This window comes from Acartia tonsa, chromosome 14, assembly GCF_053477335.1.
Source record: "Acartia tonsa isolate MP-2025a chromosome 14, ASM5347733v1, whole genome shotgun sequence".
In the NCBI taxonomy this organism is placed as follows: Eukaryota; Metazoa; Arthropoda; class Copepoda; order Calanoida; family Acartiidae; genus Acartia; species Acartia tonsa.
In genome coordinates, this window is record NC_137273.1 from 22,047,342 (window position 1) to 22,191,520 (window position 144,179).

The window sequence follows — 144,179 nt, forward strand, 5'->3', positions numbered from 1 at the left end:
GCTGGTCATCTATTTTTCATTTTCAATGAAAAAAAGATTCCTATCATTTCTATGAATTTGAAATTGTCATTTAATTTTTTTGGAGAGATGACGCATGTTTGACTGGGCTAAAATAGTTTAAAACCTTCCCAGGGTCTTTATGAAGGAGAACCATATCGGTTCAGCGTTTAGAGAGATTCTTCGATACAGACAAAAGGCTTAATACTTTATATAATACGATATTAATTTTTTTTGTCTGAGGCTATAGATATCAATAACTGATTGAGTAATCTTTTATGGGGAAGCTTCACTTAAGCTTTGGATTGTTTTGTGACTGTTTTATTTTTAGATTTATTTCTTGGGGTGGTTTTAGGCTATTATTCTAACCATTCTATACCTCTTTGAATACAGATATGTAGGTGCGCAGCCGCTAGTTGAAGTATAAAGAGTCGTATGACCTCTATATTTTCAATTATTACGCTGCGTAACATATTCCCTTTTGTAGAATTTCTTTTTATTTTGTAATACATTTTGTACAATTGGGGTGTGTTGGTTATAAAGAGACATCATATGTGTCTTTTAATAAAATTACCATAACGTTGAGAGCACTGCATATGGATTTCTTAAACAATTAGGTATAATCTTAAAAGCGTAGCAGAAAGATTTTGTTTCGATATATGGGTCCGTTTCAAACAAGTATTTTTTTATACAAAGTTATAAACAAACAAACAAACGACAACTTTAAGGCAAACTGCCTTTTTTATAATTCTATTTTGATCTTATTGTCTTTTTTAAGTTTTTCCATCTTTTATTTCCTGTTTATTATTCTCTCCCTTTTCTTGCCCTAAATATTTTCTTTTTTAGGTACTCTTTCTTACTCTTTTTAGTTTCTCTTTATCTTCCTTCTCTCTCTCTCTCTCTCTAAATATTTGTATCTCTCTCTCTTTCTCCACTCTATCTTTCTCTGAGTTATATTGTGAAATATTGAGGGAGCACCCATGCTTTCATAATAGAGATAATCTAGAGACACACTCTCTAAATCATCCAATAGGAAAACAGTGGAAGAACAACCAGAGGTGGATACTTAAAGTACGGAAGAAAGTCGCTCAAAAAAATCAGCATGTGGCGTCATAAAAATGAGTGATTATCCATCTCTTTTTTAGGGGTTTTCTTTCTAATGTCTCATCTCATCTCCCTCATTTTATGCTGATTTTTTGAGCGTCTTTACGTACATACTTAAAAAACTTTAAAACTCTTTAAACTCTTTAAAAGCACTTCAGGTGCCTCCGAAGTTCCTAAAAAGAGGTTTAGTGATTTTTAAAATCACTAAACCTATTTGCATATTAATAACCCCTCTCTCTTTCCGTTTACCCTGCTCTTATAACAAGAGTTAACAACTTTCTTTCCTAGATTTTTTTTACTTTTTTTCAAAAAGAATAAACTTATAATTTTTACTATTCATGAAAATGGCATGATATAGCATAAAGTAGCACTAGCCATGACCTTAACGTCAAAAGTTATGAAATGGAATTAGCTAAGACTCTAATCAAACACCTATTAAATAAAAAATTGGTAAAGATACTTGTATGCCACTCAGTACTCACCTAGGCTTCAAGACAATTGTTTAAGAATGGCTTCATACCCGTAATGTATATAATCACAAAACCTTATCGAGACTTTTAGATGTCAACAATGTTTTAAGCATTCACCTCAGGTCAAACGATTAACTAGAAACTGTACAGGTTTTAGTGAGAAAGGGCAGTTATTTTTTTATTTCATTTGCATTATGATTCTGCTATTGATAATCGCATCACTATCAGGATAAAACCTTGCAGCTTATACCAACAACCAAAAATATATGTAATTTTCAGCTGTCGTTGGGGTTCTAACATTTATTAGAATTTATGACCTTTTTTCTGCCCTCCCATTTAAGGTTGACGAATTTTGGGTTTAGATGCACCATCTAGATATATTATGTCTATTGTATTTATAAACAGCTGATGTCTACCCCTCCTCTTCTAGCAATATTCTCCGACGGAGGGGACAGGTTTTAAAAAGTATATGTCTTTTTTTCTCCCAAATTTTCTGTGTTTATTTTTAGGCCTTTTTAGTTTAATTAGGCTGCTAGGTATGTTAGAATTGCTTTATTGATTTTAAACTTAGCATAATGATTTCTATTACAGTTAACAGGTATAATTTAGAGACCAAAGAAAATCTAACTATATTACTAGAAAGTCTTTAGATCCATTTAATTTTTATATGTACTAATGATCCTATTCAACTGATTTTGTTTTGACTTTTAGATATTGTTGAATATTTTGTGCGTTGTTACATTCTAAATAATCGTTTGTCTACCTGATTTTTTTGCTTGGCTTTTTTAGATGTTGTCATGCTTTTTTGAGTAAATTATAAGTTTAAGAAACAAAAAGAACAGCCTAAAACCAAACCAAATCAATATGAAGCTCTCTGGCCAAAATGTTTCAAATTTTATGATTAGAACAACCACTACCAACACTTCGAGAAAAAAACAGTTTGTATTTTTTGGTTACAATTAAATGAGGTTTCCATTCAGTTAGACAATTATCTTATGTTTCATCGAACCTAATTATAGAAAAGATTCACTCTTTTAATATTGGCGTGCACAGCAATTTGCCCAAGGAGATGAATAATATGGGAATTTCACTTTCTAATTCCCTTTTTTTGGTTGGGGGGGGGGGGGTGACAACAGGGATCTTAAAGGATAAGACAATGGCCGATAAATTGATGTATATCCCCAATGATGATACATAGAATTGTCCCTTCTGTAGATTACAATTAGTAGTTTAAACGTTTAGACACTCTAGTAAATTAACAAATGAATCCAAATTCAATAAAAATACCCAAAGTTGTTAAGCCAACGAATTAAAAAAACGTTATTATAACTAGTGTAACAAACAGCCCGATGTCCTCTCCATCCCTGTGTTGATAACCCCAAACGCACGTTCGTTTTTAACAAACTACAAAACCTATGACAAAGTACAAAATAATATATTTATAAAAACTGAGGAGCAAGCCTGGGTTATAACTTGAGAAGTGTAATATGAAAGTTCTTTTCCCTTTTCATTTCAGTTTAGTCTAGTTAAAAAATTTGGACCACCAACAACTATTAAATATTTTGTTAAAGTCAAGTTTACATAAATTCATACCTTTATTAAAGTGTTATTACTTAGTTATTAGAAAAGAAAAGTTTTTGTAAGAAGAAACGTGTTTTATAAATATGATTATATAACCTCTAATATGATGAAATTTTATATATATATAACTATATGGTTGCTTAATGGTTCAGTACAAATTTATAAACTCAAATGTTATATCAAGTTATAAAGTTATTCAGAGGATAATGTAATCCATTAAAGCGAAAAATTTATGTTATACTACTTTCTAAAGTAGTAGTATGTTTGATTGTTTGTCCTATGTAGCTCATGCCGTAGGTTAGAGTCAAACCACACTGCGTAACGCTAGAGACGTTAAAATTGTACATATTACTGCGTGTCACTTAGAGTATAGGGAATGTCATGGCCCATAAACAGGCGCAACTCACAAACATGAACATATAGGACTTCCAGACAAAGGTATTGCAATCACTCACCCTAACAAGGATATATATATATTTAAATAAAAATAAAAAAATTTAATATAGAATTAGGATTCTTTATTTAATGACTAGCGGCTTCGCCCCTAGCCTTTGACCCAAGAAGTAATTTAAAAAATAAAAAAAAAATTAGGGGAATTTTTTTTGGGGGGGGGTAGGGGGTATAATAAAATAGCATAAGACCACCACAGGACCAGTAGGTATATTCCCTGAAGATTAGAATCCGATCGGTTCAATGGTTACCGAGATCTTAAGGGACAGACGAACGGACGGATAGACGGATGGACAGACATCATTCTACTTTGTATTATAGATAACAAAAATTATTTTCACTTGACAAATTTACTAATAATAAGGATGACAACATCCATAAAGGCAAAGCTCGCCAAATCTTACAATCAAATAAATACACGCATCCTTATATAAAAGCAACAGGATATCTATGTGTATTTCTGTATCCAAGGAACTCTAATCTCTAAACCGATGTGGTTCTCCTTTACAGTGAAGCTTCTAATAGGTCCTGGAAAGGTTTATACCTCCTCCCTCCCAAAAAAATCAACCAAATGAAAAAATACCACTATCCCAATAATTAAAAAAAAATTTCACAAATAAATAAATAGAGAGGTACAGACGTAAAGACAAACGAACCAACCTTATATGCAGAAAAAAACTTTTATTTTATTTTTTTGTGTCGCCACCTTTAATTTAAATTGACGCATTATGGGGAATTTAAAATAGCTTTGATTGCGCGTTTGACACATTCCTTTACCTTTCATAGCGTAAATGGGGGGGGGGGGGGTAGTATTAAATGTTATGTTAGGGGGGTTATTCCCCCCCCCTTCATTTCACCTCAAGTTTTTGTTTCAATCTGTTTTTCAGGGCCATTTCACTAAGTAGACATAAAAAACTTTCTTGAGAATTATTAAACTCAAATTAAAACTGTTTCTGAGATTTTATAGATAAAATAAAATTTTAGCAACAATTTATACCTTTAGAATAGTATTTTTAAACTTTTTTCTTTCAACTTTTGTCTAAATGACAATTTTCAATTCAGATTTGATATATATTTTACTTTCCCCCTTATTATATTTACTGAATATGCCAAAATACATTTATATAAACTTGACCTTTGTGGTATGTTGTACTGCTTATAGAGCTATATCAGGGATCCTAAGGGATAAGCCAATAAAAGTATAAAATCATAAAAGTATGGAAACAACAAATAGAAAATAAGTTTTTGAGCCAATGAATAATTTAAAACTTTGGCTGCCTGTGTTATTTACGGTCCAATGTCCCCTCCCTCCCTGTAAAATGTAGAATGTCTTATTTTGGGGATTTAGGTATTAATAGGGAATTCAGAGATATGTCAATTGTAGATTTAATAGTCTTCTTACTATCTTAATTTTAACTATTAAAAAGCAATACTAAACTTTTATTTATCATACGTGTAGAAATAGAATTTAGAAATATTGTTTTTTTGGGTATAGTCCTTTCCACGACATCCCTCCATAAGGAGCGATTCTTCGTATTTTTCACAGTAGCTTTTCTCCTATTTCTAGCCCCTGCGGGGGGCTCTAACCCTGCGGGGCCAATTACCTAACCCTGTGGGGCAATCACCTAACACAATATAACCTAACCTAACCTAAAATAACCTATAAAAAGCCATTTTAAAAATACGAAGAATCGCTCCTTATGGAGGGATGTCGTGGAAAGGACTATACCCGTTTTTGGTTTTTTTTGCATGCAATCTGTAACGAATTGCTCTTAATTGTTAGAATTGTCATATAGATTTCAAACTTTGAATGATGATTCCTGTAACAAATAGAAACAATTAAGAAAACTATTAATTTGCTTTAAAAAAACATTTTTAATTTTTATATGATAAAATTATCCAATTCAAGTTATTCTTTTTCCTTATTGATTCAAAGGACAATTAGGCACAATGTGATGATTGAAACAGCTCTATAATCAAGTCTTCAAATGAAAGTATTTTTGTTAAGTATTTTGTTAAGTAGTTTCTAGGATTCGTCTGTAGGTATAACCCTTTGTCTGATGTGTTATGCGTGATGTCATCCTTGTTATAAAGTATTTTCTTATTGATAATAGTTATTTATAGCATCGTATTATAGACAGCTTTACGCGGATATTATAATAAAATATTATAAAATTAAAATCTGAATTTTTAGACCCGAGGGGCAGAAGGCTCGAGCTTACCAAACTGGTAATTATATTTATAATTTTTATTTTGATATTCTTGGAAAATTGTCTGTAATACGATGCTGTACATGACTTTTCAGTATGACTGATAACTGGTTCTAATCCAGCGGATATTGATCGGTTTGAAAGCCATACTGGAAATTTTGTTATAATTAACTGACTTGTTATTAAAGCATAATTTAGAAATCTTATCAAAATGTGTCAACGCAAATAAAAATAATCTGTTTATTAGAACAAGAATAAATAATGTTCAAAGCACAAAAAACTATTAAAAATACTAGAAAAAACATGCGATATAGATTATTTTTGTGAAAAAGGTAAATTTTTTTTGTTACAGTATATTGTATTTTACTTTTTCTAAAAAAATTTTTGAAAATAGAAGTGGGGGAAGGGTTGATATCCTCCCCCCACATCAAGTAGCCTAGCCGCTAATAATTACATAGTATAACAATGAATTTTAGAGCAGCCTTGCTTCTTGAAACCTTACATAAATCTACTATAGAAATTATGTTAATACAAGATAAGTGTTAGTATAGGAGTATTTTTTTTCAGGGAGGGAGGAAACATTGGATTGTAAATTATACTGGTACCCAAACTTTTATATTCACGTTATCTTATTTGTTGACTCTATAACTTTGGGTACTTTTATCAAATTTGAATGATTGGTTTTAAGTGTCCAATAATTGTATTCTACAGAGGAGGCAATTTTGTTTATCATCATTGGGGAATTATATTAATTATTGTTCATTGTCTTATCCCTAAAGATCCCTGATTTTTTTGTGCTTAAAGTTGCATTATTGTGAAGTAATGGGATGTATGTAAAGGATCTCAATTACCGCTTAACGAACCTAGTAAAAGTGCCTGACTCTGATTATGACGTCAAAAAAATTAACCAATGAGAGGCCACTATAAATGTTACCATTGGTCAATTACAGTATATACTGGCCTCTCATTGGCCAATTTTTTACGTCATAATCAGAGCCAGACACTTTTACTAGGTTCCCGCTTAACTGATATGGCCTGCTTTTTAGTGAAGCTTCTCAAATTTCTAGTGAAGGGTGACTATTTGGGATGAGGGTAGCACCACCCTCCCAAGGAAATCCCCATAGAAAATAAGAACCTCCGCTAATTTTTTTACTTTATAATTACGTGATTAAAGTTGCAATGTATATGAATCCTTATTGTAAAGAAACAGATGTAAGCAACTTTAACTTTTGTAATTTCAATTGTCTTTTAGAGAGGAATCGTATCTGAAACGATTATTTTAAGAATAAATATTTTATGTTTTAAATTTGAATGCCCTGTTTTTTTATTAAAGATCACAAAAGTATTTTAACTTTGAAATATTAGAGTACTAACGTCATTAAACCTGTATGTCAAAATTCAAATAGACAAATTTTTGCATAATTCTTCCTTTTCAAGGGGGAAGGCAGAAATGTTTACCCCCCCCTCATACTTTGAAACTCCTCAATTTACTTTCCTCAAAATTTAAAAAATAATACATTAGATTACAAATCTTACAACCTAAACCACTATACCCCTCATCTTACCCTTCTAAATAAAAGTTTGGAGGTTACCGCTTGGGGAATCTTTTTGCAAAATAAAGGATGTTGCAAAAGTATAGCAAAAATAGTTTTGCTTGATTGATGCCTATGTATGTGTGTTTGACAAATATGTAAAATGAACAAATGATTTAGAATTTAAATAAATCAGCTGTAAAATTTTTACACATTTTCATATACAGCTAATACAAAACACCCCTAATAGGACAGGAAAACAAAAAAAAATAGTTATTGTGTCTTGGGGGCCAGGATGGTTATATAATGAATGGTTATATGTATATATTCCAAAATTGTTCTTAAAGTATTGTTCTAGCAACACAAATATATTTTATAAAACTTTAGATATATCTCTGGTTGATGTTAGGATATTTTATATTAGATTGAAGGTAATGGAGAGTTTTAGGCTATTATCTTCCCTTTCCTACCATTTTGAATGTAAGCCCTTAGATTCTATGGGCGCAGAAAAGTTGGCACACTCATAGTTTTAAACAAGCTAATTAAAATTCAAAAAAATTATTCAATGTTTTAGAGTCAACGAATAAAATAACACGACTATAACTCCTCATGTACCAGTGAAATTTACAGTCCATTGTGCCCTCCCTTCCTGATTTAAACACAAAAAAAGCAAATTACACTGATTAATTTAAATTTCAGACTCACATGACTGTATAAAAATGCAGAAGTTGTCACTAAAAGTGCTTTTGAGATTTCTAAGCGTCTACTCACACTGGAATTTAGGTGATAATAATTACATTTCGAATCGTATTATGGACAGTTTTCAACGGATAGTAAAATTACAGTTTTGTTGGTCCCAAGAGGACGTAGCCTCGGTCCAACAAAACAGGAATACTTATTTTTATTTTTTTTATTACTCGTGGAAAATTCTCTCTAAACGCGAGGAATGCCCAAAAAACTTGTAAAATACAATAATACAAAAAATACAACATTTGAGATCGATAAAAACAATGATGACAACATCCATAAGTAAAGAAACCTAAACTAAATAATGGACTGACAAAAATAATAAAGTTGTTATAGAGCAGAGCTGGATCTTTAAATCATTTTAGTGGTGAGCCAGTTTGGGGTGAGCCAACTTACCACCAATGAGAGCACAGCATTTTTGAAATGCCGCGCTTTGATTGGCTGAAATTCGGCTCACCCCGATCTGGCTCACCACTGAAATGATTTAAAGATCCAGCTCAGATGTTAAGTGATCTTTGCAAAGAAAATAAGAAAGAATGATGGCAATAGAAAATAAGGATTCCTTCATGTATATATACAATGCATGGCAGACAAACATACAGACCAAGTTAGTTATATGCTGGTTACTCATTAGAATTGAAAATATTAACAACAAATAAGAAATTCATATTTCCCCCAAAATGTATAAAACACAGACATACATACGAACATTTCGAAATATAATTAAAGAGTTGCTTCCAAACTTAAAAATAACAACACGTAGTAAATAATAAATTTTGTTTCAATAAAGATCATTATTAATTATTCAGTGCGAAGATCAGAAGGATATCATCTTTATTTCATCACAAAGGTAAAACAAATATACGTAGCTTTTCTGTGCATTTAGAGTCGTTCTATCAATTTTTAACGTTGCATGGTAATTCCTGTAATAATTACTCTCTTTCTCTCTTTCTCATTTTCTTCTCTCTTTCTCATTTTTTTTTCTTTCTCATTTTCTTTCTTTCTCCCTCTCTTATTTTTGTCTTCTTTATCTAGGTTAAACCAATTAAACAATTGTTATACAACTTTTCCTTGTAGTCTATTACAATTAAATCAAAAAGAAATACATAATTGATATATTAAGTCTTATTTGTTTTTACGATACTAAGTTATAACATTTTTTGTATTCTGATTTTTAGATATCTATCTATCATTATATCAAGATTTATTTATTACTATAATATATATTCATGGACTTGATTGTCCTTTTTAATTGAATTCTTAAATTTTAAAATGATTTTTAGGAATCGATATATAGTCATTTGGATGGTGCACCATATTTACTCTAATAAAATGGTTCTTTCATAAGGCTAAAATAACGATAATTCTCCAACCACACCTTTTTATCCCATATTCTTCCCTCCTACTTGAGGAAACTATTGACCAATATCTAAGGAGTATATTAGCAATCTCAATTAACGGCAAAAATTCCCCTGTCATAATATCCCTCTATTCTAATATCCATTGTTGTTTAGGATTCTGAATGTTCAGCTGTTCTGCCTTTTCCAGAGAGGAGGGGAGGACGACATCTAGCAAATCACAGATCCAGGGACTAAACCTTCCTTTATCTATCTACTATCCTTTATTGGCTACGCCCATAGAGGCCTTTTATGGGCGGTAACATTTTCAAACCAAATGTTACCTTTTTTGTCTTTAATTCATTTTAATTAATGCCCTACACTTGCGGGAAGCCATATCCCTACAGGACTACCCTGTACCCAATATAACCTAACCTAATCGGACCTGACCTAAAACAAAACTCACGAAATTTATTAAAAAAGGGGTTATGTGTTTAACAAGGCACTTTGTGGAAAATTCGGCTTATTGAAATATGTTCTTATAAAAATAAAGGATTTGGTTTTAGAAGAAGAAAACGGAAACCAAACGTTCCTCTTGTCAGAAGAACTAAAATGAGGAGGTAAAGGAAAATTCTGCCTTTAGTAGCTGGTAAAAATAGGAGGAGGGAAGGATTATAAATCGAAAAAAGTCATGTGTGACGTCATAAAAATAAGTCTATTATCCATCTATTTTTAGGGGCTTCTCCTCTCATCCTTCCTTCTTATATATGTACGTATTTTTATAACGCATGGAATGATATTTTCCTCTGTCCCAAATCAAATTATGACTTTCTTCCTTCTTTGTTTACAACTTGAACTGAACTTCATAGACGTGGGATAAAGGAGTTTTTACACCCCTAAAACTTTGAAACCCTTCCTTTTTTCACCCCCAAAATAAAAAGCTTGGACGTCCATGCTGAAAATGTATTTCTATATCAGCGTCCAAATTTGTTAATATTGTAACCAACCATTGCAACCAAATGTACATTGGGGGGGGGGGGGGGAGATTTTTTCTTTCTTGTCATTAGTATAGTCCTAAGGACCTCCAAAAAGTAAATTTTTTAGGTTATTACACTTTTCAAGATTTTACATATCTTAGCTATTTTTCATCTAATTTTCTTTCTTTTGTACCTTATTTTCATTTCAATAAGCATACATTTTCATTTTATCTGTTCCAGTTTTATTTTCAATACATGAAATTTGCTATCAATATTTTATTAAAATTAATGGTAATATTATTCCTTGATTATGTTCTCTGATAAAGTGAAACTCGCAGTTGGCTAAAATAACAACACCCCAATCCATCCCCTTTACCCCAACCCCTCCCACCCTACTGAATGAACGAACTGACCAATAAATGAGTCAATAATCTAAATTGAAGACAATGTTTCCCCTATCATAATATCCAGGTAAATTCTATACCATTATAAAACCTGTTTAATTTTAGTAAAACACCACCAGAAGCAGATGGTCAATGCAATGTCGGCAGTGCTACAAATGGTCACAATAGGTTTATATATACAAAATGGATAAAATTCCTATTTTTTCATCTCACATTGATAGCACAGTTTTTATTTTATTTCTCCACATCGCTATTCAGCTCGAGTTAAGCTATAGTGCTGCTATGCTTCCTAAATTGTACCTAAATGTTTTAAGAATCATCATGGAAAGTTTGAAATCGTTAGGACAATACTAGCAATTCAAAATTAAAATGAATTATTGAGTCGATTCGCTAAATTAGTATTCCAAAAATCAGATGAATGGAATAAATATATCACCTTAAAAAAATTTGATAAAAATGTTAAAAGCATCATGTTTTAAATGGTCATATAGGAATTATGGTAACAAATATAGAGTTTCTATGCCTCCTAAATTGTACCTAACTGTTATAAAAATCATCATGCAAAGTTTGAAATCGATAGGACAATTCTAGCAATTCAAAATTTAAAAGTAGAGCTGAACTTCAAGGACAGACAGACCTTAATTATAGAAAAGCTTCTCTTTTAACATAGAAATTTTGTATAAATGAAACATATTTATGAATAGTGGCAAGGATGTATTTATTTTCTCCCCCATCTTTGAGACTGTGGAAGAGGCGGTGCAAGTTGGAGTAGGCAAGGAGATACAAAGTTGATTGATTGATTGATTTAATAATTAAGAGATTGTGGTATTCTAGGAAAAATGTATTTCAAACAGGAATTTAGGGATGTGACAATAGATCAAAATTCATTTTTCTTTCTGATTTAAAACACATTGGGGACACATTGCTAAAAAATTTGTCAAACAGCAGACAAATCTTACTGAATATAAACAAGACAAATACAAGCAGACAATTCAGACAATTTGAGTAAAATTAAAAAAAAGTTTGAAAAAAGTAGCATTTAGCATTACTTCTAAACATTGTAAATTTTTTCAACTTTTAAATTTTGAATAGGACCTGTTGAAAATTCACTCCTAGATCATCAGAAAAGAACAACAAGGTAACAAACAAATTCTTTGTGAAGTTAACAAAGGGATGAGACAATAGCTGATAAATTAATGTCCATCACCCATGATGATACGGAAAATTACTCCTTCTGTAGATTAAGATCGTTTGGACACTTAAAGAAACAACCAATCAAAATTTATAAAATTCCCCTAAAATGTTAAGAAAGCGAATAAGAAAACGTTATTAAAACTTTTGGGACTAGTGTAATAAACATCTGATTGTCCCCCACCTTCTTGGCAGTTATTCAACAATATCTAACAATTTAAAATTTGATTTAATTCAATTTTCTATTTTTAGTTTTAGATCCTCATTTGACTCTCTAGCATGGGATGACTTTCTTCCTCTGAAGGTAAGCAAATATTTTTCCAGTATGGCTTCTAAACCGATAAATATCCGCTGGATAAGAACCGGTTCCAAGCAACACTGAAAAATTATGTATAGCATTGTATTATTTACAGTTTTCTACTAATATCAAAATGTACAATAACAAGATTAATACCAGGCTTTTTTGTCCGTGCCTTTGGCATCTCGGGGCTAAAAAACTGTTTTTAATCTTATTATTGTACATATTTATATCCACAGAATCTGTCTATAAAGGATGCAATAAATGGCTATCTTTTTATTATTCTGATTTAAGACATTTGTTTTTCTTAGGGGGATAACTCAGGGAGTGATGATGATGATTCCTACAGCACACTTGAAAACAGCACAATTTTTGGTGAGTAGCAGGTTGTGGGTTCGAATCCGACTCAATAAATTAATCAATTCTTTCAAATACTACACTTTGCCAGTAGATGCTTTACTATAAGAAGTAAATAAATTTTATTAGTGGATTGGTTAGTTTGGAATTATTTATTTGTTATTGATAAGCTAAGAAATGGACATTTTAGTGATGTTATTTAATTTAAAAATACCTAATTCATACTGTACAAACTTCTTAAATAAAAATTATTTGTATGTTACTGTGAAAATAATTCATAGTGTAGGTGAATAACCAGAAAACTACCTGAATCCCCCTGTTAGAGACCTTTTTCGTCTGCTAGCAAATTTTTTCTGCTACATGGCCGTGTTAATATTTCCGACACTATTGGTCAATTTTCAATTTGAGAGTCGTTATAAGGTCCTTGGGATGGAGACTTACGGTTATTTAAACCCTTCCCCTTTCAGTGTTTTAGTCTAATACTGTGAATTTGTTCATTTTTGAAAATGATTTTATAATTTATGAAAATTCACCTTTTTGTTTAGATTCAAAAGAGTCAACTCCCTTTTTGGCAGGTAAGTGAATACTTTCATTTCATATTCATGTTTTAAGTCTTGGGATGGTTTTAGGCTATTTTTTAACCCTTAAATTACAGTTCCCCTAGATGCTTTTTCTAGTAATACCTAAATCTAGGCAAAAGTGGTTGTATATTTTATTTAAGCATGTTTTATGCTATCTTACACATATATTTTTCCTGTTATAGAAGAAATGCAATCTGACTTTGGATTAAAAGAAATGAAGAAAAGTTCCAAGGATCCTTACAACAAAATAGTCAGGTATAGACAAGGAAAAAGTTTATAATTCTGAGAAATTAATCTCTGAGCACCCCTCCTCAAAAGCCCTGTAAAATTCTGAAATAAATTTACGATGAGAAAATTAGGGCTTAGCAAAAGTAAAAGTTTTTACTTTAATTTTAACAAATATAAAAGTAACACGATGTCTGTCTGTCTCTTAATACCGAAGGATTTCGCTAACCACGAAGCTCCTTATAGGTCCTGGGAAGATTAAAAGCTATTTTGGGAAGGGTATGACAATCCTTCCAAGAGAAATAACCCCCCTAGAAAATATGACTCCCTAAATTTAAAAAAGAATTCATATTAAAACTAAAATTGAAACCCCCTTTCACTTCTCCAAGAGGGGGGGGGGGGGCACCAATTAGACATAAAATCTTAAATGATATACAAATAATGGATATTTTAATTGTAATAACTTTCTGAAATATCTTTTTTAATTTAGACATGAAGCTGACAAATTATTGAAAGACATGTTACAGCTCAGGTAAGATATGTTACAGCTCAGGTAAGATATGTTACAGCTCAGGTAAGATATGTTACAGCTCAGGAAAGATATGTTACAGCTCAGGTAAGATATGTTACAGCTCAGATAAGATATGTTACAGCTCAGGTAAGATATGTTACAGCTCAGGTAAGATATGTTACAGCTCAGGTAAGCTAAGTTACAGCTCAGGTGAGATATGTTACAGCTCAGGTAAGATATGTTACAGCTCAGGTAAGATATGTTACAGCTCAGGTAAGATATGTTACAGCTCAGGTAAGATATGTTACAGCTCAGGTAAGTTACAATCCAGGGATCTAAAGGGATTATGGGACAATGGCCGATAAATTGATGTGAATATCCAAAGATGATACACAATATTATCCCTTCTCTAGGTTACAATAAGTGGTTAAAAAGTTTGTACACTCAACTTAAAGAACCACAAATAAAAATTCATTAAAAGTCCCCAAAGTTATAAAGTAATCAAATAAAAAAATATTATTATAAAACTTTGGGGTCTAGTGTAATAAACAGTCCAATGTCCCCTCCCTCCCTGATTTTGTTGACCTTTTTATAATTTTACCTTTATTTTAGAAAAGAAATTGAAGAGATGAACTATTCAGTTAATACTCAACCTGAAAGGTATTAAATAATAAAGGGAATAGTAGCTTTCGCAAAATTCCGTAAAATTTTGATCAAGCTTATGATCAAATGCGCTTATTAAGTCTAACTGTTCTCAATGTTGACCAAACGCATTGTATTAAACACATATTTAAAAACAGTTTCACCTAATAAGCGTATTTGACTTGAATCTTACTCACAACATGGAAAGGAAAATGTAAAAAGAAAACAACTATTGAAGTTAATGTTCAACCTGAAATGTATTAAATAATAGATTTGATACTATAGATAACCAATCAGACACAATTAATTACTAAAATTTAATTACTAGAAGAAGTTTAGGGAACAATGAAATTTATCAAGCAAAGTTTTATCCAATTAAATTTTATCATTTAAAGAACTCTCAGCATACGGATAAATTGAAAAAAACTACCTTTTTGTATCAAAACATCAATTTTGCAGGGAATAATGTTGTTGTTTTGTTCCTACTCAGTTTTACTATTGGTTTATTTCTATGATTGTTCATCTAGATGTTATATTTATTTAATAATATATTAAGGATTTGCAGCTACTACAGATTTATAATATATATCCTAGTTCGTTAAATATAAAGTTTAATATTTCATATTTTTTAACTCAATTTTTTTAATAAGCGATAGCTGCACTTACACTCAGACAGACAGACTCATAGATATTCTAATACTTTTATATAAGGATTAATATAACAAGTAGCACAAAACATATTTTTAAGTGTTGAAGCAAGACAGCCTAGTGAATCAGCGCCCCAAGATGAGTCTTGCCTAATGGATCGGCTAGGTTAGTAATTACATGTTATAAGTGTTGAAGCAAGACAGCCTAGTGAATCAGTACCCCAAGATGAGTCTTGCCTAATGGATCGGCTAGGTTAGTAATTATATGTTATAAGTGTTGAAGCAAGACAGCCTAGTGAATCAGCGCCCCAAGATGAGTCTTGCCTAATGGATCGGCTAGGTTAGTAATTATATGTTATAAGTGTTGAAGCAAGACATGCCTAGTGAATCAGTACCCCAAGATTAGTCTTGCCTAATGGATCGGCTAGGTTAGTAATTATTTGTAATTGGTGTTGAAGAAAGACAACCTAATGAATCAGCGCCCCAAGATGAGTCTTGCCTAATGGATCGGCTAGGTTAGTAACTATACATATGTTATAAGTATTAAAACAAGAGAACCTAGTGAACTAGCGCTTCAAGATGAGTCTTGCCTAATGGATCGGCTAGGTTTGTATAATTATAGCAGACAAACACCTTTTTTTTTTGTTAAACATGATTCTTTCTCATAATCCTAAGAAATTCAACTATTCATAGATCACGTTATTATATATGTTTAAAATAAAAAATGTCCTCGCAATCTGACCAAAGTCTGTACACTTTATAAGCAATAACATGGCCAGGTTGTTCCTCTACAGTTTTCTTAATGGCTAATTTGAAGAGTATATCTCTAGATTATCTCTATTAGGCAATAGAAATCCCAAATCTATAGGTATTAAACATATAAAAGTAAATTTTTACAATTTTTTTATTCCATCTAAAAATTAAGTTTTGACAAACAATATTCAAAACCGATTATTATCTGGTGGATTACAACCATACTGAAAAGTTATGTTTATCATCGCATTATATCCTTTTTCTCTAAGATAAAAAACCCTTTTTTTTAGTCCGTGCCTTCAGTAACGCGGGGCTTAAAAACTGGTTCCAATCTTATAACTGTACATTTTTATAACCATAGAAAGTTGTTTAAAATACGATGCGATAAATAACCATTCCATTGCAAAAAACGCGATATTGGGTTTGTTTAAATGTCCATTTATTTAGCATTTTTCAAGAATGTTAAGCGTGGTAAAATTTTTAGAATGTGGGAACCATTTAATTTTCATTTAAATGGTACATATGTTTTTCATTTAATTTAATTTTTAGGACCCGTGAGAAAATTTTTTTAACGTGAGAACCATTTAATTTTCATTGAATTTCATTTTTTGGAAGTGTGGGAAAAAACGTGAGAAAAAATATGTTTTAGTATAAAGAAATGTTCTATCAGTTTCAAACCTTTTTCATTCGATAGATCATACTGACTTTGGAAAAACTGTCAGACCGATTTTTGAAATTCAATCTGTGAAAAAAGATATTCAAGTTTTAATTTTTTGTTTTGAAAATATTATTTTCATGTATTGACGCCATCTTGGATTATGATATTTTTTTTTTGTTAGAAGATTTTTTTCTAAAATATTTTTAAAAAATTAACTTTTTACAATAAAAAAATCTTTGAACTTAAATTGACCAATAATTCAAAGATTTTTTCTCTTTGATTTGGAAGATTTTTTATGATTTTTATTTTTAATGTCAAATAAAAACAAAACAGTGAAAAAAAATGAAAATTAAATGAAAAAACGTTTTATGATTTTATTCAAGAAATTATTTGCTAACATCACCTTTTTGTTGCAATAGAATGTTATTTAAGCAAACAAAATTTAGCATAAATGGATATTTAAATCCCTCGGTATTAAATGATGAGCTAACGCTCGATCATTTAATACCTTGGGATTTAAATATCCATTTATGCTAAATTTTGTTTGCTTAAATAACTCATTTAAACAAACCAAAGATCGCGTTTTTTGCAATGGAATGGATATTTAAATCCCTCGGTATTAAATGATGAGCTAACGCTCAATCATTTAATACCTTGGGATTTAAATATCCATTTATGCTAAATTTTGTTTGTTTAAATAACTCATTTTATTCTTTTTTTAGAATCAATGACAGCAGAAGTGAGAAAAGAAATGATTGAGGAGGAATTAAAAAGTTAGCATATTCTCTTTAAAACAAGGATGACAACATCCATAAGTAGAGAAACAAAACAAATATCATGGATTGGAATATGGATATAGAGCTTTATAGTGACACTTTAAATGTTAGGTTTTAAAAAAAATGATACATATTTTTTCTATTGCGTTCAAGTCTCTACGATAAATATCTATGTTGCGTTCAAATCTCTATGTATTTTTTTTTGTAATTTCTCTTGGGAGGGTGGTGGTACCCTCTCTCAAAATAGTTATAAACCTTCCAGGGACCTATGAGAAGCTACCCTGTTTAGGAGAACCCGATCGGTTCAGCGGTTAGCTAGATCCTTTGGTACATACAAACAGACAGACAGACAAGCATACATTCTGTTACTTTATTATAAGGATTTGTTGATTATTTAAAATCAAGAATTGAAATAAGTTGGAGAAAATAATCACAAAACCTCTGTCATGTATTTCTATGTTTCTTAATATTATATCATGATAGAAAGATAGATAGATTTATAAAGATATTTCTACTTCGGTTTAGAGTGTCATAATCAGGGATGGAGGGTACATTGGACTTTAAATTACACGGGTGCCCAACGTTTAATATTCTTAATATTCTTTTTGTTGGCTCAAAACTTTGATGATCTTTATTGAATTTGTATATATATTGGTTCTGCACTATTAGTGTCTAAACTTTTCATACATAAGGGGTCATTTTGTATATTATAATTGGGGATGTAAATATGTATATCGTTTAAAAGAACATTGTAATTTGTCATATCCCATAAGATTCCTGATAATTATATTTAAATTTTAGAGAAACAGCTGTTAACTTGTAAAAGAATGAATATGGACGACGACACAAAAATCAGGTACAGTTATTAATCGCATCGTATTATAGACAGCTTTCTGCGGATATAAGAATGTACAATTATAAGATTAAAACAAGTTTTTACCACCGAGATGCCGTAGGCAAGGGATAAAAAAACTGGTTTAAATTTTTTGATTGTACATTTTTATATTCAAAGACTGGATATAATACGATGCTATACATAATTTTGTGGCTTACACCAGATTATCATGTACTCTAAAATAACGATACCCTTCATTCCCTCCCCTCCTACTGGATGAACGAACTGACCAATAAATGATAGATATAAAGCAACCTTAATTAACGTTAATTTTTCCCCTGTGATAATACCCAAGTATATTTTACATCCTTTTTAGGAACTTTTTCAACAGCATAGTTCAGAAGAAAGATTCCGCCTCTACAACGAAAACAAACACTCCAGGAAAATCCAAAGAATCATTATTCAGCAAAAAGTTAAAGCCAACCGCTAAACCGATATGGTTCCCCTTTACAGGGTAGCTTCTCATAGGCTCTGAGAAGGTTATAATTATTTTGGGGGAGGGTACCACCACAATCCCAAGAGAAATTGCCCCTACCGAATCTATAATAAAAGAAATACGTTATCGAATTCGAAAAAAAACAAACATTTTACGCTATTGAATGTAAAGCATTATGTCTGTCAATAAAGATATCACTAACTGCTAAAAAATATATATATGTATATAAATATGGCCAAGTTTTTAACATATTTCATTTCTTTAATATCGAAAATTTTGATTAATCTAAGGATTGATGATAGAAGAATTGATATCTCCCACCTCTACTATAATACCATCAACTGCAACAACCCCAGATTCAACAAATCCACCATTACAACCAACAACTGCAGAATTCAGCATTACAACAACAAATGATGTTGGCTCAAAGGTGTTTATACATTCTAATACAGTTATTGTTTTAGAAAAGATAAAAATACTTTTTTAGAAAGTTTTCTTTTGTATTTATTACACTATCTCTCCATCTCTCCTTTCTCTCTCTCTTTCTCTCTCTCCTTCTCTCTCTCTATATATATCTCTATCTCTCTCTCTCCTTCTCTTTCTTTCTCTCTCTCTCTCTCTCCTTCTCTTTCTTTCTCTCTCTCTCTCTCTCCTTCTCTTTCTTTCTCTCTCTCTCTCTCTTTTTTTTTCTCTCTCTCTCTCTCTCTCTCTCTCTCTCTCTCTCTCTCTCTCCCTCTCTCTCTCTCCCGCTCTCTCTCTCTCTCTCTCTCTCTCTCTCTTTCTCTCTCTGTCTCTATCTCTCTCTCGATATTTTACTAAAAGCTTTGCTGCTATAACACAATTTAAAACATAGGAGAACTCTGTGAGCCGTGAAATGTCAGAAAATCTGCCAAAATCTCCGCGAAATGGTTCTCCAAAACTGCAAGGTGTTGGAAGAGGTTTAGCCCAACCAGTCCTTCAGCAGTTAAATTTTGATCTCAAGGTATATATATTTAATTTGTTACGGCGGTCACGCCCCTAGAGGCCTTTAGGGGCATTTGAGGTTAAACAGTTAAAAAATTATTGGAGTTGGGACTATTTTTTACTCTGGGCGATTTTTCTTTGTAATGCCAGGTTATCCTCCCCCAAAATAGTTTTAAATCTTCCCTAGACCAGCAGCGAAAATTTTTATTACACAAATACAGACTTAAAACTAGACTGACATCCTAATTTTTATATACAATGTCCTATAGTAGCTCATAAAAAAAAACAAGCTAATTTTTAGGAAAGAAAAACAATTTTTGAAAGATATTTTTTATTATTTCATTTTTCAAAGTTATAAAGCGAATATTGGTTAGTAGTAAATATAGTCTAATATTTAAGTTTTGGTGTGTAATATCAATAAATATTAATCAAATTTCAGGAAGAAGTTAAAATTAAACCGGACGATTCCATTGTGATCTCAGCGATGGCCTCGCCAGCCAAAAAGAGGGCGGCTGACAGAAAGAAAAAGAGTGAAAAAGCTGTTCGTCCAACATTTAGTACGGACTCGCTAAAGAGGAAATCTAAAAAGAAGGTTTGTATTTATCTATCCCCTGGATTAGAACCTGTTACCAGCCATGAGTTTTCATTTTAATATCCGTGGAAAGCTGTCTAATATACGATGCGATAAATAACTAATATAAGAAATGTCTTGTTTTTTTAAGTTTAAGTAAAGTTTAAGTTTTACTTTTGTTAACACACTCAAATATACACAACCTATACAGACCTTTACAGACACACACACACACACACACACACACACACACGATTGCAGCAGTTATGCTATAAAATGTATTTTCATGTAAATGGTTTCGTTATATTTTTGAGATTTCAAACTTTTTTTTTTAGAAAGTCATTTTTCAATAAATTTTTTCCCTTATTTTAATAGCGAAACAACTCTATAATATACTTTGTCTGTCTGTCTGTCCATCCGTCAGTCCGTAACTCCATGGAGAGGAAATGTTATTTTCCCGTCTGCCAATAAAGATAGACGGCTGAACTGTTTTGTAACGATTCTCTATACCATTGAAGATCCAGAAAAAATATTATTTCCTTGATTCGTCGGTCTGTCAGTCATGCTATAAATATAAAAATATTAAAATACATATTTTTTTTTTGAATTAAAAAAAAACATATTTTCACATATATGTTGCACAAGGGGCTTAACTCTTAGCATCTAGGAACTCTCTGTAATCGAAGGGAGAGGGATCAAACAGAAGAAAAATAGCTGGAGGAAAGCCAAAAACCATCCCGGGTCATATATTAAGCTTTTTAAATGGGTAACTTCGGATCAGTAGTTTTCGAAATTTTAAGCTACAGACAAAAAAAAGACGAGATTCCTGTGACGTCATTTTCTCCCATCTCTTTTGAAGAGATTTTCTTCCCCCCTTCCCTTTTTCTTTCCCGAAACGTATATGACGTAACTGGAATCGTCTTGCTCAAAACTGGGACAGTTTAGGGTTTGTCAAAAAAACCTGACTTTTTTTATATAATAACAAGCAGCATCCCCCTTGCCTCTAGGGGCTTCGCCCTACGAGGTAATATAGAATTGTTCTTAAACCTATAGAGATATTTCAAAAGAAAAAATTCTTAGTAAAATGGCAAAAAAAGACTAATACCATCCAAAGGTTTAAATATAAGAAATAAAATAGCCTAAAACCACCCTTTAACATATTTTAAGCTTTTCTAAAATTGAGAACACATTTGGTTTAGTAGTTACTAAAATCCTAATCTACAGACAAAAATTCTTACTACTTTATATAATAGGATTATAGATGATTTAAAAAGTAGCTGTGTTAAGTGCCCTAGGAAAATGGGGATAGACGTCACCGCTTTTGGTCTACCTATTGACGCCATTGTAGAGGGAAAGAGAAAGAGAAGGAGGGAAGAAACCAACTAGAAAAGAGATATGGGATAATGGGTATTTCCTGACGTCAATAGAATAGATAGGCCAAAAGCAGTGACATCTATCCCCATTTTGTTAGGGCACTATTAGACAAATACATTAATATATTTAGAAAGAGGATGGCAATATAGAACTGCCATTCTGTGGGTATAACTCCTATACATCCTCGCAAAAAACTGCTCAACACTTTTTCAACTCTCTGGACAGACGCAAGTCAAAGAAGGTAAAACTATTTCGATATAAAATGTACATGGATATTAAGACAGGGGGAAATTTGTTGTCAATTTTGGTTGCTAACATGGACATCTTTTATTGGTCAGTTTGTTTATCCTAGGTAGGAAGGGGGACGTGAATGGTGGGGAGATTTTTATTTTAGCCAGCTACAAGTTTCATTTTATTAGAGTACATGATAATCTGGTGTAAGATCCAAGTAATAATAAATCCATTATGATTTCAGTAGTGCAGCTATTCTACAAATAGGGTATTTTGTATGTTTGCACTTTAATACATAGGCTTACAACAAGGTGTGTTTAGTTTCAGAAAATAAATTTATAATTTTGAATGTATACTTCAAACAAAGCCCGCGACCGTAGCTCTACACGTAGTGCATCCGCTCGTCATCGGGCAGGGATAAGTTCGAATCTTGGTCCGACACTGCGTCATAACCAAAGACATTAAAAAATATTCCTACTGCTGCCATGTTAGAGCGTTACATAAATAGTTAGAGTATGTTAAATGCCTTGGCCCAAAACAGGCGCAACTCGTTACCATGCACAGTTAGGACTTCACAGACAAAGATCCCGCAATCAAAGGGTTGGTTGTCTGATGGGTGTTGGTTACCCTAGGTGATTGAGCGCGTTAAACTGCATTTCGCGATGCAGAGTATGTTCAAAGGTGACGTGGAGAGGGCTTGCACCCGAAGCGTCACCACGCCTCCTGTCATCATCATACCTCAGACAAAACTACCTGTCTCCCTTGCCATTGACCCTATACATCGTAGAAATTTAATTTTTTATTATTTAGAAAAAAGAGTTACAAACGGTGCTAACTGCCGAAGAAAAATTAAAAGCCAAGGTATTATGATTATTTTTTAAAATTTAAATGGATAATATAAAACTATAATAGTTATTTCTCACATCGTTTATAAACAGCTTTCCCCGGATATAAAATGTACAATTCTAAGATTTGAACTAATTAATCGGTTTCGAAGCAATACGGTAAAATAGATTCTAGTTTTGAAGGCCCGGTCCTTCAGCTCATCGGGGCCAACAAAACTGGATTTAATCTTACAATTTTTAAGCTGTCAATATTAAAATGCTATAAATAACTTATATTTAGAAGATGTTAGCCTCACTGCTAGCTATCAGAGAGAAGAAATAACTATTATATTTAGGAGATGCTAGCCTCACTACTAGCTATCAGAGAGAAGAAATAACTATTATATTTAGGAGATGTTAGCCTCACTACTAGCTATCAGAGAGAAGAAATAATTATTATATTTAGGAGATGTTAGCCACACTACTAGCTATCAGAGAGAAGAAATAACTATTATATTTATGAGATGTTAGCCTCACTACTAGCTATCAGAGAGAAGAAATAATTATTATATTTAGGAGATGTTAGCCTCACTACTAGCTATCAGAGAGAAGAAATAATTATTATATTTAGGAGATGTTAGCCTCACTACTTGCTATCAGAGAGAAGAAAGGAGCAAAAGATAATAAAGTTTTGGAATCTTTAATAAGGTAAACTATCTGTTTCTTGCGATTTCTCTCAAAGTGCATATTCGAGCAAAGAAAATCTCCATTCAAAGTAGGGGGGGGGGGGGGGGGAGGGTAATAGTTTTTCCTGTTATTTATTGAGTACCGCATGCCTAGCCCCACTTTCCACCAGAATTTTTTATTTTTATCACATATGTGACAAAGGTTTCGTGATCTTTTCAAAGAATCTATTCTTGGTCTAAACATCTTGGCTTTTATGGATTTTAAAAAAATTGTGTTGAATATTACAATTGACTAAATTCTACCTATTCTACCTAGAGAGCTAGCCCATAAAACCTTCATATTCAGTGATTTATTGACAATACTATCAACCATAAATTTAATTTTAGTGTAATAGCCTTGTCTTCGACAAACTTAAGTCTTCCAACTGCCCCAACATCGAATGCTGTACAATTCAAGGTATTTGAAGGGGGGGGGGGTGATCAGTAATAAATGCCGGTTCTAGAAGTCGTACGAGGTCATTCGCATTGGCGAAGGGTGACGCAAATTTAAGATCTCAGTTTTCGCGATTATTTTATTTTCATGTAAAGATAAATTTTTCTGAAATCGCAAAAATTGATATCTGAAATTTGCGTCACCCCTCCAACAATCGTATGATCGCGTACGACTTTGAGAAACGGCATTTTATTAATAATCATCGTAAGGTGGTATATAATTCGTTGAACAACTTTGGAATTTCATAGTTTTGATTAGTTGGTTCATAAAGTTGAGTAACCAAACGGACAAAGCCCAAATTGTGTTAAAAATGTATCAAAAACCCCTAAAAAAGTTATGGATAATCCCTCATAATTATGTCACATGGATCATTTTTGACACAATTTTAACACAATTTGGGCTTTGTCGCCAAACGTTTCAATCACTAATTGTAATCTATCAAGGGGTAATTTTGTTTAACATCATTAGGGATATACATAATTTTATTGTCTTATCACTTTAGATCCCTGATTTAATGCAGTTTGTATTTAATCAAAGAAATGCATAATAATTATAAATAGAATTAATCCAAACTTTTATTTTAACTTTTAGACTAATTGCATTTTAATTTAGGATTTGTTCGACTTTGAAGCCAACTTTAGTGAATCAAGGTATAATCTATTTATGTTTTTTAGTTTTCAATGTTTCTAATCAAGTGCCTGTAATTTCAGAAAGAATAATAGTTATTTTCAGTGCGGCTTCAAAACCGATTAATAATGGCTGGTAGCTGAGTTTAGTGCTCTAGGAAAATGGGGATAGATGTAATCGATTTTGGCCTACCTATTCTATTGACGTCATAGTAGAGGGAAAGAGAAAGGTAAAGGGGAAAGAAACCCCCTAGAAACTATCCCCATTTTGCTAGAGTACTATAGAGAGCTACTAACCGCTGGATTAGAACCTGTTTTCAGACACCTGTTTTTTTAGCACTGAGGTGCCGAAGGCACCGGTTAAAAAAACTGGTTTTAATCTCATAATTGTACATTCTATATCCGCGGACAGGATATAATTCGATGCTAGACATCGTTTTTTCTTATGGATGAGAACCGGTTCCTATCCACCGGAATCAAATGAATACGAGAAAATTAATACCAGTAATACCTTTGGCTCCTCGGGGCTTATAAAACAAGTTTGAATCTTAAAACTAATTTTTCATTTCAATATCCGCGGAAGCTGTCTGTGTCTATAATACGATGCTATGAATAACTATTATTGCAGCGGATTTTAATTGATTTCGAAGTCATACTGGAAAGTAGATATTACACATCTTTTGTTATATTTTCATAGCTTTCAATGGAATTATTATTATGTATTTTCATATTTTATTAGTTTTAACATAGGAAAGAAGCAACTTTATATATATTGTTTTTGTTATTTATTCAGCTTCTTATGGATGTTTTTATCCTTTTTTTTTTTATAAATTTTCTTTATACATACGTACATGGCAAATCTCAGACTTTTTTTGAAGATACCCCTTTTCCTAAAAGAATCTAGAATACAATTTTGTCCGTCAGCCATGCCACAAAAGCATTTGTTCTATAAATCAGTTTGTCCATTTTTTGTGCTTAGCTGCTTAATCTTATAGATGTTTTCATCCTTGTTTTTTTGTTTGTTAGAAATGTATTTGAGAAGCTGGCAATGGGTGGTTCTAGCGAGCAACACACACTGCAGGTAAAAATACCCGCGTCATTAGCGTAAATGACTGCGTGCCTGCTGAGGTGTCCGGTTTGAGTCTGGACCAGACTGCGTCATACTAGAGACGTTAAAAGACAACGAGACACGAATAATCAGAGTAATCTTATTAAATGTCTATAAGTCTGTAAAATACCGAAAAAAACCTGGCTAACCGCTGAACCGATATAGTTCTCCTTTACAATGTAGTATTTCATAGGTAGGTGTTAAATAAAAGGTTTATACCTAATTAGGGGAAGAGTGCAAAGTCTCCAAAAGGAAAATCCCCCCCCCCCCCAAAAAAAAAGTACCTATTGTTGAGATAGCTATACCTCTTTTATAATTACATTTTCTAGGATTTGTTTCCGTGGAGCGACAAGGAAGGAGGAAATCTGAATAAGCTCAAGTACTGAATTAAATTACTGACTACTGAGCAGAGGCGTGCAGAGGGGGGGGGGCAACCCCCTAGTTGTCCTTCCCCTTTGACAATGGTCTACACCCCTCCCTCTTAATTCAGGCAAGATTCCCCCTTAAACTCAAAAGGGGTGTTAAAAAATAAAATTATCTATTCAGGGACGCTTGTTTGACTTTTGAGGGAGTCAATGGACACCTAGAGGGGTGTATTATCCCCCCTGACTCTAAAAATACAACCCATTTGTTGTCTGCAATACACCCCCCTAAATCTCGATTCGGTTTAATTGGAGTATCAAAACTCGTTAGATGGTGTCAAAATTTTCGGGTACGCTTCGCGCAACCCCCTGACAAAACCCTGTGCACGCCACTGCTGCTGAGTAATTCATCCCGGTTGAAAAATTATATTTGTCATCATATGACACTACATTTCCAGTATGGCTTCGAACCCGATCACTATCCGCTGGATTAGAACCGATTCGCAGCCATGCTGAAAAATCATGTATATAATCGCATTACAGACAATTTTACACGAATATTAAAATAAAAATTATAAAATTTATACAAGTTTTGTTACTTTGGACCGTGTGGGCCACTCGGGCTAACAAAAATGTTTTTCGTCTTAATATCTGCGAAAAGTTGTCTATAATATGGTGCGATAAATGACTCTTATACTATAATAAGTTGTTTGGAATCAGGGATTTTAGGGATAAGACAATGGACGATAAATTATTATATCTTTAATGATGATAAGAAATTACCCTTTATGGTATTAATATATTGGTTAAAAGTTTGGAACCAACTAGTTTTAAAAAGTACCCAAAGTTTTAGAGCAGACAAATAAGATAATGTGTTTGGGTACCAGTGTGTAATTTACAGTCCAATGTCTCCTCCCTAGCTCCCTTGATTAGAATACTCTTTAAACTGTTTAAAAGCAAAAATGAATATTTTAAGCTACATACTTTAGCCGATTTATAAATTTAAGCATGGATAGACAGATAGAACAATAAATGAATCTCCCCCATAGATTTATTGTTGTTTTTTTCTGTTGACCTCTCCCTAGTAGATTAACATTTCAAAATAATTTTCTGCTTTGTTCAATGAAAATGTTTAGAATTGATTCTAATATTCCCAAATAAACTATGAAAGCTATGCGTGACGGACGGACGTACTGAAAGACCTAATTTATTGAAAAGCTTCGCTTAAAAAAATTTGAGCCTTTAGGTAAAAAAATAATGCCATTTCGAAAATGAAAACATATCTAAAATTGTCATAAAAATATATATGATGAATTATTTATGAAGCTTTTATATGTGAATTAGAATTTATTGATATATTATAGCTTTTTATTGTAAACTTTATAAAATTTTAAGAATTTTTTAATATTTAATTTTTTAAAAATCGCAATAATTATTTTGTCTGCAAAGTTTTTAAAGATTTGAATCAGGGAGAGAGAGGACATTGGCTGTTTATTACACTAGTCCCCAATAACATTTTCTCATTTGTTTACATAACAACTTTGGGGACTTTTATGAATTTTAATTGGTTGGTTCATTAAGTTTCAACCACTAATTGTAATCTAAAGAAGGGGTAATTTTGTGTATCATTATTGAATCATGTACATCAATTTATCGGCCATTGTCTTATCCCTTCAGATCCCTGATGTTGAATAAAAGTGGGGTAATTTGTAGCAGTCTCGTAAACATGAAACTATGAATATGAGATATATACGACTTATATCCCCTTAATATAATTTGTTAAAAGCTTTGTACTTTAGTAATGAAAATATTATAATCAAAAATGATAAAATATATATGATATAATCCTAAAAAGTGTTTATTAATGTGTTTTTAAAATCTTTTAAATGGACGGCTGAAATTTATTGTGTAGATTCTTGATGAGATGATGCACACCCACTATTATAATAAACAAAATTAAGGAGCTCTCATGATTTAGCGAGTCAAGTCGTAATGTTCTTGAACGTGGATCTTGATAGCCCTAGTGGCTATTTAAAGTGTCTCAGCCTACTCCATGACTACTTATGCCCAAACCCTAAGAAACTATGGCTAATCAATGAATCAATGAACAAAATTACCTTTTTACCTTTTTCATTAATTTTTTATGGCCACTTAACATTTGCTTAGGACCAAATAAATAATACTTTCTCTCATGAATGCGCTTCATTCCCATGTGAGTGCCATTCAATAGGTTGGCTTAAAATGGAACACCTGCCATACTCAATAATGTCAGGGTGATGTAATAATTGAGTAGCTTCCAATAGAATTGTGCGGGTCAGCTTGAAATGTCAGTCTGCAAAAATTCAGCAGTTAGCGAAGTTTATTAATCTATAATTGGCCAAAGGGTTCTCACCTCCAATCTCCGTGTGCATCTGAATCCTAACTTCAGAGAATCAGGGCTACATACGTAGACAAAAATCCGTCAAAATAAAAAAGGAATTTCTAGAAGAAGAAGGTTTCTTTTTATATCTACCCACATATGATTCATTGATTTAGGATCTAGACATTTACATATTTATTATTTAACTTTATTTATATATAAAACATACAAATAAAATACAATACAATTTGACTAGCATAAAGTAATGGTATACACTAAACTCATCACATAAATTATTAGTCGTTGATAGGTTTCACCTTTACGATAGATGGCAATCCTATACAAAAAAATAGCTTAAAAACCTTTTTTTGTAAGATGGGTACATATACCGTAGTTTTAGTCGATTAAAATTAGTTTTCATGACAGTTCTTTTAGAATAATTGTAATTAAAAAAAATTATTTAAAGGTCCCAATAAGAAAATAAAAAATAATTAGAAACCCTTTAAGATTATCTAAAATTAACAACAAATTAAATTCTTCAAAAATTCTAAACAACTTAGAATCTGAAAAATCTTTTTCTCTCGTAAAGATTTCTGTTGATGGTCCGAGGCTTTCTTGTTGTTCTGAAATAAACAAGAACGATTATTTCCAAACTATACAAATTCGTTTAATTTTAAAGCTACTCTACAATTAACTTACCGCAGTCTTTCTATCGGCTAAAACACTAAATTTAATAATAAAACAACTTTTCAAATGTCTTATAATATACTAGGGTATGAAAAAAATATTGGAGGTGGGGGGCGTTTCAACCCCGAGAAAATAGCTTAGATCTTCCACAGGACCAATTGTAGAACCATTTTGATTCAGCGGTTACAGAAAACTTAATCTTCACTCCGACAGTCTTATTTTGTATTATAGATAACCACTTAAAAAGCGAAACTAAGCCTATTTGATTCATATAAAGTGAGGAAAGCTTAGCTTTGTAGAAAACACTTGCGGTTAAAAAGCTTACTTTCCAGAGACAACTTAAGTACAAGTAGATTTCTAGATTGATAGTTAGAAAAGTAGATAGGTGTATGAATATATAGATAAGTAAGCTAAGATTTATAGAAAACGCGTTGCATGTGATAAAAGCTTACTTTTCAAGGTACAATTTAGATTCAACTTGTTCATCAGAACTATCAAGTAGGCCTCCGCTCTCTGTAGAATCTTCATTATTGTCATCCTTCTTTAGTATGCTGTCTAGGTCTAGCTCACAGTCACATCCCTAGATAGATTGATAGATAGATAAATAGATAGATAGATAGATAGATAGATAGATAGATTGATAGATAGATAGATTGATAGATAGACAGATAGATAGATATATAGATATGTTCTCCTTCTTTAGGATGCTGTCTAGGTCTAGCTCACAGTCACATCCCTAGATAAATAGATAGATAGATAGATAGATAGATAGATAGATAGATAGATAGATAGATAGATAGATAGATAGATAGATAGATAGATAGATTGATAGATAGATAGATTGATAGATAGACAGATAGATAGATACATAGATATGTTCTCCTTCTTCAGGATGCTATCTAGGTCTAGCTCACATTCAAATCCCTAGATAGATCAATAGATAGATAGATAGGTAGATAGAAAAGTAGATTGCTAGATAGACAGGTAGATGAATAGATAGATAAATACATGTCGACGCTGAGATAAATAAATAATAACTAAATAGATAGATACAAAGAAAATGAAACAATTTTTTGTAGTTTAAAAATACAAAAAAGTAAAAAATTTAAATAAATTCACATAAAAGACAATAATTCTTTATATTTTCTAAGTTTAAACTGATTGTTATGAAATTACAAATTGCTACTTTTCAAAACTGTTACAAAAATTATTGAAATCAAGAACGAATATTTACAAGACAGAGTTCACTATGATTCAAGATTGTTTAATTGTAGATTAATTTTTGTATGTATCATTGAATTTAAACTCCGTTACATTTAAGACGTTAAAAACAGCGCATACTGCTGCTACGTTAGACAAATGACATCGCCAGATTGGCAAAAGCAAATAATGACCAAGGCCTCCAAGTAAAAGCTCTATTTGTTTATATCATTATAAGAAAGGGGCGTCGTAGCTCAGTAGTAACGCACTGAGCTACGGTGGTGAGAGTTCGAGTTCAAGTCCCCATGTGGCAACTCGAATTTCTCAGTCACAATTCATTCACGCAACTTCAACTTGGTTGTGTAAGAAGTGTGATAATTGGGTAGATTGGATACTCAATAGTCAAGTACATAATATCAGTACAACCCTTACCAAAGCTCCTCTGTGGAGAGCGTCATTCATTACGGTGACTTAATTTGGGACACCTACCATACTCGGCGAGGGTGAGGTAATAAAGAGTAGGTCCCTTGAGCTGGCCCTGGTGCCAGCATACAAAAGTGCCTCGTCCTACTCCATGACTACTTAGGTCTAAACACTAAGAAACTACGGCTTCACACACACACACATATCATTATAAGTAGTCATAATGTCATTAATATAATATGATCAATATATCGATGATATGTCAGCTATGACCACTTAAATTTAATACCATATATATACTATATAGTCGACAAAAAAATTAGTGAAATTGAACATATTAATATAAGTTTTGAGAGGGGTGGGTCTAAAAGGTTGCTCAACGCTAGAACAATAGACTACATTTCTACATGCATTGCATGTATGGAGAAGCTACGCTCAAAAAAATATATAATTGCGTAGAATAGCAATGGATATAGAATACGTGGATATTGTAAGAGATTCTCGCATACCCTAATAAAATGTTTCTCCAAGCTGGCTAATATAACGATACCCCTCATCTCCCACACTTATGTTGTACCCCATCCCCTGACAATGAAGGAACATATTCGCCAATATTTGAGGACTATATTAGCAACCTAAATTGACACAATATCCATGTATTATATATCCATTGAAATAGTTTATTGTTTGTATCAAATATTTCCACTGATTTCTCAAATCTTGACAAGAAATTGCATTTTTAAAAATACGTGGCATCTCTATAAATCCAACTAGCGCCTACGCCCCTAGAGACAGAGGCCTCTAGGATAACTTGAAGGAATTGGGGTGTGGGGGAAGTTGAGCGTTCAATTTTAGTTTTATAAGAAGCTTCGATGTAAAGGAGAACCATATTGGTTTAGCAGTTTGCGAGATCCTATAAAGCGTACTACTCTATTAAATTATATTGTAAATATTTACTCCAATTTTCCCACAATTTTTAGGAAAGTTGATTATGGCATTAGTATTGATTATGAGCATGTTTTAGACTATTTAGTGTAAAATTACATTTTTCCCCTCCTAAGAGTTATAAAACCGAAACTTAATTTTAGCTTATACCAATTATCCCTTCTTCCTACTTCCTAATTATTAAACAAACAATCCTTTGATTGCACGAGCTTTGTAATTTTTAACTTATTCTAATAGAATATTATCATTTCCGGATCTTGAACAAAGTACCCTCGGACAAAGTAGCCTCAGACAAAGTAGTCTACGGACAAAGTAGCCTCTAGGACATAGTAGCCCCAGGACATTCACTTAAGAAAAGTAGCCTTTGAAGGAAAATAGCCTTCTAAGAAAAGTTGCCTCCACTGTTAATAAAGGACATGGCCGCAGCGGTCGGCTCCATAGCCTATAACCTTGGGTCACCTCCGGGTTCCAGGGACAAATGTAATCCTTTATCACTACTTCACAGGACTACAATCTCTCACCAATGTCTCCTTTCCAGATCAGTGACGCATTAATCTCTGTTCGGCGAGTATATCTAACCTTAGAATGGTGGTATTATATTACACCGATCCTAAATCCAAATACGCTTAAGAGATAGTCTTTTGCTTATAAGCCCTATTCCGAAAATGGCATTAAGACATTACTGATAACTTTATACTGCTATTTAGTCTAAGAATTTTTTATTCCTAGGTAACTAACTTTGCCAACACTTTTGGACTGGAAGTATCTACTGTGGTTACTAGAGTCATGCGAACATGACTACAATATTCCGTTCTACTGCCTGTATCCCCGTGAGGCGTGAAGTTCTTTGTTAGGTACCTTTGTCAGGTAAGAAAATCACTAGGCTAGCTCCGAACCAATCTTCCAGAGTATTAGCAAAGTAAAACTACCTTTAAGACATGAACTTATTCAGAGTTCTAATCCGAAAATGTTAAATTGTCCGAATAGATAACGATCTCCAACTTTTCTGGACTTCAGAAGCTTGGGGAGGATCCGGTTGTTAGTATCGGCCGTCAGATAGCGAGCTATCATCAACCGTTAGTGGCTCCGCCACCACCGTATTTTCCCTTTGTTATTCCTATTTAGCCCCGTAGTGACTTGCAATTTAATGGTACCGTTTACCACGCTATAGGAGTTCTCTTTAGAACAAAAACTTGGAGATAACTATCCGTTCGGATGCTTAAGCTTTTAGGCCCTAAGAAGGCCTTATCCTTAAATTTATCTCAATTGACCAACATCAAATGATATTCTACAATTTATTTAACAAAGTATTATGAATTTTATCTAACAAAACTTTTTATTTTTTAGGTGTGTTTTAAATGAAAAAATCCTAAGTTTGAGCCGCCAAGACCCTCAAGAAAATTCCAAAGCAAGAGAAGGGAGTCTTCCCTTAAATTTTAGAAATTTTTAAAAAGAGTCAGTGTACTATAGCAATTTCGTATAACGACTGACTGTTTCTCTCTTCCAGGTTTACTTTTATAGGCCTGAAGCCTTAGGAAAAAAGAGAGACAAAAAGGATGACTTTTATTTTTGTGTTGATTTTTATGTTTTATAGAAATTGGCGACCTGATTATTAAGATTTTGCATTTAAAAGTGTGTGCATATCTCAACTAAATCACAATATTCATTTCATAAATTAGTAAGATCACATTTTATTTTATTTTACATCAAGAATACATTAAACTATTGGTTTCAAATTAGTTTTTCTAGTAATGTTTTTTTTTCAATGTCCTCTTTAATTTTACAAATTTTCATTCTTTTAATTTAGTTTGTTTATCACGAAACCTCTAATTTTATGATTCTTGTGTTGTTTTACTAATGTTAATTTATATTGACAATATTTGCTAATAATTTTTTAGCTGTACTATGACCATTCTATTAAAAGGGTTATTGTCTCTAACATTACCTTTTAGGGTCTTCGTTTTATAGATCTTATTTCCCCATTTTAATAAATAGGTCTTTATACATGCTTTTTTACTTAAAAATTATATTAAATTGTTTTAAATTTGTCTAATTTTGATAATATTTTTATAGTCTTTTATTTTCATTAGAATAAATACATAATTTAAAGTATGGGTTGGATTTTTCCCCAGTAAAGCTACTCTACAAGTTATTCATAGAATCGGTTTAGGGGAAAAGGACGAACCATGTACCCCCCTCAAAAAGAAAAGCTCGATTATAACACGTTTCAGGAGGCTAAAAATGACCCGTGTTTCATACAGCCTTGTTTTTTGAGGTGTTTTAAATCATAGGATATCTTTTGTTTATTATTTTAATGATTTTTTTGTGTTTTTTGTGCAAAGAAAAATTTCTAAATACTATATTTACTACATTATTAAAGTTTTTATTTCATAAACATAAGGAGACCAAAAATACTTATACCGATGGCCAAATGTCGTCTTATCTCACATATTTCGCGAATGCCGCGTACACTCCAGAGTACGCCATATTGAATAACCATGCCGGTTTTAGTTTACTTTAAGGTGGCGTCACGCTGAAATTTCTTATTTTTTAGAAAGGGAAAAATACAGTGAAAATTCATCTTTTATAGGTTAAAAATATAAGAAATGCATGTGTAAATGCATAAATTAAGGCTAGGTGATAATTTCAATATATTTTCCCTTCGAATTAGCCTTCGGTGATAAGTTTTTTTCTTGTCGAATAAGGAATCAATTCTTCATGTTGATATTATTAAAAGTGCTTCCTATTTTTCAGATTTTTCGATTATTTTGCGCGATCTTATTTCCTGTCGACTATTTTGTGCGATCTTATTTCCTGTCAGGCATTATGTTAAATGAAGTTGCCATGGGGAGGTTATATTCGGTCCTGGCCGAGTATAATCTCACCATGCAACAATTTAATGCCCTAAACATTTATACCGGCGGTAAGCTGGTAGAAATGTTAGGGCAGCCAGGCAGGGATAAGGAGGAGGACCGGCTGTATTTGCAGGTAAATATTCTTTTTTATTGTTCCGGTACTGATCCTTAACCCTGTTTTTTCTACGGAGACTTTTTTACTATAATAGATAATATTTTATCAAATAAATATTTCAATCACAATAATGTATTCCCTTAATATTATTAGTTTTATGTTTATTAGAATCAGCTTCTGTTTTTGGTTTAGTTTTCTTCTTTTATTTGCTGATTTTAATAAACATAAGATGTTATTACATTAATTACAATATTTTCGGTCATTATCGCTTAGTTTCAATGTAAATCATTTTTTATCAGTTTTCTTAAAAATTCTCTATTTCATAATTTAGAATTGTATAATATTTAGTCTCCCTATTGCGGTAGATAAATATCTTTTTCGGACTAAATTTTATACGTATTTTTTAAAGAAACTTTTTTCATTTCCATAGTCATATAAAATTTAAACATCCCTGCATTATGCTCATCGCATAACAATTGTTTTGTGTTTGAATTTTATATTTTATTTATTTTATTCTGTTTTAATTATTCTTTTTTTTGATAAATAAATGATTTTCCTTTTTTCAGGACGTGTTGTATAGGTTGGAGAAGGCTGGATTGGACATGATCAGCCCCGCGGATCCCGTGTCCGGCGATGTGTTGATTGCCACCCTGACGCTGATCTCTCTGCTGATTGTCCTCCTCTCTGTTAAATTCCGTAAGTGCATAGTTCGTTTTATTCGATTTTGACCGATTTTTTAATATATTTTAACTCTACTACTTTATTTGCTGAAAGTAAAATACTCAAACAATTTAGCCTCTTTTATTTGTGTATTTTTCAATCAGTTTACCATATTTTAAATTATTGGTCAAAGGAATCGTCTGATCAATGTCACCCTGTTCCACTTATATTATTTACATAAGAGCAGCTAGCAGTGACAGAAAGGTATCATTGATCAGATATTTCCCCAGATACATTATATATACTATCGTGTTTTATTATTTTAGTCAACTTAATTATAGAGTAGTTTTCTTTCTTTTTTTTGCTTTAGGTTTTTTGTGGTCTTTAGCCAGCATTAGCTTTTTTGGGTTATCTTACTTTAAAAATTTTATAAATTTTCTCTTTCAAAAGTAGGAAATTTTGCTTTGGATTTCGATTACAATTAGGTTTTGCTTTAGGTTTTTTGTTATGAATAAATTTTGTTTTGGGTTTTGATTAGAAAATAAATTTTGTTTAGGGTTTTTGGGTAAAAAAATTCGTTTTGGGTTTTGAGTAAAAATATAATCCTTTTTTTGCGTTTTTGTTTCCAGTGGTTGATTTTCATTACATTTGATTTTGTAGTCGTTTGACGGTCCTTTTTGTTGGAATCTTCCTGGTCTCATGTATTTTTGTCTTGTGATAGTCGGGATTGTTGTGGAACATATTGAGTTTTTTGTCTATCATTTGTTGTTGAGCCAAGTCCAGTTGGTGTCTGTTGAGGTGTTTGATAATTCTTATCGTTCTGCATACAGTTTTCCTGTTTCCTGGTAGAAAAGACATAGGCCCAATTTCTATGTCGTACACAGGGGTTTTTAGAAACCAATTTATGATGAAACGCCCGTCCCGTCTGGCTTCATTTTCCAAGAAGGTCCATTTATGGTCCCCAACTACATTATATTGTCGTCTTAGTACTAGGGCAACTTCTGACATTTTTCTGCAATCTTTGTAGCTTCCTAAAAAGTTATGTGTACACAAAATCTTGTCTTTGTTAAAGTCTAGATAGGGGATCCCGGTTGTTCTAAGATATTTTAGTTGTTCTTGGTATTTTTCATCCCATAGTAGGAAAGGATCTTCAACCTCCGCGGCTGTTACAGGTAGTTGGCTAACGCTGTCCATAGGGGTTGGTTGGTCCATTGTACACGCCATGCTTGGTTGGTTTATCTGTTGAGTTGGTTGAGGGCCATTAGCTATGTCTTTGTCTATTTCAGCAAAGATGTCGTCTAACATGTCGCTATAGTCAGGGAGATCCTGAAAGGTAAGGTTTAATTCCGTTTCTATGGTTTCTTCCAGGCTTGGTGATGATGGTTGTAGCGTATTCGCAGAATTTGCCGGGGCATCGTTGCAGTCAATGCCAAGAACGCTTTTGACTATGGTTTTTCGATAGTAGTTTAGGTCTTGACCGCCAAAGTTGAGTGGTTCTCCCCTGATCAAAGCAACCGCCGTTTTACAAACGTAAAGGCCACATTCAGTTAGATTTGTTTGTTGTGGCGCATCATTGACGATACTAACGGTTACAGGCGTGTTTAGAATTCTTTCTTCTACAAAAATGTGGTGTAATTTTTGCAGACTTTCAACAATACTTTTTCTATGATCTGCTAAGTCCCATTGAAGAAGCGAATCATAGTATGCTATTAAATTGCTTGATTTATAAACTACGACGAAAGCCCAGTGGTTTCCCCTTAGGTGAAGGGGAATTAGGACTACTTCTCGATTTAACATGGTATTTAGTTGTCCGTCATATATTTGGTTTAGTTCCTCTCGGCTGTTGCTTTTTAGAAATTCGCCAAAGTAGGTATGTAGAATAGAGACATTTTCAAGATGACCAAGTTCTTCCACTAGAAAGGCAAATATTACTTCCCCTCCCATCCATTGATTAGGACACAAAGTTAACATTTCAGCTGGGGTAATTGGACGTTTGTATTTTGGGGTATAAACGGTCAAATTCCTCTCAACCAATTGCATTAGTTCTCTGGATGGGAAATCTACATGTTCAGCTGATAACATCAGCTTCCTTAAGGCTTCGGTTAGGACAGATTGGTATTGTCCCTCGGGATAGGTTTCAGATTGCCCAATATGATTATTTACCCCCTCAATTGGAGCTGTCGTTCCTGAAAAATTATCAGCCATTGTCAATCCTCTCAATTGTCCACCTGAGCGTGGCTGGGATAGGCGGGAATGCCCTGACAAATACAGGTGGTAGAACCACCCTGAGCGGTGACGCTGTACTTGCGGGACTTTACAGCCGCAGCTAATAACTTCTCGTCTTTAGGAAATGCACACTCTGATTGTTTATTCTAAAAATGTTTAAAAATCATTAAAGATTCTGTATCCTTTCCTTTATCCCGGATTAATTTAGCCTTTTTTAATTAAGAATAGGAAAATTATTAGTTAATGATTGGGATGTATTAAAATTGTTTAAAAATTTAGTTAAAAATGGAGAAATAAGCATTGGTTTTTGAGGTATCAGGTGGTAATTTATCATGTATGACTTATTAAAATTATTTCGTAATGGAAAAACTGTGGTTTACCTTAAAAATTGTTCTTCTACAAAACTATTTCTATTCGAGTTATAATCAATAAAAGTTAAGCATGATTCCAGATAGATGTGTCCAGCCTCAAGTCTTAATTGTAACTGATTTAAATTTGATTTTGAATTATTCTTTTATATTTTTTAGAACAATATGGAGGTTTTTTATATGTTTTTATAATTAAGCAAAATTAGATTTTGTGACATAATAATGTTAAAATTTGTGTGCCGTAGTTTTTGTAAAGCAGTCATTTGCGTTTTAAATGTCTAGTTATTGTCTTTTGGTCTTTTTTGGAATTTTAATGGTTTTTTCGGTTACCCTGGTAATTCCTGGTACTGCGTGGTTGTTGTACTATTTTCCTAGTTTGTCGGTCTAAAAATATATATATATAGGTACCTAAAAATAAAATTAGCAGTAAGGTAATTGGATGTATGTTTTTTCCTAAATAAATCTGGATCTTTTAATGATATTAATTCAGTTTTTTGAGGATTTTATTTATTTTGTTAGGAAATTTTATGCACACTGGTGGCCGACCTTTCAAACGGCTGGCCCTTGGAGGTTAACGAGCTCATATTCAGTATGCCTAATTTCTTGTTCTTTGCAACAACAACATTTTGCCAAATTTTTTGCGTCATTTTTTGTGCAAGGGAACCATCTGAATTCCCCTTCGTTACTAATGAAATAATTACTAAAGCATGTAACAATGACTATGAGCACGTTAAAACCTCCAAAGGAAATCCAAACGAAAATTGCCCACCAGTGTTGCATTATAAAATCGTAAATTACTCCTAAAATATCATTGAAAGATCCGGTTTTTCCAAAATGTTTGTTAATAATGTCCGGCGTCATAAGAAAGCTGGCGATAGGATTTCCTTCGTGTTGGTAAATTTCACAAGTAGTGTTACAGGCATAAGTTAGGTCCTCTATTAATTCTGTGTGTGCGTCTGCTGAGAATGTAAAGGTATAATCACAACTTTTCACTGTGTCCTTTATGCATTTGTTGTCCTCTACTCTTATATGTCTCCCTAGGCAATATACAGAGTGATGATGGATTAGTGTTTTGTCACAAAGGAGCTCTGGGGGAAAGGTAGATGAAAAAATCGACCTTTCTCGCAAAGCCCATTGTGGCACACCACCAAACCACATCGCTTTGTATTTGTATCCATAATGTTTATCAGTATTAAAGGCCCATAGATAATCATCATGGTACAGCATGCTTACTATAGGTTTATCAGCAGCTACTAAATCCACGCATTCTCGTAGTAAGGTGGGATCAATCACTTTAGGTTGATCCCCCAATGGGATAATATTAATTAGATAATTTGATATTAGGTCTATTTCTTCCATGATACGGCGGTATATTCTTTGTCTCAAAGGTGTTTTGGTCCCTTTTAAGATGTCATAGATTTTTTGTATTCTGAGGCCTAAGTCAAATTCCTGTAGCTTTAAGGTTTTTCTAAAATTGATTTTGGAATAGAGTGGTGTAAATCCACTATTTGGTATAGATTCTAGTGTATTCTGAATTTTTTCGCTATCTCGTGTTAAGCTTGCTAAAATTTCAGTTAAAGTGTCATATTTTGTTTCCAATCTTATTAATCTTTGTCTAGTTTCAGGAGTTTGTACTAAGCTTTTGATCTTTTTAATTTCGCCATAAGCTAGATTAATTTGAGACAGAACTTCTTCGGATGTTCTGAAGTCTGGATAATCAGATTCGTCATCACCCTCGTCATCGTCTCCATTTTCAGATTGTTCTGACCTATCGTTATTATTTTGATCTCCATTATTATTATTTTGTCCTCCATTGTTTTGTCCTCCATTGTTATTATTTTGTTCCCCATTGTTATTTTCTTGGGATGATCTAGCATTGGCTGGAGGTGTTTCACTGTTTGTTGGAGGTGCTTCACTATTACCAGGAGGTACGGCGTTCGCCTCTGATTGTCCTCCATTGTTAGCTGGAGGTGTTTCGGAGCTTGATCCTGCCGGTGGTGCAGGATTTTCAGAGGATGAAGGAGCTTCATTCTCCACTTTTGGTCCGCTGAGTGGTAAATTATTGCCTTCAAGTATTTGTCGTTTTAGAATACGATTTTGCTTCTTTAAATCCCTATTTTTCCCCATAGTTCTCTTGAATAGGCCTCTAAGATAGCGGTTTTTTAATGTTTTTGATTTTAACATTGAGTTAATGGAGATTATACTATTTTGTAATGCGATTTTTTCAGCAACAAGTTTTAGTTCTTTATTTTTTGCTACTGCTTTGTCATTTTGCAGAGTTTTTTCCATTTCAATCCCTTCATTGATGTATGAAGTAGCAGATTGAAGTTGTTCTTTTAATTCTGAAATTTCTTGTGACAATTTCTCTCTTATTTGTAAGATGTTTCTCCCATAGTCTTTTTGAGCTTTTTCTTTTTCTAGTGTTAGATCTTTGATAGTTTTTTGGCAGTCTTCCAAATTATTTTCTAATAAACCCCTTTTTATTTCTATTTCTTTTATTTCTTTATTTAGCCAGTTTACCTTATCATCTTTAAACCTATCTTTTTGGAATATTAAGGTATCTAATTGATTTTGAACTGTGGTTTTTTCGTTAATGGCTTTATTTCTTTCTAATTCTAGTCTATTTATTTCTTTTTGCAAAGCAAGTATATTTTGATTTAATTCTTGGAGATTTTTTTCTAGAGTATTTGTCCTTTTTTCGCAATTCTCTAACCTTATTGTTAGTAGTTCTTTATCGTTGTTAACTTGTTTGTTGTCTATTGTTAGTGACGTTACAGTACTTTTAAGTTCATTGAGACTTAAATCAGTACTTAATTTTTCAGCCGTTATTTGTTCGTATAATTCATTTAATTCTGCCCATTTTCCTTCCGCTGTATCAGCTCTTGTTTTTTCAGCCGTTACTCTACTTTCTAGTGTTAATTTACTTCCAAATAAGGCATGATTTTCCGTTTCTAGGTTATCATACCTTCGACCTAATTCCTGATATGTTGAAGATAGATGTGCTAAGTTTGCTGAACAATCTCGTTGTAGATTTTCTAGCTTGGTTCTTTCCTGTGTCTCTAGTTTAATGATGTTTTCTAAATCTTCTATATGATCTTTTAACCTTGCTATTTCGCTATCTTTATCAGCTGCTTGATTAACAAGTTGTCCTAGATGTTGTCTTAGTTCAAAAATAGTTTGTAGTATATTTACGTGGTCGGGTTCATCACACTCTGTTAGATCCACCTCCATTATTTCCTCTGTCAACCTATTTAGTGGTATACATCTTAATCCCTTTCTATTATTTTCCTCTTTAGGTAAAGGTTTTATTGAAGCATTACTTTCCTCGCTGACTTCCATTTGTGATTCGGGATTATTTTCGGGTTTTATTGGGTTAGGGTCATCATTGTCAACCTCCATTTCCGTGTTAAGATTGTTTTCAGGTTTTATAGGATTGGCATTTGAGATGGAATCTTCCATATCTCTGGATAGATAAGATTCTACGTCGGGTTTAACTAGGATTTCTTCAGGTTTCATGGGTGGAGTGTGTTCAGGTAAAGGAGGTTCTTCTTTTACAGGTGAAGAGTTTTCAGGTAAATGAGATTCTTCTGTCACAGGAGAAGAGTTTTCAGGTAAATGAGATTCTTCTTTCACAGGTGGAGAATGTCCAGGTAAAGGAGGTTCTCCATTGGAGGCTGCATGGCTATGACCTTCCTGTGGTTCTTCAGGTTTGGGAGAAATCATAGGAGTTTCTGTTTTTGTTGTAGGATTAGTATTCGCTACTGTTGCTGAGCTCGATTCTTCCGTAGGGTTAGAGCTAGTTTCAGTAGTTGGAGGGGTTTCTGTTTTTGTTGTAGGATCTGTACTTGCTACTGTTGCTGTGCTCGATTTTTCCGTAGGGTTAGAGCTAGTTTCAGTAGTTGGAGGGGTTTCTGTTGATGGGGTAGATTCAGATTGTGTTGAAGGTAGTGTTGGTGGAGGTGATGGAGGTAGAGTTTCAGATGTTGGTTCCACTGTTGAGGATGATGAAGGGGGTTGTTCATCCCCTAGTTCATCTAGTTCACTTTCGTGAATTTCATCGCTATCGCTTTCAGAGTCGGAGCTCGAATTCATTTGAGCGTCAGAGTCTGTGTCAGGATTATAATTTGGGTCGTCATAATCATTATAATTATAATTGAGTCCTCCTACATCCATGTTTTGACCCCCGTTGTCTTGACTGTCACTATTTGTATTTATATTGTTTGAAGTAGAAGGGCCAGCTGAATTAGCACTAAATAATGGAAGATTATTTGAATCCAAAAAGTTGATTAAACCAGAAGATGAATCGCTGACATATTGGCGAAACACTTCGTCTGGCATACCTTCCATTCCTAGCAATTTAGCTACGCCTTTTCTTACTTTCTTTTTTAGTACTTGGGTTTTGTATCTTTTTAAATCAAAATTCCCTAGTTTTCCTATTCTAAATAATTGTTCTCTTCTTAAATTTTCGATTCCATAATTTACTGATATACTTATTTTTAGTTGTTCAGATCTGGGTCTATCATTATATTGAGTAGGTGGATTGTCAAAACCGTTATCAAAGACTATTGCCAATATTTGTCTCATAGTGAAAGCTGGAAATGCCGGATTTTCTATTGCTGGGGGTTTGTTAGAAATTGCGGGGTCAAGACGTGGTTTTTTAGGTTCACTTCGCTTTTTTCTAGTAGGACTTTCAGTGGTTGTAGGGTTACTAGCAATAATCATGTCATACAATTCTATAATCAGATCCTCTACGTTAGCTAATTTACATGTAATAGTGCCATTTTTGATTCTATCCAAACTATTTTTTAAGTCTAGTAATCCTATACCAATATGGTTCAGTTGTTCGTTTAAGAAATATCTCCTAGCAATAAATTTAAAAGCTTGCCAAAAGCCATGTTGAATTTGATCTCTAAAGATGTTTTTAAACTCTTTTTCCCCTAGAATTTGTATTTTGAATTGTATGGCATCTTGGTAATAAGAAGGGAATCTTTCTACTGGTAGGTAGTGAGATTCCTTGAGAAAACTGACCTGTTCCCCTTGTAACACACCACTACTAGCCCCAAATAGTAAGGATAGGATTAACAAAATCATTTCCTAAAAGTAGAAAAAGGTTTTTTAGTTTATCGTCTAGTTTTTTGTGTAACCACTGAAAGTCGTACATTTTTAATCGTCCTAATTCTTTAATTTATCATAATAAGTACGCAATTTTCTGTTTACAATTGCATTAATCGGATAGTCAGGTGATATCAGACAGTGCAGGTAGTCGATCCATAATTTGTTGTAGTCTGATTTGATGTGTAGTCCATTGTCTTTTTCCAAGTCTAACACATATTTCAGTATTATTTTTTGAGCGGTCTTATTCCCTCCTAGATTTCGGAAAGAGAACAAGAAGTTCCTTTTGCACAGTTTTTTCAAAAATTCCATATCTGCACAAAATATTTTGTCTATGTCTAGGTTGATTAGTATGAAGTTGATCCAGTGGCGCAATGGCACCACTCGGACTATTGGTACATTTGCTATGGTAAAATGATGTTTTAAATTTAATTGCATTGATGACACTGTATCATGGATTGTTTTTAAATCTTGTGTGTGGTGATCAGGATCTTGGCAGCACGTATAGATAAATCTTGGGGAGGTTGGCAGAATCACGATTCTTTCTTTCATTTCTGACCATTCCATCCCTTTCCTCTTGAGATTTTTAATCAGAAACCTTAGTAGTTTCCTCATACATTGTATGTAGGACGTTGTTTTGTCGTTGTCGAAACCGGTTGTATTTTCTGGGTTGTGGTGGTCCTTTTTACATTGGTTGACAAATAGAGAGTTTCCTGTTAAATTTAGCAGTATTAGTGTGTTTTTATTTAATTCTTTTCTTACTGTTTTAAAGAAATTTCTTTTTATTTCTCTTTTTCTGGGGGGTAAGTTTGATGAATATAACATTTGTACATTTGTTAGAAAAAGAAAAATAAAACCTGCCTTTTCAAGTTCGGACCTTACTCGTTGAAAGTAACTTCCCCCTATGCATATAACTTTTTGCTTTTTATATGCACGCGCCATCTTTTAATCTCTGATTTATGTGCTGTGCTGAAACATAAAAATAATATAATTGCTTTTTGAAATGATATCAATTAATAGATTTATTGAGTATTGGTCCGATCTTTAAAAGGTTTATTTTAATTTATTTGTAATTTATTAATTTTGATTTTATTTTCAGTGTTGCCTAAGGACAAGTTGAAGGCCTTCTCCCGACGTTTTTCCCTGGTTTTTGGCCAGGTGTTTCATCTGCGGTCACGTCCGGGAGGGGCCACTGAAAATTTCCAGCTTCAGGATATCGAAGCCCCTATGACCAGCGCCGCTGTTGAACGTGACGCTGTTGCTGCAGAGGATGCTCCCCCCGCTTATTGTTCTATTATGTGGTAAGTAACTTTTTTAAGTATCGAACTTATTTTAATAAAGTGTTCTCAATAACCCGCTAATTTTATCTCGATTTTAGCGTTTTATTATCTAAAGACATTTAACAAAAGTTTTTTAATATGTTTTTTGGTATTTCTTTACTAATTTATTTATGTTATTTTCAGATTTTTCTGTCTGTTTTTCCCAGATCTACCTGGGGTATTCTTTGGCCATTTGGCTGTATGCTAATTTACCATCTATTTATCTGCTGTTTAGCAGATTGCGAGGTAATAATTAGAATTTTGATATATATATTGCTTTTTTATTTAGTCAGTGAAATTATACACTGAAATCTTACAGTTTTTGATTAGTTATTGTTATGGATCCCAACTACGTTTACGACGAAGATAGTAGTGAGGAGATTGGTGTTGATCTCCATGATCGTTCGTTGGATTATCATAAAGACTTTTTACGTTGTCTTGAGCCTTCTGTAGTTAATGTTATTTGTAGGTAATGATTATTTTTTGTACTTTTTTAGAAGTATTTATTAGAGGAAGAATAGTATTATTTATTAATTCTATCTTTTTCTTTTTTAGTCGCTACCAACATCCAGCGCCGCCTCCTATCTTGTTTAACTGTTCCGAACCTGTGTCGGCTTTGAAGGAGGTGCCCGTGAGCGGCCTTCGGTCCGCTTGCCCAGCACTCTTGCTGGTTGGGGCTGGCGTTGTGTGTTTTCTTTTGGTTATTGTGGTGAGTACCTTTTATCTTTTTTAAGTTTCAATGTATTTGGTTTTTTATAACCTATGGTATTTTCCTCCCTGTTTTTATCTTAGGGTTTTTGGAAAGTTATTTTTGGTCTATGTTTGACCTATTGCCCCATTCTTATCTGTTTATAAGTTTGGAGGCTAGTTGCCCTTTTTGATTTGAGCTAAAAGACCTCTTTTTTCTTTTATTGAGGAATAAGGCCGTATGCATACTTTTACCCTTATTTTATTTGAATGATACTTTAAAGATTTTTTATTAACCAAAAGATTTAATGTTATTTGCAATGGCAAATACTCTCCCCCTGTGGCAAAAAAAATTACCTTTTAGGGGTATTTTGACGACATATATGTAGCTTTTATTTCTCCTTTAATTATTTAAATTCCAGGGATGTAGGGAGGGAGGGTGTATTTGCTAAAAATTATTTTCTATCTATCTTATAAGTGATTATTTGTTCAAGACTAGTAGCGCTTTTTTACTGAATTTTAGAATTTTGACTGACTGAGTATTAGTGATATAGATTTAGTCGAGAGAAAGATAGATAGGGATTGCTATTTCATTTTATTTGCTGCTTTATGTGGACATTAGTTTGTTGCTATTTTATGTTCCTCTTTGTCTGGGGTTCGGTTATGGCTGGTTGTCCAATAGGAATTCGTTTTAAAAGACAGGTTTAAGAGGTGTATTCGTGAGTTAAATGCACGTGATTTGTTTTTATGCGCTTGGGTTTTTGGTATAAAAATAGTTTGCTGTTGTTTTGGTTTTATTAATTGTGGTTTTTTGATTGAAAATGCCTTTAACAGAGGAGGAGAAAGTTGAAGCTTTCGAGCTGAATAATAGCCATTTTGAGAGTTTGAAGTTGAATTTTATTTTCCTTTTGGATAGATTTCAGGATGAGGCTCGTTATGCTAGTTTTACTAGATTTAATGATCCAACGTTGCCTATAAGAATTAGGGAAGAATTCTGGGTTTCTGGATTCTTTGGTCGTTTGGATAGCTTGTATGAGAGATTTCTTACCCTACAACCAGTATTTGGTGTTGATCGTGGATCTTTTATTGCTAATATTAGACCTATTATGGATGGATATAATCAGCTGCGCGAAGAGTTTTATGCTAATATGATTCTTAATTAGTTTGTTCTTTCTTATTAATAAATATGATGTGTTGTATAATTTGTATTTTATTTTTATGGTTGAGTGTTGTGAGGTTTTAATATTCGAAATTAATTTTATTTGGTTATTATGGTTTAATTTGTTAGTGTTGAGAAGTTTTATAGCAAGGGTTACATTTTAAATGCAAGCTTAAATGTTATTTATAATTTTGTTAATTTTTTTCTATTGCTGTTGTGTGTTAACGCTATAAGAATTATAGTTTGCATTTAGAAGTTTCATAAATTTAACGCTTTTTGGAACAAAATTTTAATTTTACCTATTTATTCTAAGGGTTAGATTTTTTGCTTGTTATTTTGAATTTTTTGATATCGGTGTGTGTGTTTGTAATCTGTATGTGTGTTATTGACAATTTTAAGTATAAATATAAGTTGTGCTTTATGAATTTATCATTCTCTATTGAACTTTGGAATAAAAATGTCTGAGAAAGATTCCACGGATGCGGATGTTTGTTATGAATATGCGTATGAGAGTGCCTGTGAAGATTGGGATTTTATTCGAGAATACGAGTTTGGTTGTGTTCGACAGCAGTTCGAATCATATTTGGAATATCCTGGTGATGGTATCTGTATCTTGGCTAAGGAATGTTTGCGTGAATTGGATGTACTGTTCAACTATTTCAGTTTGAGCCGCCCCATATTTGGAGAAACCAAGGGGGCTTTTGTTCGAAAGGTGGAGCCTATCTTTAAAAAGGTTGAACAACTGGATCGATTTTTCCGGGATGCTATGGGCTTTGTTGGCCAGAGTATTTATGATATTTGGCAAGAATATTAAAATTTAAATTTGTAGTTTAGTTTCAGTTTGTAGTGTTTTCTAAAATTTATTGTCATAATTTTATGAATAAATTTTGTAATATTTATTTATTTGTTGTTTTGTATGCCCGAAAATATTTCTGATCTATTTTATTTTGTTCTATGGACGGTTTATTTAGTTTTGCGCGCGCGTATCTGGTGTGCTCAGAGTTCTAATGTTTTTTGGTTTTGGTTTTACTTTTAGTTTGTTAGCGAATATTTAAAAAGAATGGCTGCAAGCGAAACTGTTAGATTAATTTGGGAGGATTTGACTAGCGTCATGAGGAATGCACATAGATATCTACAAATGAGGATTGAGACTTCTGATCCTACCGTTGATAGACAGGAGGTGGTTAGACTATTGGGTGTTCAAGAAACTTTAGTCGCAAGGGTCTTGCTCTGTCGGCCTTTGCCAGGAGAAACTGAGGATGTTCAACTTGCTAAGTTGAAATCTGTAGAAGATGATGTAGAGTTTCACCAGCTCCAAGTTTTTTCATGTTTAAACGAATTATTTGTGTTTCAAATATACATTAATAAATGTGAAAATTATTTTATTTATTTTGTTTTATATGATATTTTCTAAGATTTGTTTTGTTTTAATAATTTTGCCGCCTCTTTTATTTCCTAGCTGCCCGCAGTTGTTGTGTAGATTAGTTATTATTTTAATCGGTTTAAAAAGGGGTGTTTTTTATTTCTCCAGGTGTGGTAGCTATTAAACCTTTGTTATTTGGCGCGTTTAATTTGCGCGTGAGTTGGTTTATCTTTGTATTAGTTGATGTTTGTTTGGTTTATTTTGTTTAATTTTAGTTGTGTTTGGTTGCTTATTGCGAAAATGCCTACATTTGCTAGTCGCGAGGCTCTAAAAGTTATTTATGGCGATTTCACCAGAAATATAGCCAAACTTGTGGTGGGTTTACAAAATGGCGAATTCGGAGATTTAGCTTCTCAAACTGATCGCGATAATTTTAGAAGAGAGTTGCTGGATCTAGAATTTGAGTGGGTCAGCTGTTTCACACCAGATGATTCTAAGCCTGCTACTTTTGGGGATGATTTTATCGAGTATTCGAATGATTACATTGAGTTTATCCGTCGAAGATTCGATTCAATTTCCAACAGGATCTGTGAGAAAACCAGCGGCAGCTTTCCTTGATTTTGAAATATTGTTCTTAATGTTTCCAAATTGATTTTCAATAAATTGTGGAAAATTATTTTTTATTTGTTTTAAACGGCGTAGTAATTTATTAATAATTGTTATTAAAGGTTAGATTTATATTGTAAAATTTGTATTGGAAAGAATTGTAAAGTTAGGTTTGCCGCTGTAATTTAGCGCATTATTATGCATCATTTTGTTATCCAATAGAAATTGGTTAATGGCAGGTTAATGAGGTTTACTCGTGAGCTTTATTCGTATTCCTAGCTTTATGCACCTGGTTATTTTGGTATAAAAATGAATGGTTATTTGGTGTTTGAATCATTTATATATTCTGTTTGAAAGATGTCGTTTGCAGAAAATGTGCTGGAAAATTCTCAAGCCTTACTTGTAAATGATCTTAATTTTGATAATTTGCAGACTTATATTAGGATTTTATTGGATAAAGTGTTGGATGAAGTTAAATACGAGAGTGTGACCAGGTTCAACAATCCTGAATTGCCTATGAGAGTTAGGGAAGGTTTCCTTACTGGATTTCATGCACGTTTGGAACGCCTATATAGTGTCTTTCTCTCCCAATATCCCAGCTATGGTGACGATCGTGAGACCGTTGTCTATCGCATGAGACCTATTTTTGATGAATATTTACGCCTACGCGAAGAATTTTTTATTAATATGATTATAAATTAATTTGTTACTTTTTTGTTAATAAAGATTGTATTTTGTATGTTTGATGTTTTATCTAGGCTAAGTGTATTTGTGTGTGTGTGTGTGCAGCACTGGTGGTGTGTGTTCCTTAGTGACCTTCTGAAATGTACTTTACTGCTAATTGGCCTGTGTGTGCGTATGCCTATATGGCACTAGGGTGTGCGTACCCCTAACTGAGTTGTGTTATGCACACACACCAGTAGACTAGGCTGTGTGAGTGTGTTTCAAAAATTCGCAAGTTGGATTTACTAAATAGGCAAGTTGGCTTCATACTTATTCAAAGTTGCATTGTTTGAATTAAATTTTAAATAATTTTTGATCTGTTTTATGTTCAAACTTGACATGTGTCAACTTTTTTCAACCCTTTATTGTTTCTTACAAAAAGGATGTTTATTCATTTACAAACGAAAATAATTTTGGAGCGAAATTTTCCTTAAAATTAGCTTTTTTCGTTCGTCGATATAGATTTTTTGTAGCAAACATTTTTTTGAAAGTTGTTTTTCTGTTTAAAACCTTTTTTTATTTTAGTTATTACATTTTTATAGAAACCTTTTTTGGATCGATCCCTTTTCTAGAGTCAGCGTTTTACTTAAGTATTAACGTATAATTAATATACACCTATCAACTAAAATTTTTTTGGAAATAAGCTATTCTAAAAATTTGCGTTTTCGTTTTAACAACAATCCTATTTTTCTGGGAGCGAAGCTTTTCTAGGCATCAGCCGCACATTCTATTACTACAATTTTAATTAATTTGAGGCAAAACCTACTATTGTCGCTTAGAATCCTTTTTATAATTTTTCTCGTTTTACTAAATATAGAATCAAAATTTCAATTAATTTTTAATTAACTTATCCCTATTTTTTTTTTTTTTTTTTTTTAAATAGAGTTTATTAATCTTTCATAATTATTTTTAGACGACACATTAACTCATTTTGTGCTTATTGATTATAATATATTTTGATTAAATAGAGATTAACATATAATGATTATAATATTAATATGGTTAAATAGGATTAAATAAGGATAATATGGTTAAATATAGGTATCATGAATAAGGATTAAATATGTTGCTACTCTAGACTACTAACTAAGCTGATGGGTGCTAATTTTCTTAGTTGTCGTGGCTTCTAGGGGCGTGGTCATAGCGTGGCACTGGTTGAACCGAGGCACAGCGGCGACGTCCCGCTACTCTATCAAGTTGTTGGCGAAGGTCGCCACTAGTTGGCCAGGCTCTGAAACCCCATGCTGCTAGCCCACTAGGCCTTTGTCGCTGCTCCCTGGGGTATTCGCCAAGTATGTTGCGAGTGTCGTGCTGGTAATGGTTAGCACGGCGTTCTTGAAGGTGTTGATAACGTCTATCTCGTCTATCCTGGTTGTGGTGAGCGCGGCGGCCGAGGCTTTGGAGTCGGTTTCCTTCGTGATGGGGGAGCTCGTGTCGCTCTCTCTGAAACCGGCTAGGTTTATCTCTTCCCTCCCATACCGCAGAATCCCACTCCCTAATGGCTAGGTGATATTTGTTTATTGAATGGTCTATGCTGGCAGCATGGTCAAGGAAGATTTTAGGCAGCCTTTCACTCCGTGGAGACTCACGAAACCAAGCGATCAAATTTTTCAAGAAGGCTTTCCATTCGCCGTTCTTTCGAATTTGATCGCTCAGCTGGTCATGAAATATCTCATCGGAGGTGGCGCTTTGGACCCATCTCAAGTCCCTGAACATTGCGTTGAAGTAAAAGATGTAATCATAGCAAAGTACAATCACATCCTCCGCCTTCATATCGTCATGCACTAGTTCTATGAGTTTTTTCTTAGGGAAGCATCTAAAAAGTTCTGGTGAATTCACAACCATCATTGTTTTTCACTTAGTTTAAGTATTGTCTTTATTTTCTGATTTTTTACTGAAAATAATTTGTGTAGCTTATTTAAGTGAATGATTGGTTAACTTACTCTAAAGAGTTTTGTTGCCTTAAATTTAACCTAAATTGTACGGCTAAACTTAGAATGATTCTTCTCAAATAAGGACGCGTCAAACGTTGATAGCTTGACTCCATGTATTGATAAAGACGTGCTGTTGATTCCTGAGTAGCTTCGCTCTTTTTTAAGTTCTTACAAGCTCTGCATTGACAGATTTTGGCTTGGATGACAGCGTTGTACAATAAATCCAACTGTTGAATTAATCTTACTAGCTCCCAATATATACTCATGCGATCAGGGGACACTACTTGTTTGCTTTTTATCAGATCTATTGTTTTTGAATGACACATATTACATTTATTCTAACAAATGTGTTTTTTAATCACTTATTTTATTAATTTGTATTTTTTATTTTCAGGTGACCTGTATTTGCAACTCCCTCAGCCTTTGGTGTGATTTGAGGAATGTTCGCCAGCTGTTGAAGAGATCTAAAACCGAAGAGGAGGAGTTAAAAATTCGCTATAAAGTCTTGAATGCAAAAACCCAACGCCTGAGAGTAGAATGTTTGAGACTGCGGACTGAAATGCATAGTTACCAGCGACGTTATAACGTGGCTAAACAAAAGATGGATTTAATCCCCTTGTCGCTGCGCAACCCCACTTCAAGATCTCTGCCTTATTTGTATCCCATCGGAACCCGTAGCCTTCCTACCTCGCTCCAGGACATCTGCCTGTCCGGCTCGTGGTTGGAACTTGATGTTTACAGTGAAGTGCAAGATGCTGTTACAAGGCAAGGAACTGATGGACAAGCTTTACCCCTGGAGTCCGATGAGCTCGAGCTTTCCGAAATTGGCCGCAATGACAAAAGGTGGGTCTTTAAAATATTAAAGGAGAATAGCTACTATATAACTAGGATATTTGTCTTTCTTTAATTTAGCTAAGATTAAATACTTGACAGTGAATCTACTCTAGAGCTAGATTTGTCGTCTGATATACTTCTCAATATCCTATTTGCTTTATTTATTTTGTTAAATTTTCGGATGTCCCGCAAGGTCAACACCTTAAAGTGTTTAGCAACCTTTCTGGGTAATTGATAGTCGCCTATTAAATCCTCACGCAGTATTTTTATTTGCGTGGGGTTCACTTTCCTTGTAGAAGTGCTCCAGATATTTTTTATGGTAATTAAAGGTCTTCCTATATGAAGTATGACCCATACCATTAAATCAAAAACTGGTTTATTTTTTTGCGTAGTATTTCTTTTTTAGACGGTCACGGCGCAGCACGCAAAACTGCCCCACTTTATAGTTATGGTCATGTCTATTCTTGTTAAGTTTTTTCAACAATTTTTCTTGTCTGTTGAAAATAAATTCTTGTGTTTCATCATGTAATTGCTTAAAAGGAATTTGATAATCCTCAAATCTCTTGGATAGAGATTTGGGGTCAAATGAGAAATTAGGTCTAAATAAATTATCATTTTGCACTATTCCTCCTTCAAAACCGTACAAACTAAGGTAATGGAGGTTATAAGGACTTAGTTTTGTCCCTATTAATTTTATGGTGTTCACTATATGTATTACTGTGCTTAATGCTGTTTTAATTTTTACATCTGCGGCATGTGCCCTTGCAATTCGTACTAAATTTTGGATTACTTTAATCCTATTTTCGATATTGCCCCTCGAGGCACTTTTATAAGCAGCACTATCCAAGAATCTTGAGCCTATTTTTCTTAGAAATAATTCACTTTTAGAATTTCTGATGTTTTTGCCGTTATCGGCCCAAAAATTTTTGACATGCCCATGTAATAAAATGTATTGGCTTATGCCATTCTCTATATCTTCATAGTTTAGATCTGGTAGGTAATGCAATGTGATATACTGGGTGGCTACATCCATAAAAACCAGTATTCCTTTTATTCCATCTATTTTTGATTTCTTACTAAACTCCAGTATATCCATTGCTACTACCGTGTTTCTAAATTTATTATTTCTATTAATTGAGGTCAATCTTTTTAATCTTAAGTGATTGTTTTTGGATTTTATACATGTACAACATAAACCTATATGGGCTTCAATTATTTTCCGCAATTTTGATTTATACTGTACATAAAATGTAGATGTTATATTATCACGAACCCTTTTCACCCCTGCATGTACCATATCACGGTGCATGCTTCCAGCAATATAGCCGTAAAGAGGGTAGGGTAGAATTAATAAATTTTGCTTATATTTTAATGTCGTTGGATTGACGTCATTTGACAAATTTTCCTTTATTTGTAATTGTATAAAGGTAGATTTTTCAAATATTCGCAGCCTTTCAAAAGTGGCATTTGCATTTGGTAATAATATTATGCTTTCTTCATATTCGGTGTGACTTTCAGTTTTATTTGACAAATTTTGTTCATTATCATGGGGTTGATTTAGAAATTCATTTACTATTTCTTTTCTCATTTTTTCCCTTTCTTCCCTGTCAGGTTTTTTATTAAGTTGTTGTTCAAAATGTGCCATTTTATCTGACATAGCTTTATTTGAGCTATGTCCTATTGTAGTATGTTCTTGTGTATTTAATAAGACTTCAGAAAATGATTTTTTTGTATCTATGCTTATCCCTAAATCCTCGGTAGTTTCAATATTTAAATTTATGTTTGAGCTCGTGTTAATATTTTGTTCAATAGGGTCAGGAGTCAAGGGATCTATATTATTAAATTTTAATTGTTCATTATCTGGAAGACTATTTATTGGATTTTCTATTATTTTTTGTTCTTCGTCAGGAAAAATTGGAATAGGATCATTAATAATAAATTGTTCATCTACGGGCATAATATCTATTGGATTATTATCCTCAATTGTTATAGGAATTGGGTCATTGAAAAGTTGTTGATTTTTATCTAAATTTGTATCTTTAACCCCTGAATCAAAATTAACATTTTGGTCATCAATTTTATTTGAACTCTTTTCAACATGTGTCATATTGTCTGATGTCTCGGGGACAGGGATAGATTTACTTGTACTTTCCTGCTGCACATTAATATTTTCTTCGGACGGATTTTTAGCAGGGACAGGAGGCAGAACTTGTTCTAGTAATTTTTCTGCTAAAGCTTTTGATTCTTGCAATTCCTTTTTACTAGGTTTTTTGGTTTTATCCTTTTTTGCCCTTTTATTGCGGGTTGTTAATTCCTCATATTTCTTAAGAACTTCGTCAGCTTTGCCTCTAGTTACTGCTAAAATTTGTACATCCGTGTCCTTGTTTATAAAGTTTTCTTTGTCCCGTATAATGGGTGCTGCATCAAAAATAGCAAAATTTTCCCCTTGATATACAGGCTTTATTTCCTCCACCTGAAAGTCAAGTCTTTCAGTAGCATGGGGCATTAAGCGGCTAATAAAATCGGCCAGCTGTTCGTCTGTCCGAATAGATAGAAAGGAAACCATTTTTCCAAACCAATAGAGAATTTTTTGACTCAAGTAATCAAGCTTACTCTTACGATTCTCAATTTTCTTGTTTCTAAGGATCTTATAACAAGCCACATTGTCTGTCAGTATTAATGTCCTTGTACCTTTGATCTCCACCTCAAAGAAGGTGAGGCCCTCATAGATGGCCAGGATCTCTAGGTACACTATACCTGTGGTCTCCATAACTTTGGGGGCCACAGTTTTTGAGAAAAACCCTAATATCTTTCCTCTCACATTAATATCATTTAAATTATTTTTCATGCTTTTTTCGAGGAACGTATAAACTTCTCTGTCACTGACGTCTAGATTCTGAACTGTCTTTTTGTATTTTCTCTGTTTTATTTCAACATTTTCTTTTACTCCCAAATAATAAAAATTGTCATTATTAACAAATATTATAATTTCAGAGTTGGAGGATTCGGTGAATCGCTGGTAGAGCAAGTTCTCGAGGATGGATCCGTCTTTGCTTGACAGGTAGATTATTCGAAGTTTATGTTTCGAAAAAATTGAAAAAGAATAAAAGAGGAATGTCTGTACGTATGGATTATTCAATGGTAGAGCCCCTGCTCTAAGTTGATTTATTTTTTCTACAAATATTTTATTCATTTCTTGTTTAGTCCTTACAACATCGTCAGATGTGACTTCCAAGAGATAGCTTAGTTGTGAATACATTGTAAAATTGTTTGAAAAAACTTTATACCAATTTTCATATGAATTTGAAAAATCTAGTTTTAAAAAGATAGTTATCTGATAAAATAAGTTTAGATAATTTGATTCTTTAAAAAGTACCCCTATCTCTTCATGGCCATTAAAATATGCTTTTAATTCAGCAGGCATGTCCATAAAGTTAGGCAGCTCGGATTGAAAAAGGTCTTTAAGTTCGAATCCTAGCAAGCTGGAACCTATGGCATGCTTGCTGGCGTCTGTGTATAACATCTGAAAGTCAATATTTCTTGCTGATTCATTGCTGAGATTATCAGACGCAAGTATTTCTTTGATTTTATTGAAGTGAAAATCTGCTTCTTCATTCCAATCAAAATTCCTTACTTGGGGGAACAAAGCATTCATATGTCCATGGATAGGTAGGGGTAAAAGTGACCTATAGTATTGAAGATTTCCTATAAATGATTGAAGTTCTTTTAATGTTTTTGGAGCCTTTAGTTGCATTATATATTTGACCTTTTTGTCCGGGACGGTAATCCGTCCCTGGCCTATTTGATAGCCTAATACAACTACTTTATCTTTGCTTAAGTCTGTACAGAAAGTACATTTGTCCAAATTCAATTTTAGATTTAGCCTATTAAGGCGGGACAGAAAAGTTTCTAGTTTGGCGAGGTGTTCTTCGATGTCCTCTTCATACCAACTGAAAATTGAGAGGTCATCGAACCAAACTAGTAACAATTCTATTATGTCATTAATTTTTAAATCATTTAAATGAATATTTGATAATATATAATGCAACAAAAGGCTGGGTGTTCCCGCATAGCCGGTGATGGCTCTCTTGAAGCGGAAACACCCAAAGCTAGTCACAATGCAGGACACTCCTGAATCAAGAACTTTTTGGGATAGTTTAAGATTATAAAATGCATTTTTAATATCTACAAAAGTCCCATATCTTACTTTAGGTAGCAGATTTTTTAGCGTATTCATCGGATCCATTGTGATCGATGATACGCTGTAAGGAATACTAGCATTTACCCCCCTAGAGTCAATGATTATGCGTGGTGGCGCCTGTTTATCTTTACGGCTCGTAAGGAAAACAGGTGACCCAAACTGCTGGCTGGGTGGGGAGCATTCTATTATGTCCATTTTTAAACATAGGTCTATGAAATATCTAAGATGGAGCGTATCGGTTAGGGAGAGATTATATATTTTAGTATTTTTATCATAGTTTTCAGGGCAAGGGAAATCCATTTCTTCAATGCTTTCCCCAATATCGAAGTTGTGGGACGCCCCACTTTCAAATTTAAATAAAAGATTAGCCACCCTTTGTTTTACATTTTGGTCGTCTATGTAACTTAATTTTCCTAATATTTGTTCTAAGGTTAACGGTGGTGGGGGTAGTGGCGCAGTCAACTCAATTCCTTCTTTATTATCCCCAAAAATATCTGCTATTTCTTCAAGACTTAATTCATTTTCTGGTTGTATTGTATTTACACTATTTATTTTAATAATCTTATCTATGTTAACATATGTTTTATCTTTCTTAAAAACATCAACATTAGAGCGGGGCTTTATACGTTTTTTAGCACTATTTTAAATGGTATTTTATCCAATAATTTATTTACAATATTTTTTACTTTATTCTTAACATATTTTATTTTATTTAGGATGGGTTTAATTAGATAATCGCGCGTCTTTGACAGAATATTGGAACCTTTTTTTATTTTATTAAGCTGCTCTTTGATTCCATTGTTTCCTCTCAAGACAGCGATTGATTTGATTGAACCCATTTTAGGTGCTTTAAAACCTTTTAATTCTAAATTTTTGTCTTTTTCAGGTTGGCAAGGCAGGAGAGAGATCAGAAACCCGCCTGGTTTGATTATGAGTGGATTTTCTCCGCAGTTCTCAACGTACACCGCGAGTTTATTTTCTCCTGTCCTGGTTATTGAATACATTTTGTATTTTATCTTAATTTGAGTATACATGTTTGAAAGGTGTGGGATAAAGTGTTCTTGTTTTGGGTCTTTATCTTTGACTTCCAGTTCTATTAATTTTTCTTCTCCCTTTGCTAATTCTAATTTTTTGATATTAACAGCAAAAGGATTTTTTACCTTCCTTCTGTTAGGATTTATTTCTATGTAGACTTTTTGCCCTTTTACTTGCATGCCTATATTGCAGGTAATCAAAAATGGGCGTCCTAATAGACAAATATTCTTTTCTTTAAGTACATGGAAGTCCAAGAACACTTTTCCCACCCCTTCAAACTCGCACCCTAGGCGTCGGGCATCAATGACGCTAATTGCTTTGCCTTCTACAGAAGACAAACGGTAGGCTGAACAAAGCTCCATCTCGTGGTAATTAGGCAGCACTTTTAGTAAGATATTTTCTGATACGCAGTTTACTGCGGCCCCAGTGTCTAGTTCAAAAATTATTTTGCTGCCATTAATTGCCACGGGAATTTGGATCTTGTCCAGCACGCCTAGGTGGCTTTGAATTGTTTTTATTTCCAAATTTGTTTCTAATTTGTCTATGTCAATTATGTCGGTTGTCCTCTCAGCCAGCAGTTGCAGGAAATATCTCCCATTGGGTATATTGACATACAGGAAAATTATCGTCAATAGCCCATATGGAGCAAGAAAATTTCCCAACAACATGGCTGTGAGCACAATCATAATAATTGTCATAAGTTTATTTTGGTTTGGGTATTCGTGTAAATAACTCAAAAACGATATTGTTTTTGCTATTTTTACACGATTCTCCAATGATAATTCATTTTTTAAATAATGTTTTTTATGTTTTATTCTGCTTTCAGACTCATCATCAAATTCTAAAAATGACTGCTCTGTTTTTTCGGCTTTATGTTGTTCCCCGGCAGATTCTGCATTATCAAATTCGTCCAGGTAAATACAGCCGGTAGCGATAGTTTCAACTTCAGTCTGTTCATCTGTTTTTATTTTGTTTGCAATATCTACGTTAGCTATGGTTTGATTGATATTCAATAAATGTTCCTCTACAGATTTTTCTCCCCGATACTCGAAATTTTCAAATATTTTTTCCAATCCGGATTCGGAGATTGATGGGGGATTTTTTTCATCCTCATCTGAGCTAAAATCGCTACTATCTAAGTCACTTAAGTCTGATATAGAGTCTTTGTCACTGTCTAATTCAATTTGTTCGATTTCGGCCATGATTTCAGCCCTAGTTAATCCTGTAATATCTGTTAATAGATCGTTTTCATCTATATCATATTCAGGGGTATCTTCCATTGAAGGGTTTTCTTCGGAAAGAATTTTTAAGTCATTTTCTTCAATAGATTGGGTATCATCAGAATTACTACTAACATTTTTTATTTCTATTTTAGGATATAGTGTTGAGTGTTCAAGTATGGTGCTATTGGCTTTATCTTCGCTCGGAATGGGTAAGTTGCTACTATTGCTGTCATTAATTGGTTCGTTTTCTGATTCTTTAAGCTCTTGTAGTTTTTCGGATATACCCTTTTTTACTATTTCTTTAACAGGTATGGTTTCTGTCAAATTGATATCTAATATTTGGTCATTATTTATACTATTATTATTTACAATATCACAGTGGTCACCTTCATTTAAGCTGCCAGGGGCTGCTGATTTATTATTTACAAGTTCATCTTGAATATCATAATTAAGTGGAATATTTACAGGGTTATTTTGTTTGTCATTATTTGTTGAACATTCCAGTAGTTTAATTTCTTGATTTTCATTATTTATTTCTGTTTTTAGAGTGAGTGTAACCGCCACTGGAATGGATATTTGATGTTTGTTTATAGCAGGTGAGTTTTTCCCTTTTTCAGGGGCGCCGGGTATTTCCCAAGAATCCGTATTATGTATTTTATTGATTTCTTGAGACGTACTCGGCGGCCTTAGCCGTTTTTTTCCGCTGGCAGTGGTAATGTGCACGCTGCCAGGGGATGATGACGTCTCGGTATCCCATAATGTAGGCATCTAGGGCATTGTTCTTGGGCCGGTGTCACATTGGGGTACCAGTGACAATCGGCACTACCATGGGTGTCAGAATTACATAGCAGGCAAACTATGCGATTGGCTAATTCCTTCTCTTTTTTCTTTTTGTCCCACCATTCCCCATTAGCTTTCCTTATAGCTGGGTCTGGGTGTTTAAGACAATGTTTGCTATAATGTCCTTTTTTGCAATGTTCGCAAACAGGTTTAGGTTTTGTAGATACATCTTTGGCATTTTTATCATTCTGTTGTCCTTTGTTTTTGCCATTATCTTTTGGTGTCTCTTTTTTGGCTGTTAGGGAATTTAGACGATTTTTTCCTAATTGATTAACATTCCCGTTTTTCTGTTTTTCCATCCTTCTTTTTCTGTCCACAGCTGCATGATAATAGCTGCGATTGTTGCTAAACCAGTTTAGTATTGTCTCTTTTGTGCAATTTGGTACATTTGTTGTTGCCAAAAATGCAGATTGCAAATATTGCGGTACCAGATAAAAACACACTTTTTCTCTAAGTTTAGCCATTTGATTTTCGTGGGAATTTCCCGTTTTTTGCAACATTGCGGCTAGATTTATGACAGCTTTGTTTGGTCTGTCTTCGTCCTCTGTCGTTATCCTATAGGTGTGGAAGCGCCTTTCATAGTCCTGTGGCCCAAGTATTTCGGCACCTATGGTAGTTAGGATGGCTTTTACAAAATCCTGTGCACTTAGCACATTAGGATCTATTTCTAGCATGTCCAATTTGTTCCTTGATTCTGGGTTAAAATAGTGGATTATTATGTTGTTGTAGGAACTATGGGTGAATGGTTTTATATATGTTTCTAAGTATTTAAAAGTGTTGAAAAAGGTATAGGGATTGGTTTGTTCCCCATATAGGTTAGGTATTTTGCCAAGATATTTTATTTGGCGGAAAATGCGCTCATGTTCAGCAGTACCCCATACTAGATTGTTTGGGATAAGTTTTATAATTTTTTTAATGTTTAGATCTGTATGGCTGGGCGAGTCTTGGAGGAGAAGTCTCAACTTATCCATCTGTTCAGAGGTTAGTTTATTTTCTAATATGTTCATTTCGATCATTTCCTCTCTATTTCTATTATCTCTATTGTTAGAGGATGTTCGTCTGTCCCAATCTGATTCCGTATCAGATGAACTGGAACTTGAACTTGATGTTGGACTACTACTGTCTCTGCGTTTATTCATTCTCTTTGGCATTGAGAAGTTTTTATCGTCTTTCCTTCTGTCCTCTTTGTCGCTATCGCTTTGTTTGTCTTTTTGTTTGTGACGGTGTTCATGATGTTTATGATGTCGCTTATCCTCAAAGCCATGAGGATTGAGAGGATCATAGTGTCTGTATTTTTTATTTGTATGTTTTTTATTTTTTCGTTTTTCTGAGTAGTCGCTAGATTCAGATTCATATTCTGGTGGATCTGATGATGGTTTATTTTCTTTTTTAATTTTAGGCTTTGTGCCTGTTTGTTCTTGTTTTATTGTTTGTGTGTTATGCTCTATCTCATTTTGGGGGTTGAAATGTAATTGTGGCCTATGCAAGATTCTATTTCTGCGTCTGTTATTTAAAACAAACATGGCTGGTATAGTGTGAACCTCAGGCTCAGTTTGAATTCGAGGTATTTCCTCGATTTGATCATTTATATTTTCTAAGTGTAAATACTGATCTTCAGTATTATCTAAGTTAGGTTGATAATCAGGGTTATATGGTGGAGGATTTAATACATCCTCGTCTATATTATCAATAATATTATCTTCCATTTTCAGGGCATATATTCGAGGCTAGAAGAATACGATGTTAATTCTGACTATGGATATCTAGCGGTAAGACTTATTTAGTGGCTTTGTAGCCCTCTCCCCCCCTAAAGGAAAAGTTAAATCTTACCTGGGTTTATCCGGTAACGGAACCAATTTTATGGGTCACCTCCGGGTTCCAGGGACAAATGTAATCCTTTATCACTACTTCACAGGACTACAATCTCTCACCAATGTCTCCTTTCCAGATCAGTGACGCATTAATCTCTGTTCGGCGAGTATATCTAACCTTAGAATGGTGGTATTATATTACACCGATCCTAAATCCAAATACGCTTAAGAGATAGTCTTTTGCTTATAAGCCCTATTCCGAAAATGGCATTAAGACATTACTGATAACTTTATACTGCTATTTAGTCTAAGAATTTTTTATTCCTAGGTAACTAACTTTGCCAACACTTTTGGACTGGAAGTATCTACTGTGGTTACTAGAGTCATGCGAACATGACTACAATATTCCGTCATGATTATTCATTTTAATATCCGTGGAAAGCTGTCTATTATACGATGCGAAAAATAACTAATATAAGAAATATCTTGTATTTTAAGTTTAAGTAAATTTTGTTAACAAACTCAAATACACACATACACCAAGACGGACCTTTACAGACACACACACACACACGCTTGCAGCAGATATGCTATAAATTGTATTTTCATGTAAATGGTTTCGTTATATTTTTGAGATTTCAAACTTTTTTTTTTAGAAAGTCATTTTTCAATAAATTTTTTCCCTTATTTTAATAGCGAAACAACTCTATAATATACTTTGTCTGTCTGTCTGTCCATCCGTCAATTCGTAACGCTATGGAGAAAATTTGATTTTCTCGTCTGCCAATAAAGATAGACGGCTGAACTTTTTTTGTGAAGATTCCCTATATCATTAAAAATTCAGTATATCATTTCCTTGATTCGTCGGTCTGTCAGTCATGCTATAGATAAATATTAAAAAGAAATATTTTTTTAATTTAAAAAAAAACATATTTTCACATATATGTTGAACAAGGGGCTTCGCTCTTAGCATCTAGGAACTCTTTGTAATCGAAGGGAGAGGGATCAAACAGAAGAAAAATAGCTGGAAAAAAGCCTAAAACCATCCCGGGTCATATATTAAGCTTTCCTTAAATGGGTAACCTTGGATCAGTAGTTTTCGAAATTTTAAGCTACAGACAAAAAAACGACGAGATTCCTGTGACGTCATTTTCTCCCATCTATTTTGAAGAGATTTTCTTCCCCCCTTCCCTTTTTCTTTCCCGAAACGTATATGACGTAACTGGAATCGTCTTGCTCAAAACTGGGACAGTTTAGGGTTTGTCAAAAAAACCTGACTTTTTTTATATAATAACAAGCAGCATCCCCCTTGCCTCTAGGGGCTTCGCCCTACGAGGTAATATAGAATTGTTCTTAAACCTATAGAGATATTTTATAAAAAAATTCTTAGGAAAATTACTCTTTGTCGAAATTAAAAGGGCAAAAAAGACTAATAAAATATCAAAAATAAAATAGCCTAAAACCACCCTTTAACGTATTTTAATCTTTTCTAAAATGGAGAAGTGCCCTAGGAAAATTGGAATAGACGTCACCGCTTTTGGCCTATCTATTCTATTGACGCCATTGTAGAGGGTAAGAGAAAGGAAAGGAGAAAGGAAACCCCTTAAAAAGAGATATGGGATATTGGGTATTTCCTGACGTCAATTGAATAGGTAGGCCAAAAGCAGTGACATCTATCCCCATTTTGCTAAGGCACTATAGACAGCACCATTAAAAAATTTAGAAGGAGGATGGAAACGTAGAACTGCCATTCTGTGGGTATAACTCCTATACATCCTCGCAAAAAACTGCTCAACACTTTTTCAACTCTCTGGACAGACGCAAGTCAAAGAAGGTAAAACTGTTTGGATATAAAATCTACATGGATATTATGACAGGGGGAAATTTGTTGTCAATTTAGGCTTCTAACATGGACATCTTTTATTGGTCAGTTTGTTTATCCTAGATAGGGAGGGGATGCGGTAAAGAACGTGGATGGGGGAGGGGGATTTTTAAATGAGCCAGCTAAAAGTTTTACTTTATTAGAGTACATGATAATCTGGTGTAAGATCCAAGTAATAATAAATCCATTATGATTTCAGTAGTGCAGCTATTCTACAAATAGGGTATTTTGTACGTTTGTCCTTTAATACATTGGCCTACAACAAGGTGTTTCGTTTTTTTCAGGGCTATTTCTCTCCCCCATAAATAAAATAAATTCAGAAAATAAATTTATAATTTTGGAAGTATACTTCAAACAAAGCCCGCGACCGTAGCTCTACACGTAGTGCATCCGCTCGTCGTCGGGAAGGGATAAGTTCGAATCTTGGTCCGACACTGCGTCATAACCAAAGACATTAAAAAATATTCCTACTGCTGCCATGTTAGAGCGTTACATAAATAGTTAGAGTATGTTAAATGCCTTGGCCCAAAACAGGCGCAACTCGTTACCATGCACAGTTAGGACTTCACAGACAAAGATCCCGCAATCAAAGGGTTGGTTGTCTGATGGGTGTTGGTTACCCTAGGTGATTGAGCGCGTTAAACTGCATTTCGCGATGCAGAGTATGTTCAAAGGTGACGTGGAGAGGGCTTGCACCCGAAGCGTCACCACGCCTCCTGTCATCATCATACCTCAGACAAAACTACCTGTCTCCCTTGCCATTGACCCTATACATCGTAGAAATTTAATTTTTTATTATTTAGAAAAAAGAGTTACAAACGGTGCTAACTGCCGAAGAAAAATTAAAAGCCAAGGTATTATGATTATTTTTTAAAATTTAAATGGATAATATAAAACTATAATAGTTATTTCTCACATCGTTTATAAACAGCTTTCCCCGGATATAAAATGTACAATTCTAAGATTTGAACTAATTAATCGGTTTCGAAGCAATACGGTAAAATAGATTCTAGTTTTGAAGGCCCGGTCCTTCAGCTCATCGGGGCCAACAAAACTGGATTTAATCTTACAATTTTTAAGCTGTCAATATTAAAATGCTATAAATAACTTATATTTAGAAGATGTTAGCCTCACTGCTAGCTATCAGAGAGAAGAAATAACTATTATATTTAGGAGATGCTAGCCTCACTACTAGCTATCAGAGAGAAGAAATAACTATTATATTTAGGAGATGTTAGCCTCACTACTAGCTATCAGAGAGAAGAAATAATTATTATATTTAGGAGATGTTAGCCACACTACTAGCTATCAGAGAGAAGAAATAACTATTATATTTATGAGATGTTAGCCTCACTACTAGCTATCAGAGAGAAGAAATAATTATTATATTTAGGAGATGTTAGCCTCACTACTAGCTATCAGAGAGAAGAAATAATTATTATATTTAGGAGATGTTAGCCTCACTACTTGCTATCAGAGAGAAGAAAGGAGCAAAAGATAATAAAGTTTTGGAATCTTTAATAAGGTAAACTATCTGTTTCTTGCGATTTCTCTCAAAGTGCATATTCGAGCAAAGAAAATCTCCATTCAAAGTAGGGGGGGGGGGGGAGGGTAATAGTTTTTCCTGTTATTTATTGAGTACCGCATGCCTAGCCCCACTTTCCACCAGAATTTTTTATTTTTATCACATATGTGACAAAGGTTTCGTGATCTTTTCAAAGAATCTATTCTTGGTCTAAACATCTTGGCTTTTATGGATTTTAAAAAAATTGTGTTGAATATTACAATTGACTAAATTCTACCTATTCTACCTAGAGAGCTAGCCCATAAAACCTTCATATTCAGTGATTTATTGACAATACTATCAACCATAAATTTAATTTTAGTGTAATAGCCTTGTCTTGGACAAACTTAAGTCTTCCAACTGCCCCAACATCGAATGCTGTACAATTCAAGGTATTTGAAGGGGGGGGGGGGGGTGATCAGTAATAAATGCCGGTTCTAGAAGTCGTACGAGGTCATTCACATTGGCGAAGGGTGACGCAAATTTAAGATCTCAGTTTTCGCGATTATTTTATTTTCATGTAAAGATAAATTTTTCTGAAATCGCAAAAATTGATATCTGAAATTTGCGTCACCCCTCCAACAATCGTATGATCGCGTACGACTTTGAGAAACGGCATTTTATTAATAATCATCGTAAGGTGGTATATAATTCGTTGAACAACTTTGGAATTTCATAGTTTTGATTAGTTGGTTCATAAAGTTGAGTAACCAAACGGACAAAGCCCAAATTGTGTTAAAAATGTATCAAAAACCCCTAAAAAAGTTATGGATAATCCCTCATAATTATGTCACATGGATCATTTTTGACACAATTTTAACACAATTTGGGCTTTGTCGCCAAACGTTTCAATCACTAATTGTAATCTATCAAGGGGTAATTTTGTTTAACATCATTAGGGATATACATAATTTTATTGTCTTATCACTTTAGATCCCTGATTTAATGCAGTTTGTATTTAATCAAAGAAATGCATAATAATTATAAATAGAATTAATCCAAACTTTTATTTTAACTTTTAGACTAATTGCATTTTAATTTAGGATTTGTTCGACTTTGAAGCCAACTTTAGTGAATCAAGGTATAATCTATTTATGTTTTTTAGTTTTCAATGTTTCTAATCAAGTGCCTGTAATTTCAGAAAGAATAATAGTTATTTTCAGTGCGGCTTCAAAACCGATTAATAATGGCTGGTAGCTGAGTTTAGTGCTCTAGGAAAATGGGGATAGATGTAATCGATTTTGGCCTACCTATTCTATTGACGTCATAGTAGAGGGAAAGAGAAAGGTAAAGGGGAAAGAAACCCCCTAGAAACTATCCCCATTTTGCTAGAGTACTATAGAGAGCTACTAACCGCTGGATTAGAACCTGTTTTCAGACACCTGTTTTTTTAGCACTGAGGTGCCGAAGGCACCGGTTAAAAAAACTGGTTTTAATCTCATAATTGTACATTCTATATCCGCGGACAGGATATAATTCGATGCTAGACATCGTTTTTTCTTATGGATGAGAACCGGTTCCTATCCACCGGAATCAAATGAATACGAGAAAATTAATACCAGTAATACCTTTGGCTCCTCGGGGCTTATAAAACAAGTTTGAATCTTAAAACTAATTTTTCATTTCAATATCCGCGGAAGCTGTCTGTGTCTATAATACGATGCTATGAATAACTATTATTGCAGCGGATTTTAATTGATTTCGAAGTCATACTGGAAAGTAGATATTACACATCTTTTGTTATATTTTCATAGCTTTCAATGGAATTATTATTATGTATTTTCATATTTTATTAGTTTTAACATAGGAAAGAAGCAACTTTATATATATTGTTTTTGTTATTTATTCAGCTTCTTATGGATGTTTTTATCCTTTTTTTTTTTATAAATTTTCTTTATACATACGTACATGGCAAATCTCAGATTTTTTTTGAAGATACCCCTTTTCCTAAAAGAATCTAGAATACAATTTTGTCCGTCAGCCATGCCACAAAAGCATTTGTTCTATAAATCAGTTTGTCCATTTTTTGTGCTTAGCTGCTTAATCTTATAGATGTTTTCATCCTTGTTTTTTTGTTTGTTAGAAATGTATTTGAGAAGCTGGCAATGGGTGGTTCTAGCGAGCAACACACACTGCAGGTAAAAATACCCGCGTCATTAGCGTAAATGACTGCGTGCCTGCTGAGGTGTCCGGTTTGAGTCTGGACCAGACTGCGTCATACTAGAGACGTTAAAAGACAACGAGACACGAATAATCAGAGTAATCTTATTAAATGTCTATAAGTCTGTAAAATACCGAAAAAAACCTGGCTAACCGCTGAACCGATATAGTTCTCCTTTACAATGTAGTATTTCATAGGTAGGTGTTAAATAAAAGGTTTATACCTAATTAGGGGAAGAGTGCAAAGTCTCCAAAAGGAAAATCCCCCCCCCCCCCCCAAAAAAAAAGTACCTATTGTTGAGATAGCTATACCTCTTTTATAATTACATTTTCTAGGATTTGTTTCCGTGGAGCGACAAGGAAGGAGGAAATCTGAATAAGCTCAAGTACTGAATTAAATTACTGACTACTGAGCAGAGGCGTGCAGAGGGGGGGGGGGCAACCCCCTAGTTGTCCTTCCCCTTTGACAATGGTCTACACCCCTCCCTCTTAATTCAGGCAAGATTCCCCCTTAAACTCAAAAGGGGTGTTAAAAAATAAAATTATCTATTCAGGGACGCTTGTTTGACTTTTGAGGGAGTCAATGGACACCTAGAGGGGTGTATTATCCCCCCTGACTCTAAAAATACAACCCATTTGTTGTCTGCAATACACCCCCCTAAATCTCGATTCGGTTTAATTGGAGTATCAAAACTCGTTAGATGGTGTCAAAATTTTCGGGTACGCTTCGCGCAACCCCCTGACAAAACCCTGTGCACGCCACTGCTGCTGAGTAATTCATCCCGGTTGAAAAATTATATTTGTCATCATATGACACTACATTTCCAGTATGGCTTCGAACCCGATCACTATCCGCTGGATTAGAACCGATTCGCAGCCATGCTGAAAAATCATGTATATAATCGCATTACAGACAATTTTACACGAATATTAAAATAAAAATTATAAAATTTATACAAGTTTTGTTACTTTGGACCGTGTGGGCCACTCGGGCTAACAAAAATGTTTTTCGTCTTAATATCTGCGAAAAGTTGTCTATAATATGGTGCGATAAATGACTCTTATACTATAATAAGTTGTTTGGAATCAGGGATTTTAGGGATAAGACAATGGACGATAAATTATTATATCTTTAATGATGATAAGAAATTACCCTTTATGGTATTAATATATTGGTTAAAAGTTTGGAACCAACTAGTTTTAAAAAGTACCCAAAGTTTTAGAGCAGACAAATAAGATAATGTGTTTGGGTACCAGTGTGTAATTTACAGTCCAATGTCTCCTCCCTAGCTCCCTTGATTAGAATACTCTTTAAACTGTTTAAAAGCAAAAATGAATATTTTAAGCTACATACTTTAGCCGATTTATAAATTTAAGCATGGATAGACAGATAGAACAATAAATGAATCTCCCCCATAGATTTATTGTTGTTTTTTTCTGTTGACCTCTCCCTAGTAGATTAACATTTCAAAATAATTTTCTGCTTTGTTCAATGAAAATGTTTAGAATTGATTCTAATATTCCCAAATAAACTATGAAAGCTATGCGTGACGGACGGACGTACTGAAAGACCTAATTTATTGAAAAGCTTCGCTTAAAAAAATTTGAGCCTTTAGGTAAAAAAATAATGCCATTTCGAAAATGAAAACATATCTAAAATTGTCATAAAAATATATATGATGAATTATTTATGAAGCTTTTATATGTGAATTAGAATTTATTGATATATTATAGCTTTTTATTGTAAACTTTATAAAATTTTAAGAATTTTTTAATATTTAATTTTTTAAAAATCGCAATAATTATTTTGTCTGCAAAGTTTTTAAAGATTTGAATCAGGGAGAGAGAGGACATTGGCTGTTTATTACACTAGTCCCCAATAACATTTTCTCATTTGTTTACATAACAACTTTGGGGACTTTTATGAATTTTAATTGGTTGGTTCATTAAGTTTCAACCACTAATTGTAATCTAAAGAAGGGGTAATTTTGTGTATCATTATTGAATCATGTACATCAATTTATCGGCCATTGTCTTATCCCTTCAGATCCCTGATGTTGAATAAAAGTGGGGTAATTTGTAGCAGTCTCGTAAACATGAAACTATGAATATGAGATATATACGACTTATATCCCCTTAATATAATTTGTTAAAAGCTTTGTACTTTAGTAATGAAAATATTATAATCAAAAATGATAAAATATATATGATATAATCCTAAAAAGTGTTTATTAATGTGTTTTTAAAATCTTTTAAATGGACGGCTGAAATTTATTGTGTAGATTCTTGATGAGATGATGCACACCCACTATTATAATAAACAAAATTAAGGAGCTCTCATGATTTAGCGAGTCAAGTCGTAATGTTCTTGAACGTGGATCTTGATAGCCCTAGTGGCTATTTAAAGTGTCTCAGCCTACTCCATGACTACTTATGCCCAAACCCTAAGAAACTATGGCTAATCAATGAATCAATGAACAAAATTACCTTTTTACCTTTTTCATTAATTTTTTATGGCCACTTAACATTTGCTTAGGACCAAATAAATAATACTTTCTCTCATGAATGCGCTTCATTCCCATGTGAGTGCCATTCAATAGGTTGGCTTAAAATGGAACACCTGCAATACTCAATAATGTCAGGGTGATGTAATAATTGAGTAGCTTCCAATAGAATTGTGCGGGTCAGCTTGAAATGTCAGTCTGCAAAAATTCAGCAGTTAGCGAAGTTTATTAATCTATAATTGGCCAAAGGGTTCTCACCTCCAATCTCCGTGTGCATCTGAATCCTAACTTCAGAGAATCAGGGCTACATACGTAGACAAAAATCCGTCAAAATAAAAAAGGAATTTCTAGAAGAAGAAGGTTTCTTTTTATATCTACCCACATATGATTCATTGATTTAGGATCTAGACATTTACATATTTATTATTTAACTTTATTTATATATAAAACATACAAATAAAATACAATACAATTTGACTAGCATAAAGTAATGGTATACACTAAACTCATCACATAAATTATTAGTCGTTGATAGGTTTCACCTTTACGATAGATGGCAATCCTATACAAAAAAATAGCTTAAAAACCTTTTTTTGTAAGATGGGTACATATACCGTAGTTTTAGTCGATTAAAATTAGTTTTCATGACAGTTCTTTTAGAATAATTGTAATTAAAAAAAATTATTTAAAGGTCCCAATAAGAAAATAAAAAATAATTAGAAACCCTTTAAGATTATCTAAAATTAACAACAAATTAAATTCTTCAAAAATTCTAAACAACTTAGAATCTGAAAAATCTTTTTCTCTCGTAAAGATTTCTGTTGATGGTCCGAGGCTTTCTTGTTGTTCTGAAATAAACAAGAACGATTATTTCCAAACTATACAAATTCGTTTAATTTTAAAGCTACTCTACAATTAACTTACCGCGGTCTTTCTATCGGCTAAAACACTAAATTTAATAATAAAACAACTTTTCAAATGTCTTATAATATACTAGGGTATGAAAAAAATATTGGAGGTGGGGGGCGTTTCAACCCCGAGAAAATAGCTTAGATCTTCCACAGGACCAATTGTAGAACCATTTTGATTCAGCGGTTACAGAAAACTTAATCTTCACTCCGACAGTCTTATTTTGTATTATAGATAACCACTTAAAAAGCGAAACTAAGCCTATTTGATTCATATAAAGTGAGGAAAGCTTAGCTTTGTAGAAAACACTTGCGGTTAAAAAGCTTACTTTCCAGAGACAACTTAAGTACAAGTAGATTTCTAGATTGATAGTTAGAAAAGTAGATAGGTGTATGAATATATAGATAAGTAAGCTAAGATTTATAGAAAACGCGTTGCATGTGATAAAAGCTTACTTTTCAAGGTACAATTTAGATTCAACTTGTTCATCAGAACTATCAAGTAGGCCTCCGCTCTCTGTAGAATCTTCATTATTGTCATCCTTCTTTAGTATGCTGTCTAGGTCTAGCTCACAGTCACATCCCTAGATAGATTGATAGATAGATAAATAGATAGATAGATAGATAGATAGATAGATAGATTGATAGATAGATAGATTGATAGATAGACAGATAGATAGATATATAGATATGTTCTCCTTCTTTAGGATGCTGTCTAGGTCTAGCTCACAGTCACATCCCTAGATAAATAGATAGATAGATAGATAGATAGATAGATAGATAGATAGATAGATAGATAGATAGATAGATAGATAGATAGATAGATAGATAGATAGATAGATAGATAGATAGATAGATAGATTGATAGATAGATAGATTGATAGATAGACAGATAGATAGATACATAGATATGTTCTCCTTCTTCAGGATGCTATCTAGGTCTAGCTCACATTCAAATCCCTAGATAGATCAATAGATAGATAGATAGGTAGATAGAAAAGTAGATTGCTAGATAGACAGGTAGATGGATAGATAGATAAATACATGTCGACGCTGAGATAAATAAATAATAACAAAATAGATAGATAAAAAGAAAATGAAAAAATTTTTTATAGTGAAAAAAATACAAAAAGTAAAAAAATTTAAATAAATTCACATAAAAGACAATAATTCTTTATTTTCTAAGTTTAAACTGATTGTTATAAAATTACAAATTGCTACTTTTCAAAACTGTTACAAAAATTATGGAAGTCAAGAACGCATCTTTACATTGAAGCACAAATATCTACATTAATCATGATTTTATATGATTTTTCGTAGATGTTTCAGATTTTGGCCTAAACTCCGTTATATTCAAGACGTTAAAAACAGCGCATCGCCATATTGGCAAAAAAATAATCAAGCCCTCCAAGTAAAAGCTCTTTTTGTTTATATCATTATAAATAGTCATACTGTCATTAATATAATATGATTTTTAAGTCGATATTATGTCAGTCATCACCACTTTAATTCAATACCATATATATTCTATATAGTCGACAAAAAAAACAGTGAAATTGAAGATTTTAATATTAGTTTATAGAGGGGTGGGTCTAAAAGGTTGCTCATCAATAGACTACATTTCTAGATGCATTTAGATACATTTATGGAGAAGCTACGATATGAAAAAAATATATAAGTGCGTAGAATAGCAATTGATATAGAATACGTGGATATTGTGAGAGATTCTCGCATACCCTGATAAAATGTTTCTCCCAGCTAGCTAATTTAATGATACTCCCCCCCCTTTCCACCCTTATGACTTTAACCCATCCCCTCCCCTGACAATAGAGGAACATGTTCGCCAATATTTGAGTACTATATTAGCAACCTAAATTGACACAATATCCACATATTATATATTCATTGGAATAGCTTATTGTTTGTATCAAATATTTCCACTGATTTCTCAAATCTTGACAAGAAATTGCATTTTTAAAATCCGTTGCATCTCTATAAATCCAACTAGCGACTACGCCCCTACAGGCCTCTAGGAACACTTGAAGGAATGGGGGTGTGGGGAAAGTTGAGCATTCAATTTTAGTTTTATAAGAAGCTTCGATGTAAAGGAGAACCATATTGATTTAGCAGTTAGCAAGATCCTATAAAGCGTACTACTTTATATAATTATATTGTTAATATTTACTCAAATTTTCCCACAATTTTTAGGAAAGTTTAGTATTGATTATGGGCATGTTTTAGACTATTTAGTGGGAAATTACATTTTTTCCCCTCCTAAGCGTTACAAAACCAAAACTTAAATTTTGCTCATACCAAATACCCCCTCTTTATGTCCAAAGTCACTGACTAATTATTAAACAAACAATCCTTTCATTGAACGTTCTTTGTAATTTTTAACTTATTCTAATAGAACATTATCTTTTCCGGATCTTGGACAAAGTACCCTCGGACAAAGTAGCCTCAGACAAAGTAGTCTACGGACAAAGTAGCCTCTAGGACAAAGTAGCCCCAGGACATTCACTTAAGAAAAGTAGCCTCCTAAGGAAAATAGCCTTCTAAGAAAAGTAGCCTCCACTGTTAATAAAGGTCATGGCCGCAGCGCTCGGCTCCATAGCCTATAACCTAACCTAAACATTGTAAAAACAATATTAAAAATTGTAAAAATTTACCAACCAACTTTTGTAAAATCCACGAAATTCTAAACCACTTATGTATTTTCCTTAGGAGGCTACTTTTCTTAAGTAAATGTCCCGAGGCTACTTTGTCCTAGAGGTTACTTTGTCTGAGGCTATTTTGTCCGAGGCTACTTTGTCCAAGTTCCTCTTTTCCTGCCAAAATGTACTACGTTTTACGCTACTTTTGGAGAATTTAAGATATTACAAAAAATCTCCTACAAAATACACCCCCCCAAACAAAAAAAATCCTAAAACTTTACCTTAGCAAGAGGTTTGCAGTGTCCCAAAACTATAATCCCAGTATCTCCTAGCTGGCCAGGGCGGTTTCCTCCATCCAGGTATCCCATACACTTTGTATACCTATATAGATAATATAATACAAAGATACTAGTATCTCCTAGCTGTCCAGGGAGGTTTCCTCCATCCAGGTATCCCATACACTTTTTATACCTAGATAGATAATAAAATACTATGATACAAGTATCTCCTAGCTGTCCATGGAGGTTTCCTCCATCCAGGTATCCCATACACTTTGTATACTTAGATAGATAATATAATTACAATGATACTAGTATCTCCTAGCTGTCCAGGGAGGTTTCCTCCATCCAGGTATCCCATACACTTTGTATACCTGTATAGATAATATAATACAATGATACTAGTATCTCCTAGCTGGCCAGGGCGGTTTCCTTCATCCAGGTATCCCATACACTTTTTATAGCTAGATAGATAATATAATTACAATGATACTAGTATCTCCTAGCTGTACAAGGAGGTTTCCTCCATCTAGGTATCCCATACACTTTGTATACCTAGATAGATAATATAATTATCTATCCACTTGCTATCCTGGTTTTTGTAACATGATCTAGTTATCCAATATATTCTGTAAGCCTAAATAATAATGATATTATATATCAACCTTGTTTATCTATGCCTAGATAGAAAAAAGTCCTTTCCTGTCCGCTTGATATCTGTTTACTTTATTATCTATCTAGCTTAGCCCATCCTCCATATTAGCACATCCAATATTATTAGTTATGGAGAGAGGCGACATTGGAATAGAAATTATACTGATAGATCTTTCGTTGATCTGAAAACTTTGGGTACTTTGATCAAGATTTAATTTGTTCGTTCAAACTAGTAATTTTCAATATTTTTGATCAACAAAATGGTGTATCGGTATGATTCTTATCCCTTAAAAGGACTCTCCACAGAAAAAACAACTTTGGATTTTTGAAAATCTAACCTGAAACTATTATTCTCTGTTCAATTTTAGGCATTTTTTGTTTTTGTGGCATCGCGATCGAAGCCCTTTGAAAATTTTGTCCGCCGCCTATTTGTACTACCGCTATAACAATATATTCTACACTTTACCTCCACTCAATATATGTTCGCCGCTAAAGAACATTTTCTCCATTCCAGAGATTTAACTCGCCAACCCCTATTCATTCTCATACGCAATATTCTCTCCCCTCATTACAATTCATGCTACAAATGAAAAAATAAGACAACGTAGCTTGGAGAAGTAGAGAAAAGGCCTAGAACCTGTAAGAAGCTTCACTGCAAAGGGTAACCATATTGGTTCAGTTATTAGTAAGATACTTTATTACACATTGCACAGACAAACAACCTGCTACTTTTATATAAGGATAGAAGTTTACAATGCTCTTAAATCTACTCATTGAGTCTTCATATCAAGGATGACAACATCCATAAAAGTGAAGATCTAAAAGCAAAAGGATGGAAGGACAAAAGAGCAATAACTCTTGTAGAGTGTTAGAACTTGAACAGCAGGACATTGATTTCTAAGTCTAAACACAATTGTACATAAATTTGATGCAAAACTGCGTAAATTTAGGAAACAGTAGGGACATTCTTTCATTTATAGGATTTGATTATAGAGACACCTCGCTTATAATACTGTGCCTTGTTGTCATTATTCCAAAAACCAGATAAATAGGATAATCATACTATATAAAAAAATGTCAAAATGTTAAAAATCAGCAGATTTTAAATGGACGTACATACTTTATGATTATCGAGTTTCTATGCTTTCTAAATGATACCCAACTGTTAGAGGAATCACCAGGCAAAATCGATAGGACTATTCTAACATGTCTTTTTTAATAATTAAATAATATCCAACAATGACTAAACAATACTAATATTTTTGTAGAAATAAATTGAAGAGTTTGGACAGGGATCTAATGTGATAAGATAATGGACGATAAATGTATTACATCCCTAATGATATTAAATAAGATTACTCCTTCCAAAGATTAAAATTATTGGTTGAAAAATTTCTCAGTCCCCTTTCCAATGACAATAAAACAACAAGGATGACAACATCCATAAAAGCGAATCTCTGAAACGTTAGGACAAACGAACATTAACACTTGTAGAGTGCCATAACTGAATAATCAGAATATAAATGTATAAAATTATAAACAAAATTTAAGCAAATTTGTTGAAAAACTACGCTAATACATGATAATATTTAAGGACATACTTACATTTTTAGGAATTGAGTATAGAGATGCTTTGCTTATAACAATGTACTTTGTTGTCCTAGGAATCACTATTCCAAAAATTAGATCAATCGAATGATTCTATCATATAAAAACTTGTTGTTAAAAAAAAGTTAAAATTTAACTTGTTTAAAATTGACGTACGGACAATCTAACGATTATAGAGTTGCTACGTAACTATATACTACAGGATTCACCATGCAAATCGATAGGGCAATTCTAACATGCCAGAAGGACGGACGGACCGACCCTAATTATAGAAAAGCTTCGCTTAAAAAAACATAGTAGGCTATTAGTCATAAAATGAACAGTTTATCGCTACTGTTAGACGCAACCATCTTTATTAAACAAAAATAGTTATTCATCGCGTCGTATTATTGACAGCTTTCCGTGGATATTAAAAGGTCCGGCCTAACAATACAGGTATTATTTTTATGATATCTTAATTTGATATTCGTGGAAAATTGTCTGTAATACTTACATTTTTAGGACTTAAGTATAGAGATGCTTTGTTGTCCTAGAAATCAGTATTCGAAAAATCAGATCAATCGAATGATTTTATCATATAAAACTTGTTGTTAAAAAAGTTAAATCAACATGTTTAAAATGGACGTACGGACTTTCTGGTAACGATAATAGAGTTGTTACGCTTTATAAATTGTACCTAACTACTACAGGAATCACCATGCAGAGTTTGAAATTCATAGGACAACTAACATGCCTAAGTTAACGAAAAGAGCTAACCGTTATGGACTGACGGAAGGACTTACTGACGGACTGACCGACCCTAATTATAGAATGGCTTCGCTTTAAAAAAAAATATATTATTAGATTATTTCCAGACTTGTTGGCTAATACAAAATTTGTAAAAAGGGGGGGGGGATTAATGCAACCATCTCGTAATCAATGTGTAAATGGCACTTAGAATTGAAATTTTGATCTGAAAATTTGCATGAGTAATCCTTGGTAGGTCTATTTTCCCTAAATTGAACAAAAAGTTGAAAAAGTAATGGCTAATGGCTGGCAGCTGGCAGCTCAGCCTTTTAGCCGTTTTTTTCTCATTTTCAGGATAAATTTATCATTAATTATGTAGGAATCAACTAGGGTGGCGTGGGGTTATTCTGGTCAATTTTTTATTTCTACCCAAAAAAAACATACTTCCAAAAAACTTTTTATTTTGATTGCCAATGAATGATATGGCAATGATGATGATGCCTGTCTTGGTTCCATTAAGATCTCGCAACTAGAATTTGGTTAAAAATAAGTCTAAAGAACATCCTTTTTTTCATCCAAACTTTTTTTTTAAATCATACTTTTTATCATGTCATTATGTTTTTTTTAAGCTTTATTTATAAATTAGAGGTAATTTCTGATTCGCAGGTATTGGAATTTTTTGATAAAAGTGATTTTTTTCCCTAAAATCTTTTATTTTAAAAATCCTGCCAATTGTAGCAGTTCTCAATACATTTTTTCTTGTCTCAAATTGGCTAGGATTGACCTACAAGGGTGGTTAAGGTGTCTGAAGATGCAGAATTATTGCCTGACAATAAACTTGAAATGATATGGGGTCTCTAATATTACAACACATTTTATGCAACAGGAATTTTAAAAAATACAAAATCTTGAAGATTTATTTTAAATATTGGAGATAGAACCCATATCCTGTAGAGTTTTTGTTAGGGCATGCAAAGAGCTTTCTATAGACACCTTAAACACCTTTCTAGCTTAATCCTAGATGATTTGACATAAAAAGGGAATGATCTGTGTGTTTGTGGCTCAGCCACATGTATTACCACTTTTTAGTAGCTCATCCTCAGGCGGTTCAGCGGATGTGCGGCTGGCGGCAATCTTACCAGCCATTTGACTGAATGTATAAGATCTTAAGTCATATCGCAGCGATACACTATTATTTTGGTAGTGTGAATAGGGCGCTTGCCCATGGGTTTGAATGTGGGGAATGCTCTCTCATGAGTACTGCTTAAAAATAGAATTTAAATAAAATACCCATAAGTATTCTCAACATCAGTGTCAGTATAGAATGCTTTGTCCTTTTACTCCCACAATTATAATACAAATTTATTGAATCCGTGGCGATTCATAAATACCCACGCATGGTATTACAGTGCTTTAACCTAAGAGTAAAGGTTGGTTTTTGATGTTAGATCAATATAAGAAAAGTATAGTAAAGTATTAAAAGGAAAGAAAACAGTTTAATAAAGTTAATTGTATTTACATATAGATCAGTCAGATATTAATGTTACATAATACTTATAGTAAGTGTGAGTAGTGTAGGATGAGATGTGCCTAAGTCCAAGTCATGATTGTGCATATAGTTAGGCCTCTAACATAAGTCATATGCACAATATATGCCAAGTACAAAGGAACCTAAATTTAAACTAAACAATGCATGCTAAATAAACTACGCCATTTACCTTCTTAAGCCAGGAGAGAAGAGGGAGAATCAGTTGGTTTGCAAGTTAAATGATAACTGAGTTTTAAAGTGCTTGCAAGCTATAAAGAAAACTAAATACTTGGATTTAGAGTGTTGTCTGTCTGTAGACTGTGTTTGTAAGTTAGCGTGAGCGTAAAATTGTTCATGGTACTTTGGATAAGAAAGTTATCTGAGAAAAAGGTTTAGGTATGGCTCATATACAGAAATAGTTAAATAGATAATTAACAATAGGTATATGGTTGGATATAAACATATAACATTGATAAATTACAATAGGTATATGGTTGGATATAAAATTATAACATTGATAAATTACAATAGGTTTGCCTACATGGTCCATATATATGTGTATATTAATAAGAAACAGGCCAAATAGTGCAAAAAGGTTGCCTAATTCTGAGCTGTAATAACTATGACTTTCGCCTTAAAAGTCAGAGGGCAAGCTCTGCTCCAATTAAAGGAAGTGTGTCTGTCAAGGTCAGCGTGTGTATCAAATTATTCATACACATAATTATGACTTACTTAATTTAATTGGGAGGGAAGCTTTTCTTTAAAAATAGCGTTCACATGTTCAATTTATTTGAAACTTAGATGCAGCATCTACAATTTACCATGAATTTAACCAAGTTGTTACTTTTCCAAATTTTTGTTCAATTTAGGGAAAATAGACCTACCAAGGATTACTCATGCAAAATTTCAGATCAAAATTCGAATTCTAAGTGCAATTTACTCATTGATTACGAAGTTGTTGCATTAACCCCCTCCCCTTTATGCTTCGTTTTGTTATTTGTGAAACCGCAGAAATTACTTTAATACTGGAATAGCTATTCATTGACAGCTTTCCGTGGATTTAAATGAAAAATTATAAGATAAATACTAGATTTTCTAGCCCTGTGGAAAATTATCTGGAATATGATGCTATACATGATTGGATGAGAACCTGATCTTATCCTTATGAATCATTATGTGTCTGTTTAATAGAAATATTAGAATAGAAAAATAATCTGAACCCTTTTCTCGTCAAATCTACGAAGGAACATTTCTAGCAGACAGAAGAGTTTTTGACTTTCTACGTAAGCTGTAAACGTAAACTCCTCCAGCTGACAAAACACCTTAAAATTTTTCGAGTATATAATTTCTAGAAAGCTAACTTTATATTAAGGAATTCAACCATTCATAGCTGAGTTATTAAAAGATTTGTAATATGCTTTACACTTTACTAGACAATAAATATGTACACGATATAATTTACGTGAGAAAAGCTTTATCTTAAGAAATGCGACTATTTACAGCTGACGCTTTATATGAATAAAATTAAAAAATTAATGCCTTTCCCTTTACCCATATGTGTACAGTGTATACACAGTACAATGCTAGGTCCTGTTGAAAACGTAACGAACGTAATGTTGTATTGCTATTTGTTGTTATTTTATTTTTATATAATTTATTTCGAGGTAAACATGAAACAAACTATGAATTTATGTATTTTAAATGTTTATAATAGATACAAATTACAATTATAGAATATAAATCATGTACATTTGAAGTCCGAGATATTATTTTTTTGTTTTAATAGAAACTCAAGAAAAAAATATGATTTTATTAACTTAAATTCATAAGGGGATTTTTATTATTTTATAACGATTGCAATAGATAAAGCATATTTATTATTAATGCACAGATAAAACATAGATGTGAAACCACAATATGAAGGCAGTACTTCATGTTATGGACTTGATTCGAGTAAAAGTTGAAAGAACAGCTCTAAATAACTCTAATGTGTAAAACTAGAAAATTTCAGTTTAATTTAACCAATGACAAGTCATTAAAGTTCTGTCATCCTTATGAAGAATTTCACATTAGACAATATCTCTCTAGAGTTATATCTCTATTGTCTGTTTCTCTGTACTGCCTTGCTAACCGCTGAACTTATATGGTTCTCCTTTACAGTGTAGCTTCTCATAAGTCCTAGGACAGTTTATAGCTATTTCGGGCAAGGGTATCTTCACCCTCCCTATATTTGGGGAGGATATTTCAGTACTCAGCAAGGTAATCTGAGTGAAAGTGCAAATATTTTTTCTCAGCATTGCTAAAAGAAATAAATCAAAATTATTGTTAAAAAAAGTTTGGACTTTGATAACTTGGAACCAACCATAAAAAATTCAATATATAAATATCCAAAGATTTAATGCTGACCAATGAGCGAGCGTAGTTATCAACGAGGGAGGGGACATTGGGTTGTTTATTACACTAATACCCAAAGGTTGATACCGTTTTCTTATTCGTTAGCTAAACAACTTTGGACTCTAGGAAATTTAATTTTTTGATAGGATAGTTCAATTACTATAGTGTCCAAACATTTCAACCACTAACTGTAATCTACAAAATGGTAATTTTGTGTAGAATCATTTGGATGGACATAAATTTATCGGCTATTGTCTTACCTATCCCTTTAGATCCCTGGTGGTTATAAACTTCAATAAAAAAAATGAAAGTTTTGGGCAACAAATAAGAATGTAACTTTTTATATAATTCAGGGATAAGACAACGAACGTTTACATCCACAATGATGATAATTAAAATTACCCCTATTGTGGATCAATATTATTGGTTGAATTTGAACCAATCAAAATTCAATAATACAAAGTTTTTAAGATGGCAGATTGTCGATATACATTATACAACTATAAAGACTAATGTCTCCTCACTCCCTGGGTATAATTGTAATTTACAGTTTAATGTTATCTCCTCCCTGGGTATAGAAGAGTTGTCTACAGGGATAGCACAATTGACGAAAAATGTTAACATGGGATAGATAAGAAATGCAGAGAGAGATGGGACAATGGGCTGTTTATTACACTATTCCCAGCAATGTTTTCTTATTCGTTGAATTAATTACTTTTGGGACTTCAATGAATTTTGATTTGTTGATTCCTTAAGTTGAGTGTTTGATTATTTCAACCACTATTTTTGATCTACAGAAATGGTAATTTTGATTTTCCACTTTTTTACAACAATTTTTATGTTATATAATCATCCTATTTATCTGTTTTTTTAACATCATCTAAAATTTCTATAATATTTTCAGGGAGGGAGGAGACATTGGACTGTAAATTATACTGGTAACCAAAGTTGTATTGCCACATTATCTTATTAATTGGCTCAAAACTTTACCTAAAATTTGATTAGGTGCCCCCCTCCCCTTCCCTCCCACCTATCACATTCCTGCCTTCCCTTTCCTATGTCAACCTGTATCTTTACTCCAAAAAAACTACACACACACAACGAGAATTTGTTGGTGTGCGCCATGGACCGCTAAAAAACAAAACCGCGTTTCCGCGGACACCGCGGATATATTAACCACGTCATATACAGACCATACACAATCTAAGGTTTATAAATTTTGCCTCCACTCTACTCATGCTTCCTAACTGCTGGACAATATTGCCGCCACTTTTTTGTGTTCGCCTCCGCCCAATAAAATCGCAGTTGCCGCATTCATCGCCCTTCTCCGCCACTACTCCGCTATACAATGCTATACACTGCTTACATCGCTATACACAAAATCCCCCAGCCTCCCCTCAAATTCTGAACAAGGGAGAGGGGAGCATGTATTGAACCGCGACATACAGCAATGAATAGCGGAGTAGCGGCGGAGAAGGGCGATGAATGCGGCAACATAGAAGCTAAAAATCACTAAAGCAGCACAAATTGAATGGCGGGAGGATTCACTTAAGGGCGGTCAAAATTTTCAAAGGGCTGCGATCGCGATGCCACAAAAACAAAAAATGCCTAAAATTGAACAGAGAATAATAATTTCAGGTTAGATTTTCAAAAATCCAAAGTTTATTTTTCTGTGGAGAGTCCTTTTAAGATGTCTAATCTGCAAGATACACTTATCATTTGGAAAACTTGAGCTCATTTATAGACATTTATTTCCTATATAGATCTGACATGGACCTTAAAGCAATGTGGCAGGCCGTTTTGTAAATGTTCAAAATTGGAAGATTCTATCAAACAAAAGTTCCCGTAAATATAGGTATTAAATAATGCTATATTTATATCAAACCAAAGTCTAAATATACCTATTGATATTGTTTTCCGACTCTTGTCTCGAAATCCTGATTAGTAATTTTAACGTCCTTACTTATGATGCTAATTGTGCTAAAATACAAACAATCGGAAAAACTACGTTTTACACTGTCTGTGCGCATTTTATTTTCACCATGAAAAAAGTGTAAAAATGTAAAACTAATTTTTGTTGCCATTTCTGGTATTTTAATGGTATTTTCACTATAATTATTGCAGCTATATTATCAAACTAAACAAACCAAAAATATTATTGTTTGTAAATAAATATAGAATGTGTAGATTCCCAATCAGTTTGTTCGACCAATTGGAACCAGATAGAGAGAGGACGATGGTCTGTTTATTACATTAGTCCCCAAAGTTTTATAATAACGTTTTCTTATTTGTTAGCTTATCAAATGTAAATATTGATAGGTTGTTTCAGTAAGTTAAGTTTTCAAACGTTTCTAACGCTAATTTTAATCTACAGAACGGGTAATTTTGTGTATCATCATTATGGATGGATCTCTTTAGAACAATCAGACCATATTATTGGTTGGTGAAAGTGTACACATTTTGGGTAGAAATTTTTTCATTTATTAGTTAATTTAAAAAATCAGCTTTTAATATTTAATTTCTTAGGTTAAAGGTTTGCAGAGTGAAATTTCCTGCTGCGTTTAGTACCCTAGCAAATTCGGGATAGATGCAAAGCTTTTGGCCTATCTATTTTATTGACGTCAGGAAATGCACTATACCTAATCTCTTTTCTAGATGTTTATTTCCCCCTTTCCTTTCTCTTTTCCTCTACTATGACGTCAATAAAATAGGAAGGGCAAAAGCGGTGACATCTATCCCCATTTTACTAGGGCACTAAACACACCTACTATCATCTAAAATTTTTGTTGCTCGGAGTATTTGATCTTTTGTGACTAAAGTAGAAAATCTGCTATAAATTCTTATTCCAGTATGGCTTCGACACTGATAAGTATCTGCTGGATTAGAACTGGTCCTAAGCCATACTGAAAAATCATTTAAAGCATTGAATTGCAGCCACTTTTCCACAAATGTTAAATTAAAAATCATAACATTAATAACAATAATTAATAATACGATACGATTGATAACTATTAAAGTTAGGCGTATTTTTATGTCTGATTGAACATCTAGTATAATAAATATATTGTTTATGTAAGAGACAAAATGTTAAAATTAATGGTGATAATAACAATCTTTAGCAATTTTTTGGAGCAAAGCTTTTAGACAATACTATAGAGTGACAGGATGTCCGTCTAACTATCTTACTGTGTGTCCAAAAACAGCTCATAACCAAGAAACCACTTGTTACAAGTTTAGATAGTTTTAGATTTGTTTCAGGGCAGGTTTTAGGCTGTTTAGTGGGGAGTACGTCAGGGGCGTCCAAGCTTTTTATTTTGGGGGGGGTAAAATGGCGCGCGAAGCGCGCCGCAAATTTCTTTTACCCCCCCAAAATTTTTACCCCGGGGGTAAAATTTGCTTGGGGGGGGGGGGGGGTTAATTACCCCCCCTAAAATCTGTTGGCAGGGGTAAAATTTGTTTACCCCCCCCAAAATTTACCCCCGGGGTAAAATTTTTGGGGGTGGTAATTTAAATTTTATCAAAAATTTAGTATAAAAAATGCACGCGAAGCGCGCAAAAATTTTTTTTGTTAGAGATTTTCTATTTTGGGGGGGGGGGGTATTTACCCCCCCAAAATTGTTTGGGGGGGGGTAAATACCCCCCCAAAATTGTTTGGGGGGGGTAAATACCCCCTCCTAAATGGTTGGGGGTGCCTACGGCACCCCCAGGGTAGGGGTAAATTTTAAATGCGGGGGGTAAAATGAAAAAAAAATTTGGGGGTGCCTACGGCACCCCCAAATTCGTTTGGGAGGGGTAATCGCCCCATTACCCCTCCCCTTGGACGCCTATGGAGTACGTCACTACCATTTTCAAACACAAGGGTTAAATTAAGCGAAAATTTGACATTAAACTCAAGACAAGATTTTTTCAGTACTTAAAAATCCTGCAAATTAAACTTCATTCGGTTTATTTATCCTTGTTTTTTTGGCTTAAACTCTATTTCTACTGAACCGTATACCCAATACTGTAATTAATTATCAAATAATCTATATTACAAAGTAGAACGATGACTGTCTATCTGTCTGTACCGAATGATCTCACTAACCGCTGAACCGAACGGGTTCTCCTTAACAGGGTAGCTTCTCATAGGTCCCGGAAGAGACGTAGAGACTTCAACGCAACTTAGAAAATAATTACATATTTAAAATAAAAAACAAACATTTAAAGTGCCACTAGAGGCCTCTAGGAGCGTAGCCGCTAGTATTTTGATATATGTAGGCATTTAAAGCTCATAGCTTTTCGGATAGTTATAAAATAAAACGCTTTGTAAATTACAGTAAAAAAATGTCATAAACAAACAAAAACTATAAATCAAAGTGTAAAAAGTTGATAAAAAGTTAAAATTTAGAAATAAGCTAATTTAGATGTATAATTAAAATGTAGACAATTAAAAATACAAAAGAAAAATTTTTTAAAAATACCAAGTTAATATAAATAAATAAATAGAGAGATAAATCAATAAAGGGCCTAGCTTATTTTATTTTGGTAAAGGTTGTCAATCGTAAGAACATACATTTCTGAGTTATAGAGCAGCTCTGCCCGTGTAGGACAAGGGTGATTTCGTCTGTAAGTAGTACATTACGAACAATTTAAATTAAAACAACAATAAACTGCAATACAGAGAAAATCCTAGTAAACATTAATTAATATTAACCCTATTCAGGAGGGGCTAATAATAATCCTTGTTCTTGGGGGAGGGGGGTGGGGGGCTTTTTTAATCCCCACTCCTACTATCATAAGAACCAAATGAGATATTAAGATATTGAGATTATGCACTAAAAAATCTGGTTTTAATCGTATGATTGTACATTTCTAAATTCTTAAAAAACAAAAAAATACAATGCTAGCCATAGTTTTTTCGTATGGATGAGAACCGGTTCTAATCCACCGGATATTTATCGTTTTCGAATTAATATTGTAGCTACATAATAGCTCTCCTCATAAAAAATGCGCTAGTTGCTAAGCTTATGAATCAATAATTTTCTCGTGTAATGAGCCAGAAAAATTGCCGTAGAAAACAGTTTTTAAAGTTTTTTTTTATTTGTTTTCATAAAATATTTAAGATAATTTTCGCTGGTTACAAACCAGTTATCATCAGTGATTGATGAAAAAACAACACAATTCTTTTTCTTCAATATAATTCCACCATTGGGGGATGAAGGCTAAGGGCTAAGCCATTAGTTGTATTGTTAAATAGATCAGCTGGAAATGGATTTCCTATTCGAGCCCTAGTTTTCTAAAGTGTACAGAAGATAACAGCAGATTATTGCAAACGCTATTTTTAGCTACCCCGGTCAAAAGGAAAAGCGATGTAATGTATAAACGATTCATACATTATACATTCAAAATTTTAATGTTTATATTTTCAGCTTCTCCGGTCAAAAGGAAAAGCGATATAATGTATAAACGATTTATTCATTATACATTCAAAATTTTAATTTTTCAAAATTTGATTTTTTTGGGAAGTTTGAAGCTTTGTTAGCTAGTAGCAAATATTGAGATAGGACGCGGATGCTAAGTACACTTTCGAAAACTAAAATTCAGTACATCTTCATTATATTATTTTTTCCCTCTACACCCCAGCCTGACTGTTTTACGGGGGTGTATCATGAGGTGTTGACCACCGCTAGGGGTGGTATATCGACTTTTCTGCACAATATGGGTACTGAACATTAAATGGCACATAAATTGTTGATCTTTTAAACGGCTGGACAAAGTAAATTATAAAGCATTAACATCCAATTAAAAAATTTAAATATTAAAAAAAATATTTAATTTGGCACTAATGGTAATTGCACAATTAAAGAATGCGGAATTTAAATTTTTTTTTGTATAAAAACTGAATTAAGGATAATCATAAAAAAACCACAATTATGAAATAAGTTTAAGATTTAATTCAAATTTAAGGTGCTTTCCCTTAAAGTGTCTTTCGACCACAGATTCCCCCCCCCCCACCTAATTTTAAAAAATGAATAAGGAAAGATATATCTTTTTCTGTATGCTTAACCCTTACAGATCGGGGGGGGGGGGGGGTCTCCAAGAGCCCACCCCTCTAGTTTTTTCAATCTCATTTTTTTTGTAGGTAAGATGGAGTGCTGTGACTTCATGACTTTTTAAGTTTAGTAATTATACGTCGGCATGAGTTGATTTTATTAGGATATCTGGTCTGTGTCGGTCGTGGTGTCCGGTCAAAGTCGGTTGGGTAGCACCAAAATTAGAAAAAAATTCTAAAAAAATCTTAATATCTACATTATGACTTTTGTGTATAAGGAGAAACCTAAATTTTTTTTGGTGAATACTTAGATATCAATGACCTTCTGAGAAAAAATGTGTTATGACCGTTTGACCGCTCCCTGACCGACTTTATGACCGATTTTTGTCCTGCTTTTACTACAGACATATATCATGAATATCGTGGCTTCTATTACAGCTAGAGTCCTATAAATTTTTTTGGTAAATCCTTGAGCAACATCAAACAGATAAAAATATTAATTGGCGCCGCCAACCGCCGTTTTACCGCTGTAACCGCCGAAAATGGCGGTTTCCGTTATTTGCTGTTTTTTGGCGATGATCAGAAAAAGTAATTTTTTTTGTATGAAAAATAAAAGTTCGTCCTAAAATTTGGTCATCCTAGCTGCAAAATTGGCCGCTCTACAACTGTTTTAAAATTTAGCGGCTGGCCGCTAAAAAGCGGCTAAGGAGCGGCTTGGCTGCTATGACTAGAAAAAGTAATTTTCTCTAAAAATACACATGAACCAACAGAAAAAAATTTTACGTCTTTATCTGTAACAGGAGCCGAGATAGAGGGGGGGGCTCTTGGAGCCCCCCCCCCCCCCCCCGATCTATTAAGGTGGAATTGAGGCCCGAGCTGTAAGGGTTAACTCCACCAGGTCCAGGGGGCCTAAAACCCTACGTGGCTATCCTGTACCTATTATAACCCAACCTTAGAAAAAACAATAACTCACTCTAAAATACCCGTCTCTCCTCATTATCAATTTCAAATTAAAGGGGGGGGGGGGCTACTGTGCTCGACTAGCCACTTTGAGGAAAATGGCTAATCTACTATATTATATCAATCAAAACGGTTTACATAAAAAGGATATATGAATCAGTTTTGAAATGGATCATCATAGATGTGGTTAAAACAAGGAAAATTATGCAGGGAGGGAGGGAGGTGATATTGGGCTATAAATTATGTTGGTCCCTAAACAAGTTTTCTCACTTATAAGCTTTAATACTTTGAGAACTTTTATGAAATCTTGATTGCGTTGTGCAATCTAGTAGTGACCACAATTTTCCACCAATGAATTTAAATTACAGATGGTATATATATATGTATCATAATTGGTAGTGTACATCTATATAATCTATTGCCTTATCTCTTAAGATCCATTAATAATATAGGTCTATGAGAAGCTACATATGGACATCCCTTTATATAAGGATGGGATATTTATGAAAAATAATTATTTCTGTCATTATATTTCTTTAACCACAGTCAGTTAGTAAACACAAAACACAATGGATATATTATTACATGGATGCTGTACTAGATTTTTATGTAATCTGATAAAGTAATACTCGCAGCTGGCTAAAATAATGATTCCACCAATCTACACCCTTAACCCCATCCCCTCCCCTTTTACAGGATGAATAAATGGACTAATAAATGAGCTCCATATTAGCAAGCTAAATTAACGACAAATTTTCCCTTATTAATATATCCACGTATATCCAAAATCCATTCACAAAATACAATTTCTGATTGTCCTCTGGTTACAAATGTATTTTAGTAGCAAAGCTAATCTATAATTTATTGTGTGTGTCCATCCGCCGCCCGTTCGTATGTCCATCAGCCCTATCACTATAACTACCTATAACAGCTGAGTCTACAATTAGTTTTCTTTCTAGCCTGCAGCTGGCAGCAGCATAGTAGGGCCAGTACAACCAACACTAAACCTACCTGTAGCAGCTGAGTCCACAATTAGTTTTCTTTCTAGCCTGCAGCTAGCAGCATCACAGTAGGGCCAGTACAACCAACACTAAACCTACCTGTAGCAGCTGAGTCCACAATTAGTTTTCTTTCTAGCCTGCGGGGGGCAGCAGCATAGTAAGGCCAGTACAACCAACACTAAACCAACCTGTAGCAGCTGAGTCCACAATTAGTTTTCTTTCTAGCCGGCAGGGGGCAGCAGCAGAGTAGGGTTAGTACAACCAACACTAAACCTACCTGTAGCAGCTGAGTCCACAATTAGTTTTCTTTCTAGCCTGCAGGGGGCAGCAGCAGAGTAAGGCCAGTACAACCAACACTAAACCTGTTCGTACAGACATATTTCTGTTGGTAAATAGTATGGAACTCTGAAAATTTTAAACAAGGAATAGGTACAGCAAACAAAAGAATAATTATAATTTAATATATTGGGGGCAGTTAAAAAGCTAGTCAGCATTACAATAGACATAATATATCTAGATGGTCCATCTGACCCCAAAATTAGCCAAACTTTAAAAGAGATTCTATAGCAGACAAACACCTCGTTATTTTTTGCATTAGCGTTTTACAATGTCTCTATATACTAGCCCTATTATTATTGCTTAGTCCATCTGACCCTAAAATTAGCCAAAAGAGATTCCATAGCAGACAAACACCTTTGTTTATTTTTTGCATTAGCGTTTTACAATGTCTCTATATACTAGCCCTATTATTATTGCTTAGTGTTGCCCCGAAATTAAGAAACCTTAACTAATATTTTTTCTCTCAAATTAACTCAGTTATTGGTTAGACCCTTCGAGGCCCCAAACACTTGGTCGGTGGGCTATCATAAGCTAATCTAACAAAGGGATAATAAAATGAACGATAAATTGATGGGTTAGAACATAAACGCTTTTTATAGAACTGAAATAATTGTTTAAAACGTTTAGACACTGCTAGATTGATCCAAACAAACAGCTTAATAGAAGGTTTTTGAACCAACAAATGAGAGAGCATGTTTTAAAAACTTTGGGTACTAGTATAATTTAACATTATTATGGTGGATGCAAATTTATATTTTTATGCTATTTTTCTGAAATTTTCTTTTTAGCTCCTAAGGGGCCCACTTAAACCTCTTTAACTTTAAACTCTTAAACTAACATAAAATTTGCATCACTTTAGGCAAACGTTAAAAAAATTTTCTTTATTGACTTTACATAAAATGCAATAGGATAGGACGTTTCTGACTCTGGTTTTATTTTACAATTTTTCTATTGAATATCCGCGGAAAGGTGTTTATAAATCGATGCGATAAATAACTAATATTTTTAAGACATTTCAACTATTTAACATCAATAAACAATATGATATTTCTAACACGTAAATGTAATTGTCGTACGATTGTTGAAGTCTTACTAAATTAAACTTCTACGGTTAAATGTCGCTAGCCGTAAAAGCGTACATACCATTTTTTTACCCTTCCTCCCTCCCTTTTCTTTTTATACCCCTCTTTTTTCTCCTTTCTCCCTCTCTTTCTCTCTCCGTCAAATTAAAAGCGATGACGCTTTCTTAAGTAAGTAATAAAATCTTTTGCCCCCTTCAACCAAACAATTTTTAAAACATGGATATAGTATACGTGGATATACACACAGGGGAAAATTTGTCGTCAATTTAGGTTTCTGCTACCGACCTCATTAATTTGTCAGTTCGTTCATTATAAAGGAGGGAAGGGGATGGGTATTATCATTATTTTAGCCAGCTGTGAGCATCACTTCTGTAGAGTACATGAAAATTTTCTGCAACATCCAAGTAATTATATATCTATTTTTCAAAATAAGTGATGGATGACGGGCAAAGTCAAAGTCTGATTTTATACAGTACATTTTCTGTCCAGGTTTTTTTTCAGTATGGCTGCAAAACCGATTAATATCAGCTGGATTAGAACCAGCTCTTAGCTATACTAAAATATAATGTAAAGCATCGTATTACAGACAATTTTCTACAAATAATAAAAGCAAAATAATAATTCTAATTTCTGCAGAAAGCTGTCTATAAATATGTATTATATAGCTATTATCTTTTTACAAAATTTGATAAAATGTACCAAACAAAATTTTTACTTTTTTAAAGAAGTTGTTGTACTTGTACCACCTGTCAACGATTAAGTTTTAGACAAGTTTTGATTATTATCTGAAATAACAAGGATGACAACATCCATAAAAGCAAAGCACTGAAACTGTAGAACAAAAGGCCATTAACACTTATAAAGTGTCAGAACTGAATAATCAGAATATAAATGTATTAGAGTCAAAACAAATTGTAAGTAAATTTGTTGGAAAACTGCTTGATACAGGATAATGTTTGTGGACATACTTGATTATAGAGTTGCTTTGTTTATAACATTATACTTTGTTGTCCCAGGAATCAACATATGAAAAATCAGATCAATCAGATAATTAGATCATATAAAAATTTGATGTTAAAAAAGTTAAAAATCAACATGTTTAATATGGACTTTCTGGTAACGATTATAGAGTTGCTTTGCTTTCTAACTCGTACCTAACTACTATGGGAATCATCATGCAAAGTTTGAAATCGATAGGACAATTCTAACATGACTAAATTAACAAAAACAGCTATCCGTTACGTACAGACGGACGGACGGACCGACCCTAATTATAGAAAAGCTTCGCTTTTAAAAAGCATATAGAAAACATTAAGGTATTGTTTCCACTACTGCCAAAAAAGCATTGATACATAAGTGAGGATGAAAGAATATTGAGAAAAAAATCCTCGAATGTAAACATCCAATGTTAATGATAATCTTTCTAGTTTTCCAAGTAAAAATTGTAATTCCTGGGCTGATTGAGTATTTTTTCAAGGAATATACTTTCTGGTCATACCATTTGTGTGATGCATTGTATAAATCAAATGTATTATTAAGGCTTTTTGGCATTATTTTTGATCTTGTTTAATCCTAAAACCTAAAGGAATAGTGTCAAGTTCAGAAAAGTCAAGCATAATCGTGAGAATTTTTCTCTGTTTTATTAAAAGCAAAGCTTTTCTACAATAAGGGTCAGTCAATCCGTCTATGACAGTTAGCTCTTTTCGTTAATTTAGACATGTTAGAATAGTCCTATTCGATTTCAAACTTTGCAGGATGAAACAGTTAGGTAAAATTTGGGAATCGTAGCAACATTCGTTACGTCTATTTAAAACTTTTTATATGATATAATCAAGCTATTCATCTGATTCTTAGAACAATGATAGGACAACAAAGAACAATGTTATACGCAAAGCATCTCTTTAATCAAATCCTAAAAGTGAAAGTATGTCCTCAACTGTATCCAGCATTTACGTAATTTTACATCAAATTTATGTACAATTTTGTTTAGATTTACAAATTGATGTTCTGTTTATCAAGTTCTAACACTCTACAAAAGTTATTGTTCGTTTATCCTTCCTTCTGATTTCAGAGCTTTGCTTTACTGAACGTTGTTTCATAGAAAAACAAGAATGACAAACAATATTAACCTTCCTAAGACCCATGAGAAGGTATACTGTAAAGGAGAATCATAAAGGATCCTTAGGTACACACAGACAGACAGACAGACACAAATCCTGTTACTTTTCTTGTAAAAGAATAATTAAAGATTTATCTTCTTTTATAAAACAATAGTTTCTTTTCAAGTATAGTAATTTATCGCATCGTATTATAGACAGCTTTGAATTCCGCGGATATTAAAAAGAAAAATTGTAAGATTAAAGCCTGGTTTGTTTTGTCAAATTAAAAAAAATATAGCCTATAGTGTGGCTGCCTAGACTAACGCTAGTTAATTATATAAAAATAAACCATTATTTTCAAGGCTGGTGGCAAAAAATCTTATTATAGTGCTTTTCACATTTTGTATGGTCATATGAAAGTGCTCATACTTTTTAACAGAAAAAAACATGCTATAAAATAAACAAAACAATAAGTTATTTGTAAGAAACAAAGATTAACACATCCATAAAAGATAAACTTAGGCTCTAATATAAATTTAAAACTTATTGACACAGGTGTATGTAAAAAAGTTGCAAAATAGCTTAAGTACACGATACTGATTAAATAGATACTTATATTTTTAGGACTTGAGTATAATTTTAGAGATACTTCTATTATACTATCGTACCTTTTTGTCCTAGGAATCATAATTAAAGAAATTTCATAAAGTTAACAATCGACATGTTTTAAAGGGAACAAATAGACTTTCTGATAACGGTTATAGATTTGCTGTGCTTACTAAATTGTACCTAACTTATACAGGATGTGCAATGCCAAGTTTCGAATTTATAGGACAATTTGAACATGTGCCTAAAAAAGCTTTTAAAGCTATCCGTTGCGGACGGATAGAAATCCTTCGCTTAATTTTTTTTGTAAAAATTGACTGTTTTTAAAACTAACCCTATTTTGTCATATTTTTACACAGGAGAACACATTACGGACTTTATAGTTTGGGGCCACACTTTTTTTACACACCAGGGGTCCTAAGGGATAAGACAATGGACATACATTTGATATACATCTACAGTAATGATAAACTTAATTGACCCTTCTGTAGATTAAAATCATTGGTTGAAAAGTTCGGATCTAAAAAATGAAGACTTAAGTTTTTAAGCCAACAAAAAAAATTTATCGTGGCAAATGAAACTTTGGGGACCAGTATAATTCACGGTCCAATGTCCCCTCCCTCCCTGATTACAAAAATAGAGTCCATCCAAATGTAGCTGTTCTCTATGTGTTAAGTAAGTATAAATTAAATTATTGGCATTTCTTTGTAGCGAGGCTGTTCTAAAAGGTAAAAGTCAGTTGGTCCTTCTAATGTCAAAAACATAGATTTACGTTTTTAAAGCAGGAAGGGAGGGGACATTGGACTATTTATCACACTAGTTCCAATGTTTTATAGTAACATTTTCGTTGGGGAATTTTATGGAATTTTGAAAGGTTGATTCATTAACTTGAGTGTTCAAACATTTCAACTACTAATTGTAATCTATAGAAAGGATAATTTTGTGTATCATTATTGGGGTCCGGGGATGAACATCAATTTATCGACCATTGTCTTATACCTTTAGAGCCCTGGCTTTTACAGACTAAAAAAAACCAATTTTCCACAAACATACAAACAAGCAGGCTTGCAGTAGTGATTTTTTTTTCTATATAGAAATGTCCAACTGGCGTTATTTAAAAGTATTAGGCCAATCCAATCAAATTTCAAAGGCTAGCTTTGGTGGTTGGATTTCATATTCATGTAGCATGTTATTAAAAGCAAAGCTTTTCTATAATTAGGGTTGGTTCATCCGTACGTAACGGCTAGCTTTTTTTTGTTAATTTATTAATGTTACAATTGTCCAATCGATTTCAAACATTGTATGATGATTCCTGTAGTAGTTAGGTACAACTTAGAAAGCGTTGCAACTCTAAAATCGTTACAAGAATGTCCGTACATCCATTTTAAAGATGTTGATATTTAACTTTTTTATATCATTTTTTTATGTGATATAATCATCTGATCCTATTACAATAAGGTACAATATTATAAGCGAAGCATCTCTATAATCAATCTGACACTCTACAAGAGTTAATATTCGTCTGTCATACCGTTTCAGAACTTCGCTTTTATAGATGTTGTCATTCTTGTATTTATTAAAAACCTACTAAGAACCCCCAACTTCTATGCTAGCCTAACAAATCTTATTGGAATTATAACTGTTGTTAGCTGCACTAGTTATGGACATAAAAATCCTTGTTTTTACGTAATCAGAGTATATCATTAGAAATGCATTATCTTATATTTATTCAGAAATTTAGGGGTAAGTCAATGCAAGATAAATTAATTTTCTAAAATATAAAACAGTTGATATATTATTACTTGGATGTTCCAACAGATTTCCATGTATTCTGATAAATTTATGCTCGCAGCTTGCTAAAATAAAAATACCGTTTATCAATCCCCTTTACCTCTCATTCTACTGAATGAACGAACTTAACAATAAATGAGGTCCTTATTAGCAATCTAAATTGATTTTTCCCTGTCAATATATCTTATATCAAGTAACATAACAATACTTGAAAATAATTTTTGAAGAACTACAATTTTGTGATGCTCTTCTATGGCTAGGTTAGGTAAAATTTAGACTAGCCCCTACCCTAGGGGCTAAAACAAGTTTTTGAATGTAATTATAGGGCAAATTTACATTTCCCTGTATAGCTGATATTTATTGTTATAGTTTTTATTGTTTTTCTCTTTCTTGGATTAATTAATTTTACATTAATATGTTCAAAAGATAACTTATAGTTTGTAAATTCTCATTACAATCTTTACATAAAAGTAAAAGGATGTCTATGTTGTTGTCTGTGGCTTAAGATCTCTGATTTTAGGAATTCCAATTCCTAGGACAACAAGGTAAAATGTTATTGGCTAAGCATGTTTATAATCAAGTCCTAACAATGTAAATATTTCTTTTAAAAATTTCCTATATTTTTGCATTTTTGCATCAAAGTTACTTATAATTATATTCTGCTTATTCAGCTCATATAAACTATACAAGAGTTAATGTTTGTGTTACCTATAGATTCAAAGCTTCGCTTTTATGGATGTTGTCATCCTTATTTACTAATATATCTGTGTGTGTGTGAATATTTTCTATAATTATCTTTGTAACACCCAGGCCAAAGGCTTGCGGCTAATTAAGATTGCAACAAAATAACGTTTTTTTAGTAAATATCATGGGCATAAGGGATACATTTGCGGTTTTGTTTTGACTTAGAATTATAAGCATTAAATAAGGGCAAAGCTACTCTATAATTCACTTTGTCAGATCGCCCGTCGGTGCGTTACGTAGTTGGGAAAAAGTGATTTTATTGACTGTTATTTTAGATAAAGGTGATAAAGATCAGGGTTTAAGGATATGATGGTGTGGTTTCGTTATAACTGATCGGTCTTATGCTTAAATAATATTATCTATAATACAAAGTAGAATGATGTCTATCCGTCTGTCTGTCCGTCCGTCCGTCTGAAGCTTAAGATCTCGGTAACCACTGAACCGATTGGATTCTACTCTTCAGGGTATATACCTATCGGTCCTGTGGTGGTTTTAAGCTATTTTCTTGGGGTGGGTGGGGGGGGGGTGGGACAACCCCAACCCCCCCAAACAAAAAATCCCCCCCCCATTATTATTTTTTTTTTCTGAAGATTTTCTAGGTCCTTTATTTTTAAAAGCAAAGCTTTTCTATAATTAGGGTCGGTCCGTCCGTAACGGATAGCTTTTTTCGTTAATTGAGGCATGTTATAGTTGTCCTATTGATTTCAAACTTTGTATGGTGATTCCTGCAGTAGTTAGGTACGATTTAGAAAGCGTACATCTCTATAATCATTACCAAAATGTCCATACGGCCATTTTAAACATGTTGATTTTTTGCCTTTTTAACAACAAATCTTTATATGATCTAATTATCCGATTGATCTGATTTTTTGTATACTGATTCCTGGGACAACAAAGTACAATATTATAACCGAAGCAACACTATAATTAAGTCCTAAAAATGTAAGTATGTCCATAAACATTATTCTGTATCAAGCAGTTTTTCAACAAATTTACTTACAATTTTGCATCGACTCTTATACATTTATTATTCAGTTCTGACACTATACAAGTGTCCGTTCGTCCTACCGTTTCAGCGCTTCGCTTTTATGGATGTTGTCATCCTTGTTTTGTAGAAGATTTCCTTGGTCCTTTTGTTTTGAATGAGATTTCCTTGGTCCTTTACGATTTTCGCCTTATTTTTTTATCACCTCTTGGGGCAAAGCCCCTTGAGGCTAGGGGCGAAGCCGCTAGTAAGTATTATATAGGGTAAAGCTACTCTATAAATCACTTTGTCAGTCTACCCGTTTTTAAGAACTAAATATAAGTTTATTCGTGTAAATTTTACAATTTGTATATGGAAAATATGTAATTTAAGTAAGTTTAGGAACAATGCAATTTACAGTTTTTAAATGGAGCAACGATTCTCCAGAATCTACATGTTGACGTAATTTAAAGCAAAGGGAATATGTGTAAGTGTTTGGGGGGTGGGGGTGGTGGGAGGTAAAGAAATACTTACAGTAGTTTTAAAATGAAGAACACCCAATGATTATAAATATAATTCTGCTATTTTTAGATTCAAATACCTGGGTAAAAAGTTTTGACCCAAATAGTTTGAACCAACCACTGAAAGTACCCAAAGTTTTTGAGCCAACGAATGAGAGAGTGTATGATAATCAAACTGAAGGTATCAGAATAATTTATGTCCCAATGTCCCCTCCATCCTCGCTATATATAGATATTATAAACAGAGGCTACATTAATGTATTTTCATTAACATTTTCGTATTTTGGACAAAATTGTTCAGGCTTGAAAATCAATTTGTAATCTATGTTTTTATTTGTTTATGTTTGTTAATTTAAATGCAGTTTACGTGTAATTTTAAATCAAAATTAATGAATACAACAAAAGAAAAGTTATAAATTATCTTAAAACATTAAAATATACAACTGCATATTTTGAGAAAAAATTAAAAATAAAAATAAAATAATCGCTTAGGTAGTAAAGGGTTAAGGTTGAAATAGAAATTTCTGAACAGTTGTATGTAGTACAGTTATTCTGGTTTCAACAATCAGTGGGTGAAGATATCAATAGCTACCCCCCCTTTTATTCCCACCCATTTTTGATTTTTGGTGAAAAATAAAATTAGATTTTTTGTCGTTTCTATCATTGTCATTAAAATGGAGAAAATTGTTAATCTAAAAGGTAAAAACTAAGATTTTTTTAACAAGTTTAACTAAGATATAAAGATTAAATGTTTAAATTAATCATTTTTAAATTTTATAGACTTAAGGCTCTAATATTAAGTATTTTAATATTTTTGGTTTTTCTTAAAAGCATTAAGAATAAAAATGATCTTAGATGGAATTCTAATAATGGTATTTTTGTATGATTATGACATTGCTGCTTATTAAAATAGATACAACAATTTTTGTTGTAGTATTTTCGTTTTAATCTACCTGGAGACTGATGCCTGTTGGCGAGACAGTCTCAGGTGAGAAAGATATTTATTATTGTAAAATGGTTTTTTATTGATGGAAGATTTGAGAAATTCAGATAAGTATCTTGTGCATGTTGAAATTTATACTTTTAAGATACGAAAGTAAAAATTAGACATATATTTATTTAAAATTTACAACACCTAGTTATTACGATCTAATTAAGAGAGCTGTGAAATTTTTGTTATTCATACAGGGATAGGACAACTAAAAATGAAAATTCGAAATGGTTTTAATTTTTCTTATTAAGATCAAAAAGATGGTTAAATTCAGTTTATACCATTAACAAAATTAATTTGGAAAAAATCATGAAACTTATGTGTTTTTTAGTTGTCATTGGGGGACAACGCATCGTAAAATTAACAACCCCTCCATTTGCCCTCTAAATATAATTTTAGAATTATTTCGCTTGTTGGTTATTTTATACTCCTGGTTAAAATTAGTAAAAGGTTATTTCATGAAAGTTTAAATACAAAGATAGGACACTGGAAATTAAAAGTCTAAAACTTCATAGAGTACATAACACTTAAATTTTAGGAAACATTCTGGTAGGAAATCAGCGATGCCAGTTCATAAACAGCCAAACCTGCATATTCAGTGTCTACGATGGAAGGTAGCATGAGGAACAAATTACATGGGATACTTTAAAGCTAAGTTCGATTTATCAGACAACAGGTAAGAAAATTTTTAAGTTTTTTAAATTGGACGAAATTATGTAAAACTATGTTTGCTATCATTTGGGAACTGAACTACCTATAATTGTAAGGAGAATGTAAAAAACTTGTTGCATTTTGATAATTTAAATACATTAAATTAGGTTTGAAGTATTGTTGAATATAGATATAAAATACCATTTACTTAGAATGTTTTTTTCAAATTGACTAAAGTGCGTTACAAAATTAAAACAAAATTTGGGTACTCAAACAAATAGATAAATTTTTAAAAAAGTAGGATTTTAATTAATTTTAAAAGCAAATTATACCTAATTGTGTTTTACTTTTCCAAGTTGCATTTGTCGATAATTAAATTTAAACTTGATATCTGGATATCAAATGTAGTAGATGAATTTAAAAAAAGTAGAATTTAAGTAATTTTAAGAGTATATTATACCTAATCGTGTTTTACCTCTAAGTTAAAGAAACTAGCACAAAAAGTTCCCTATACGTTGGCATTAAATTCGTATATTGATTAATACATCCTGTAGGTTCAAAATATTAATTGAGATTTTAAAAATAATCCTAGCATTATGAATTTCAAAAATATTTGAGTTTCTCCTTTGGAATAAATGAGTTATTTATTTATGAAAATGCTTACAGAATGTTGTAGTAATTGCACGACATATAATAAAGCCATAAGTAAATTTCTGAAGATCAAAAATTAAAAAGGCTAGTTTAACAATGCATTGGTAGTAAAATGTACATTGCACTCTGTAAAAATAATAGACTGGAATTGTTTACTTTTTGATTTTTATAAAAAATGTTCATTTATAAATACAGACGAAATACCTATTTGATCTAAAATATTTGTTAAGAATACATCTTATTGATATGAAAATGGCATAATGTCAAAAATTGAGAATTATATAAATTAACTGGAATTCTAAATAATATGTACCCTATTTTTAATGGTTTGGGACAATTGTATACTTGACACGTTAAAAACATTTATATATATAACAGACACGCCTGTTTTATATTCTTTGTTTAAAAATCAAAAGTTTCGTTTCCAAAATCTGATTACAGTAAGAGGAATTTTAGACCAAAATATACCTACCTGATTATGGTGAGTTGTTGCGTTAAATTCGTTGTATGATCATTGAATTGAATAAGAAAAAGTTAAATTCTGTCGATAAAAAGCTAGATATTCAAAATAACAGTGTGAATAGACATGTTGATTTTGTATATAGTGCTTTGGGCAGATGTAATGATATTAAAAATGGTGGTTTAGCACAGAATGTTAAAGGGAAGAAATTAATTTAGACTTGAATGAATGAGAATGGATTGGTGCATTACATGAAGTAAATGTAAAATTGAATCTTTATTTTTTTCAAAAGTTACAATTTTGATTAGCATTTAGATAATGTAAATGCACGTTTAATATTAAAAAAGGGAAGTTTTAACACCTAGACTACAACAAAGTGCAATTGATATACACTAAATATGGGTGAAAAGCAATATTCAATAATTTATGGAAATACAAACTATATTATAAAATTTTATGATAAAGATTGTATATTAAACATATATTTTTTCCTTTTTTTCACAATCTCTATTTAAATTAGTGTGTTATTATACTTGATTTCTTAATCAAACATCTGTATAAAATGCTTAAGATTAAATTATTTAACAGATTGTATTAGTACATATGGTATTGATTGGGTTGAATATCATTGGAGTAGTATTCTAGATTAATTTTAAAAACTAATAATCTTTTTTGGACTATAAGGGATTGGACGTATTATTACCTGATTGGAAAACGTCAGAAATTTGTGCTGTTTTGAAATTTCACGTTTGAGTTTGAAAAATAAAATATTTTTTTTCCGTAAAAAAATGTTTTCAAAATGGGATCAAACACTAATAACCATTATTCAAAAGATTTTTATTAATCTGTGATAGTTTATTAGATTTTAATCTTTGATTATTTCAGGTCACGTGCATATTTATTCCAATTCAGTGGATCCCTTGGTATTCCTGATGACATCGTATTAAGTTCTGATTTTTTATTCTGATAAATAATGAAATAAAATCTTATATTGTGGCAATAGTAGAAATATTTTTTAAAAACGCTATTTTCTCAAATAAATTTTTTGCGGATAGGAAGATATTACATGTAAAAGATTTGGTTCATAATTCAATCCTATTGTAAAATTTAAATCTTTTTGAAATGGATATTTTTATCATTTACGACATTACGTTAAAAAATTTGTTTTTAAAGTAGATCATACATTTGAAAAAATTCTATAAAAATATAAAATATGTTGTATAGAATTAAAAACTTATTTTTATTATAGTTATGATTGTTTTTGTTTATTATGTACTCTGTAGATATGATTGTATGACTAAACTTCAGTAGAAACCTAAAATTTTTCATATTTATTGATTTCAAATTATATTTTCGAAATCTAAGACTAATAAAGTTATCTAATACGTATTATGAAATTTGCGATTTTAATTAATATATATGCCGCTTATCCAAATTTCAAAAAAAAAATTCTTTTTGTCCAATAATATTTATAATTCTTTGCATTCTATCAGGATAGGTGAAGCTACTGATGATCTTGCCTGAGGAGTTCCTCACGATGTCCTAGATGCGAAGGTTCGGTGTCATAAATAAGAAGATATACGTAGCCGTGATTTTAAACATGACTTAAAATGATTTAAAATATGCTTAAAATACCCACTGTAATCCAGTTGAACCAATTATGCTAATAAAATAATTTTAATTTTATGAAAATTATTTATTGTAAAGAATAGATAGTTTTTTATTTGGGTATTGTTGATTTTTTCTGGTTATTTATTCATATAATGAGGAAATAATTAGCTTTTTTATCAGCAAAGCAACTCTTCGCCCCACTTGGCTATTTTAAAATTGCTAGGGGTGTATCTACCCCCTTAATTTTGCTAGGGGGAACAACTTCTTCAGCAACGGACCAACTAGATTAAAAACCAGATGATTATTGGGGGAATCTTTACAACGAATTTTATCCCTCTATCTTAAATAGTTGCCAAGAATATAACGTCATAAATGACATACAAACAGATATATTCTGAATTATAGAATATCCTCGCTATTTACAATGAACAAAACGTTTAAGGAGCGAATAAAACAATTGGGTTAAAGATTCCCCTTTTGCATTTTTAAAAACTTGTATTAATAGCTGCTTGCAAGCAATATGTTAATTTTTATGTTTTTTCTTTTCAGTGAAAAAGATTTGTGCGAAGGTTTTATATAACCGCGGAACCTATATGGTCCTTTTTTACAGTGAGGCCCTTATAGGTTTAAGTAGGATTTGGGAGAAAGGTACCTCAAACATCCAATTTGAAATTACCCCTAGAAAAAAAACCCAACACTCAAATATTTTTTTTTGCATTTTCCTATCCAAACTAAACTTGAAAGTAAAGGGTAGACTACCCCATTCCCTCCAATGAAGTGCCTAATAAATTTTGCTAAAATATGAATTAAACTATATTGTTCATGTTTTGTTTATTATTACAATATGAAGGAAGCCAACAACAACTCCAAGTAAAAATGGGTAGGGTGAGAGCAGATTTCTAAGATTATATATTAGATACAATCACATTAAACTTGGACACCCAAAGCTATGTAAAATTACTGTAAATTAATGACTTAAGAAATGTTAATCTCAAAGGGTTCAAATAACAACACTTATTTTATACAGAGTTAGCATAAAATAAATTAAGATTTTAATAATATTTTGAAATATAAAGATCTTTAATCATAGTTTGTAATGAAATATAAACGTTTTTTATGTTAGGGAAGTATATTCAAAGTATTATGTTATTGATTACAAAATCACTCAATAAACGTTTACTCAGAGTAGCCAAAAATCGTGTTTGAAGTTTTAGCAAAGTTTTACCCCTTTGAGGAACATTAGAGGGAAGAAGAGAGGTCACGTGGCAGGGTTTCTGCTTTTCATACCCTCCTTCCTTACATTCTTAAAACACCCTATCAATCAGAGGGTGGTTAAAGGAGATACAAACCTTTTTTTTTTGGGGGGGGGGGGGGGGCGGGTTGGTTTAAAATTTGGACTTCATTGGGGGTAACTCACCGTTGAGGAGGGTAGCATTGAATTTCTTTATGTCCCCATAAACTTTTTCTCTGGGGTTAATTTCCCCAATAAATTCTTTTTGGGGTTGTTAAAAACCATACTTTGGATGTGAATTGTAAAAAATAATCGCAATCAAACATGGTTTAAAGGAAAAAAATGTTTTAAAGTGTTTTCAGTGTTTTACACCCCTCCCAAACATTACCCCAACTCTCTTAGATGTTACTGGTTTTTATTTTATTGTGTCTTATGTTTTGTGCCAAACAATCCTATAGAAATTCATTTTAACCCCTTTTAACACCCCCCCCCCGATTAACGAAAAAAATAAGTTATATCTAAACGTCGCTGTTAACAAATTCTGCTACATTGTATCATATCAAGAGAGCCCTTTCTTCTTCTTCGTATAGCACAACTATAGGGAGAAAATATTTCTGCTACGACCAGGGAAACAGGAATATGATAATGAAAAAAAATAATCTCATTTCAAAAATATCAAGCTTTACTGAGACATAACATTGCACTTTTACATTGGGGGAATATTAAATTGTCTTTCGTTGACCTATCTTTATATCCATGGGTACTACTACGGCAGAAATGGGCACATACATATGTTTTCAGTAAAAATCATCTGGAAAAATAAGAAGGGGGAAGTTTATATTTACAGTCTTCAGATGTTTGTTATACTTTGATTATTGTATTAATGTTAAGATTTATGCTATAACAATATAATATGAACATAATTATTAACAAAAACAAAAAAGTGATTTAAAAAGATAAAATACATTATATTGTTATTCAAAAATAAGTTTAAAATGAAAGCAGTTATTATTGCTATTTGTCTTTTACAGGTAAGATTTTTTTAATGCTTGCATTTTTTTACTATGTAAGTCTGTCTGTCTGTTCGTCTGTACGTCTGTTTATATATATAAAGTATGTTCTATATTGTAGATCAAGTTTTAGTAGATTTTTTAAAGGTTTATTTGTACATTTTTACAATCGTATTTACTCTACAATTAGCTATAAAATAATAAAAAATAAGTTATATTATAAAATCCTAAATATTATTTTACTTTTATGAATGTTGTCATCCTTGTTTTAAAATATCTAAGTGAGACAAGGTAAATAGCCTTAAACCACATGATAACATTATTAAAGCTTCCTTGAAAAGTAAATCACATTCGGACTAGCAATTTACGAGATCTTTAGCTGCAGACAAAAAAAACCTTACTTTTCTTTTTATTATAGATATCAATCGGTAATACAGAGAATACAAATACCAATGAAAGTACAAAAGTTGAAAATACAAAGACAGAAGAAAAATCTACGGATGCTGAAAATGAAAAATCCGGGAATGAAAATCAGGGGTTTAGTGATTATATCAAAGCAGACGATATTCTCTATAAAATTCTTTATAAACCAAGGTATACTTTTTTTTTAGAAGCAAAGGTACTCTTTAAGTGTTTGTGTCTGACTTTCTGTCTGTTAGTCATTGATGCTAGTACTTTAAAAACATTACTGTTTATTGAAAGAATTCAATACATTTTATTTAATTACTTCTTGTAGCCAGAAGCAATTAATTAGCAAAATTTTCAGGGGGGAGGGGACATTGTACTGGCACCAAAAGTATTATCTTATTCGTTTGATCAAAAACTTCGGGTACTTAAATTGAATTTTCATTGGTTTGTTCCATACTAATAGTGTACCTACAAACTTTTAAACAAATAATTTAGTCTACATTAAATGTAATTTTGTGTATTTCATTGGTGCTGTAGTTCAATTTATCCTTAATTGTTTTATCCATTAAGATCCCGAAATTTTTGTACCGTAAGGTTAAAGGTTCAAAACGTTTAATTTTATAAATTTTTAAAAATTTTATTTTTAAATCATTAGGTAGGTTTCGTGATTTTTACTTTATTCGTTTTTTTAACAAACATGTCCTTCTCTCTCTCTCTGTGATACTCACAGCTGGCTAAAAAAGCGTTGAGGTCCTCGTCTACGTTGACGACAATTTTCCCTTGCCAATATATTCACGTATTCCATATCCATTAATCTGACTAACTTAAAAGGACTCTCCACAGAAAAATCAACTTTGGATTTTTGAAAATCTAACCTGAAACTATTATTCTCTGTTCAATTTTAGGCATTTTTTGTTTTTGTGGCATCGCGATCGAAGCCCTTTGAAAATTTTGTTCGCCGCCTATTTGTACTGCCGCTATAACAATATATACTTCACTTTCCTCCACTCAATATGTGTTCGCCGCTAAAGAACATTTGCTCCATTGCAACCGGCCGCTCTACGATTTATCCTCTTCCTTGACTGGACAATCCTGCCGCCTCCATTTTGTGTTCGCCTCCGCCAAATATAACCATCTTTTGCCGCAGTTGCCGCATTCATCGCCCTTCTCCGCCGCTACTCCGCTATACATTGCGTACGTAGCTATACACAACACCCCCAGCCTCCATTTAATTTCTGAACAAGGGAGAGGGGAGCATGTATTAAAAAGCGACGTACAGCGGAGTAGCGGCGGAGAAGGGCGATGAATGCGGCAACGGCGGCAAGAATAGAAGCTAAAAATCACTAAAGCAGCACAAATTAAATGGCGGGAGGATTCACTTAAAGGAGGTAAAAAATTTCAAAGGGCTTCGATCGCGATGCCACAAAAACAAAAAATGCCAAAAATTGAACAGAGAATAATAATCAGGGATCGGAAGCCTCACGTAAGCCGCGTGTAAGCCTCAGTGAAATCGTGATTTTATCACAATAAAATTCAGCTGGATGTATAAAACGGCTCTTTAGCAGACAATCCTTCTTTCTGAAATTTTTTTTTCTGCTCACAAGCAGGTTTAAAACTGAGGCTTATGCGCGGCTTACGTGAGGCTTCCGATCCCTGATAATAATTTCAGGTTAGATTTTCAAAAATCTAAAGTTGATTTTTCTGTGGAGAGTCCTTTTAAAAAGGAATTTGTAGGATGAAAACTTTTTTTTTTGTAAATATAGTCAAATATGATTTAATCCTTTAATATGAAATTGGATGCTTTAAGAGAAGAAATAACTGCATTATAATCTTTATTATATATGCATTATACTATGTTATTATGGGGAGTAACATAGGCATATTATATTTTTCAGTATTTAACCAAAAAATACTGAAGACTGCTATTTTTATAGCAACATTACTGCCTATTGTGCCCTAAATTACCCTTTACCCTAGGCGGGTCAGATGTCTTGTGACAAATACTCATTTATAACAAATATTATCTCTATCATGTGTAGTTAGCTTAATATTTTTATTATTCTTTAAAATGATTATGTTTTTTATTTACATGTATGATATTTTCCTTTTCCATAAGATGAATAAATCATTTAAACACAACTGCCGTTTTTGGTTATAACCAATAATATCGTCCAATTGTCCTTATGTTGTGTTCAATTGGTCCAATTATGGGATGGAGGATCTAAAAGTTGTATATCTATTATTTTAGGGACTGTATAAACCCTGTAACTGCCTTTTTGAACAAACTATGTACACTTTCCAACCAATAATATCATCAGATCATTCATTCCTATGTTATGTTCTTGTTGGTCTAATTTAGGGATTAAGGATCTAGACTTTCTATATCTATTATTTTAGGGACTGTATAAATCCTCTAACCCTGAACGACAACGTGACCATGGAAATGGAATGGGGAACTACAACTGCACATCAAACAATAACAATGGAAACTTCGGTGGCTTTAAGGTATAGTTTGAGATTATAGCAGTGGCTTGCACAGGGTTTGGCCCAAAAGTTAAGAAACTCCCCTTTAATCAAAATCGAGGGGTGTGAATTCCAGACAACAAAAGGGATGTATTTTTATTGTCAGGGGTTTTTCCACACCTACTCAAAATTATTTTTGAACACCACTCTTAACTTTTTTTACCTTTACATCCCCTTGAATATTACGGAGGCGTAGCCCTTATCTCGAGGTGCTCAAGGATGGTAGATACCCAGGGGGTATTCACCTCCCTTAGGTTATAATGACCTGTAACCTGTTTCTTAGGACAACTCTGGCTAATAACTTGGTATTTGGATCACCTAAGACATTATATAATTGCTTGATATAGTTGTGTCCCGGAAGTTGGTTTTAGCTCAACGTATGAATTTGTTTTAAGCGAAAAATATGCTAAAATATGCTTTCTAAATGGCAACTTTCAAAAATTTCTGAAAATAACACACAAGTAAAAAATTATAGCACTTACCAAAAAAGTTCATATTTAGAGGAGTTTTTATATAAGTTAATGTTTTTTTGTAGGATTGAATCAGAAGGAATAACATTTAAACTTGATCAGATAGGATTAGAAGGTAAACAATAAGAAATTTTCTTTATATGATTAAATAGCTGCTGTGCCCCTAGCATCTAGGAGCTCTTTATTCGAAGTGATGAAAGCAGGAAAATAGGAAGCAGCTTATAGTGCCTAATAAAAAATAACACCATACAAGACAAATGACCAATGAAAGTCTAGTATACATTTCACCATTGGTCAATGAAAATGTACACTTGGCTATCTTTGGTCATTTGTATTGTATGACGTCCTTTTTTATTAGACACTTTAAGCTGCTTCGAAAATGGCCTAAACCATCCCAAGACTTAAAAAAAAATAAGTAGCCTAAAACCATCTTTGGATCTATGTGAATCTGTCTTAGAATGGAAAACTCAATAGGTTCAGTAGTTATCGAAATCTTAAGCTACAGACAAAAAACTTACTACTTTTTATAATAGGATTTTAAAACTTACCATTTAGTATGGTAAAAATAGTTTTAATTTTTCTTATTAAAAAACAGAAAGTAGTAAAAATATTCTTTTAGGGATGTGTTTGGGCGAAAAAAGAAATTTGGTTATACCAGAGTATAAAATCAGGTACGATTTTTATACAGTAACAGAATCTAAGCTTAATAGAACGCACTTTTTCAATAGTAAAGTAGAAGTTTAGTTCACAACCAAAAGTAAGGTGAATTAGTAAGGGATTGGACATTGGACTGTAAATTACACTATTAATGGACCCCAAAATTTTATAAACACATTCTCTAATTCGGAGGCTTAACCCCTTCTTTTAGGACTCCTATTATATCTTTATTGCGTGGTAACTTTACAAAGTGTCTAAAAAAATCAGCAATGTGACGTTATAAAAATGTGGGATTATCCATCTCTTTTATAGGGGTTTTCTTTCCCACTTCTTCTCTTATCTCCCTCATTTTTATGACGTCACATGGTTGATTTTTGAGACACTTTGTAAAGTTACTAATGAGTGGCACAAACAATAATTTCTAAATTTTTCTTCCAATAATATAAACATACTTAGATATTGATATAGTTTATCATAATTTTGGGTAAACTTATCCCTTAAGGTCCCTAAGAAGCAGAAAAATAATGAAAATGTTTAGATCGTTGACAAAGGATAAAGTGAAAAGAATTGGTTTACAAACAGTTCTCACTGTAGAATTAGGTAATATTTGGAAAGAATTTTCAAGAAAAACAAGGATAACAACATCTATAGTAGCGACAAATGAACCCAAGAACAAAGTGAATAAAAAAGTTCATTGGTCATAAGAATGATAAATACTAATGAAATCTTCATTGTTGCATGACCGACGGACCGACTGACAAAGCAAGTTGTATACTTAATTATCTACGAAAAGTTGTCTACACAAAAAAGCTGAGAATCACATTTCCCCCATAGCGTTACAGACTGGTGGGTTGACGGTCTGACGGACAAAGATTTATAAGAATAATAGAGTAGCTTCGCTATAAAAAAATACAATAATAAAACATCGGTAAAAATTATTTTGCTAATTGGTTCTCATAACATTTATAGTTATTAGCAGGGAAGCTACTCTATAAGTGATGATGTCTAGTTTGTCTGTCTGTCTGTTCTTCTGAAATGCTAATGAATGTTAAATTTCTTGATCAATATAAATATTCAGTCGAAGTGAATGGTTTGAAATGGGCAAAGCTACAAGATGGTCTTCAAATGGTCATTCTTGAAAAGGTATTATACTTTATAATTTTTTTAAAAATAAAAAATATTATTTTTTTTTACAAAAAAGGTTATTAAATTATGATAATTTTATAGATAGATTTATTAGGATTCTTGAAAAAACAATGATAAATGAATTTTATTTACATTATATATAAAGTCAAATTTTATTGATATAAGGGGGGGGGGGGGGGGGGGAATTCTGACACATTTGCGTAAACCTGGTGTATAGGCTTCATCTTTAGACTGAGAGGATAGGTTATTAGGGATAAAATCATTCTTATATGATGAATTTCCCCCGGATTTAATATTTTTTGGATAGGCCTCCAGGTTCCGGAGCTCCAGGCCTCCAGGTGGTCTCTACAGGTAAAAATGAAATTTTTTTTTTTTTTTAAGAGTTAGATGTCAGCTTATGAGACAAAATATGTATGTTTTTTCTTCAAATATGTAAATAATAGATCTTTTCATGAAAATACCCTTTTTCTAATTTCAATCTTCTGCTAACCTAAAAAGTTACTTTAGGGGCCTAGAAAAATATGTACAAAATTTCAGCTCTCTATCTCTACTGGCGACCTAGCGCCAGGCATGTAAAATATCAACAGATAACGGTAGCACGGCGGTTTTAACAATATCTCAGTAATGTGCAGGTTTTCAGCTCTTCTGCATATTTCAATTTAAACACATAAGGCCAAAGATATTATATCCAAAAAATCTTTTGTCAAAGTCTACTCTAGACCTAGCGCCAGTCAGTTTTCTAAAATCATGCATTTTATACCTGTGAAAAATAAAATTGCCAGCGCTAGGTGTAGAGTAGACTTTGACAAAAGATTTTTGGGATATCATATCTTAGGTCTTATGTGTTTAAGTTGAAATATGCAGAACACCTAAATTCACCTTCCAAGCCATTCTCTAAGCATTTTAATTTTTTTTTTGAAATAACGGGATTTCAAAACTGCCTTTTGAAAAGGCCTAAAAAATATCTTTTTTTGTCTCTTTTTTCACTGTATATAGTTACAACTTAATAAGATATTATTCTCAGTTAAAAAAAAATTGGCACTTCCAGCACCAAAACCGGCAAAAACAGGCAGTTAAACTTCTGAACCCCTACTTAACCCCCTGACAGACCCCCCCTCTATCTCGGCTCCTGTTACAGATAGAGACGTAAAACTTTTTTTCTGGTTGTTCATGTGTATTTTTAAAGAATTGCTTTTTCTAGTCATAGCGGTCAGACTGCTCCTTATCCGCTTTTTAGCGTCCAGCCGCTAAATATTAAAACAGCTGTAGAGCAGCCAATTTTAAAGCTAAGAAAACCAAATTTTATGACAAACTATTATTTTTTAACGGCCAATTTTAAAGCTAAGAAACCCAAATTTTATGACAAACTATTATTTTTTATAATAAAAAAATACCTTTTTTGACCATCGCCGAAAAACGACAAATAACGGAAACTGCCAATTTTGGCGGTAAAACGGCGGTTGGCGGCGCTAAATTATATTTTTATCTGTTTATAGTTACAACTTATTAAGATATTATTCTCAGTTAAAAAAAAAATTGGCGCTTCCTGCACTCAAACCGGCAAAAACAGGCAGTTAAACTTCTGTATCCCTTCTTAACCCCATAACAGACCCCCCTCTATCTCGGCTCCTGTTTCAGATAGAGACGTAAAACTTTTTTCTGGTTGTTCATGTGTATTTTTAGAGAAAATTACTTTTTCTAGTCATAGCGGTCAGACTGCTTCTTATCCGCTTTTTAGCAGCCAGCTGCTAAATATTAAAAAAGCTGTAGAGCGGCCAATTTTAAAGCTAGGAAAACCAAATTTTATGACGAGCAATTATTTTTCATAACAAAAAAAAATGCTTTTTCTGACCATCGCCAAAAAAACGACAAATAACGGAAACCGCCAATTTCGGCGGTAAAATGGCGGTTGGCGGCGCCAATTAATATTTTTATCACAATAAAAGACTACATACAAAAATTGGCTGATTAAGGTCTGGAAAGGGTCAAGACAGTTAATTGTTTAAACTAATGTAATAGATTTTTATTTTAGTCAGATGCCAGACGCAGACAATTAAAAAAATATAACATTTAGAAATATTATCAATTTGTCTACAAAGGGTTAACAACAAAATCAAAATATACAAATCTAATTATTAAAAACATCAAGATGATCTTCTCTAAAAATTTTATTTGTAAAGCATTGACATTTTTATCAAATAATATGACAATGATGACAACATTAATAAGTGATTAAATACAGACAAAAAATAGGATGACAACATCCATAAAGACAAAGCTCTAAGATCAGAAGTAAGGACAACTCTCTTGTAATTACTTTTGTAATATTTAATCAACCTTAGTAAAAAATAAGATGAAAATTAGGTGTTCAGGTATGATCCAGCAGGATATAATCCTCCTAGTCTTCAAATAACTTTGAATGGCTCCAGTGTATTTATTTTTTTACTCATAGACTTAAAATTGTAAAATTAAGCTTATCTTACATGCCTACATGACATATTAAATTTTTTTTTAAATCAGCTGTTGTTTCCAGCTGACCGCAGCCAGTGGCGGCAGTCCATGTAAGCTTCAAATCAATTAAATTTTTTGATAAATATATATTAATTCTTGAGTAATAATACACTTCCGTGAAGAGTAAGGCCATGACCGTTTGGCCACTCCTTGACCGATTTTTAACTGATTTTTTATTTCCTACCTGTAGTTTTGCCGTTTTTAAGCTGCCAGTAGCGGAATTCTAAAACAGCTCTAGACCAGCTAATTTTTGTATGTAGTCTTTATTGTGATCATAAACAGATAAAACTAGCGTCGCCAACCGCTGTTTTACCGCCGAAATTGGCGGTTTCCGTTATTTGTCGTTTTTTGGCAATGGTCAGAAAAAACATTTTTTTTGTTATGAAAAAAAATTGCTCGTCATAAAATTTGGTTTCCCTAGCTTTAAAATTTGCCACTCTACAGCTTTTTTAATATTTAGCGGCTGGCTGCTAAAAAGCGGATAAGGAGCAGTCTGACCGCTATGACTAGAAAAAGTAATTTTCTCTAAAAATACACTGAGAATAATATCTTAATAAGTTGTAACTATAAACAGATAAAAATATTATTTATTGCCGCCAACCGCCGTTTTACTGCCAAAATTGGCGGTTTCCTTTATTTGTCGTTTTTCGGTGATGGTCAAAAAAGGTATTTTTTTATTATAAAAAATAATAGTTTGTCATAAAATTTGGGTTTCTTAGCTTTAAAATTGGCCGTTTTACCGCCAAAATTGGCGGTTTCTGTTATTTGTCGTTTTTCGACGATGGTCAGAAAAGGTATTTTTTTATTATAAAAAATAATAGTTTGTCATAAAATTTGGTTTTCTTAGCTTTAAAATTGGCCGCTCTACAGCTGTTATAATATTTAGCGACTGGCCACTAAAAAGCGGATAAGGAGCAGTCTGACCGCTATGACTAGAAAAAGCAATTCTCTAAAAATACACATGAACAACCAGAAAAAAGTTTAACGTCTCTATCTGTAACAGGAGCCGAGATAGAGGGGGGGTCTGTCAGGGGGTTAAGTAGGGGTTCAGAAGTTTAACTGCCTGTTTTTGCCGGTTTTGGTGCTGGAAGCGCCAATTTTTTTTAACTGAGAATGATATCTTAATAAGTTGTAACTATATACAGTGAAAAAAGGGACAAAAAAAGATATTTTTTAGGCCTTTTCAAAAGGCAGTTTTGAAATCCCGTTATTTCAAAAAAAAAATTAAAATGCTTAGAGAATGGCTTGGAAGGTGAATTTAGGTGTTCTGCATATTTCAACTTAAACACATCAGGACTAAGATATGATATCCCAAAAATCTTTTGTCAAAGTCTACTCTACACCTAGCGCTGGCGATTTTATTTTTCACAGGTATAAAATGCATGATTTTAGAAAACTGACTGGCGCTAGGTCTAGAGTAGACTTTGACAAAGGATTTTTTGGATATAATATCTTTGGCCTTATGTGTTTAAATTGAAATATGCAGAAGAGCTGAAAACCTGCACATTACTGAGATATTGTTAAAACCGCCGTGCTACCGTTATCTGTTGATATTTTACATGCCTGGCGCTAGGTCGCCAGTAGAGATAGAGAGCTGAAATTTTGTACATATATTTCTAGGCCCCTAAAGTAACTTTTTAGGTTAGCAGAAGATTGAAATTCGAAAAAGGGTATTTTCATGAAAAGATCTAGTGAACAACAATCAAAAAGAAGCATATTTTGTTTTATAAGTTAACCTCTAACTCTTCAAAAAAAAAATCTTATTTTTAATTTTTACCTGTACAGAGACCACCTGGAGGCCTGGAGCTCCGGAACCTGGAGGCCTATCCAAAAAAGCTTAAATCTGGGGGAAATTTATCATATAAGAATGATTTTATCCCTAATAACCTTTCCTCTCAGTCCAAAGATAAAGCCTATACACCAGGTTTACGCAAATGTGTCAGAACTTCCCCCCCCCCCCCTTATTCTATTTGAAAACTTTCTTCCCAAATGGCAGTATCCTAAAAGATAGGAAGTATGCAGTAATGTGTATTTAAACATTGTTTTCATACAGGCCATTTATTTTGTAGGTTGATGCAAGAAGGTAATACAGTTTTTTCCTAGTATGGTAACATTTTTTTTATAATTTTTTTACTTTCAAAGGAATTAAATTTAGTTTTGAAAAAAAAACAATATTGCCTAAAATATTTATAAATGTAGTCCTAAAAAACTATGGTTAGCATCGTATTATATTCAGCTTTCTACGAATATAAAAATGTACAATCATAAGATTAAAACAAGTTTTTTTTGCCCGTGCCTTCGGCACCTCGGGGCTAAAAAAACTTGTTTTAATCTAATAATTGTACATTCTATATCCGCGGAAAGCCGTTTATAATACGATGAAAGAAATAACTATTCCCTTGGAGAGGTTCAGTGATTTTTATAAAATATTAATTCATTAAATTGTTAGATGTGGAAGAATTGTGGTTTATGGTGATACTTTATCAGTTGGATATGAGGTAAATTCGGGACATTGGATTTAAATTTTATTGGTACCCAAAGTTTTACACACATGCTCTAATTGTTGCTTTCTTAACTTTGGTGACCACTAGTATTAGATAATTTTTTATCATAAGTTGCATTTTCCATAAAGATAATATTTATATTTTCATAAACTAGTCTCAGAGCATCTTTAACTTTATGCGTAATATTTTTCTACTATTAACACAAACCGCGCAACTTGAATTTTTAAAATGTATTCATTTAATACACACTCTTTAAGTATGTATTAGGATAGGTACGAATGGATAACTTTATATCTAATTTTAATTTAGGGATCTCTAGAAGATGGGACTGTGTTTGATTCAAGTGAGTCTAGAGGTCAGCCCTTTGGCCCCTTTCTACAGGGGCATCATCAAATTATTAGGGGGTAAGTGAGTTATATTAGTACAGAAATAAAAATAATAAATAGATAGATGATCAATGGATAATAAATAGATATATATTGATCAGGTAGATAGATAGATAAGATATAGATATAAGAAAATAGATGGATCGATAGAAGTTGATCAGTCTGTTAGTCAATCCATGATTTATTTGTGCTACGTTAGTTAAGGTTGATGTCATCCTTTTTTTTTTTATAGAGAACGAGCAGCTTATAGTGCCTTATAAAAATTACGTCATACAATACAAATGACCAATGATAGGCCAGGATACATTATGATTGAGCAATGGAAAACTCCATATTGGCCTTTCATTGGTCATTTGTATTGGATGACGTCATTTTTATCAGGGTAATTATAAGCTGCTTTGGTAGGCTATCATATTGTTTGTACTCTAGGTATGAAATTGCATTGGAGGGCAGATGTTTGGGGGAGAGATTCAAAATGATTGTACCTCCCCATTTAGCTTATGGAGATAGAGGTAAAAAAATCAAGCAGTAAAAACAAAAATTCATGTTGGACAAACGGGCAGTGGGAGTTAAAGGGCAAATGTTCAGTGGTCATAAACAAGAGAGGGAATAAAAGAAAGAGAAATTTTTGTTTGTTGTAACATCACCGACGTACTAAGTAATTACTGGATACTATTTGGAAGGGAAATCTTTACAAAAAAGCAGCCGAGTTACCGATTGCATTACGCACGGACAAAGTTAATTATATAGTATCTACTATAGTCTATCTATTCATCATTATCCATCTATCTACGGTCTTGTCCAAAAATGGTCGTCAATGTCCTTTTTGTGCTTTCAAGATATCTTAATTCTAGCGCGATGCTATTTCGACTATAATATGTATATATGTATTGAAGGTGTTGGTGATCTAATTCCACCTAATTACTCTATACTTTGATGTATGTCTAGTACAAGTCTTTCTATCTACTTTCTAACTGTATCTATCTATCTATTGTAGGTGTATGTGATCTTATTCCGCCAGATGCTACTCAATACTTTGATGTACGTCTAGTACAAGTCTATATATTTATTATCTAACTGTATCTATCTATCTATCTATCTATTGTAGGTGTTGGTGATCTATTTCCGTTCAGTGCTACTCTATACTTTGATGTACGTCCAGTACAAGTCTATCTATCTACTATCTAACTGTATCTATCTATCTATTGTAGGTGTAGGTGATCTTATTCCGCCCGATGCTACTCTATACTTTGATGTACGTCTAGTACAAGTATATCTATCTATCTATTTATATCTATCTCTCTATTATATAGGTGTAGGTGATCTAATTCCGCCCGATGCTACTCTATACTTTGATGTACGTCTAGTACAGCTGAACAACGACTATTGGACTAATGAAACTGAAACTAAGGTTAGCTATTTTTATTATCGTTCTAGCAGCTGCGTCCGATTTTCATTTAGGGTCTCAGTATTCGAAGGGAAGGAAAATAGCCTAAAAACATCCCAAGAATTAAATAAAAAATATATTCTAAAACTATCACTTCGTCTATGTAAAGCTTCCCTGAAATCTAAAACTCATACAGTTTAGTAGTTATCAAAATTAGTTATTTAAAGGATTTGGGGGAAAATAGCCTAAAACCATCTCAAGGCTTAGATATAAAATATAAATAGCATAAAGCTATTCTTAGTCCTGTGTGAAGCTTTCCTGAAAAGGAAAACTCAGTAAGTTCAGTAGTTTATTAGATCTTAAGCTACAGACTAAAAAGCCTTACTACTTTATATAATAGGATATGGCTTTAAAAGGCTAGGGGAATATTCTAAAAGTTTGCATATTTTCAGGATGTATATTCTTGGGAGAAATTAAAGGAAGGAGATATACCATGTGAGGCTATTGCAACAAATGAAGCCGACCTCTACATCCATTATCTTGCTATTGGGTAATAATATTTGATCTTTTTGATATAATCATCCTTGTCACACTTTCACACACAGCATGGTGTTGAGCTCTGATAACCCTCCCGCGATGTTTTTTTCAAATAAATCTAAGTTAAGGGGAGGCTAGTTTTTAGTTTGTTTGTCTAGGTTAGGTTATATTGAGTAAAGGGAAGACCCGCAGGGTTAGGATATCGCAGAAATTTTTCCTTTTCTGAGATTCTATAATTATATAGCATTGAAAGCTCTTTCTTAGTTTGAGCAGATTTAAAGTTTAAGGGATTTCTATTATATTTTTATGATATTATTATTTTAAAATTTTTCTTCTTTTGTAGAAGCGATGATACAGAATTTGGAACACTTGCAGAAGAAAATGGTTCTCCCTACGGTCCTTTTAGGTAATTTTTTATCAGGAATTGTACAGTCTTTTTTTATATATTTTTATTAAGGTACAATAAAGTAATACCTAGTTATTTCTAGCATCGTATTATAAAGATCTTTCCGCGGATATAGAATGTACAATTATAAGATTAAACTCAGTTTTTTAGCCCCGAGGTGCCGAATACACGGGCTAAAAAATGGTTTTAATCTTATGATTATTTTATATTCGTAGAAAGCTGAATATAATACGATGCTAGACATAGTTTTTTCCGTATGGATGAGAACCAGTTCCTATCCACCGGATTCGAATGATTGCGAGAAAAAAACAAATATGGCTCTGAATCCGATACATTTCCGCTGAATTAGAGACGGCTTTGAGTGAATAATAATCAACCAGGACTTCGGCCACACGGAACCAATAAAACAGAAAATGATACTAAATTTCTTTTATTTTACTATTTGCGGAAAACTGACTATAATACAGTGCGATTAATAACAATACCATACACTCTATATAAAATAAATTCATCTTTTTTTTCTAGGTTGGATGGGCCAGAACTGGTGAAGGTTCCAGGTTTGGGTCCCGCCATCCAGGGAATGTGTCTGGGAGAGGAGAGGCTTGTTATTCTACCTCCAAGGTAACTTTTAATGTCGGTCCGTCTGTCTGCCCGTCTGTCTGTCTTTGTTTTGTCTGTCTGTCTGTGTATCCAATAATGTAAAGTAGATGTAAAGTAGAAATGTTTTTTTTTGTCTAAATCTTCTGAAAGATCTCGGAAAATACCGAGCCAAATTTTAAAAAAATGGAATTATCCTTAACTACAAATGCAACAGAATGTTTGTCTGTTTGTGTTTATAGCGAAGAATATCGCTAGATAATGAACATATATAGTTCTCCTTTACACTGAAGCTTCTCATAGGTCCTGGAAAGGTTTATAACTTTTTGGAGGAGGGTACCTCCACCCCCCAATTTCTACTTTAAAAAAACAAAATTGAAAGTGTAGGGTCGAATTACCACCCTCCCCTACTCTCAAGTGCCCATATAGGTCTCTAGAGGCGTAGCCGCTTTTATGTTAACAAAATAGTTGTTATCAAAATCTGATAATTACTGATAAGTTTTAATTAAATGTATTTTTATAACCACTTGTTATTGTCTTCAATTTCAAAACTTAAATTTGATTTTGTACTTTAGAAAGAGTTTGAAAATATGTGATTTATTAACAATACCTATAGAAATAATTTCTTCAGGTTGGGATGGGAGGACCAGTACGACACAATCCAAGTACAAGTTGTTCTGACTCAAATCAATGATTTAATGTAAGTTTGAGTTTTAAAAATATGTAAAATTTAATAATTCTATTTAGGTCTTGATTTAAGGGCCGGTCCATAACGGATAGCAACCACATTTGATTGGTAGAATTGTACTTTCAATTTCAAATTTTACTTGTAACAGTTGGCTATTATTTAGAAAGAGTAGTAACTCAATAATAATGAAAATAATTATAAACATTATAAATATTTACGTTTTTGATTATTGATATATTATTTCAGACTTATAAAGAATATAATAATATTAATATATTTTTTAGTTTATAAAATAAAATATAGTCGTTTCTAGCCGCTTTGTCGTTTCGAGGGATCTTAAGGAATAAGACAAAGGCCGATAAATGGATGTACTGTACATCCCTATTGGTGATACACAAAATTACCTTCAGTAGATTACAATTAATACTTGCAACGTTCGATGCTCGACTTAATAAACCAAATAATTGTAATCCAATAAAAGTCCCCAAATTTGGTAAGCCAACAAATAAGAAAACCTTATTATAGAACTTGGGTAACATGTGAAATAAACAGCCCAATGTACCCTTCCTCCCTCGTTGGAAGTAGTACCATGTAAATTATAAATAATCTATACTTATTCAAATTTCAAGTCGATCATGTTTAAAAGAAATTGAAAGGCTTTTCAATAAACAGTGTTACAGTGTCCAAGTGTGGGTGGGGTAAAGGTGTGTCCACAACATTCAAAATTTGAAACCCCTCATATCTTCCATCTCAAGATTAAAAAAAACAACTTTAGATCACTCCAGAGACCCTTCATATTAACCCCCCTCAAACCTTTAAAACCCATCATTTCACACCCCTCAAATAAAAAAGCTTGGACGTCCCTTAGTGTACTTTAATGCTTTACAAGTGTGTAAGAAATATAATTACGCATTTAAGTATTTATATGCATAGAAAATTGATAAATGTAAAAGATAAAAGTCTGTTATGTAAGTCGGTCTCAGGAAGGGAGGGGACATTGGACTGTAAATTGCACCGGCACCCAATGTTTAATAAACACAATCTCTTATTGATAGGTTTAAAAACATTGGATACTTTAATTGATTCCTGATTGGTTGGTTCAAACTAGCAGTTTACAAACCTTTAAATCTTTAATTTTAATTTACAGAATTGGTAATTTTTAAAATTATCTTTGGAGATGTATTTCTAATAGGTACTGCAAAAGCATTTGGTTACTTAAAAATTTTATTGATTCATTGCCATATTTGGGCTAGGTTTAATATCCCAAAGGTTGCTAATAAAGTCCTCATTTATTCGTCGATATGCTCCTGCATGGTAAGATGAGGGTATGGGGTAAAGTGAAAAAGGGGGGGGGGTTAATGTTATATTAGCCAGCTGGGAGAAACATTATATCAGAGTATGCGAGAATCTCTCACAATATCCACGTATTCTATATCCATTTTTGTTTTAGGACTTTATTCTTACTACTGTTGGATATAATAGTTCTTGTTTTGATAATTTGTTGTTGTTAAGGGCTGTGGAAAAAGAAAAAGAAGTAAAAGAGGATGCAAAGGAAGAACTGTGATTTTTATTTCGAGCTTATTTGTACAAAATCTTTTCCAGTATAGCTTAAAAACAGTTTTATATCCGTTGGATTAAAACCGTTATACTGAAAAATGATGTTACGAATCGTATTATAGATTATTTACTACGAATACCTACTAAAATGAAATCATAAAATTAGTAACAAGAAGTAATCTCATACTTTTTGTTTCTGTCCGCGGAAAGCTGTCTTTAATACGATGCGATATATAACTACATTATGTAATTATCTACTTATACTTTCTTTGTAATTTGTAAAAAAAAAATATATTATCATATGTATAATTCTAAATTAAATCGTATAAAAACAAGGATGACAACATCCATAAAAGCGAAGCACTGAAACAGTAGGACAAACGGACATTAACACTTATATAGTGTCAGAACTGAATAATCAGAATAAAAATGTATAAGAGTGAGTCGAAGCAAAGTTGTAAGTAAATTTGTTGAAAAACTGCTTTATACAGGATTATGTTTATGGACATACTTACATCTTTAGGACTTGATTACAGAGTTGCTTCGCTAATAACATTATACTTTGTTGTCCCAGGAATCAATATAACAACAAGGATGACAACATCCATAAAAGCGAAGCACTGAAACGGTAGGACAAACGGACACTAACACTTGTATATTGCCAGAACTGAATAATCAGAATATAAATGTATAAATGTCGAAGCAAAATTGTTAGTAAAATTGTTGAAAAACTGCTTGATACAGGATACTGTTTATGGACATACTTACATTTTTAGGACTTGATTATAGAGTTGCTTCGCTTATAATATTGTACTTTGTTGTCCCAGGAATCAGTATACCAAAAATCAGATTAATCGGATTATTAGATCACATAAAAATTTGTTGTTAAAAAAGTAAAAAAATCAACATGTTTAAAATGGACGTACGGACATTTTGGTAATGATTATAGAGTTGCTAGAGTTCTAAATCGTCCCTAATTACTAAAGGAATCACCATGCAAATTTTGAAATCGATAGGACAATTCTAACATGCCTAAATTAACGAAAAAAGCTATCCGTTACGGACGGACGTACGGACGGACCGACCCTAATTATAGAAAAGCTTCGCTTTTTAAAATAATAGATAATCGAACAAGGATGACAACTTCCGTGAAAGTAAAGTTAAACCAATCTAGACAGGCGAACATAACACTTACATATCAGGGATAAGGGATAGGAAACCTTGCCATAAATTAGGTCTTGGCCTGGTTTTGAAAGGGATCATGCAACTTTTACCATTTGCCTAATTTAATGACCTTACTGGCGGATGGCTCATATTGGCTACCGCTCTAAACCAATAGTGTTCTGTGATTTGGGCTTGTTTTGTATCAACCAATCACCAATTGGCGAAAATTTTAGAAGCAGACAATTCTAGAAAACATAATGATTTCGTCTGCTACGAAAAAATAAATATAAATGGTGTTAGATCACATTAGTTTAATTATTAAATCTGCTTAGAGTTAAACATTAAAAAAGGGCCATATAGAAAAAACAAAAATAACGGGATTATTTTTTTGGAAAGACGGTAGCTACGAATTTTCATTTGGTAGTTTATAAATTAGATGTTGTATTTTGAATTTTAAAAATTTAGTACGGAATTGATACAACACTTTAACCCTAATTTTTGTACAATACAACACAGTACAGAAATATCATTACATTATAGTTCCAAAGAACTTGATAGAATGTTACCCAAGTGCATATTTATTTATTTATTTTGAATTTTAATTAGCAATGAAATTTCCAAATAAAATTTTTACTCATTAATAAAAATGCAAATAATACAAACTAAATCTGTCTGAGGGAAACCCAACGATAGCTTTCTGACAGTTCAAATTACCAAAGTAAAAGATAAAAAATTTTGGGAGAGAAAAAACTTCATTTTAACAAAAGCCATTAATATATAGGTTTATAAAAAGTTATGTTTTTTACTTTAAACTAGCTACCTGAATTTGATTCTATACTTTATCTACACACACACACACACAGCTTTTTCATTAGCGTATAGGACGAACCACTGCGTCATCCCAAAACTGGTTTATTAGGCCTAGGCTTGAAATAGCCCTGAAATGATATTTTCCTACGTTTCCCATCCCTTATCCCTGTTACATATAGATTTATTTTTTTCATGCAGACCTTTGTTCCAATTTATTTATTGTCTGTCTGTTTTTTGACGGAAATTTTTTTCTTAATGCTTAATATAATTGGTTCTCATTTACGTCTGTCGTCCGAATTGTTAATTTAGGCAAGTTCGAATCGTCCTATCGAAAACTTTATGAGATTGGGTCATTATTTTTATTAAAAAGTTTTAATTTCTTAATAATACTTAAGACAATTTTTATTAATGCATTGATGGGTGGTAATGTTAGGGGGCAGTTGTATAGCTGTCGGTGATGGCGCGGGTGTAACCAGAGTATCACCAGCAGTATTCCATGCATTTGCATAAGGTGCAACAGTATGCGCATCTCGCATATAAACCGAAGGTTTGAGCTTTGTTATTATAGTTTCCTTTTCCGGCATCAGGAGTGGCGGAACTGTAGTCGAACTCGTAGTCGTAGTTTCTGTTTCCGGCGTCTTCGGACCTCTTGCCTATGGCGTGACTTGGGATGGAGTAATAAAATCTGGCGTTCACAGCGGCAAGCAGGCAAGCCTAGACATGAACAGTAATACAGTATTTGGTTTTCCTGGAAACTGTCTTTTTTTAAAATTAAAACAAAATCAATGCTAGAATCACAAAACCTTTCTCATGTATTTTTAATATTTATATTTTTAGTATGAATAACAGACCGACGAACTCAGTAAATTACATACTGGATGTGTATTGGTATAATAAATCTTCACAAAAATCAGCCGCCTATCTTGAATAGCAGTTGAGACAATCTCATTTTCTCCTTAGCATTACGGAATGACTGACGAACAGACAGAAAAGTGTTTTATACAGAAGTAGTGAATGGAGATGCTTCGCTTATAACATTGATGTAATAGAAATCATTATTCCAAAAAAACCAAATGAATAATAACACAACAAATAGGTTAAAAATCAACATGTAGTAAATGGTCGTACAGAATTTCAGGTAATGATTATTGAGATGCTACGCATCCTAAATCGTTCTAACTGTTATAGGATCCATCTTGCAAAGCTCAAAATCCATAGGACAATTCTAACATGTATAAATTACCAAAAAATAGCTAATTGTTACGGAAGGACGGAATTACACTAATAATAGAAAAGCTTTGCTTTTTAAAACATTGTTGGAAAATAAAAGGGAAAAGCTTGATGATAAATCTAGGGGGGGGGGGGGTTGCATAATAACATCTGACCGTAAACCGTGAGCAATATGGTCTAAATAGTAAATACTGAGCTAGAATTTTGAAACTTGGAACATAAGCCTAGTCCAATATGTACTAACTACTGTCTACATCTAAATGGAAAAAATCCAAATTTTCTCATTTTTAGGTTAGGTTAGGTAAAATGCACTTGACCCCTGCGAGCCACCAACCTAGCTTCAGTTTAGTCTTTAAAAAAATGCACTTAAACCCTGCGTAGCACCCACCTAACCAAACTCCGATTTGCTGAAGCAAAAAAACAATTAAAAGTAAGTTTCTACATCAAATTAGACCAAATTGGGCCTAAAACCCCATTTCCGCAGAGTTATTCTTCCCAAACCTAATCTAAAAATAAAAATGTAGATGTAGTACCTATAGGACTGGGCTTATGTACAAAGTTTCAAAATTCTAGATTAATATTTAGACAATTTTGCCTACGGTTTATGATCAGATGAACCCCCCCCCCTCCTTTAACAGAAGGATACTTACAAATATAAAGAGGACAGACTTCATCATGGTTATGGTTGAATAAAAAAACTGAATGATTGTACCACGGACACAACCGCTTTTATACTCCCGGTACTTGTAACTTCTCCACTTCACTTGTCTGGAGCCGAAATACTTCAACCAATCACAGCTCGCGCGGTAAGGTCAATTTTAGGTGGCGGGTTTTCTCTCCTCTTTACATAATTTGTTTTCCGCTTTATAAAATGGTCTCATTATGAACCAATGGGGTTCTCCTTTACATGGTAGCTTCTCACAGGTCCTTGGAAGGTTTATAACTATTTTTTTGGGGAAAAGTAACACCTCTCTCCCTAGAGAAATCTCCCGTCCAAAGAAAGAATCCACCCTCCCCCCCCCCAAAAAAAAATTCCTCCCCACAGTTTTTTACTTTTTCTTTTTATATCTAAAATAAAAAATTGGGTTATCGAATTTAACTCACCACTCCTCAAGTGCCCCTAGAGTTCTCTAGGGGTGTATAGCCTCTAGTATATATACTAGCGGCTTTGCCCCTAGCCTCTGGGGGCTTTGCCCCAAGAAATAATTTTAAAAAATAGATTAAGTACCTTGGGTGCTGCAACCACCACATTTTAAATTAACTGCATAAAAAAAAGGGGGGATGGTTGTGTTTTTTTTTTGGGGGGGGGGGAGGGGTGTCCCACGCCCCAAGAAAATAACCTAAAATCACCACAAGACCAGAAGATATATTCCCTGAAGATTAGAATCCAATTGGTTTAGTGGTTACTGAGATCCTAAGGGATAGACAGACGGACGGACGGACAGACATCAAGCTTCTTCGTATTATAAATAAAGGTATCAAATAAATGAGTACAGGGTGTTTTAATAGAAACGTTTTTTTTTCAAATCTTAATCATGCATAGAAAATAAAACAATTAGATAAAATGCTTTATATATTTGGAAAACCTAAACTGTGACATTTATGTTTCAAATATTTAAAAATGATTTTTCAATAAATTATGCCTTCAAATCGGTTTTTTCCAATGGCTTTATTTTTGAAGATTTACGGATTTAAGGCTGTGGAAAAAATGTGCACATTTTTAATATTCATATTGCGCGGCTTGTATTAAGAGTAGAAAAGCTTCATACATATCGTTAGAATTGTCATAAGCTCTAGTTTTCTGAAATATAAGTACTATTTTTGTGCTATTTGTAGTTTAGGAGCTACGTTGAAAAATGTAAGGAATGTTGAAAAGTTTAAAGAAAATTGGAACATTTTACCACATTGCACAGGAATGGTTCTTATATATCCAAAACTAGAGTTTATGACAATTCTAACAGTATGCATAACGTTTTTCGGATCTACTGCAGTTCATGGTAAAATATTGCTGGTAACGAATATTGCAAAAAAAATTTGAATTTTAAAGGCTGCTAGCTGCCAAACGGCTGAACGTACAGATCATGCCCGCACATAGTTTTAAGCGGCATAAAAAGGCCTACAAATAATCTGGAATAGCCATAAATCAATAATGCATAATTATCTTGCAGTGCAGAGAAATGCGCGAAAAAGACCTATTTTATGCGGTTTTTCTTCAGTGAAGCCTTCCCTGTGCATCATTGGATCTTGGCTATTCCAGATTATTTGTAGGCCTCCTTATGCCGCTTAAAATAGTGTGCGGGTATGATCTGTACGTTCAGCCGTTTGGCAGCTAGCAGCCTTTAAAATTCATAAATTTTTAGCAATATTCGTTACCAGCAATATTTTACCATGAACTGCAGTAGATCCCGTTTTTCTACTAAAAGCCACGCAATTTAAATTTTAAAAAAGTGCACAAGTTTAGATACAATTTTGTTTATACTTTTAAATAAATATTCTGCTTATTGACAAGTTTTGACACTTTACAAGTGTTCATGTTCGTTTGTTGTACCGATTTCAGAACTTTGCTTTTATGTATGTTGTCATCATTGTTATATTTAAAGAAAATTAAATACAGCAATCAAAAGATTTTGAAGTTCCTGGCAACAAACATTTTAGAATAAACCCCTAAAAATGCCTCAGAGTGAGTCACTTTTTCTGTCGGTCTTTCTGTAATCAAGTTTAATCTTTTTTGATGACACTTCTCTATAGTTCATTTTTTTCGAACCATAACCATCCATAATTTTTGAGCTTGATTCTTGTGGATTCGCGACCCGCGACCGTGGCTTAACACGAAGCGCATCCGCTCGACTTCGGGGAGGTGATAGGTTAGACACACCAGCAAAATGGGTATTCCTTGGCCCATAAACAGGCGCAACTTAATACTATGCACAGTGAGGACCTTTCACATCCCATTACAAGTGGATGATGCTCTGGATTCTCTATACGATCACTTAAATCTTGTAGGAGAATCCCACCCTTATGAGGTAAGGTATGGATGTTGTGATCCTTGTAAAAATCTTTTCATGATAAGAATTAAATGAGGATTTTCCAGTTTCTGTGTTTGGTCCGTATCCTGTCTCTTTTTAGTAGCGAATCTACTCTATAATTCGAATTGTCCGTGTACGTATGTTGGTCTGCCTGAAACGTTTTGGAAGTAACGTTAGTTCCTTGGCTTCTTTAAAAGATAGAAGGCTCAAACCTCTTGTCAACATTCCCATAATAATGGAGCATAAGCAAGAATAAAACATCTATTGCCGTAGGACTGCTATTAGACAGGTTTTTTAGCTACTTTTATATTTTTTCATATTTTCCCATGTCTATGGTATTTTTGGTCCGATTTTTATGGGTAATACTATCAATCAAAATCAAAATTCCCGTTGTTCTGAGAATCTAGTATTTTACTTTGCCCGTCCTTCTGTCAGTCATCATACAAAATATAAATACTAAAAAACAAATATGTAGGAAAGGATTCATGATTTTTAATCCAATATCCTTTTTTTTAAAATAAATGCTCTTTAAATCCTTAGTCCGTATTCTCATCCATCATTTTTATGCTTCGCTACGTATGGATGTTGTCATCCTTGTCAACCTTGAACAACTACATAACATTTTGACATAGTCAACCCTCTACCCCCACTTAGAGACCTTGAAAAACAGGAAATGTGCAGAGAGTGCGGTATCAGTCTGCGTGATTTACAGAAAAAAGTCGGACATTGGTTTCAAGTTCATGCAAATTTGTGTTCACTGCCAAGTAACGCTGTTTTAGTTGCGTATCTACTATTTCTGTAATAATTTTCCGACTCAAAGTCATATTTCACTTCATTCCCACTTTTATTTAACATCCTTTGTTTTTAGTACCTTTTTTGTTTATTAAATTGTAACCACTGTAATTTGTCTTACATTTGAAGCTAGAAGAACAACTTTTTTAGGAAATGTACATCTTTATGTAAATTTCATATTAGAAATCTAAAATAAATATCAGCGGCAGACACTGTCTTGACAGTTGCAAGACTCCGCAGTCGGCGGCAAGACAGCGACGGATTTTCATAATATTTTAATATTCATTTAGACATGTTAGATAAGTTTAAACTTTTAAGTAAAAAATTGCGGTCACAGGAGCCATTTAAAGATTTTAGAGACCTGGAGGATCATACATGGAACCTTTATATATTTATTTATATTATATTTATTATAGAATGTAAAACTATAGGATATTTTAGTATTTTGATAGCATAAAATGCCATGTTTAGGTAAAAATAATAGGACCATTGAAAGAAAAAGAAATAGCGGGTTTCGTCCTATATTCACAATAGCTTTCCTTTTTTTCTAGATTCCTGCGGAGGGCTCTAACCCTGCGGATAATTAACATTTTCATAACCTAAAATAACCTATCAAGAGCTATTGTAAAAATATGACGATACACCATACTTCGTTTTCTTTCCATTATCTAAAAAATATTTTTTTCTTCTTGGATGACCCTGCCAGGTTAGCTGGTTTCTTGTGCCCTCCAGGATGAAGATATTCACAAATTTTAACTCTCAATTATGTATCACACCCATATTTAAAAAGTCACTCGGTTATAGCCCTCTATTTTTTACACCAAGAATATTTGAGGCTTGATTAGAGTAAAAATAAGCTCTTATTATTGTGTCTAATCGGCATAGAAATAACCGTTTAAAAAATCATGTTAGTATGTTGATTCTATGATGTGAAAATTTGGTTAACAATGAAAAGAAATAACTTTTCAAATAGGAACGTCCAGTATTTTTTTTCTTTATATAATTTGTGCGCTTTTAATTCACCTTATTGTAACAAGAATCCTAATTGACGTCCGTTCACGGATAGGTGGACATACTCTAAATTTAGAAAAGCTTCAATTAAAAAAAGAAAACTTGGTAAAAAGGTAACTTTATTTGATAATACTTTAAAACATAAAATAACACTAATACATTATACATTTAAAGATAATAAGAGAATATAAGAGAATCTTGAAGTTTATGTAAATATAATTGTCTTTTATCAATTGCTATCAAATAATGAACAGATCTATAATTTTCAAACTTTCAAAAAAAACAGGAGGGAGAGGACATTAGGCTGTTAATTATACCTCAAAAATTTAATGATATACTATTGCTCTCTCATTAATTGAATCCAAAACTTTGGTTAACTATATTAAATATTGATTGGTTGGTAACTTCTATCAGTGTCCAAACTTGTTAAGCTAAATTTATTTTTGGCGCTACACACAAATTTACTTGTTTAGCACTGAATGTAAACTTTTATTAAGATATGACAATGGACGATAAATTGATGTACAACTAAAAGATTCGGTACAAAAAAAAGATGTTGGTATGCCCGCTCTCCAAACATGCATACACCCAACATTTATTACACACAAGTATAATTTTATTTAACATTGATATGTAAAAACTATTGCCTCCCACTATGGTCTGTTGGACGAAGAAAGTTAAAGCTAGCCAATATATTAGTAATGGTAATTATTATTCTTTATATTAGATATGTTTGATAAATTGCTTTCATTTGATTTCTTGTGAGAAGGAACAGTTAGGATTTCTTTTTTGGCATCCTTTTCAGATAAATCTTAATTTGTCTCTTTAAAACTTTTGTGAACTATTAACTTCCCTCCGTTCAAGAGACAAAGGTGTTCCATTGTATTGGTTGATAATAACAGTAATACATTGAAAATTTTATTGAATTTTTTTTTGAAAATATTCTGTTGCTTCTAGCATTGAGGTACTCTTTTGTAGCTACTGTCCAACGCACTACTGTCAAGGGGTGCTATGGGCTCCTAAAAATATATTTTATCATTTTCTTTTTTAAGTCGCTAAGATACTCTATAAGTGTTAGGGTATGTGTCCTTCAATCTGACCATCAGTAATGAAAGTCTAGTCATAATTTAGTTAAGTTTTTAATGATAGTTTAAAAAATACTAATAGAGGAACCAGAGACGCTCTTTACTAAGCTACAGCCGTTTGATCAGCAAAAAATCCCGAAAAAAACGTTGATTAAAAATGATAATAATTAAAGAAATATTTCTCAGTGTGGCTCCTAATCAGATGAATTTCCACTGGAATAAAACCGTTTCTAAGCAAAGCTGAAAAATAATGTATCGTACTATTAGATAATTTTCCGCAAATGTTTTTAAAAATATAACCCTGTTTTGTTGACCCAGGCCTTCGGCCCTTCAGGTAACACAAAATTGGAATTAATGTTGTACCTGCAAACTCTCAACAGACTGATCTTTTAATTGATGCTTGGATTTTGATTTCTTGTTACTTCTATTTCTAAATAAAAAAAAATTGATAAATTTTTTTAAAAATTTGGTTATAAAAAGAGAAATTCTAATAATATTTTGTTAACATTTTTTAACCCTTAACGGTTGAGGGGGGGGGGGCGTTAAACGCTCCCCATCCGGTTTTTTCTATCTCATTTTCTGTGTGTGAAAGATAAAGAGGCCAAACTGCTTGACTTTTTAAGTATGGGTATGACACATAACTGAGAGTTGAAATTTTTTGAATATCTCCATCCTGGCGGGCACAGAAATTTATTTTTTGATACTTCTAATGTAAAATTTACATAAAGATAAACATTTTCTGGAAAAAAAATTTCTTCTAGCTTCAAAAATAAGAAAATTACATCCGTTGAACGCCCCCCCCCCCCCCCCGACCGATTAAGGTGCGGCAAGGGGCCCGACTGTAAAGGGTTAAAAAGCTAATGTTTTTAAAACACCTATTTTTATATTATTTAGCTGGCTTTAAACTTTTACCTTCAACATATTTTTTAAACATGAAAAAATTTAACAAATTACTATAATTCATAATCTATTAATTACCTTATAATAAAGAGTATAATAAGAAGACTAGCACTTGACACTAGCGCAACTATAATGATTATAAGCCCAGGTGGTCCTGCTATAACATATGTCTGTACACACTCACAACTGTCTATAGCATCATACACATAACCTAAACAATAAATGTTAATAATAAATATAAGTAGGGTAGGTTGTCTGCTGGTTATTTTTGTTTTTGTCATAATTTTTGTCTAAATGCTACAACTATTGGATTCCACTTTATGGGAAAGCTATATTTTAAATATTTAGTTTGTGGGTGTTTAGCTTTGCCTTGAGATCTTTAGGGACAAGAAAATGTATATCTCAAATTTGGATAACCAAAATGTACCCTTATTAAAGAATTGTTTGACCAGTGTTTCAATCTATGCTTCAAAAATAATCTGCTCTGCAGTTTTTTCTTTTAGAAGTTAATTAAGCAATATCAGCTTGTATAGACTAAATTACCCTTTTATTAGAATTATAGGTTTAAAATTTTGGACACTGCAATTTTGAACCAACCAAATAAACTCTCCAGCTAGAAGGTTTACACATACAGGACAGGTACACAGATCTATCTCTGTGTATACCTGTACTACAAACTCTCCAGCTAGAAGGTTTACACATACAGGACAGGTACACAGATCTATCTCTGTGTATACCTGTACTACAAACTCTTCAGCTAGATGGTTTACACATACAGGACAGGTACACATATCTATCTATCTATCTCTGTGTATACATGTACAACAAACTCTTCAGCTAGATGGTTTACACATACAGGACAGGTACACAGATCTATCTATCTATCTATCTCTGTGTATACCTGTACTGCAAACTCTCCAGCTAGATGGTTTACACATACAGGACAGGTACACAGATCTATCTATCTATCTATCTCTGTGTATACCTGTACTACAAACTCTCCAGCTATATGGTTTACACATACAGGACAGGTACACAGATCTATCTATCTATCTATCCCTGTGTATACCTGTACTGCAAACTCTCCAGCTAGATGGTTTACACATACAGGACAGGTACACAGATCTATCTATCTATCTATCTCTGTGTATACCTGTACTGCAAACTCTCCAGCTAGATGGTTTACACACACAGGACAGGTACACAGATCTATCTATTTATCTATCCCTGTGTATACCTGTACTACAAACTCTCCAGCTAGAAGGTTTACACATACAGGACAGGTACACAGATCTATCTATCTATCTATCTCTGTGTATACCTGTACTACAAACTCTCCAGCTAGATGGTTTACACATACAGGACAGGTACACATATCTATCTATCTATCTATCTCTATGTATACCTGTACTACAAACTCTCCAGCTAGATGGTTTACACATACAGGACATTACACAGATCTATCTATCTCTGTGTATACCTGTACTACAAACTCTCCAGCTAGATGGTTTACACATACAGGACAGGTACACAGATCTATATATCTATCTATCTCTGTGTATACCTGTACTACAAACTCTCCAGCTAGATGGTTTACACATACAGGACAGGTACACAGATCTATCTATCTATCTCTGTGTATACCTGTACTACAAACTCTCCAGCTAGATGGTTTACACATACAGGACAGGTACACAGATCTATATATCTATCTATCTCTGTGTATACCTGTACTACAAACTCTCCAGCTAGATGGTTTACACATACAGGACAGGTACACAGATCTATCTATCTATCTATCTCTGTGTATACCTGTACTGCAAACTCTCCAGCTAGATGGTTTACACATACAGGACAGGTACACAGATCTATCTATCTATCTATCTCTGTGTATACCTGTACTACAAACTCTCCAGCTAGAAGGTTTACACATACAGGACAGGTACACAGATCTATCTATCTATCTATCTCTGTGTATACCTGTACTGCAAACTCTCCAGCTAGATGGTTTACACACACAGGACAGGTACATAGATCTATCTATCTATCTACATCTGTGTATACCTGTACTTCAAACTCTCCAGATAGAAGGTTTACATATACAGGACAGGTACACAGATCTATCTATCTCTGTGTATACCTGTACTACAAACTCTCCAGCTATAAGGTTTACACATACAGGAGAGGAACACAGATCTATCTATCTATCTATCTCTATGTATACCTGTACTACAAACTCTCCAGCTAGAAGGTTTACAAATACAGGACAGGTACACAGATCTATCTATCTATCTATCTCTGTGTATACCTGTACTACAAACTCTCCAGCTAGATGGTTTACACATACAGGACAGGTACACAGATCTATCTATCTATCTACATCTGTGTATACCTGTACTACAAACTCTCCAGCTAGAAGGTTTACACATACAGGACAGGTAAACAGATCTATCTATCTATCTATCTCTTTGTATACCTGTACTACAAACTCTCCAGCTAGATGGTTTACACATACATGAGCAGGTTCGTGGATCCCAAACTTTGTCCTGCAAAAATAACAAGTATGTGATAAATGTTGGTTTATAATCTTTATATATTAAATGTGAATTACTCAGCTGCTATTAGAGAAAGAAGGCTGGAAATTCTTGGTGATAAGCATATCTATTCTATATATTTTTTTCATCAAAGGGTAAAATTTAAAAACACTCTGTACACATTTTTTTTATCTATATAAGATGATAAGAGACAATTTGATCATCTTAGTTGAAGGGGCCAGGCAGGGAGTTACAATATTAAATCTTTCATAGTTGCTATTGATGTTGACATTCTTGTTAAGAAAATATTGATTACCTTTACACAAGAGTTTCTGCCCTTCCAGTTTTTACAAATACATTGACATGTCTCTTTCTACATTAATTCAATCCTTTAATTTTTCATTAATTTTACGTGCTAAAACCGTTTTTTTACGAGAGGTTTTAGAGGTTTTTAGAGGTATAATTATTATGGCAGAGTGGAAACGTTAGGTTCCTTCTACCCTAGCAATGTGATTGAGTATGTGCTTTTGAATAAAAGGATTAAATTCCTGATAATATTGAAGGCTATGACAGTCATCTGGTCTAACCTGGCACCCACAGGCACATGCTAAATACAAAAATAATATAATTATTATCTATATATTATCTAACTATCTTTATATCAATAAATTTCTAAATTCTACCAAGAGTTGCCTTATAATCCCACAAGGCAATATGGCACCCCCTTTGCGGTTTTTTTTACACCCCCCTTTAAACTAAAATTGGGGAGGGGGGGTTGTAATACCGACAATTAGACGGGTGCTATTTTATGGCCAAGAGGGGGTCCAAGAGTCCTTTGACACTCCCTTTGGATGTGTTAGGGAGGTTTAGGCCCTGGGGGTGGAAACCTATGTGCTATTTTTGTATTGATTTTCATCTAATCAATATGCATTTATTATCAACTAAGTTAGATCTTATACATTTCTGGTTTTGCTATTTATGAATGTTGTCATCCTTGTTTTATATTATTTGATAATTTTTTATTACAATTCTTATCTTTCAATTAATCAAAACATTAGCAAAATTTGTTTAGTACAAATAAATATTTAGTTATGGACCCTTTTTGATTTTTAAAAGCGAAGCTTTACTATTATTAGGGTCGGTCCGTCCGGATAGCTTTTTTCGTTAATTTAGGCATGTTAGAATTGCCTAACTTTTCAAACTTTGTATGGTGATTCCTGTAGTAGTATGTCCAAAAAAACAGTATCCTGTATCAAGAAGTTTTTCAACAAATTTACTTACAAATTACTTTGACTCTTATAATTTATATTCTGATTATTCAGTTCTGACACTAACCAAGTGCTAATGCCCGTTTGTTCTTCCGTTTCATAGCTTCGCTTTTATGAATGTTGTCATCCTTGTTTTTTTTACAAACAAAGCGTGTTTTATAAAGGTTTATTTCTTTGACTTTGTAAATATATGCTTATGATATATGAAAGTAGTAGGGTATTTTTATGTCTGCTTTAGATTTCCCTAGATGGTTTTAGGCTGTTTTTCTTCTCTTTCCCATTTCTTCAAATACACAACTTCTAATTGCTAGAGTCGCAGACATATCTATGTATATAATGCATGTAAGGTTGTACAAGAGAAAACCATTTATACATATATGAGGCTTCCCATAAAAATTAATCGAACCAACCATTTTCGAGATTTTTTGCTTCTTGAACAGTTTTCTTTTTCAAAAATCATCTTAATACTTATTCTGTCCGTCAATCTGTCGGTAATGCTACAAAAGACCATGGGTAGCCAGTCTAATCAACAATTCTACAAAAAATCACGAAACCTTATTATGATTTATTACCCCTGAATATCTGCTCTATCGTTTTATCAACTTGTCTTTTTTTTGCTTAGGAAGTTACCTATGGATGCTGTCATTCTTGTTAAATTACGTATATTTGTTTTAATCCATATAAAACTATTTAGCAACCACTTAAGCTATTACAGACATATACACAACACACAACACAAGTGTTTCATTACAGGGAGGAAAGGGACATTAGGCTGTTTTTTACGCTAGTCCCAAAAGTTTTATTCGATGGCTTAACAACTTTGGGGACTTTCATCGAATTTTGATTGGTTGGTTCATAAAATTGAGTGCTCAAACGTTACTACCACTAATTTTAATGGGTAATTTTGTGTATCATTGGAGATGTGCATCAATTTGTAACCCATTGTCTTATCCCTTTAGATCCCTGGTTTTATTAGCATCAGAAATAAAGGGATCTGTAATTGTTTTATTAGCATCAGAAATAAAGGGATCTGTGATTGTTTTATTAGCATCAGAAATAAAGGGATCTGTAATTGTTTTATTAGCATCAGAAATAAAGGGATCTGTAATTGTTTTATTAGCATCAGAAATAAAGGGATCTGTAATTGTTTTATTAGCATCAGAAATAAAGGGATCTGTAATTGTTTTATTAGCATCAGAAATAAAGGGATCTGTGATTGTTTTATTAGCATCAGAAATAAAGGGATCTGTAATTGTTTTATTAGCATCAGAAATAAAGGGATCTGTAATTGTTCAGTACTCCCCTTACATATTCGCAGGGTTATACATATTGTATTTTAAAGGTTGGGGTTGTTGAACACCCTCTAAATAGCCTGAAACCAACACTTAACCAATCTAAATTGTCGATCCTATCAGACACATAGACAGACTGACATACATACTGGTTATTTAGTATTTGTGTAATGTATAAATAGTATTAAAATCTCTAAAGTAACGTTTTACCAAGGATGTTCAACTTATATTCGAAGGGAATTATGTCTATATATGTTATCTTATCATATAAATGTTTTTGTTTGCCCATTAAGATCTCGCTAACCACTTAATCGATCGAGTTCTACAATTAAGGAGTTTTACTTTTTATACTAAAAAAATCAAGCCTCTAAAAAATCAAAATAGCTTTTCAGACATATGGAATAATAATCCTTAGAGTAGTTTTGCTGATGAAAAACATTAAAAACATATGAAAATAAAATAATTTGCAAGCAATATAATTAAGCAACTATTTTATGGTCTGAAATTAAAAATAACATTATAAAATAATATAAAATGTGTTTCTTTAAAATATGTAAGATATGTTTAGAGCAGGGACAAGGGAAGGTTTCTCAAACCAAAAAGTCTATTAAAATCATGCAATCTAATCACGAAACATTTATGAGTGTGTAATATTATCGATGATTCAACTATTATTAAAAGGGGCTTGTAGTAGATTATGTAAGAGTATAAATTCGTGAATCTAAATTCACTAAACCTCATCAAAAGTGTGTAGATTATTAACAGGGATCGGCAGCCGCACGTAAGCCGCGTGTAAGCCTCAGTGATATCGTCATTTGATTACTATAATATTCAGCTGGATGTATAAAACTGCTCTTTAGCAGACAATCCTTCTTTCTGAAATTTCTTTTTCTGCTCACAAGCAGGTTTAAAAGTGAGGCTTAGGCGCGGCTGCCGAATCCTGATTATTAATGTTATTAGCAGACCGATTTAAAAAAAATAACACAGTAGGGAGATTAAAAAAACATTTTTAAATACTTCCTAAAAATAAAATCTTTAAATATTTTTCCTACCCATAAAATTTGTAACTGTTTAAAGACAAAAAACAAAATATTTTGACAAATTTTTACTTCGGCTCATTTTCAAACACTTCCTAATTAACCCTTTAGAGCAAGTTAAAGTAAAAGTTTCAAATTGATTCAATAACTTAAAAACATCTTACTTTAAAGCTCAAAAATAAAATCCTTTGCTCATTGCTTATTAAAACAAGGATGACAACATCTATAAAAGCGAAGCTCTAAATTGGAAGGAAATCGAACATTAACACTTATAGAGTGACAGAACTGAATAAACTGAACATATGTCTATGCAAAATTGTAAGTAAATTTGTTGCAAAACTTATTAAATACATGTTACTGTTTAAGGACATACTAACGTTTTTAAGACTAGTTATAGAGAAGCTTCGCTTATAACACTATACCTTGTTGTAATAGGAATCAGTATTAAAAAAATCAGATGACTAGGATAATTTGAACATATAAAGTAAAAAATCATTGTTTAAATAGACGTACGGACTTTCTAGTAATGATTATAGAGTTGCTGCGCTTATCAATTTGTACCTAACTGCTATAGGAATTAGCATGTGAAGTTTGAAATCGAAAGGACAATCCTAACCTTTTTAGATTAACGAAAAAAGCTAACTGTAACGGATGGACATACGGACAGACTTACGGACCGACCCTAATTATAGAAAAGCTTCTTTTAAATAGACGTACGGACTTTCTAGTAATGATTATAGGGTTGCTGCGCTTTCGAATTTGTACCTAACTGCTATAGGAATTAGCATATAAAGTTTGAAATCGAAAGGACAATCCTAACCTTTTTAGATTAACAAAAAAATCTAACTGTAACGGATGGACTTACGGACCAACCCTAATTATAGAAAAGCTTCGCTTTTAAAAAATAAATGACCTAGAAACATAAAGAACTAAATTTTTGGTTTCTATAATGCTATACCAAGACTCCCTCCCCTTTGGTCGTTTACAATTTGTTTTAAATTAATGGTCGGGAAAGTGGGGATTCTGTTCTCTACAAGGCACTATGGGGGAAATTACCCATATTTTAAATTCTGTAAAAAGTTTGTAAATGTTAATATTCGGAGAAGATTAGTTGTTTTTAGTATTGCAGTACATAATAAATCATGATTTCAGGGAAGCTTCTAATTTACATTACCCATTTCGCCACTTCCCTCCAACTTGTTTCACAATTAGAGGCAAGAAGTTTTCAAGAAATACCAAATTAAACCACAACATATATCATAAAATTTAGGATTTGGAAAAGAATAGTTATGTAGTTCAGAATTTTATTGATAGGTGTCGTAAAAACTTTTTTTATGTAAAATTTTTAGATGAGATAAATATCTAAACAATCTTAACCCTTACAGATCGGGGGGGGGGGGCTCATAGAGCCCCCCCTCTAGTTTTTTCAGTCTCATTTTTTTGTAGGTAAGATGGAGAGGTGTAACTTCATGACTTTTTAAGTTTAGTAATTATACGTCGGCAAGAGTTGATTTTTTGAGGATATCTGGTCTGTGTCGGTCATGGTGTCCGGTCAAAGTCGGTTGGGTAGCAAAAAAAAATTAGAAAAAATTCTAAATAAATCTTAATTTCTACATTATGACTTTTGTGTATAAGGTAGAAACCTAAAATTTTTTTGGTGAATACTTAGATATCAATGACCTTCTGAGAAAAGTGGTGTTATGACCGTTTGACCGCTCCCTGACCGACTTTATGACCGATTTTTGTCCGGCTTTTACTACAGACAAATATCATGAATATCGTGGCTTCTATTACAGCTAGAGACCTATAATTTTTTTTGGTAAATACTTGAGCAATAATAAACAGATAAAATATTGATTTGCGCCGCCAACCGCCATTTTACCGCCGTAACCGCCGAAAATGGCGGTTTCCGTTATTTTCCGTTTTTCGGCGATGGTCAGAAAAAATAATTTTTTTTGTTATGAAAAATAAAAGTTTGTCCTAAAATTTGGTTATCCTAGCTGCAAAATTGGCTCAAAGAGCCCCCCCCCCCCCCCCCCCGATCTATTAAGGTGGGAATTGGGGCCCGATCTGTAAGGGTTAAATATTTTTGAAAATATTACAGCTATCCACTCTTTGGGATTTTCAATAAATTTTATTCACTATTAAACATATAATTTACGAGTAGTCTATGATTTAGATAAAATATATAAAATATGTAAAAAGCATTATTCAACTCGTTCATCTCAAAACTGAACATGGAACTAATCTCCGACTATCATTTTTGCATGGCTTGTAGTAAAGTGAGCAAAAACTAATAAAATAATGCTTGAGATTCTTATCAAATTCTGCCATCATCTAGTTTTAACTGGAAATCAATGAAATCAGCTCTAAAGCATTGTTTGCCAGAATAGCCTTCCCTTGTCCCTGGTTTAGAGGGGTTAAGTCTGTAGCCTTTTGGACAAGTCAATGTCTGTTATCTATCTATCTTTATATTTATAAGAGGTTAACTCACCAACAAAATAGTAACTTTAAACATATATTTATTCAGACATTACATATTTTTTCAAGATTGTTTGCTCTCTTCAGATGTCAACGTAAAATGAAAGTTAAAAAATGAAATTAAATTGAAAGGAATTCTAAAAATATTTTTTTTGTACATAATATTTATTAGTAGCGAAGCTACTCTATAATTCACTATGTCCGTCCGTCCTTCAGTCCGTCAGTCCGTAACGCTATGGGGGAAATGGGATTTACTCAGCTCCTATAAAAGATAGAATGCTGAAATTTTTTGACAACATTTCCATCATTAAGGAGCACAATTGATTATAAAACATCATTGGCGGTCGGACCGCTTTTTAGCAGGTTTTAGGCTATTTTTATATTTTTCACATTTTTCTCCATATCTTCAGTGTTTATGGTCAGATTTTCAAAATTTTTTTAGTTATAGATATCAAAATTAAATTTCCCGTCGTTTAAAGAAAACAACGATGAAGGCCAGTCTGCCTTTTTAGCAGGTTTTAGGCTATTTTTATATTTTTCACATTTTCTCCATATTACATCAGTGTTTATGGTCCGATTTTCAAAATTTTTTCAATTATTGATATCAAAATTAAATTTCCCGTCTTTTAAAGAAAACAACCATGACGGCCAGACTGCCTTTTTAGCAGGTTTTAGGCTATTTTTATATTTTTCACATTTTTCTCCATATCTTCAGTGTATATGGTCCGATTTTCCAAATTTTTTTAGTTAAGGATATAAAAATTTAATTTTCTGTCGTTTTAAAAAAACAACCATAGCGGCCAGATTGCCTTTTATCAGGTTTTTGGCTATTTTTATATGTTTTACATATTTCCTCATATCTTTGTTTTTTTATCCAACTTTTTTGGGATATCAGGATCAAAATAATTTTCCCCATTGTTATGTGCATCTTTAATGTAATTTACTTTGACCATCGTCATCATACAAAATAAAACAAGGTTTCGTGTTTATTTTATCCAATAAATCTATTCTTGATTTTAATAAATACCCTTTAAATCTACTTGTACGTATTCACATCTATGATTTTTGTGCTTCGCTCTCACGAGATTGTTTAGTCCTTTGACACTGTACATAATTATTATTTGATCTGTCCTTAATATTTTATTCATATTCAATTTTTTTGTTTGTATATGAATATTTAATACCTGTATTATAACATTGTTATTATTTTTACTTGTTATGTGTGTCATAAAAAATAAATGGATGTTGTCATCCTTGTTAATATATCTATCACTTTGTTTCTATAGCTAACTTGGAAAATTGCACACTATGTTTTCCAGTACCCCTCTCTCCATCTACATATCTATCTATCTATTACTCTATATTCTATATATTACTATCTCTCTGTCTATCTATCTTTATGTCTATCTCTATCTGTTTATTTACCATCTATCCATCTCTATCTATCTCTCTATCTATCTACCTATTTCTCTAGCTACATATCTTGATCCTCTCTAACTTGGAAAATGGCACATTGTGTTTTCCAGTGTCCCCATCTCTAAACCTACATATCTATCTATCAATCTATATTCTATACCTATCTGTCTCACTATCTATATGTCTATCTCTATATCTATCTATCCAACTATCTATCTATCTCTCTATCTACCTACCTTCATCTTCTCTAACTTGGAAAATGGCACACTGAGTTTTCCAGTATCCCTCTCCAAAGCTGGTTGATACAACCAATGCCTCCACTTGGACCTTAATGTAAAAGACCGTACAACTGAATCAGGGGATTGTTGATAACAAGGCACTATTATTCTAACTGTTGCCGACAAATACCTTTATGCATAAATAAGAATTGTGCCTGTCTTGAGCCAAGGAATTCAATTATCTGATGTAGGTATAACTTTTAGCTTCTTTGGCACGTTATGAAGCGGATTTGGTTAAGATTCAAACTCATCACTATTACAGAGTAGACTTGCAACATTAACGTAATCTCAGTTTCATAACAAAGTGAGAAAAAAACAAAGACAAGAAAAGGGATATAAAAATCAATGTAAAAGGAAAAAATTACATTTGAAAGTTCTTTAAACTATTAAGGGATTAACTATCCAATCTTTTGATATATACTAGCGGCTATGCCCCCTGGAGGCCTCTAGGGACATCTAAAATGTTTTCTTTTTTACCCACAATATCCGCCAGGTGCGGGTTTTTAAAAATTTATTTTTTATTTTTGGGAATTTCTCTGGGAGGGTGTTAGTACCCTCCCCCCAAAAATAGCTATAAAATGTAAGGTAGAACCACATCGGTTCAGCAGTTGGCGATATCCTTCGGTAAAACAGGCCCACATCCTGTTACTGTATTATAAGGATTATCTTACCATTTTACTCTTTGTCGGATAGCATGAATGACTGACGGAAAAGCAGGCGCCACCACATCTCTTCACAACTGTCTGGGACGGTATTGTCTACAAAAAAAAATCACAGTCACGACAACAAATATATAGTATAGACGTATATACAGATACCTTTTTGCGTCTGCTAGCAAATTTTTTTATGCTACTTGGCTGTGTTAATATTCCCGTCACCATTAGTTGATTTTTAAAGTCCCAATTGATAGTCGGCACAAGGTCATTAGGAAATAAAGTTATTTAACCCATTCCCCCGCTAGTGTTTTACTCTAATGTCATGACACAGGGAGGAGGGGACCTTGGACTATAAATTACACAAGTACCCAAAGTGGAGTGGGGACAAAACCGCGACAGGGACAAAACCGCGACAGTGACAAAACCGCGACAATAACAAAAATATAACTATGTAGAATTTTTTTTGTAGAAATACATGGCCGCAGCGCTCGGCCCCCTGGCCTGCCTAGCCGCGGGCGCTCGGCCCCCTTGCCCATAACCTAACCTAACCTAAATATTGTAAATTTGAAAAATTTGAAAAAATCTACCAACCACTTTTTGTAAAATCCACGAAATTCTAAACTATAAATAAGGATGCTGTCTAAAATGGTGCAAAAAATGGGGACAAATTTCAAATTGATTTGACGGGGCTGTTTATTTACGTCACAAGTGAGGGGAAAGAAAAGGGAAGGAGGAAAGAGGGGTATGACGTCACACGCCAAAACAATTTGAAATTTGTCTCCATTTTTTGCACCATTTTAGACAGCATCTAAATAAGTTAATGTACATTAAACATTCAAACATATAGGTTAGGTTAGGTTAGGTTAGGTTATAGGCAAGGGGGCCGAGCGCCCGCGGCTAGGCAGGCCAGGGGGCCGAGCTCTGCGGCCATGACCTTCTAGCATTAAGATTTTTTTTATTATAGATTTTTTTGCAATGTCGCGGTTTTGTCACTGTCGCGGTTTTGTCCCTGTCGCGGTTTTGTTTGTCGCGGTTTTGTCCCCACTCCCCCAAAGTTTTATATCCAACTTATTTTTATAAATTTTAACTTTTCATCTTATTCTTATTTGTTAATATCCAATTAGTGGCATTCAAACTTTTTGACCAATAACTGTAATCTAAAGAAGGGAGAATTTTGTTTATTATCATTAGGGATGTATTTCAATTTATCATACAATTTCTCATCTCTTAAAATCCCTAAACAATTATGGATTATTAAACTGTTACAAAAACGCAGGAATATTAATGAATTGTTGTAAACATCCAATTATGAAAATCAAATTTACCCCATCTGTAGATTAAAATCATTTTATTAAAAGTTATTTTATATTGGTTAGAATTTGATAAAGGTCTCACAATCTTTGAGACCAACGAATGAGATAAAGTTTACATATCAATTACAGTTGAATGTCCCCAAAACCTCTGCAGCAAATGAGACAGTTATCTAGACAGAGAGAGGGGATAATGGGCTGTTTTATTACACTAATCCCAAAATTTTATAAAACGTTTTCTTATTCGTTGGCTCAACAACTTTGGGAACTCTTTTAAATTTTGATTGGTTAGTTAATTAAATTGAGTGTCCAAACGTTTTAACCACTCATTGTAATCTTTAGTAGGAGTAATTTTGTATTTCATTATTGGTGGTGAACATCAATTTATCGGTTATTGTCTTATCCCTTTTATCAATTGTACAAATGTACACTCAATGTAAAATTGCACATTCTCATGCCCAATTAAATCAAGAAAAGGTGTAGTGAATTATAAAATTATAAATAAAAATATAAAAATATTAGAGAGATAGAGAAAAAGAAAGAGATAGAGAAAGAAAAGAGAGAAAAAGAGGGAACAAGTAAGGTTAAAATATAAAAGTACAGATACCCAGGGAAGGGGGACATTGGCATGTTTATTTCACTAGTCATAAAAGTCTTATAATAACGTTTTCTTATTCGTTGGCTCAACAATTTTGACCTTTGGGAAATTTTATTGAATTTGATGGTTCACTAATTTGAGTTTTCAAACGTTTCATCCGCTAATTGTAGTCTACAGAAGGAGTAATTTTGTCATTAATCATCGGGGGTGAACATTAATTTATCGACCATTGACTTATCCCTTAAGAGATCTAATATGAAGGATCTTGGACAAAGTAGCCTCCTAAGTAAAGTAGCCTGTGTTGTTAATGAAGGTAATGGCCGCAGTGCTCGACCCTCTGGCCTGCCTAGCCGCGGGCGCTAGGCCCCCTAGCTTATAACCTAACATAACCTTTCCTAAAAATTGTAAAAACAATACTAAAATTGTAAAAAAAATCTACCAACTACTTTTAGTAAAATATACCACCTATGTGGATGCTACTTTCCTTATGAGGCTACTTTCATTCATACATAGGTTAGGTTAGATTATAGGCTAGGAGGCCGAGCGAGCGCGGCTAGGCAGGCCAGGGGGCCGAGAGCTGCGGTCATGACCTCTATTAACAATGGAGGCTACTTTCATTATGAGGCTTCATTTCTTAAGTAAATTTTCCGAGGCTACTTTGTCCAAGATCCGATAAAAACCAAAAAAAAAGGTTTTATCAACATTTTAACAGGCTTTTTAAAAACTTTAAATTTGAAATTATCAAAATAACATGAAAAGGGTATAGCTTTAGAGCGTAAGACAGACAAAAGGACGTTGTAGAGAGATGAAAGTCAATTGACGTGTATCAAGCCCCCATTATTTTGCCAGAGGGTCGGATAGATCCTCCAACGGCACGCCAAGAATCCTTTTTTTGAAGCTGAGTTTTTTTTTAATATTTACTACCCTATATAAAGCATTCAGAGGAGCATAAAACAGGGTCGTCCAAATAAATAAAGACTAACGTAGTTCCATACCCTAATTATTGAATAGCTGCGCTACTATAAATCTAAAATCTACCTGAACTGCATTTGTAAAATTGCCAGCGTTCAGATTCACTGTCTCATATCTGAAATTAGTGAAGTATTTCAAAAATTCATTTTTGCATCACTTAAAAATCAAAGTAACAGGAAGTCTACCTTACTTCTATTTGTTTGTACCGAATGATCTCACTAACTGCTGAACTGATTTTGTTATAGTGAAGATTTTCTTAGGTCCTAGGGGAGGTTACCATAACCACCCTCTCAAGAGAAATCGCAAATAAACGACCCCAATCAAATGTTTAAACTTTTTCTTTTTATAACTAAAATTTTATAACTAACCTAAAGTGTTCCTAGAGGCCTCTAGGGGCAAAGCTGTTAATTAAAAATAAGATATTTAAAAAAAATATACCTAACCCAACAGAGCTACTCTGTACCCAAAGTGACCTATCCTAACATAAACAGAGGTAAACACAAACAAACGAAAAACTATCTTTCCCTCTATGTTTATTTTCAATTTATTTCAAAAAAGGAAGGGTAACTTTGCTCGATTTGCTTCTTTAAGGGAAACCACCAATTCTAATTTAAAAGTAGCAGTTTTACTGAACTTACCTGAGAGTACATTCAGCATTGAGTGTACTTTGATAAATTCTTTGCTGTACATCATTGGTACATTGTGTGAACGTATACTGGGTCACACTACAGCGTAAACTAAATAGGAGCTTATATAATTAGTAGGAAAGCTTCTCTATAATTAACTTTGTCTGTCCGTCAGTCAGTCCGCAACGCAATTTAGAAAATACACTTTTCTCAGCTGATATTCAAGATAGGCAGGTGATCTATGTGAAGATTCCCATGTCCGTCGGTCTGTTAGTCATGCACAATATAAACATTAAGAAATATGAAATACGTGATACGTGAAAAAGGATACGTGATTTTTCCTTCATTATACCATTATTCTTGATTTTAACCCTTACAGATCGGGGGGGGGGGGGGGGCTCCAAGAGCCCCCCCCTCTAGTTTTTTCAATCTCATTTTTTTTGTAGGTAAGATGGAGTGCTGTGACTTCATGACTTTTTAAGTTTAGTAATTATACGTCGGCAAGAGTTGATTTTATTAGGATATCTGGTCTGTGTCGGTCGTGGTGTCCGGTCAAAGTCGGTTGGGTAGCACCAAAATTAGAAAAAAATTCTAAAAAAATCTTAATTTCTACATTATGACTTTTGTGTATAAGGAGAAACCTAAAATTTTTTTGGTGAATACTTAGATATCAATGACCTTCTGAGAAAAAATGTGTTATGACCGTTTGACCGCTCCCTGACCGACTTTATGACCGATTTTTGTCCGGCTTTTACTACAGACATATATCATGAATATCGTGGCTTCTATTACAGCTAGAGTCCTATAAATTTTTTTGGTAAATCCTTGAGCAACATCAAACAGATAAAAATATTAATCGGCGCCGCCAACCGCCGTTTTACCGCCGTAACCGCCGAAAATGGCGGTTTCCGTTATTTGCCGTTTTTTGGCGATGATCAGAAAAAGTAATTTTTTTGTTATGAAAAATAAAAGTTCGTCCTAAAATTTGGTCATCCTAGCTGCAAAATTGGCCGCTCTACAGCTGTTTTAAAATTTAGCGGCTGGCTGCTAAAAAGCGGCTAAGGAGCGGCCTGGCTGCTATGACTAGAAAAAGTAATTTTCTCTAAAAATACACATGAACCACCAGAAAAAAAAATTTACGTCTTTATCTGTAACAGGAGCCGAGATAGAGGGGGGGGGGCTCTTGGAGCCCCCCCCCCGATCTATTAAGGTGGGAATTGGGGCCCGAGCTGTAAGGGTTAACAAATACTCTTTAAATCTCCTTGTCCTTATTCCCATGATTTTTGTTCTTTGTTTATATGTTTGCTAATTAGATTAATGATTTTTTAAATTTCTTTAACCATTATTTTTTATTGTAATCTATCTATTTATCAATCTGTTCTATATATCTATATATCTACCTGCAGACCAAGATGAGAAGAACAAACTGAATGTAGTCACCCATAAATAACATTCAAGCTTTCAACATCGTTTTCTTCAAAATTTAATTTAATAATTATTTTGGTATTTTATTCTGAAATTATAAATTATGTAATTATTGTGTTATGTGTTTTTTCTAATCAAAAAAATTTACATGCTACAAATGGACGAATTTGATGCATGATAATTGGA

At 33.0% G+C, this 144,179-nt stretch overlaps 5 protein-coding genes, 2 long non-coding RNA genes and 1 other non-coding gene across 12 annotated transcripts; 5 read left to right on the forward strand and 3 right to left on the reverse strand.

Annotated features, from left to right (window-relative positions):
• The first annotated feature begins 8,024 nt into the window (after positions 1 to 8,024).
• Positions 8,025 to 68,532, forward strand: LOC145305232 (uncharacterized). 5 transcript variants are annotated; one of them, XM_080146824.1, is made up of 27 exons: positions 8,025 to 8,127; positions 8,901 to 8,941; positions 9,606 to 9,677; positions 9,993 to 10,048; positions 10,915 to 10,977; positions 11,514 to 11,581; positions 11,902 to 11,947; positions 12,253 to 12,304; positions 12,610 to 12,673; positions 13,201 to 13,230; positions 13,419 to 13,491; positions 13,952 to 13,993; positions 14,585 to 14,632; positions 15,363 to 15,427; positions 17,395 to 17,445; positions 18,250 to 18,304; positions 18,660 to 18,722; positions 19,080 to 19,209; positions 19,633 to 19,761; positions 20,182 to 20,334; positions 62,426 to 62,536; positions 63,388 to 63,438; positions 64,033 to 64,109; positions 64,471 to 64,540; positions 65,192 to 65,229; positions 66,232 to 66,286; positions 66,645 to 68,532. In XM_080146824.1, exons 1-27 carry the CDS (start codon positions 8,064 to 8,066, stop codon positions 66,699 to 66,701), a joined length of 1,824 nt encoding a protein of 607 aa, XP_080002950.1. In that variant the 5' UTR covers positions 8,025 to 8,063; the 3' UTR covers positions 66,702 to 68,532. The 5 variants fall into 5 exon arrangements, with proteins under 5 accessions (XP_080002950.1, XP_080002947.1, XP_080002951.1 ...); XM_080146821.1 differs by lacking the exons at positions 62,426 to 62,536; positions 63,388 to 63,438; positions 64,033 to 64,109; ... (2 more) ...; positions 66,232 to 66,286; positions 66,645 to 68,532 and adding exons at positions 21,818 to 21,928; positions 22,729 to 22,779; positions 23,374 to 23,450; ... (2 more) ...; positions 25,574 to 25,628; positions 25,985 to 27,871; XM_080146825.1 differs by lacking the exons at positions 62,426 to 62,536; positions 63,388 to 63,438; positions 64,033 to 64,109; ... (2 more) ...; positions 66,232 to 66,286; positions 66,645 to 68,532 and adding exons at positions 21,818 to 21,928; positions 22,729 to 22,779; positions 23,374 to 23,450; ... (2 more) ...; positions 25,574 to 25,628; positions 25,985 to 27,871 and having other exon boundaries at positions 19,083 to 19,209.
• LOC145306046 (uncharacterized) lies at positions 32,359 to 33,743 on the forward strand. Its single transcript, XR_013874876.1, has 2 exons — positions 32,359 to 32,498; positions 32,979 to 33,743. It is a non-coding gene; the product is annotated as an uncharacterized LOC145306046 (long non-coding RNA).
• Positions 38,402 to 42,197, reverse strand: LOC145305822 (uncharacterized). Its single transcript, XM_080147645.1, has one exon. It carries the CDS (start codon positions 42,191 to 42,193, stop codon positions 38,405 to 38,407), a length of 3,789 nt encoding a protein of 1,262 aa, XP_080003771.1. The 5' UTR covers positions 42,194 to 42,197; the 3' UTR covers positions 38,402 to 38,404.
• Positions 68,533 to 69,231: 699 nt separating the features above from the next.
• Positions 69,232 to 87,968, reverse strand: LOC145305948 (uncharacterized). Its single transcript, XM_080147846.1, has 4 exons — positions 87,832 to 87,968; positions 72,656 to 72,755; positions 70,177 to 70,304; positions 69,232 to 69,660 (listed from the first exon to the last, which is right to left on the reverse strand). The coding sequence occupies exons 1-4, from the start codon at positions 87,930 to 87,932 to the stop codon at positions 69,594 to 69,596; spliced, it is 396 nt and encodes a 131-aa protein (XP_080003972.1). The 5' UTR covers positions 87,933 to 87,968; the 3' UTR covers positions 69,232 to 69,593.
• LOC145306699 (small nucleolar RNA ceN39) lies at positions 83,153 to 83,244 on the forward strand. Its single transcript, XR_013875148.1, has one exon. It is a non-coding gene; the product is annotated as a small nucleolar RNA ceN39 (small nucleolar RNA).
• Positions 87,969 to 96,210: 8,242 nt separating the features above from the next.
• On the forward strand, positions 96,211 to 100,139 carry LOC145306410 (uncharacterized). The gene is made up of 4 exons (XR_013875003.1): positions 96,211 to 96,399; positions 96,635 to 96,688; positions 97,230 to 97,367; positions 99,339 to 100,139. It is a non-coding gene; the product is annotated as an uncharacterized LOC145306410 (long non-coding RNA).
• A 1,954-nt stretch (positions 100,140 to 102,093) lies between these two features.
• LOC145305306 (peptidyl-prolyl cis-trans isomerase FKBP10-like) lies at positions 102,094 to 118,391 on the forward strand. The gene is made up of 17 exons (XM_080146917.1): positions 102,094 to 102,326; positions 102,724 to 102,899; positions 105,111 to 105,218; positions 105,772 to 105,821; positions 106,326 to 106,377; positions 106,902 to 106,963; positions 107,442 to 107,506; positions 112,090 to 112,103; positions 112,470 to 112,518; positions 112,834 to 112,928; positions 113,340 to 113,422; positions 114,224 to 114,321; positions 114,750 to 114,847; positions 115,178 to 115,240; positions 115,766 to 115,861; positions 116,469 to 116,537; positions 118,038 to 118,391. Exons 1-17 carry the CDS (start codon positions 102,291 to 102,293, stop codon positions 118,087 to 118,089), a joined length of 1,266 nt encoding a protein of 421 aa, XP_080003043.1. The 5' UTR covers positions 102,094 to 102,290; the 3' UTR covers positions 118,090 to 118,391.
• A 7,826-nt stretch (positions 118,392 to 126,217) lies between these two features.
• Positions 126,218 to 144,083, reverse strand: LOC145306037 (uncharacterized). Its single transcript, XM_080147969.1, has 11 exons — positions 143,969 to 144,083; positions 142,581 to 142,679; positions 142,009 to 142,057; positions 139,078 to 139,164; positions 138,365 to 138,455; positions 131,183 to 131,241; positions 130,951 to 131,007; positions 130,577 to 130,646; positions 128,179 to 128,311; positions 127,564 to 127,630; positions 126,218 to 127,134 (listed from the first exon to the last, which is right to left on the reverse strand). Exons 1-11 carry the CDS (start codon positions 144,019 to 144,021, stop codon positions 127,069 to 127,071), a joined length of 831 nt encoding a protein of 276 aa, XP_080004095.1. The 5' UTR covers positions 144,022 to 144,083; the 3' UTR covers positions 126,218 to 127,068.
• Positions 144,084 to 144,179: the final 96 nt, after the last annotated feature.

Coding starts and splice junctions, on each gene's coding strand:
- LOC145306037 (XM_080147969.1), bottom strand. CDS start 144,021: ATGTTATTTATGGGTGACTACATTCAGTTTGTTCTTCTCATCTTGGTC. Junction 142,680..143,968: donor CTTCTCATCTTGGTCTGCAG/GTAGATATATAG, acceptor GCTCCTATTTAG/TTTACGCTGTAGTGTGACCC. Junction 130,647..130,950: donor GCAGAAACTCTTGTGTAAAG/GTAATCAATATT, acceptor TTATTTTTGCAG/GACAAAGTTTGGGATCCACG.
- LOC145305306 (XM_080146917.1), top strand. CDS start 102,291: ATGAAAGCAGTTATTATTGCTATTTGTCTTTTACAG. Junction 112,519..112,833: donor CTTTATCAGTTGGATATGAG/GTAAATTCGGGA, acceptor ATTTTAATTTAG/GGATCTCTAGAAGATGGGAC. Junction 112,929..113,339: donor CATCATCAAATTATTAGGGG/GTAAGTGAGTTA, acceptor TTTGTACTCTAG/GTATGAAATTGCATTGGAGG.
- LOC145305948 (XM_080147846.1), bottom strand. CDS start 87,932: ATGTCTGTACGAACAGGTTTAGTGTTGGTTGTACTGGCCTTACTCTGC. Junction 72,756..87,831: donor TGTGGACTCAGCTGCTACAG/GTAGGTTTAGTG, acceptor TTATCTATATAG/GTATACAAAGTGTATGGGAT. Junction 70,305..72,655: donor ACTGCAAACCTCTTGCTAAG/GTAAAGTTTTAG, acceptor CAATCTATCTAG/GGATGTGACTGTGAGCTAGA.
- LOC145305232 (XM_080146824.1), top strand. CDS start 8,064: ATGCAGAAGTTGTCACTAAAAGTGCTTTTGAGATTTCTAAGCGTCTAC. Junction 12,674..13,200: donor TGAAAACAGCACAATTTTTG/GTGAGTAGCAGG, acceptor CTTTTTGTTTAG/ATTCAAAAGAGTCAACTCCC. Junction 19,210..19,632: donor CAAATGATGTTGGCTCAAAG/GTGTTTATACAT, acceptor TTTAAAACATAG/GAGAACTCTGTGAGCCGTGA.
- LOC145305822 (XM_080147645.1), bottom strand. CDS start 42,193: ATGCCAGACGAAGTGTTTCGCCAATATGTCAGCGATTCATCTTCTGGT.